Consider the following 144179-nt stretch of genomic DNA (forward strand, 5'->3'; position numbering starts at 1 on the left):
CCTCATAGTACCTGTCAATCACAGTCTATTAGAGTACCTGTCACAGTCCATCAGAGTATTTGAGTACCTGTCCCAGCCCATCAGAGTACCCGAGTACCTGTCTCAGCCCATCAGAGTACCCGAGTACCTGTCCCAGCCCATCAGAGTACCCGAGTACCTGTCTCAGCCCATCAGAGTACCCGAGTACCTATCCCGGCACATCAGAGTACCCGAGTACCTGTCACGACCCATGAGAGTACCCGAGTACCTGTCCCAGCCCATCAGAGTACCCGAGTACCTGTCCCAGCCCATCAGAGTACCCGAGTACCTATCCCGGCACATCAGAGTACCCGAGTACCTGTCACGGCCCATCAGAGCACCCGAGTACCTGTCACGGCCCATCAGAGTACCCGAGTACCTGTCACGGCCCATCAGAGTAGCCGAGTACCTGTCACGGCCCATCAGAGTACCCGAGTACCTGTCACGGCCCATCAGAGTACCCGAGTACCTGTCACAGTTCATCTGAGTACCTGAGTACCTGTCACAGTTCATCTTAGTACCTGAGTACCTGTCACATTCCATATGAGTACCTGTCACCGCCCTTCAGAGTACCCAAATACCAGTCACCAAGCCATCAGAGTACCTGTCACCAGGCCATCAGAGTACCCGAGTACCTGTCACCAGGCCATCAGAGTACCCGAGTACCTGTCACCAGGCCATCAGAGTACCCGAGTACCTATCTCCAGCCCATCAGAGTACCCGAGTACCTATTTGCAGCCCATGTCTCATAGAATACACATTGGGGTGTTTGCTTTCCAAAATGGGGTCATTTTGTGGGTAATTTCACTGTCCTAGTGGTCCAGGACCTTCAAAAGTGTGATAGGTAGGAACGAAATGAGATGTGTCATTTATGCTCCTAGAACGCCTGAACGTACTACTTCAATGTTTGGCCTCTCTATGTGGCCAGGCTGTGTAAAAGTCCTACACATGTGGTATCGCCATACTCGGGAGGAGTAGCAAAATGTATTTTGGGGTGTAATTTTTGCTATATACATGCTATGTGTTAGAAATATCTTATAAATTGACAATTTTGTGTAAAAAAAAATGCATTTTAATTTCTTTCCACATATTCCAAAAACTTCTGGAAAAAAATTAATCATTCAAAAGACTCATTATGCCTCACAGATTATACGTTGGGGTGTTTGCTTTCCAAAATGGGGTCATTTTATGGGAAATTCCATTGTCCTGGTACTCCAGGGCCTTCAAAAGTGTAATAGGTGGTTGAGAAATGAGATGCGTCATTTTTGCTCGTAGAACGTCTGAAGGTACTACTTCAATGTTGGTCCTCTGTATGTGGCCAGGCTGTGTAAAAGTCTCACACATGTGGTATCGCCGTACTCGGGAAGAGTAGCAGAATGTATTTTGGGGTGTAATTTGTTGTATGCATATGTTGTGTGAGAGAAATAACCTGATAATATGACAATTTTGTAAAAAAAAAAAAAATAATAAAAACTCACCATGCTACTTACTTAATACCTTGGAATGTCTACTTTTGTGTGGAAAAAAGGACGTACGTTTCATATGGATACAGTGTTGGATGACTGAGTAATTGTCATTCAAACTGTGAGAGCGCTGAAAGCTGAAAATTGGTCTGGTCAGGAAGGGGGTGTAACTGCACTGTATTGAGGTGGTTCATGTGACAACAGTGAAGAAATGACACTTGTCTACAATGTAAAGTAGTGAGTGTACAGCTTGTATAACAGTGTAAATTTCCTGTCCCCTCAAAATAACTCAACACACAGCCATTAATGTCTAAACCGCTGGCAACAAAAGTCAGTACACCCCTAAGTGAAAATGTCCAAATTGGGCCCAAAGGGTCAAAATTTTGCTTGGCCATCATTGTTTTCCAGCACTACCTTAACCCTCTTGGGCATGGAGGTCACCAAAGCTTCACAGGTTGGCACTGGAGTCCTCTTCCCCTCCCCCATGATGACATCACAGAGCTGGTGGATGTTGGGGACCTTGCGATTTTCCACCTTCCATTTTGAGGATGTCCCACAGATGATCAATAAGGTTTAGGTCTGGAGACATGCTTGGCCAGTCCATCACCTTTACCCTCAGCTTCTTTAGCAAGGCAGTGGGGGTCTTTGGGGTGGTTATCATGTTGGAATACTGCCCCGCGGCCCAGTCTCTGAAGGGAGGGGATCATGCTCTGCTTCAGTATGTCACAGTACATGTTGGCATTCATGGTCCCCTCAATGATCTGTAGCCCCCCAGTGCCGGCAGCACTCATGCAGCCCCAGACCATGACACTCCCACTAACATGCCTGACTTGTCTTTGTCCTCCTCACCTGGTTGCCACCACACACGCTTGTCACCATCTGAACCAAATACGTTTATCTTGGTCTCATCAGACCACAGGACATGGTTCCAGTAATCCATGTCCTTAGTCTGCTTGCCTTCAGCAAACTGTTTGTGGTCTTTCTTGTGCATCATCTTTAGAAGAGGCTTCCTTCTGGAACAACAGCCATGCAGACCAATTTGATGCAGTGTGCGGCGTATGGTCTGAACACTGACAGGCTGACCCCCCCCCCCCCCCCCCTACAACCTCTGCAGCAATGCTGGCAGCACTCATACATCTATTTCCCAAAGACAAACTCTGGATATGACGCTGAGCACGTGACCTCAACTTCTTTGGTGGACCATGGCGAGGCCTGTTCTGAGTGGAACCTGTCCTGTTACACCGCTGTATGGTCCTGGCCACAGCTGCAGCAACATGACACCAGGGAGGAAAAATGGCTAATTGGGCCCAATTTGGACATTTTCACTTAGGGGTGTACTGACTTTTTTTGCCAGCGGTTTAGACATTAATGGCTGTGTGTTGAGTTATTTTGAGGGGACAGGAAATTTACACTGTTATACAAGCTGTACACTCACTACTTTACATTGTAGACAAGTGTCATTTCTTCAGTGTTGTCACATGAAAAGATAGAAGAAAAGATTTACAAAAATGAGACTGGGGGTGTACTGTATACTGCGGTAGGGTGGCCCTATCGCGTGAAACGACATAGCAGTACAACGTTTCATGTGCAAGACACTGGGGGCATGCGCTAACATGCCTACCGCACAGCGGGGGAGCCAATGTGTGGGTCAGGCAGCCGCGATGTCCACTGACCACCCACAATCGCTCCTCAGAGAGCCAGAACGGGGATCTGTCAATGTAAACAAAGCAGATCCCCATTCTGACATGGGAGGAGAGAGAGAGAGAGATTGCCTGTTCCTAGTGATCAGGAACAGCGATCTCTCTCCTCCTCAAGTCAGTCCCCTCTCCCCACAGTTAGAAACACTTAACCCCTTAATCGCCCCCTAGTGTTAACCCCTTCCCTGCCAGTGTCATTTATACAATGATCAGTGGATTGTTTTAGCTCTGATCGCTGTAATAATGTCAATGGTCCCAAAAAAGTGTCCAAACTGTCCACCGCAATGTCGCAGTCCTGCTAAAAATTGCTGATCGCCGCCATTAGTAGTAAAAAATAAAAAAATGCCATAAATCTATCCCATAGTTAGTAGACACGATAACTTTTGTGCAAACCAATCAATATATACGCTTATTACGATTTTTCTTTACAAATTTATAATATGTAGAAGAATTCATATTGGCCTAAATTGATTAAACAAATAGTTATTTTTTTTTTTTTACATTTTTTTTTATTGGATTTGTATTATAGAAAAAATTCAAAAATATATATATTTTTTTTTCAAAATTGTTGGTCTTTTTTTGTTTATAGCGCAAAATATAAAAACCGTAGAGGTGAACAAATACCACCAAAAGAAAGCTCTATTTGTGTGGGAATTTTTTTTTTATTTGGGTACAGTGTCGCACGACTGCGCAATTGTCAGTTAAAGCGACACATCGCGCGAATCGCAAAAAAAAAGTCCTGGTCATTTAAGAGGTAAATCCTTCCGGGGCTGAAGTGGTTAATCAGTACAGCTGTCATCCCTAAATACAATACACATACAATACAACACATGACATCACTTTCACATTTTTGTTTTGTCGTACGAGAATTTTCCTAACTTTAGTAAGCTCTTCAGTTTTGATATGAGACTAGCTAAAAAAAATAAAAAAATAATAAAAAAAAAACAACGGAGGATAATTTGTCTGATAATCTCATTGTGTGTACCAGGCACAAAGCTCCATTCACGCATTTGTGATTTGTCATGCGAATTTCGACATCAAAGTCACATGACAAGTCGCACCCCATTCTTTTCAATGCCACCATTCAAATCACAGCAACTTTTTTAACCACTTGCCTACTGGGCACTTAAACCCCCTCCTGCCCAGACCAATTTTCAGCTTCAATTCTCACACTTTGAATGACAATTACTCAGTCATGTAATACTGTATCCAAATGATTTTTTTGTCCTTTTTTTCATACAAATAGAGCTTTCTTTTGGTGGTATTTGATCACCTCTGGGTTTTTTATTTTTTGCGCTATAAATGAAAAAAGACCCACATTTTTGGGAAAAAAAATGCATTTTTCTTTGTTTCTGTGATACACTTTTGCAAATTATAAATTTTTCTTCATGAATTTTGGCCACAATTTATACGGCTACATATCTTTGGTAAAAATAACCCAAATTAGTGGATCTTATTTGGTCTTTCTGAAAGTTAGAGAGTCTACATTAAGCTGTGGTGCAAATCATACAAAATTGATCACATCTGATGTACTGGTGGCCGATCTCATTTCTTGTGACCCGAACAAGCCAGGAAAGTACAAATGCCCCCCAAATGACCCCTTTTTGGAAAGTAGACATTCCAAGGTATTTAGTAGGAGGTATGGTGAGGTTTTTTGTGTTGTCATTTTTACCCACAATTCTTTGCAAAATGAATATTTTTTTATTTTTTATTTTTTCCCCACAAAATTGTCATTGTAATTGAAAAGATTGAAAAGAGCTAGAAGAAGGCGTGGAGGCCCGGCAAGAAGAACCGAAGAGGGGGATAAGACCCCCAAAGAGGGGGACAAGACCCCCGAAGTCGGAAGAAGAAAGCCGGGCTCCTCCACTAGTAAAAGAGCTAGCAGAAGATAGCAGAGGAGTCCGGTGAGAAGACGGAAAAAGACCCTCGGGGCTGTGCAATAAACTATTTTTAACCCTTGCTGCCATGTGATTGGCTGATTAGCAGTTTGTGTTACCAAGTGTTTTATTTACATTTTTTCACAGGTGAATGGGTAGGGGTACATTGTACCCCATACTCATTCACATAGGGTGGGGGGGCTGGGATCCGGGGGCCCCCTTATTAAAGGGGGCTCCCAGATTCCGATAAGCCCCCCCACCCGCAGACCCCGACAACCAACGACCAGGGTTGTCGGGAAGAGGCCCTTGTCCTCATCAACATGAGGCAACCCCCCCATGTTGAGGGCCACGCGGTATGGTATGGCTCAGGAGGGGGGGGGGCACTCACTCGTCCTCACCCCCTTTCCCTGGACTTTTCCACCGGATTATTTGATCGTGTGTACGCGGCATAAAACCTCCATTCTGCTCCTTGTGCACCATACCTCTAAGACCTCCAGTCTGTGCCCTATGCACCATACTCCTCACTGCCCTGCCCCCTATGCATCATACATCTAAGACCCCCACTCTGCCCTCTGTGCACCATACCTCTAAGATCTCCATATGCCCCCCTGTGCACCATACCTTCAATCTGCCCCTTGTGCACCCTACCTCTAAGACCTCCACTCTGCCCCCTGTGCACCATACCTCTAAGACCTTTAATCTGCCCCCTGTGCACCATACCACTAAGACCTCCATTCTGCTCCTTGTGCACCCTACCTCTAAGAACTCCAGTTTGTGCCCTATATGCCATACCTCTAAGACCTCCACTCTGCCCCCTGTGCACCATACCTCTAAGACCTCCTCATTGCCCCCTGTGCACCATACCTTTAATACCCCCCTCTGCCCCCTGTGCACCCGACCTCTAAGACCTTAAGTCTGCCCCCTGTGCACCATACCTCTAAGACCTCCATATTGCCCCCTCTGCACCATACCATCAATCTTCCCCCCTCTGCACCATACCTCTAAGACCTCCATTCTGCTCCTTGCGCACCCTACCTCTAAGACCTATATTCTGCTCCTTGCGCACCCTACCTCTAAGACCTCCATGCTGCTCCTTGCGCACCCTACCTCTAAGACCTCCATGCTGCTCCTTATGCACCCTACCTCTAAGGCCCCCACTCTGCCCCTTATGCGCCAAACCTCTAAGACCTCCACTCTGCCCCCTGTGCACCACACCTTTAAGACCTCCTCACTTCCCCTTGTGCACCATACCTCTAATACCCCCACTCTTCCCCCTGTTCACCCGACCTCTAAGACCTCCAGTCTGCCCCCTGTGCACCATGCCTCTAAGACCTCCTCATTGTCCCCTGTGTACCATACCTTCAATTTGCCCCTCGTGCACCATACCTCTAAGACCTCCACTCTGCCCACTGTGCACCATACCTCTAAGACCTCCTCATCGCCCCGTTGCACCATAGCTTCAATCTGCTCCTTGTGCACACGAACCTTTAAAACCGCCACTCTGCCCCCTGTGCACCAAACCTCTAAGACCTCCACTCTGCCCCTTGTGCACCTGACCACTAAGACCTCCATATTATCCTCTGTGCACCAAAACTCTAAGACCTCCTCACTGCCCCCTGTACACCATACTTTCAATCTGTCCCTTGTGCACCCTACCTCTAAGATCTCCTCACTGTCCTCTGTGCACCATACCTCTTAGCCCTTGTACACACGGTCGGAGATTCCGTCAGAATGTGTCCGATCGGAGCGTTTTGTCGGATATTCTGACTGTGTGTGGTCTGCATCGGACTGTTTCCGTCGGAATGTCCGTCGGACCAACTTTTTCAACATGCCGGAAATATTTTTAGACAAAATGCTCCGATCAGACATACTCCGATCATGTGTAGCCTACTCCGACGGACAAAGTGCCACGCATGCTCACATTGAAATTCCGACACGGAAGCGCTCGTTCAGGTAAAACTACCGCTCGTAATCAATATAGCACATTCGTCACGCTGCAGTGTTAAAAATTCTTTCATGAAGCGCATTCTCTTGTTCTTTACAATGCTGCAAGAACGACCTTCTTTTGATGCTCATAGTCACACACACTTCTCCCGAACGGATTTCATGACTCTTTTTTACTCATTTCGGCAATACAATTTTTGAATTCGTCACATCTACACAATTTTAGATTTAGTTTTTTCTTTTTTGGCTGCATTTTTTTCCCTAAACATCTCCTTTTTTGACAGTTTGCTAATTTTTCCATTTTTTGGGGTGTGTTTTGTGTGTAAACTTACCACAACAACATTATTGTATTTTTTATATTTTGTTTTTCTTTTTTAATCTACAGGAGGTTGTTTAGTGTTGGTGCCCCTTGTTATTCATTTCACTTTGTTTTTTTGAAATGTACCTGCCTGCTCACAAATAAACTGTCCTTTTGGAAGCAAAACACATACGCAAGTATTTCTTCAAACAAAAAATACCTTTATTTCGGTGTCAGTAACAGATAAAGAGGGAGGCAGCGCTGGAGAAACTGTTTTGTGAAGCCTTTGGCCCCCAGGGCACACATCAAATATTTAAACGCAAAACTTGGTGGCCTGAGCAGTACATGTCTAAGGGGGAGAAGTCTGGTCCTGAAGTCCAAGAAACCCGGAACAGCAGCAGATGACATCTATGTTCCCAGGCTGTGGTACTACAAGAGGATGAATCTTCTGTCAGACCAGACTGAACCCAGGTCATCACTCTCTGGTCTTCCTTCCACGCTTCCTTCCAGGCTGTGGCTGTGGTGCTAGAGGTGTGGCAGAAGGAGGAGGAGGGGCATGGGCCAAACGACACAAGTGTGTTTCTTATGTCATTTGGCCCAACAGACCCTTGTTGAAGGTGTGTATAATAACCTCCTCACACAAGATCTGTTGCCCCTCCTCCATTTTCTCAAGCTTGCATGCAATCAAGGCGGCAAGGGCCTCTTGGTAGGTGGGTTTTGCTTTTTCCTCACCAATCAGCCTCAGGGCCGACTCCTCCACATTCTCCCCCTTTCTCGCCCTTTTGCGTGGTAGGCGGAGGGGAGGGACCTGGCATTCAGTGAGGCTCCTTTGGCTGCCCACCGCCTGGCTGCCGCTTACCCCCGCCTCCTCCTGGCTGCCACTTTCCACAGTCACCTCCTGGCTGCTGCATTCCACACCCTCCTCCTGGCTGCTGCATTCCACACCCTCCTCCTGGCTGATGTCTTCCTGTGTATGAAAAAGGGACATAGTTTTAGTTTTTGGTTCATCAAACACACACAATTTTCACATCAAGACTGTTGCAAATTGTTAACCAATAGAAAAGACTATCATTCTGAGCCCAGCATTTTTCATTCTTGGCCCAAAGGTTTTGGCCACTACTGTCTATTGATATGTGAAACACTTTCTAAAATCAGCAATTAGTGAGCAAAAATCAAGTTAACATCATTCATTTATACTCCCAAAATATGTACAACAATACTATACCCGGCTCAAGCTGGGCTCCCCCAGTTCTTCCTGAGTGGAAGGCCCAGGTTGGGCGTTGGAAGACTCATCGGGTGTGGAATGGAGCATAGAAGGATGTGTGGAAGGAAGAGTAGAGAGGGATTCTCTGACATCAGCCTGGTCTGACAGAAAATGCATCCTGTCATAATACCACAGCCTGGGGACATAAACGTCATCTGCTGCAGCTCCAGATTGCATGGACTTCAGCACCTTCTTCCTCTCCTTCAGATATGTACTCCTCAGGCCAACGATTTTCTTTTTTAAATATTTGACGTCTGCCCTGGGGACCACCGGCTTCACAAACTCAACCAGTTTCTCCAGCGCTGCCTGCCTCTTTAGTCTGTTACTATATTGAGAATGTGTCGATTGCCACAGGCAGGGCAGCTCCCTGTATTTATCGATGAACAGAGGGATCATTGAAACCGTCCATAATCTCTGTAAGACACAACACAAGACAAACCCTAATGTCAGGCTAAACTCCACTAATGCAGGCCTCAATCTAGAAGCAGTATAGGCTAGTGATGTACCAAGTTCAAAATTTTACCTTCATTTGCACGTTCGTCGCCTCAGCTTCTCCCTCTGTTCACAGATCGTATGGACGGCACACGTGTGTTGTGTTTTATATTCAGTGCGCATGCGTGAAACTCCGCCCGCCCCTGATGTTCTTTCTAGACTATTCCCCGTCCCTTCTCTTTCGAAGCAGTGGGGAGAGCACATGGGGAAGAGAACACAGGTGCGCAAGAATAATAGTTACACTAACGAGGAGTAGGGTGAGGAAAGCCCGGAGCCTGAAACTTCCCGATCCTGGAAGAGAAGATTTAAGGCCTCAAATATGTCTTTTGGAGAGATGTTGGAGATGGTGGACATATTGAAGAGGACCGACTATGATGGGAAGTATGGACCTTACCCAAACTCAAATATTGGAAAGGCCAAGATCATGAATAAAGTTGTGAAGAGTGTTCATCAGTATTTTGGGGTACGCCGATCCAAGGATCAACTGAGAAAACGCTGGTCAGACCTAAAACTGAGGGAGCACGAGCAGTACCTAAGGATCAAGCGTGTTCTTAAAAAAAAGTAAGTAGTTGTCGTGTGTTCATATGATTATTCTTGCTTGCATACTGCTCCATGTGCTTTGAGTTCATGTTGTGCATTTTAAAATGGCCACTTTCAAGTTCATGTTTTCATTCGTTCGTAAGAAACATCGTTCTGCAGGGAAGTATTCCAGCTTACCAAAGTGGCCCCAATAATGTTCTCACCTTGGAACACGGTCAAAAAAAATAATTGAACAACACTTCCAAGCAATGTTTCATATTCCTATTTCCGCCCTCTGTGTGCTAATTATTCTTTTTTTACATTCTAATAGGGGAGAGAAGACTCGGCAAGTAGACCCCACACCTCCCAAAGAAGGCCAAATTCCAAAACCAGAAGCAGAGGAGCAGGAGGAGGAGGAAGGAGAGATCGTTGAAGTTGGACAAATTGTCACCACAACAGGTGAGTGTCGGAGAAAACCAGCTTCCGGTAAGCTCATCAATGTATATCACCATATTTTTACTAAATGTTGTGTTTTTTGGAATTTTTTTGTAGGTGATGTGGAAGAAGAATCCCATTTTACCAGTGAAAGTGCCCAGATCCTGTTTGGGGAGATAATGGGGTGCGATCGGGATTTGGAAAATATACAGCAAAACATCAATGATGTTAAAAATAAAATGAAGAACATCATTGATGTTTTGGGGAGAGTGTGAAACAGCCCAAACTAGCTAGGCTTTTAGTTTTTGTATTTTAAACCACAACTTTTGTATTTTTAGAAAATCCTAATTTGGAAGATGCAGAGTGTGTCAACATGCCCTATCTCCCATCATGGGGGATCAATGTACGTGTTTTGTGGAAAGTGGCTGAGATGAAGGGGTTGCAGCCCCAAAACATGTACATTGATCCCCCATGATGGGAGATAGCGCATGTTGACACACTGTGTGCATCTTCCAAATTTGGATTTTCCAGGGGTCACACCCCATGTGATGAAGGCAATATCAGCCCAGTTTGTACATACTCATGACTGATATTGTCTTCACTTTTCAAAGTTGAACTTTGTAAGTTCCTGTGTTCTGTATGTTACGCTTTGCTACATGCCTTTTTACACAAAAACACCAAGTAAACAAAAATTAGCTGAAAGATTTTTGATACACACAATTTCTTGGTTTGTTGTAAAAACCTTTTCTAAACGCACATGTGCTTGGATTAAAAAGTTAAATTATCATCAATATGTGGCTTCCTTTTTCATTGCGCCAAAGATGTATTTGGAGTAAAATTTTTGATTGCGGTGAGAATGGGTGTTTTTTACTAAAGGAAAATCCACTTTGCACTCCAAGTGCAGTATCATGTGTACTTTTTCAGTACACTTGTAGTGCATAGTGGATGTGCCTTTAGTAAAAAACACCCACAGTGAGGTGTAAATTTGGACAATCATGTCATTTTCCTGCCATGGTGCTGAAAATGAGCACGATTGTGGTCAGTAATGCACTACATACATTAGTTACCAAAAACAAGGTGTGTGTGTGGCAGACCCACAACATAATAAGATTATCTGAAGAAGAGACTGTCCCCTCATCTCGCTCTGAACTTGGGTTTGCACTGTTGGTGAAAAAGGCACAACAAGAAAAAACATAAATTTACATAGGAGACACCTAAAAGCAAGCCAAGCAGTAAATGAAGGAGTTTCAAAGAAAAATTTATTGTGAAAATGCCGCTCAGACATTGTCTGGCATATTAATGGCCCCCCTACCCACAAAGTAGTCCATGTATTGGGTTCAAACCTCACGGGCGCTTGGGGGGGGGGGGGGGGGGGGCAAGCCAGGATGAGCAGGTTCAAGGCCCGTGAGGTTATCATCATTTTCCAGCAAGTCTGCTTCTTGTTGGCCAACTGAGACCGCATAGTTCACAGAAACTCTTTTTAGAAAATTGTGCAGAACACAGCACGCCAGCACTATGTGATTGAGTTTGTATTCCGCCATGTGGATAGGCGTTAAAAAAAGGCGGAACCGGCTGGCCAGTATTCCAAAGGTGTTCTCCACCACTCTACGGGCTCTGGACAGGCGGAAATTAAAAATCCTCTGGTCTGGGGTGAGGGTCCTCATTGAGAAAGGCCGCATCAGATGGTTCGCAAGGGCAAACGCCTCATCCGCGACGAATAAGAACGGAAGTCCTTCCTGATTCTCCTCTGGGGGTGGCAAGCCCAGACTGCCACTCTGGAGATGCCAGTAGAACTCCGTCCGTGCGAAGACTCCACCATCCGACATCTGTCCATTTTGCCCCACGTCTACATACAAAAACTCATATGTCGCAGACACCACCGCCAACATCACGATACTAGGAAACCCCTTATAATTATAATAGTACGACCCCGAGTTGGGTGGTGGGACGATGCGGACGTGCTTCCCATCAATTGCTCCTCCACAATTGGGAAAGTCCCAACGACTGGCAAAGTGGGAGGCCACAGTCTGCCATTCCTGTGGCGTTGAAGGACACTGTGGAGTGAAACAAGACCCAAAATTTGTAATTTTACAAATCAACATTGCAAGCAGATTAGACACCAACATTTTTGGCCAAGAATAGTATAACATTTTGGGAACTGAGTATTTAAAGCCTAAAGTATAAGGTCCCCTTATCAGAGTCATCACCCCCCCCCCCCCCCATCGGATGGGCCCTTGATAAAAAATGAGGAGGGGGGGAAGGTTTTGGACAGGTAACCCTCTCCACTTGATTGAGAGCTGAATGCCTAAATAATGTGTGATACTTTGGGAAGCCCCTCCTTACTTACACTATTGGCAGCCCACCGGACAGGTAAGAAGTGTCATAATACCACAAAGAAACCAAAATGGAAGCACATTTGGACATTCTGCTATCACATATCAAGATAATAATAGGGGAAAAAAAATAAATTTGAAAGTATTGAGGCAGGCCCTTACACTACATGCTTAGGTGAATTCATCCATAAATGTGACCATCAAAAAGGTAGGTATAGTGTGTATTGGGTTTGGTAAAGTCAGCAGATAGAGGATTGCTATCAGCTGAGCTAGCAGTTGGGGGGAGGGGGGTTCCTAATGAGTTTGGCACAACCAAAAAAAAAAAGGTCACTCTGCATGAATTGAAGCACACACATCACATTTGTAGACATTATAGAGCTGACAAAAGACATTGGTAAGTGACTAGACTATAGTTTTATGGGCCAAGAAGAGCATGGTGGGGAAGTTAGTGAGGCAAATATGCATGAAGGACAAAGGGGCAGAGTATATGAATTAGAGCATATTGCAATGATGGTAATAAGGGAATGAGGAAAGAAATACAAGACATTAACAATCATTAAATACATAGAATGTGATGTTAAAGGAGCAAACTTACCTTCATATAGTCTTTCTGCAGGACCTGAATGATGGCAGAACATTTCTCTGGAATAATGATCCCCAGAGCCTGGGGGGAGATGCCTGTAGAGAACTTCAGGTCCTGAAGGCTTCTCCCTGTTGCCGAGTAGCTCAACGTGGCGATGAGCCTCTGCTCCGGAGTGATGGCTTGCCGCATGCCTTTGCTCCGTGGGATCCAGGAGAATAATCCTGATGATTTCAGGAATTATCTCAGAATGACGGACCCCATTTTCTGTTGGCTTTGCTGTCCCCTTATATCAGCAGGCAGGATACCTGAAGCGGCAAGCCATCACTCCAAAGCAGAGGCTAGTTGCCACGTTGCGCTACTTGGCGACTGGGAGAGGCCTTCAGGACCTCAAGTTCTCGACAGGCATCTCCCCCCAGGCTCTGGGGATCATTATTCCAGAGACCTGTTCTACCATCATTCAGGTCCTGCAGAAGGACTATATGAGGGTAAGTTTTCTCCTTTAACATCACATTATATTTATTTACTGTTTGCTAATGTATTGTATTTCTTTCATCATTCTATAGTTAACATAATTGTAATAAGCTGTGAATTTCTTCTTTGTCCTCATGCAGTTTGGATTTTTGTATGTATTATGTAGTATGTATGTTTTGTATAAATTTGCAACAGTCATGAGCTGAAAATTGTGTGTGTTTGATGAACAAAAAACTAAAACTATGTCCTGTTTTTCATACACAGGAAGACCTCAGCCAGGATGAGGCTCTGGCAAGTGGCACACAGGAGGAGGCGGAGGAAGGTGTCATCCAGGAGGTGGCAGGGCCCAGTAACACCCAATCTCAGGTGCCTCCCTTCCGCCTTCCACCCAAACGGCCCAGGAAGGGGAGTAAAATGGAGCAGGCAGCACTGGCCCTCATCAAGGAGGCTAATGACACCCTGAAATCCTCCCTCGATGCTGTAGAGTCCTATGGCATCTACATAGCCTCCAATTTACAGAAAATGGAGGAGAGCCAAGGGCGCAAATGTGAGAAACTCATTTTTGCAACCATCCACAAGGGGCTGAGTGTCGAAATAACTGATCGTGACCACCTGTGTGCGCTCCCCCATCCGCCTCCTGCCACAAGTCCCCCTTCAGAGCCACAGCCTCCAGGGAAGGCTGCAGGGAAGGCTGTACGGAAGACAAGAAAGTGATTGCCTGCCTTCAAGTGAAAGTAAAACCTTCTATCGTTTTCAGTCAAGGAAGCTGCCATCTTGGCCTCTAATGATTCTTCAGCTGCCATAATGCTGCACATGTGATCAGTTATGAAACCAGCCATTGGATGGTTTGAAAGTTTGGTTGAGAACACAACCAATGTGAAAGTTAGCATTTCCGGCATGCCGGGAATGTAAGTGTTTTTTGAAACTGGATTTACTCCCGCTTTAGTCTGGTCTGACAGAACATGCAGCCTGCTGTAGTACCACAGCCTGGGTACATATATGTCATCTGCTGCTGTTCCTGATCTCTGGGATTCCTGGACCAGATTGACCTCCTTTCTATATGGACTTCTCAAGCTACCAAGTTTTTGAGCCACAAAGTTGATGTGTGCCTTGGGGGCCAAAGGCTTCGCAAATTCAAGCACTTTCTCCAGCGTTGCCTTCATCTTTATTTTGTTATTATGATGGAAAATAAATTGTGATTTTTTTTTTTTTTTCAGAAAATACTTGCCTATGTGTTTTTCTTCACATAACAAAAATTAGAATTTTAGGGTGAGTAGGTAGTTAAATTTCAATAATACAGTGTCAAAATTAACAAGGACACCAAACAGGTTTACAAATACAACATAATAATGGTGTTGTGGAATCGTGACAAAAAAAAATAAAAAAGGAGAGCACGAGAAAATAATAAAATAATCCAAAAACTTATATTAAAAAAAAAAGGACTTTAAAAAACAACCATATATATGTAGATATAGCTTAAATTCAAATGAAGATTATTCAGGAGATACCTAGAAATAATAAAGAAATACGTTTGTGATAACTCTGTGTGAATATGAGCAGCAAAACCAACTTCATTGAACAATTAAAAAATTTGCAGTGTGAAGAATCTGCTATCTCCATTACGAACGCTAGTTTTACCAGACCGATAGAACGTTTTTCCATCGGGAAAATTGAGAACATGCTATCATTTTTTGGCTGGCGGGAATTTGGACAGCAAAATTCCGATGGAGCGTACACGCGGTCGCATTTTCCGATGAAAAGCTCTCATCGGTCTTTTTCTGGCCGGAATTCTGATCTTATGTATGCGGCATTAGCCTAATATTTCATTTAGCTCTAGTAGTGTAGAATTGTACTCCACCTGAACAGATCATAGTTCTAAAACAACTACTGAACAGACTAAGGGTTGGATGTCTGAAATGAGCGGCAATATTCTCTGTAAAGCAAAATAATAGCCCCATACATTTCACCTAGCTATGACAGTAAATCGGCTCCCGGCTTCAGTGCATCCCTAATTCTCATTTCTATAGACGTGGAACAAATTGTTGGTTCACACGGTTGGCACTTACATGCTCGGCTATGACAATGAGTTCTACATTAAAGGCTTTGTGACCTGATGTTTCCGCACTTAGAGGTTAACAAGTGACCTTCCCAAGCTGATCATTTAGATGGCGATCTACCAGCCAGAGAATGACCTACTTGTTAAATTAATGGTGACATGAGGGGGTTTCTTTTGTCCTGCAAACCTTTATTTTTATTCTGGCTGAGTAAATGAATAGCAAGCCAGATGGTATTACATAAAACTATAAATGTGTCATAGAATCCAGATAAATATATTCTCCACTGACTATAAAAAGATAAACAATGAGAGACAATGCAGGCATGCTGCGGGGTTCATTTACTGAAGACAAAAAGGCGGTTCACTTTGTAAAGGAATTTTCCCTTAAAGCTAAATTCCAGGTGTAGTACCAGTACATATGGGGCGCAGGGGCGACGCCCCCCTAATCCATGTGCCTGGCCCCTAGTCTACATGCAGGGCCCTGGACGCATGGATTCCAATGTTTTTGGAGAGAGGGGAGAGAAAGGAAAGCTTGGGAGGGGAAAATAAATAATAAATGAGAGGGAAGGAAGGGGAGAGAGAGGGGAGGGAGAAAAGGGGGGAAGGGTGAAAAAAGGGGCATTTTCCCACTTTTTTCCATCAGGTTGAGGTGACTTCCTATGCGGCTCTTGGGCATTTTCCCGCCTTTTTCCATCAGGTTGATGTCACTTCCTGTGTGCCTCCTGGGCATTTTCCCGCCTTTTTCCATCAGGTTGATGTCACTTCCTGTGCGCCTTCTGGGCATTTTCCTGCCTTTTTCCATCAGGTTGATGTCACTTCCTGTGCGCCTCCTGGGCATTTTCCCGCCTTTTTCCATCAGGTTGATGTCACTTCCTGTGTGCCTCCTGGGCATTTTCCCGCCTTTTTCCATCAGGTTGATGTCACTTCCTGTGCGCCTCCTGGGCATTTTCCTGCCTTTTTCCATCAGGTTGAGGTGACTTCTAGTGCGGCTCCTGAGCATTTTCCCTCCTTTTTCCATCAGGTTGATGTCACTTCCCCTGCAGCTCCTGGGCATTTTCCCGCCTTTTTCCATCAGATTGAGGTGACTTCCTGTGCGGCTCCTGGGCATTTTCCTGCCTTTTTCCATCAGGTTGATGTCACTTCCTGTGTGCCTCCTGGGCATTTTCCCGCCTTTTTCCATCAGGTTGATGTCACTTCCTGTGCGCCTCCTGGGCATTTTCCTGCCTTTTTCCATCAGGTTGAGGTGACTTCTAGTGCGGCTCCTGGGCATTTTCCCTCCTTTTTCCATCAGGTTGAGGTCACTTCCCCTGCAGCTCCTGGGCATTTTCCTGCCTTTTTCCATCAGATTGAGGTGACTTCCTGTGCGGCTCCTGGGCATTTTCCTGCCTTTTTCCATCAGGTTGAGGTCACTTCCTGTGCGCCTCCTGGGCTTTTTTCCTTCCTTTTTCCATCAGGTTGATGTCCCTTCCTGTGCGCCTCCTGGGCATTTTCCTGCCTTTTTTTATCAGCTTGAGGTGACTTCCTGTGCGGCTCCTGGGTATTTTCCTGCCTTTTTCCATCTGGTTGATGTCACTTCCTGTGCGCCTCCTGGGCATTTTCCTGCCTTTTTCCATCAGGTTGAGGTGATTTCCTGTGCGCCTCCTTGGCATTTTCCTGCCTTTTTCCATCAGGTTGAAGTGACTTCCTGTGCACCTCCTGGGCATTGGAACTGATCACTGGAACCAGTGATGGGAAGGGAAATTGTGAAGGGAAAATGAGAGACATAGTATGTACCTTAGATATAGATACAGTAGCTATGGGGGTCCCAGAAAATAGAATCCCAATGAGGATAAGGGTGTCAGTGTTCAGTAGGGATGTTGCACCACTCAAGGGGAGAGGTAGGAAATGGGGATGGGGTAAAACCTACACAATCCTGCCCAAAATAAGTGAACTAAAGGGAGAAAAAACAATGGACATAGATAAGTAAATAGCTTGACTACCAACTCCATTAAGAGAGAATGCGGAGTAGCGGCAGATAGAAGGTATGCCAGTTTCTGTACCCTGACACTTGCGCCCTACGGAGGTTAGGGTTAGGCCTTCTCAACTGCCAGGGGTGCTCAGACAGGAATTGTGCAAGAGGTCACCTTCGTCATCTCTGGCTCCTTATACAAGTACACGACACCAACTTTAAGAACTTTCGTTAACTATACAGCATGTTACATAATAAAAAAAAATAAAAAAATGACAAGACGCCCTTCAACTTAATGATACGAGAAGCGAGGAGACGGGACGGGCTTTGTAAACAGCGCCGTCACATTCTCTTCCCTGCTGACAGGTGGACTTTAACTATCGCGTCTTTGTTGACTATGATATTTTTATGGATTTGCTCGTTACTCAAATTCCTGGATTTTTAAGGCTTAAGCAGCATATTGATGTCACAGCTATCTGAGATCTGACTATGACAGGCAGTCACCTATCTCACGTTCGCACACACATGTTGGAGATATTATCAGCGGTGACAAAACATTGTAGAAGACAGATAGGGGTCACCTGGGTGTTTATTCCAACCAGTGCTTTGTAGCTGATGCTGTCAGCAGTACTCTTCTTCTTCTTCTTCTTTTTTTTTCTCCCAAGGATAGGGATTCATAAGGCAAGCCACCCCCCCCATGATCTGTTAGACTCGGGTAGCAGATAAGGATGACGGCTGCCTGGAGAACATCAGACTGGAACATCTGCCAAGTAGCTTGGGTTTACTCTTTGTTATCCGCCATGCCGTGCACCAAGTAATTATGGGTATCAAATGCATAAATACGAACGCTGTTTTGTCGACGGTTAGAAGAGGTTAGATCACGTCGATGTAATAATAAAATAGGGGGGCTGGAGACAGGCGTTTAAACAAAGGCAAATTAGCTTTTGATTGCTTGTAGTGATGATTCCATTTGGAGAAGACGGACCAGCAAAGACAATTCCTGAACATAAGAGGAAGATAAATGAAAGGCAGAGATTATAGTCACCCTACAGACGTCACATGAAAGTCAAGAGATACTCATAACTGTTGGCTTGTCTATGGTGTGGGAAGGCTAGCGGCAGACCTTAAAACGATCCTGTGATATTGATGGTTAGGGGGGGGGGGGTGCATGTACTATATGTGAAGACATTGTAGGCCATTTGAGACAATAAATCTATTCTGACTGCTGTAGGTTCCTTTAAGTTTGTTCTTTGCCTGATTAAAAGCTGAACTCCCGGTGTTGTGCCATATAGTGTCCGGCCATCATATAGCGTCCGCCCCGTTCTACGCATGCGCAGTACGGGGTGGACAAAGCTTCGGAAAATCTCCGAAGTTGAACGGCGCCTGCGCCGTGAGTGGAGGTGGTGGCCCCACCATCCAAGCGGACATAGGGTTGTGAATATTAGAGGGCCCCTCGCGGGTGAGCTTCGCTCGCCAAGCTTCAGGCTCGGCCTCGCTGCACTCGGCTCTTTTATATTCCTACTCTATGTCCACTTGGATAGTGGGGATGGAACCTGGACTCACGGCGCACGCGCCGTTCATCCTCGGCAATTTTCGGAATCTGTGTAGCTGTGTACTGCGCATGCGCAGTACACAGCGGACACTATCGGATGGAGGACCTTATATGACAAGACACCGGCACACAGAGATATATACGTATATGCTGCATTAGGTTTCCATGGCTGACCACTGTGTCTATGTTCCTCAATGATGCCCATTGTTTTGTGCTTCGACAAAAGAGCTTGTACCCCCGGGTCTGCTTTGACATCTTTGCCTGGTAGAGACCTTGCTGATCCAATATAACAACCTTGTGTCTGGTTGCTGTGTTTAGTCTTGGCATGGTGTATGACCTGTGACCAGGCATGTACTGGCCATCGGGACTACCGGGAGTTTCCCGGTGGGCCGATGGCTCAGTGGGCCACTCTGATGTAAGGGGGCTGGTGATGGGACACTCTGATGTAAGGGGGTGCTGATGGGCCACTCTGATGTAAGGGAGTGCTGATGGGCCACTCTGATGTAAGGGAGTGCTGATGGGACACTCTGATGTAAGGGAGTGCTGATGGGACACTCTGATGTAAGGGAGTGCTGATGGGACACTCTGATGTAAGGGAGTGCTGATGGGACACTCTGATGTAAGGGGCTGGTGATGGGACACTCTGATGTAAGGGGGCTGGTGATGAGACACTCTGATGTAAGGGGGCTGGTGATGGGACACTCTGATGTAAGGGGGCTGGTAATGGGACACTCTGATGTAAGGGGGTGCTGATGGGACACTCTGATGTAAGGGGGCTGGTGATGGGACACTCTGATGTAAGGGGGCTGGTAATAGGACACTCTCATGTAAGGGGGTGCTGATGGGACACTCTGATGTAAGGGGGCTGGTGATGGGACACTCTGATGTAAGGGGGCTGGTAATAGGACACTCTCATGTAAGGGGGTGCTGATGGGACACTCTGATGTAAGGGGGCTGGTGATGGGACACTTTGATGTAAGGGGGCTGGTAATAGGACACTCTGATGTAAGGGGGTGCTGATGGGACACTCTGATGTAAGGGGGCTGGTAATGGGACACTCTGATGTAAGGGGGCTGGTAATGGGGCACTCTGAATGTAAGTGTGCCGGTCTGGATGAAGTCCAGGGTCAAATTTCTGTCCCAGTCCAGCCCTGCCTGTGACATGAAACTGTCTTCCGTAACCTCACTTTAGTAGCAGAGTTTGGCTGTTCCTCACTCAGTTTAAGACTCATAGACAGCTTTTTCAATTAATGACTGTGCTTTAACTTAGAAATGACATTAATGATCATCAGTATCTGCTTGGTTCAATTGGTTTACCACTTCAGCCCTGGAAGGATTTTCCCCCTTCCGGAACCAGAGCACTTTTTTCAATTTGGCACTGTGTCGCTTTAACTGGCAATTGCGCGATCATGCAATATTGTACCCAAATGAAATTTGTGTCTTTTTTCCCCCACAAATAGAGCTTTCTTTTGATGGTATTTGATTGCCTCTGCGATTTTTATTTTTTGCGATATAAAAAACGGAAAAAGACCGCAAATTTTGAAAAAAAAATTATATTTTCTACATTTTGTTATAAAAAAAAATCCAATAAACTCAATTTTAGTCATACATTTGAGCCAAAATGTATTCAGCCACATGTGTTTGGTAAAAAAAATGTCAATAAGCGTATATTTATTGGTTTGCGCAAAAGTTATAGCGTCTACAAACTAAAGTACATTTTCTGGAATTTACACAGCTTTTAGTTTATGACTGCCTATCTCATTTCTTGAGGTGCTAAAATGGCAGGGCAGTACAACCCCCCCATCCCAAATGACACCATTTTGGAAAGTAGACACCCCAAGAAAATTGCTGAGAGGCATGTTGAGCCCATTGAATTTTTTTTTGTCCCAAGTGATTGAATAATGACAAAAAAAAAATGTTTTACAAAATGTTGTCACTTAATGATATATTGCTCACACATGCCATGGTTATATGTGGAATTACACCCCAACATACATTGTGCTGCTTCTCCTGAGTACAGGGATACCACATATGTGGGACTTTTTGGGAGTCTAGCTGCGTACCGGACCCCAAAAACCAATCACTGCCTTCAGGCTTTCTAAGGGTGCAAATTTTTGATTTTACTCCTCACTATCTATCACAGTTTTGAGGACCATAAAATTCCCAGATGGCACAACCCCCCCTCCCCCCAAATAACCCCATTTTGGAAAGTAGACACCCCAAGCTATTTGCTGAGAGGCATGTTGAGTCCATGGAATATTTTATATTTTGCCACAAGTTGCGGGAAAATTAGAAACTTTTTATTTTTTTTGCACAAAGCTGTCACTAAATGATATATTGCTCACACATGCCATGGGCATATGTGAACACCACTAGCTATTTGCTGAGAGGCATGGTGAGTATTTTGCAGCTCTCATTTGTTTTTGAAAATGAAAAAAGGAAAATAATTTTTTTTTCTTAATTTTCAAAACATTGTGACAAAAAGCGAGGTCTGCAAAATACTCACCATACCTCTAAGTAAATAGCTTGGAGTGTCTATTTTCCAAAATGGGATCATTTGGGCGGGGGGGGGGGGGGGGGGTTGTGCCATCTGGGCATTCCATGGCCTCCAAAACTGTGATAGGCAGTGAGGAGTGAAATCAAAAATTTACACCCTTAGAAAGCCTGAAGGCGCTGATTGGTTTTTGGGGTCCCGTATGCGGCTAGGCTCCCAAAAAGTCAGAAGCAACAGAATGTATTTTGGGGTGTAATTTCACATATGCCCATGGCATGTGTGAGCAATATATCCTTTAGTGACATCTTTGTGCAAAAAAAAAATAATTATTTTTCCCGCATCTTGTGTCACAATAAAAAATATTCCAAGGACTTGACATGCCTCTCATGGGTAGGGGTACTCGGGAGGACTTAAGGAAAATGCCTCTCATGCAGCCGGCTTACTGCATTTGGATTAGGAAGGTGAGGTGAAGCACCATCTAGATACATAAGGGCTTTGACGATCTCTTCCTGGAATTTAAGGAAGGATCCAGTCCATCCTGAAGCTCTGTATAGCACATGAGTGTTCAGCAAAGCCAATTTAAATAAATAAACAGACACTTTCTCGTACCAGCACCTGGCCTTATGGTCAACTAGGTACGGCGCCAACAACTGGTCGTTGAGGTCCACCCCTCCCATATTTTAGTTATATTCGTGGACACAGAGGGGTTTCTCCACAACACCAGTCGCCGTAGGAATTTGGACCGTCGTGTCTGCATGAAGGGAGGTAAGAACGAAAACATTCTTATTATCCCTCCACTTCATAGCAAGCAAATTATTATCCTTCAAGCAGGCTCTCTCCCCCAGCCTAAGACAGGAATGTACAAGCCACTGGGGAAAGCCCAATCTGATGATCAAACAAGTGACTAAAAAGTGACACACTTGTGTAATAATTGTCCACATACAAGTTGTACCCCTTTCCGAATAAAGGTAACACCAAGTCCCACACAATTTTGCCAGTGCTCCCTATGTACTCTGGGTAGTTCTCTGGCTCTATGTAACTATCTCTTCCCTCGTAAACCATAAAACTACATGTAAAGCCTGTGGCCCTGTCATAGAGATTATACATCTTGACGCCGCATCTGGCACACTTGCTGGGAAGGTATTGTTTGATAGACAAGCAGCCAGAAAACGTAATCAGGGACTCATCAACGCAGACAACTTGATGGGGAGAAAAAACAAGTCTGCAAAACGTTGGTTGAAGTGGTTTATGAGGGGCCGAATTTTGTAAAGCCGATCGCATTCAGGGTCTCCACAAGGATGACAGAGTTCATTGTCGTTGAAATGTATGAACCGCAAAATCTGCTCACCAGAGAACACTGGCATATGGTGAATTGGGTCAGTGGACCAACATGACCACAACTCACTCTTTTTGGTTATGCCCATGTTGAGATGAAGGCCCCAAAAGAGCTTAAATTCAGAAACCATAATTCGTTTCCAAGCTTTGGCAAGGGAGGACTGGGGAATAGTGGCGATGTGTTGACCAGCGTACAAATTGCTTTGGTGCACAATAGATCTATAGAGATCTTCGGTGAAAAACAGTGAACAAAAATCTAGTGACGTAAAATCAACTGTTTCCAGCTGAATGCCAGGTTGGCCAGTGAATGGGGGGAAGTACGGGTGCTGCAGAAGTGGTGCGTTCCATCCCAATTAGGATTGGCAAATGCAGCAGGAAGGGCACTATGGGCATGATGGGCCTGTGTTTGTCTTCTTGGTGGCAGCGGGACACGACTTGTGCTTGCCAACTCGCCAGCTTGAACTGCACTTATGGGACTCGCCACGTCACCATGTGATACTGCAGTGCTGGTTTGACTACGACCAGGATGTACTAGGCAGCTGGTGCTTGCCAGTTCACCAGAAGAATGAGCGGTGCTAGTACTGCTCTGCTCCATACAAGGGACCTGCAGTTCTTGCACCTCACCGACAGAAGAAGATGATTGGGATCGGGTACGCCTGACCTTGGCAGGGACCACAACTCCGTCGTCAGAGCTATCTGTCATGGAGCCGCTGTCGTCTACAGGATCGTATTCTCAGCCTGAATCTGACAGATCAGTGACTTCCTCTTCACTATCTGTCATGCTCAGAAACGTGTAGGCCTCTTCACTAGTGTACCTTCGATTTGCCATTTTGGGCTCTAAATTTAGGGGTACACTAGTGAGACTCACAGGTAAAAAAGCTCCTGACCGTCAGTGACCGTATCAAAATGCTACCAAAAAAAAACCTGTTAGCGATCGCAGGGATCAGGCCTGACTGTGCGAACGCTGCAGTTATGTGTGTTTAGTGTTTTATAAGTGACAGCGATCGATCGATACTGCACTTGGGTGGGCTGGGATGGGCTGGGCGGAGGGGCAAAACGCAGGTGCTAGCAGGCATCTGGGCTGATCCCGCTAACAATGCATTTTTGGGAACCCTAAACTGCTGGGTACGCTAGTATAGATCTGATCTGATCGATATCAATCCGTTCAGATACTATACCACTAAGGGAGGTGTATGCAGCGTGCGTGGGTGTTAGCGGTACTGGCACTAACCTGACACTGCCTGGGGAGACGCAGACCCTATCTGACCCTAAAACCTAACTTATATCACCCGGGTGACCAGGGGGTTAAACCTTTATTAGGTAATAAACGGCGGGTGCCCTGACACAATAAAAAATAACTAACTAACCAGCGTCACCCGTAACAGTTATACGGTGATCACTGGTGAAAGGGTTCACTAGGGGGCAATCAGGTGGTTAAAACCTTTATTAGGTAGTATATGGGGGTCCCTGACGCTATAAAAATGGGATTTTTATATACAGCTTACCTGTAAAATCCTTTTCTTGAGAGTACATCACGGGACACAGGAGCTTCATTACATAGTGGGTTATATAGGCACCTCTGGTGATTGGACACTGGTTGACCCTAATTAAGGAGAATTCCTCCCCTATATAACCCCTCCCATCCGGGAGGCACCTCAGTTTTGTAGCAAAGCAATAAGAACCACGTAAAACCCAAGAGGGGCGGGAGCCCTGTGTCCCGTGATGTACTCTCAAGAAAAGGATTTTACAGGTAAGCTGTATATAAAAATCCCATTTTCTTGATCATACATCACGGGACACAGGAGCTTCATTACATAGTGGGATGTCCCAAAGCAATGCTCAGGTTGAGGGGAGGGAGACACAGATCATAAGCATAGACCGCCAGGGACCTGAGGACCTAAACTGCAGCCTGCAGTACACTGCGCCCGAAGGCGATATCCTCTTGCCCTCTGACATCCACCTGATAGAATCTGGTGAATGTGTGGATTGATGACCAAGTCGCAGCCTTACAGATCTGAGCCAGGGAGGCCTGGTGATGCACTGCCCAAGAAGCACTGACAGCCCTAGTAGAGTGCGCTTTCACCTGAAAAGGAGGAATCTTCCCCTTTAAGCTATAGGCCTGAGAAATAACCTGTCTGATCCATCTCGAGAGAGTGGACTTTGACGCTGCCTGACCCCTTCTAGGGCCTTCTGGCAGAATAAATAAGCAGTCAGTTTTTCTTATCTGAGCAGTTGCTTGAAGATAAAGACTGATTGCTCTAACCACATCTAAAGTGTGTAAGGATTCTTCCTCTATGGACTGAGGATTTGGAAAAAAGGATGGTAGGATTATATCTTGATTCAGATGAAAACCTGAAACCACCTTAGGTAGAAAGGACCTGTTGGGACGCATAACCACCCGGTCCTTATGGATAATTAGATAGGGCTCTTTACAAGAAAGAGCTGCCAATTCTGATACCCTTTTAGCCGTGGATATGGCTACTAGGAAGACTAGCTTCTTTGTCAAGAGGACTAACGAAGCAAGATGCAAAGGTTCAAATGGTTGGGCTACTAAGGCCGAGAGAACCAAATTCAGATCCCATGGGCATACCGGAGGTCTGACTGGCGGTCTCATCCGCATAGCCCCCTGGATAAAGGCCCGTATCAGGGAATGTGATGCAAGCGGTCTTTGAAAAAAAGACCGACAGGGCCGAAATCTGCACCTTGATGGTGCTTATGGCCAAATTCAATTCAAGGCCTGATTGGAGAAAGGCCAAGATTCTGCTAATGACATACCTTCTGGGATGCCATCTCCTGGGTTCACACCAGGAAACATATGCCCTCCAGATCTTGTAATAGATACGCCTGGAGGCCGGCTTTCTGGCATTGACCAGAGTGGAAAGGACTGGCCCCGAAAGACCACGGTCTTTTAAAATGTGGGTCTCAGCAGCCAGACCGTCAAATTCAGACTGCGTAAAGCAGGATGGTAAATTGGGCCCTGCGAGAGCAGATCTGGCCGGAGGGGGAGGGTCCATGGCCTGCCCACTGCTAGCTTCATGATTTCTGCGAACCATGGTCGCCTGGGCCAAGCCGGGGCCACTAGAAGGACCGACTTCGCCTCCCTCTTGACCCTTCCCAGGAACCGTGACAGTAGCGGGTTCGGGGGGAAGGCATAGATCAGATTGTACTGATTCCAGGGAACCGTCAGAGCATCTGACCCCTGAGCAAGTGCATCTCTTGTCCTTGACACAAAGTTGTCCAGTTTCCTGTTGAATCTGGACGCAAAAAGATCCACGTCTGGAGTGCCCCATTTGTAACATATGTCTCGAAACACATCGGGGTGCAGAGCCCATTCTCCTGGGCACAACTGCTGGCGGCTGAGATAATCCGCCTGCCAATTCTCCACTCCTGGGATGAAGACTGCAGAGAGGCACGGAACATGCTCTTCTGCCCAGACAAGTATGCGATTCACCTCGTTTTGGGCCACCAGACTTCTGGTACCGCCCTGGTGATTGATATAAGCCACCGCGGTGGTATTGTCGGACTGAATCCGAACCGGGAAGCCTCGCAGTCTGTGAGACCACTCTCTGAGTGCCATGTAAACTGCCCGAATCTCTAGGATATTTATGGGCAACAGACTTTCGGTCGCAGACCATTTTCCCTGCGAGCATGTTCCCTCTAATACGGCTCCCCAGCCTGTCAGGCTGGCATCCGTTGTGACAATCTTCCATGAGAGGGGAAGAAATGTTTTGCCTTTTAGCAAATTTCTGGTTTGTAACCACCAAACCAGACTCTTGCGTGCCCGGGGGGATAAACGCATAGGAAGATCCAGGGATTGGGGCTTCCTGTTCCAAATCGCAAGGATGCATCTTTGCAGGGGCCTTGAGTGGAACTGGGCAAATGGGACGGCCTCGAATGAGGCGACCATCTTTCCCAATAGTCTCATACATAGACGAATAGAGGGAGATCTTCTGCCCAGAACTAGGCGCACCAGATCTCCAATGGCCAAGGCCTTTGGCCCTGGAAGGAACACCCTGCCCTGAGCGGTGTCGATAATGAGACCCAGGTAATCCAACCTGGTGGTCGGTTGCAGAGACGACTTTTCTAGGTTTATAATCCAACCTAGGCGGCCCAGATGTTCTAGCGTACTGGTGACGCTGCGACTTAGGCTCGTTATAGTTCTCTCTACGAGAAGCAAGTCGTCTAGGTAAGCCATGACGGCTATGCCCTGAACTCTTAAAGTTGCTAAGAGAGGGTCTAGAATCTTCGTGAAGACTCGGGGGGCCGTGGCTAGGCCGAATGGCAGGGCCACAAATTGAAAGTGGCGTTGCTCTACCGCGAACCTTAGGAACTTCTGGTGCGCGGGAAATATTGGCACGTGGAGATATGCATCTCTGATATCTATTGATGCCATGAATTCTCCTCCCTGCAGGGAGGAAACCACAGTGCGTATAGACTGCATCCGGAAGGTCTGGATGTGTAGAAACCGGTTCAAGTCTCTCAGATCCAAGATAGGTCTGACACTTCCGTTTGGTTTTGGGACAGTGAAGAGATTCGAATAAAAACCTGAACCCTGATCTTTCGGGCTCACCTCTACTATCACACCTTGGGATAGTAACTGATCTAAGGCCAGGAGTAGCGATTTCCGCTCTATTGGATCCTTGGGGATCCTTGACCTTAGAAAACGAAAGGGTGGAATCTTCTGAAATTCTAGCCTGTAGCCCAGAGATACCGAAGAGATCACCCATTTGTCCTGAATCTCCTCCCGCCAGGCGCCTGCAAACTGCAGGAGCCTTCCCCCCACTCGGCCGAGCGGGGGCGCCCCTTCACAAGGAGGTCTTGGAGGTTTGCTTGGCAGGCTTCCGCCCCCAAGTCTTTTTCTGTCCCTGGGCTCGGCCCTGAGGCTTTCTAGCAGCGGAGGGCTGGGAAGGCCGTCGCCACTGTTTAGAGCTTGACGCTTCGGGAGAAAGAGTACGCCTGAATGAGGGACGTTTACTCTTCTTGACTGGAAGGAGTGTAGATTTACCTCCTGAGATATTTTGGATGAATTTATCTAGTTCCTCTCCAAACAAACGTTCCCCTTTAAATGGGAACCCAGCCAAATGCTTTTTGCATGACATCTCAGCGGCCCAATTTTTTAGCCATAGAGCCCTACGCATGTGTACCAACATAAGGGACAAACGGGATGCTTGTTGGACAGAATCCAAAATCGCATCAATTATGAAACATAAGATGTGAGGCATCTCTGCATATTTCACTACTTCCTCGCTGGGGAGGAGTTCAAACATTTGTTTGACCTGTTCCTTAAGAAACTGACACAATCCTACGGCTGCGACTGTAGGTTGCACCACAGCGCCGGCCATGGAAAAGGAGGCTTTTAACAAGGTTTCCAGCCTTTTGTCAGCTGGATCCTTAAATACCTGCGCATTATCCAAAGGACAAGTTAGGTTTTTATTCACACAAGAGATAGCCGCATCAACAGATGGGGCCCCCCATTTCTTGGTGAAACTTTCCTCCACGGGATAATTCATAGAAAACCTCTTGGGAGGAGTAAACAGTTTATCGGGATGTCCCCAGTCCTCATACATCAAGTCAGCCATTAAAGGATGAATTGGGAAGGAACAGGCAGTCTGTGGGGCTTTCCTGACTCCCAGGGAAGAGACAGAGGATGTAGCGACTTCAGCAGGCGGCATTCTGAACGTGGTACGCACCAATTCAGTGTAATACTGCACCTGCTTTCTGAGTGCCTGGGAGGAGGGGACTAGCTCCTCATCCTCTGACTGATCCGACTGCTCATGATCCCTTTCTAAAGATAGGGATCTCTCCTCATTTTCAGAGCAACTGTCTGAGAGAGGGATTTCAGCAGAGGGAGGGGAACTACCCCTTTTTCTGCTATCTTTTAGGGAAGCAGAAATAAAATTCATTATCCTCCCTTCAAAACTCTCCAATGAAGCCCTAAGGGAGTCCTCAGTGACATAGACCGGGGCTGCGACATTAGGAGAGGCTGCAAAGCCTGAAAGGGGCACTGACTCGTCTTGAGATGCAGGCTCCACTCTTGCAGAGGGGGATGGTAACCTGCATGCACCCTTGGAACCCCTGGACCTAGGCGGTGATTTGCCAGTGCTTTTGTTACCTGCCCCTGAAACCCTCTTACGAGGAGACATAGTACTGAGCTACAAAGCAGAGTTACTAATGTAAAATGCAATCACTTATTTGTGCTTAAAGTCTCACAATAAATCAATATTAGCTTAACTGCACAATATGATGCCGAGTAGGTGTCTTAGGGTTTGCCTGGATCCAATCCCACGGATGCTTACAGCCCACAGCTCCTGTGCCTCACCTTACAGTCCCCTGACGCTCTGGGCTTTTAAAACGGCCGTTTTGGCGCCTGCATTACAGCATAGAGCACCTGATTGTGCACAGCTGGCAACCACACCCCCCCCCCTTTCCCCAATAGGCCGGGAGCGCGCCCGGCGCGCGTGCACGCGCCCGCGCGCGTGCACGAGGACCGCGGGATCCGGGGGGGAGGAGGAGAACCCAAAAGGAGTGACCTGGGACCCCCTGATCTGCGTGGGACCCCTTTTTTACCTTTATTGTGGCAGGGACTGCAAGGAGACGTGAGAGCTGGAGAACCAGGCACTTCACTGAGCGTGTTAGTATTGAAAGGCATGTAAGTATGCATCAGGCTGCTCTTACTCCATCTAGTGGTGGAAACCAGGTAAGACATACAACTACTCACAGTGAAGAAATCCATTCATATATTAAATATATAGGATGACTTCCCCTACCTGTTCCCCGCCGCAGGAATTGCTGTGTTCAGACCAATTCCAGCCTTCACCCATCACGGCGGGTATTGTTAGCCAACCTTCAGGCGTATCTGGGGTTCTTACGAAAAGATCCTCCTACCTGGGCCTTGTAAAAAACTCTGCCAGAAACTTACGGGCGCCCTGAGTCAACAGTACCCCAAGTCTGGTTGTCCCAGAGTCCAGTCTTCCAATGGAGAGGACTTACAGGCAAAACCTCGTGTCTTCGGCAAACGAGGCCCGGGTACCATACCATCTTGGGAGTCAAATATCGGCCCGAGGTATGGATCCGGTTTGTTGTAGCCCTTCGGCCCTCGCCGGGACCCGCATAGAGCTAAGTTTTACGTGACCATCGACCAGACACTGGCGAAAAAACTGAGGTGCCTCCCGGATGGGAGGGGTTATATAGGGGAGGAATTCTCCTTAATTAGGGTCAACCAGTGTCCAATCACCAGAGGTGCCTATATAACCCACTATGTAATGAAGCTCCTGTGTCCCGTGATGTATGATCAAGAAAAGCTGACTGTGAACCTAAATACTTACCTGCCTAACTAGCGTCACCTGTGACACTAATAAAGCGTCCAGAAAAACTATCGCTTAGCGACACTGGCGACGGGGGGGGGGGGGGGGGGGTGATCACAGGGTTAGACCTTTATTAGGGGAGATTAGGGGGGTACCCTAGACCTAAAGGGGCCTACTTCTAACAGCCCTACCACTTATAAGAGTGACAAATGACACCAATGCAGTGATCAGTAAAACAAAAAACAAAAAAAAAATGCTATTGGTGTCACTGCGACAGGGGGTGCAGGGGGGTGATCAGGGGGTGATCGGGGGGGTGACTGGGGGGTTAAAAGTGTGCCTGCATGTTCTACTGTAAGTGTAGTGTTGGTGCAGTCTTACTTGGATGTCTTCTCTCCTCGGCGCCGGATGAAAAGACCGACACGAGGAGAGATGACATCACTTCCTCTGCCCCTGTTTACATTACAGGAGCAGAGGAAGCTTTTCATTCGCCGGGAGCGATCGCGAGGGGGTGGCCATGAATCAGTGGCCTCCCCCTCTGCATGGATAGCTCCCGGAAAGATGCCGACCGCCTCGGGCACCGGGGGGGGGGGGGGGGAGTAACGTACCCATACGTTACTTTGCCCGCCCATGCCATTCTGCCACAGTATATCTGCGTGAGGCGGTTGGCAAGTGGTTAACCATACACCCGACTCCAATCCTACAAAATCCCTGCCTTTTGTGCAAGTCAACAAAGTGTGCGAGTGTAAGAACTGATGCTGGTCTGAAGGCAAATATTGATTTGATTCAGATTTTTCTTCTGTTCACTGACTTTGCATTTTGTAAAATTATAAAAATAAACACTTCAAATATACAGAGGAGAGAACAATTATTTGATACACGGCCGATTTTGCAGGTTTTCCTACAAAGCATGTAGAGGTCTGTAATTTTTATCATAGGTACTCTTCAACTGTGAGAGACGGAATCTAAAACAAAAATCCAGAAAATCACATTGTATGATTTTTTCAAAATGAATTAGCATTTTATTGCCATAAGTATTTGATCACCTACCAACCAGTAAGAATTACGGCTCTCACAGACCTGTTATTTTTTCTTTAAGAAGCCCTCCTGCTCTCCACTCATTACCTGTATTAACTGCACCTGTTTGAACACTTTACCCATATTAACCACTTACAGCCCCGGACCATTTTGCTGGTCAAAGACCAGACCACTTTTTGCGATTCGGCACTGCGTCGCTTTAACTGACAATTGCGCGGTCGTGCGACGTGGCTCCCAAACAAAATTGACGTCCTTTTTTTTCCCACAAATAGAGCTTTCTTTTGGTGGTATTTTATCACCTCTGCGGTTTTTATTTTTTGCGCTATAAACAAAAATAGAGCGACAATTTTGAAAAAAAACGCATTATTTTTAACTTTTTGTTATATAATAAACATCCCCCAAAAATATATAAAAAAACATTTTTTTCCCTCAGTTTAGGCCGATACGTATTCTTCTACATATTTTTGGTAAAAAAATTGCAATAAGCGATTATTGATTGCTTTGCGCAAAACTTATAGCGTTTACAAAATAGGGATAGTTTTATGGCCTTTTTATTAATAATTTTTTTTATTTATTTTTTTACTAGTAATGGCGGCGATCAGCGATTTTTATTGTGACTGCGACATTGTGGCAGACACATCGGACATTTTTGACACATTTTTGGGACCATTGTCATTTATACAGCAATCAGTGCTATATAAATGCAGTGATTCCTGTGTAAATGACACTGGCACTGAAGGGGTTAACCAGTGGGTGGCAGTGTAGGGGTTAAGTGTTCCTAGGGGTGTGTTACTAACTGTGGGGGGGGTTGGGCTTTAATTTAGTGAACACTGATCTCTGCTCCAATCACATGGAGCAGAGATCAGCGTCACTAGTTGCTAGGCAGAATGGAGAAATGCTGTTTACAACGGCATTTCTTCATTCGGCCGCTCCGTGAGACGATCGCGGGTATGCCCGCGGCGATCGAGTCCGCGGGTCCCGTGACCGGACTCACGGGGGTCCCGACCAGCGCAGTGGCAGGGAGGCTAATTTAAAGGGACGTACAGGTACGCCCATTTGCCTGCCCGTGCCATTCTGCTAACGTACATCCGCGTGCGCTGGTCGGCAAGTGGTTAAAGACACCTGTCCACACACTCAATCAAAAAGACTCCAACCTCTCCACAATGGCCAAGACCAGAGAGCTGTCCAAGGATAAAATTGTAGATCTGCACAAGGCTGGGATGGGCTACAGGCAATAGGCAAGCAGCTTGGTGAGAAGGCAACAACTGTTGGCGCAATTATTAGAAAATGGAATAAGTTCAATATGGCGGTCAATCTCTCTCAGCCTGGGGCTCCATGCAAGATCTCACCTCCTGGGGCATCAATGATCACGAGGAAGGTGAGGGATCAGCCCAGAACTACACAGTAGGACCTGGTCAATGACCTGAAGAGAGCTGGGACCATGGTCACAAAGAAACCATTACTAACACACTACGCCGTCATGGATTAAAATCCTGCAGCGCACGCAAGGTCCCCCTGCCCAAGCCAGCGCATGTCCAGGCCCATCTGAAGTTTGCCAATGACCATCTGGATGATCCAGAGGAGGAATGCGAGAAGGTCATGTGGTCTGATGAGCCAAAAATAGAGATTTTTGGTCTAAACTCCACTCGCCTTGTTTGGAGTAGGAAGATACTAGTGGGTGCCCCAAGTCTTCTAATGGGTGCCCCAAGTCTTCTAATGAGTGCCCCAGGTCTTCTATTGAGTACTCCGGGTCTTCTATTGAGTGCCCCTAGTCTTCTACTGAGTGCCCAGGTCTTCTATGACTTTCCTCAAGTCTTCTACTAAGTGCTCCAAGTCTTCTATTGGGTGTCTAAAATCTTCTACTGGGTGTCCCTGGTTTTCTACTCCATGCCCCAAATCTTGTAGTGGATGCCCAAAGTCTTCTAATGAATGCCCCAGGTCTTCTATTGAGTGTCCTAAGTCTTTTATTGAGTACTCCAGGTCTTCTAATGAGTGCCCCAAGTCTTCTAATGCGTGCCCTGAGTCTTCTAATGAGTGCCCTGAGTCTTCTAATGAGTCCCCCGAGTCTTCTAATGAGTGCCCCAAGTCTTCTAATGAGTGCCCTAGGTCTTCTATTGAGTGTCCTAATGCCGCGTACACACGAGCGGACTGTATGGCATACTTAGTCCGTCGAAACACATTTCAGCGGACAGTCCGCTCGTGTGTGGGCTTCAGCTGACTTTTTCAGCGTGCAGCCCGGCGTACTAAGAATTTCCGATTTTTCGAAATTCTGTCCGTCGTACTTTGATTTCAGCGGACAATCCGTTCGTGAGTATGCTAGTTCGACGGACTAAGAATGGCACATGCCCAGAAAGGATTTACACGGCGGAAGGGTGCTTTGCTGTGTATTGGACTTCCTATTTCTAGTCCCATCGTACGTGCTGTACACGTCATCGTGCAAGCTTTCGACGGACTGTTTGGGTATCCGTGTGTGGTCAAGTCCGTTCAGTGAAAAGTACGACGGACTGTCCGTCGGATTGTATGACGCACTAAGTATGCCATACAGTCCGCTCGTGTGTACGCGGCATAAGTCTTCTATTGAGTACTCCGGGTCTTCTATTGAGTGCCCCAAGTCTTATAATGAGTGCCCCAGGTCTTCTATTGAGTGTTCTAAGTCTTCTATTGAGTACTCCGGGTCTTCTAATGAGTGCTCCAAGTCTTCTAATGAGTGCCCCAAGTCTTCTAATGATTTCCCAGAGTCTTCTAAAGCGTGCCCCAAATCTTCTAATGAGTGCCCCAAGTCTTCTAATGAGTGCCCCAGGTCTTCTAATGAGTGCCCCAGGTCTTCTATTGAGTGCCCCAAGTCTTCTAATGAGTGTCCTAAGTCTTCTATTGAGTGCCCCAAGTCTTCTAATGAACGCCACAGGTCTTCTATTGAGTGTCCCAAGTCTTCTGTTGAGTACTCTGGGTCTTCCAATGAGTGCCCCAGGTCTTCTAATGAGTGCCACAGGTCTTCTAATGAGCGCCACAGGTCTTCTATTGAGTGTCCCAAGTCTTCTGTTGAGTACTCTGGGTCTTCCAATGAGTGCCCCAGGTCTTCTAATGAGTGCCCCAGGTCTTCTAATGAGTGCCCCAGGTCTTCTAATGAGCGCCACAGGTCTTCTATTGAGTGTCCCAAGTCTTCTGTTGAGTACTCTGGGTCTTCCAATGAGTGCCCCAAGTCTTCTAATGAGTGTCCCAGGTCTTCTATTGAGTGCCCCAAGTCTTCTAATGAGTGTCCTAAGTCTTCTATTGAGTGCCCCAAGTCTTCTAATGAGTGTCCTAAGTCTTCTATTGAGTGCCCCAAGTCTTCCAATGAGTGCCCCAGGTCTTCTATTGAGTGTCCTAAGTCTTCTATTGAGTATTCCGGGTCTTCTAATGAGTGCCCCAAGTGTTCTAATGAGCGCTCCATGTCTTCTAATTGGTGCCCCAGTATTTTGTCATCATTTACAATAAGTAGACCAGTTAATTGTTGTTCAGTTAACCATTTCCAATCTCATCCCTGTATTCCCCCTTCAGGACAGCTTTTACATCCTGCCTTGGACCCTTTTTTTGTTCAGCAATAACTTATCATTAAGTAAAATAACAATGTATCTCTCTATCTCCCGTTTGATCAATGTTTATAAGCAATGTTACCTTGTATCTCTCTATCTCCTATCTGATCAATGTTTATAAACAATGTTACATTTGTATCTTTCTATCTCCCGTCTGACCAATGTTTATAAACAATGTTACTTTGTATCTCTCTATCTCCTATCACAATCACATTGGAAGTTTTTTTTTTTACCACTATTCACATTTTTTAATTTTTTTTTAAGCGGACAGTGCTACACTTTTCGGCTATTTGGTCAAAAAAGATGATGGCGCTATTAATGAAGTGTGTGTGGGGTTGGGGGTGGTGGATGGATTGGAGGGAAGTGCACTCAGAGGGGGAAGATCCACTTTAAACCAGTAGTAATCCCAGAACCAGAAATGTAATATATTGCAGCTTACCAATCACTAGATGTGGTGGCTGCATTAGTTTTCTTTTTTTTTTAAGCCTTTTTTCCCCTCTGTTTTCACCTGGGGATCTGGCCAGTAACACACCTCCTGTATTAGTGAGGCACCGCTCTGGAGGAAGGAGAACAGGAGGCACCGCAGACAGCGGGCATTGTCAGTCTGGGTGGGGGGGAAAGGGTGTGTTAGATGGACTAATACATATAGAGTCTCACAAATTGAAGCCAAACACCACCCCACACGTTGGAGTCAGTTACAGTAAGAGTTTTCTTCCTTTTTGGGACAAAAGTTTTACTGTATATAAAAGCTGATCGTTGTTAGTACCCCCGGCAGTGGTAAATGGTTTGTCTCATATCTGTAACGGATACATTCTGTTCTTTTGAAAAACAGCAGACTTACTGTCTGGATCACCAGATAAAAAAATAAAGGAGAGGAAGCCTAATTAACCACTTCCCGACCAGCGCACGACGATGTACGTCGACAGAATGGCACGGGCAGGCATATTGGCGTACAGGTACGTCCAATATTCGATGCCGCCCTGCCATCGGGAGCGCACCGGCGGCGGCGCGCTCCCGTGCTGGTCGGGACCCCCGTGAGTCCGGTCGCGGGACCCGCGGACTCGATCGCCGAGGGCATCCCCGCGATCGTCTCACGGAGCGGCCGAATGGAGGAAATGCTGTATAAACAACATTTCTCCATTCTGCCTAGCAACTAGTGACGCTGATCTCTGCTCCATGTGATTGGAGCAGAGATCAGTGTACACTAAATGAAAGCCCAACCCCCCCACAGTTAGTAACACACCCCTAGGAACACTTAACCCCTACACTGCCACCCACTGGTTAACCCTTTCACTGCCAGTGTCATTTACACAGGAATCACTGCATTTATATAGCACTGATTGCTGTATAAATGACAATGGTCCCAAAAATGTGTCAAAAATGTCCGATGGGTCCCCCACAATGTCGCAGTCACAATAAAAATCGCTGATCGCCAAAAATATGTAGAAGAATACGTATCGGTCTAAACTGAGGGAAAAAATGTTCTTTTATATATTTTTGGGGGATATTTATTATAACAAAAAGTAAAAAATAATGCATTTTTTTCAAAATTGGCGCTCTATTTTTGTTTATAGCGCAAAAAATAAAAATCGCAGAGGTGATCAAATACCACCAAAAGAAAGCTCTATTTGTGGGAAAAAAAGGACGTCAATTTTGTTTGGGAGCCACCTCGCACGACCGCGCAATTGTCAGTTAAAGTGACGCAGTGCCGAATCGCAAAAAGTGGTCTGGTCTTTGACCAGCAAAATGGTCCGGGGCTGAAAGTGGTTAAGGAAGACGAATGCAGCCACCACATCTAAGAATTGGTAAGCTGCGATATAAATATTTCCTTTTTGGGTTTAATAACGCTTTAAGTATAGAAAAAAAAAAGGCCAACAATAGATTATCATTGCTAAAGTGTTTAATAATTAAAATCAAATGATAATCAGGATTTTGTTTTCCAGCGATCATCATTCCTCGCGTTAATCGCGCTGAAGCTCCAAATCTATTATCTCACTTATTTTCTATGAAGCCGCCGGATTAAATTGGGGTTAATTTCACCAGAATCCATCTACTTACCAGATTACAGCTCCTGTAATAAAGGTCAAGTGGCTGATTTACATAGAAGGCTCGCCGGGCCCCCTTCCCGCGCCGCGCCCCCCCGCGCTCTCGCCGCCCGCGATGCTTTATCTGGTCGGGGGACGTGCTCGGCGGTTCAGCGCTTCTCATTCGGCGCGGCGACATCCTTCAGCACAAATTAGTTTTGATGAGTTGCTCCGACTTTGTTTCTGGGTCAGACGCTGTAATTAGAAGTCTGTTATTTCCGCATTGACAATTAGCGATATGATAAAAGCCATTAAATGAGGTGCTGAGAATCGCATGCAGAACGCCGGAGCCACTCTATTAGAGATCGGGACACGCAGATTCAGATAACCGCTCGTGTATTTCACCCACGTCCGCAACGCGGGAGAAAACAAACACATTGAAAACAAGAGCCGAGAGGTCAACTCCAGGGAGAACCCCCCCACCCCCCACGGCAGTTTAACCCCTTCAATACCGGGCACCCCCCCCTTGCTGCCCAGTCACTCTTTAAATGACAATTGCGTGGTCATACAACTCTGTACACAAACTACATTCTTATGCTTTTCTACCCACAAACAGAGCTTTCTTTTGGTGGGATTTGATCACCTCTGGGGGGTTATCTTTTGCTAAACAAACTAAAAAAGACCAACATTTTTGAAAAAAAAAACGTTTTTCTTCATTTCTGTTATAAAATTGTATTTTCTCCTTCACTGACAGGCACTGATGAGATGGCACTGATGAGATGGCACTGATGAGGAGGCACTGATATGTAGAATTGAGGGGCATCAATAGGCTACACAGATATGCAGCACTGATGGGCACTGATAGGTGTCACAGATGGGCACTTATAGGTGGCACTGGAAGGCAACACTGATGGGCACTGATGGGTTTCACTGATGGGCAATGATAGGTGGCACTCGAAGGTGACACTGATGGGCACTGATAGGTGTAACTGATAGGTGGCGCTGGATAAGCAGCACTGATGAGAAGCTACTGACAGGCATTACTGATTGGCATCTGAAGGGCACTGACAGGCATTAAGGATGGGTCACTGATTGGCACTGTTATAGGCACTGACTGGTGTTCTTGATGGGGCACAGACTGGCAGCTAATGGGCAGTGATAGGTGGCATGGATGGGCACTGATAGGTGGCACTGGAAGGCAGCACTAATGGGCACTGATAGGTATCACTGATGGGCACTGATAGGTGTCACTGATGGGCACTGGATAGGCAGCACTGATGAGGAGCTACTGACAGGCAATATTGATTGGCATCTGAAGGGCACTGACAGGCATTAATGATGGGTCACTGATTGGCACTGTTATGGGCACTGACTGGTGTCCTTGATGGGGCACAGACTGGCAGCTAATGGGCACTGATAGGTGGCATGGATGGGAACAGATAGATGGCACTGGAAGGCAGCACTGATGGGCATTGATAGGTGTCACTGATGGGCACTGATAGGTGTCACTGATGGGCACTGAATAGGCAGCACTGATGAGGAGCTACTGACAGGCAATACTGATTGGCACCTGAAGGGCACTGACAGGCATTACTGATGGGTCATTGATTGGCACTGTTATGGGCACTGACTGGTGTTCTTGATGGGGCACAGACTGGCAGCTGATGGGCACTGATTGGCAGGTGATGGGCACATCTGATGGGGCTATGCTGATAAACAATATGCTGATTATCATCACAGCCGCCCTCTGACAGAGAGAGCCGCCGCAAATCATCTCTCCCTGTCAGTGGAACCGAGGAAAGCCGTTTACCGGCACTTCCTGATTCATGCGATGATTAGCTGTGATTGGTCACAGCTGATCACGTGGTAAAGAGCTTCTGTCAGAGACTCTATACCACGCTCGAAGATGCAGTGTGTCAGACTGACACACAGTGCCAACGATGGGTGCGCCAGCATTTTATCCTGCTGGACGATATATGACGCCCAGTCAGGATAATAGAACCACTTCCTGGCCATCATTCTGCTATAGGCCGGGTGGGAAGTGGTTACCCACTTACCTACTGGGCACTGCCACCCCCTTCCTGCCCAGGCCAATTTTCAGCTTTCAGCGCTCTCACACTTTTAATGACAATTGCACAGTCATGCTACACTGTAACCATGTGAACTTTTTATTATTTTTTTTATGTGTATGTAATGTAATGTCGGGTCCCGGCAATATACATGAAAATTGTTGAGAAAAACGGCACGTGTCCACCCCCCCCGAGCCCATTACAAGGCTATTTGTTGGGTCTGGTATGGATATTAAGGGGAACCCTGCACCCAATTTTTTTTAAATAATAGCGTGGGGCCCCCAGGCACTATATACTCTGAAGCAGACATGTGCAATTCGTTCCATAACAAATCGAAAATTTTGCATCTTTTGGACGTTCGGATGCGAATAAAAAAATAATGAATTTCAATGAATACGAAAGAAATTATAGCGAATATAACGAATGAATTTGACATGATTCGGTAATTCGTTAAAGATCTAATGAAACAAAAGGTCAACTCAAAGAAAATCTTACAGTCCAGTCAGCTGATTAATTTTGTGCCGGAGGATGGATTACTGGCAAAGTGCATTCCTGAGAACTGAGTGAGAAGGGTGTTGTATTGTATTTGAGCCGAGGAGAATAGACGTTGTCATTGTGTGTGGTAAAAGATTCAATAAACAAACAACTTTCCAAACTACGAATCATTATTACGAATATATATGCATACATAAATATCTAATTTTAACTAATATGAAAGAATCTATAGAGGATATATAACAAATGAATTTGACATGAATCGAAATTCAGTATGGCGAATATCAACACTCTACAGAAATAACAAATTATCCAAAAACTAACGTAACATAACCAATATAACAGAACGAAATTATGGATTTTACGAATGACAACGAACCGAGACTAAACAAAATTTTCCGTTGTGCACAGGTCTACTCTGTACAGACGTATATATACTATATGGCCCTGCTATGAAATATTATATCAAGAATTGTAATTACATGCCCCTGTTAAACAGGAACAGAAACAATTGGGCCTTAGGCAGTGGTACCCTAAACCAAAAATATTGTTGGAAGCTGGCATCATCAAGATTGAGGAGAAATAGGATAGTCACTCAGCATAGGCAGTCTTCAAGGGATCGCACATCCATAGAAAAAGCAATCAGTTACATCAGCATCAGGTGCTTGATAGCTGCTGCTGATCCAAGACTGATTTGTTTTTATGAATGTGAGCCTATCAACTGAGTCTGTGGACAGGCGCACTCTATGATTCATTACAAACCCTCCAGCAGCACTGAATGTGCATTCAGAAAGAATGCTGGATGCAGGACAGAGCCAGTGTCCTTGTTGGAGGGTGGAGAGAAGGTTGTCACATACAACCATTCCTGGCTGAAGCTGGCATGGTGTCAACCACCTCTGAGCCTGCCTCTGCAGAGCTGACAGAATCTCTGCCCCAGTGTGGCTCCTGTCCCCTAAGCAGACCAACTCAAGCACCGCATGACATCTTTTTGACTGAGTGCTTGCGTAGGCCCTTGACCGCTTAGGGAGCACCACTGGTTCAGAGGAAAAATCTGAAGAAGAGGCCATAGAGGAAGATGAAGAGGAGGGGGTGGAGGAGAGAGCTGTGGCAGAATGACCACTAGCATTTGGGAGGCGTGGTGGTGGAACAAGCTCCAACAATACTGAACCCTGTCCTGCATCCTTCCCAGCTGCCAGCAGAGTTGTCAGCAGGGCAGAGTAGTTTTTTTTAATTATTTTTTTATTATCACTTATCTATTTTTTCTTTTCTTTTTTACAATAATTTCTTTATTATTATTATTATTATTATTTATTTATTTTTTACAATTTTTGAAATATTTAAAAATATCAGGGATCTAAACAGACCCCCAGTGTCTCACTATTGAGACAGAGAAAGGGACTGAGGACAGAGACTCCCCAGTTCCTGCAGCCAAGTAGTGGGGGGAATCTGTTCAGCACATGGTGATTAGGGTGTGCCTAGGCACACCTGGCACACCCTAAACAACAAAGCCTGGGGAATGGCCAGGAAAAAACCCAAGCCTACTTATCACCAGCTCGCAGACAACCAAATTAACCTGTCTAACAGTGCATTAAAAACAGGGGTTTAGCATACAGTATATATATATAACATTTTATGATGTGTTTAGTTGTTTTCCTGGAGGTCAGCTTTAGCTTTAAAAGGACCTGTAACATTTTTCTTTTCACTTGTTATTTTTTTTTTCCGTATGTAGAATCATACTACATACAGTCTACAGGAGTTTGTATTGTATGTAATTTAGGGGTCATACTGGTTCTATTTACAGGTATGTGACCCCCTCCCCCAGCCACCCTATGGCCACTTACCTTAGAAGGGTCCTACAGTTGGCGGTCCGCTGTCACTGACTCTTCTTATTGTAGAGGGTTGGAAGAAGTCACAGTAAAGTAATAGGTATGGCCTCTCTGTTTGCCTCTATTTTTATAACTGAGATCCAGATATACCGTATATACTCGAGTATAGGTCGATCCGAATATAAGCCGAGGCCCCTAATTTACCACAAAAAAAAATGGGAAAACTTATTGACTCGTGTATAAGCCGAGGGTGAGACATGCCTGTCCATCCCTGTGTGTCCGTCCATCCCTGTGTGTCCAGCCCTGTGTGTCCGTCCATCCCTGTGTGTCCATCCAGCCCTGTGTGTCCGTCCATCCCTGTGTGTCCATCCAGCCCTGTGTGTCCATCCATCCCTGTGTGTCCATCCATCACTGTGTGTCCGTCCATCCCTGTGTGTCCAGCCCTGTGTGTCCGTCCATCCCTGTGTGTCCTTCCAGCCCTGTGTGTCCGTCCATCCCTGTGTGTCCGTCCAGCCCTGTGTGTCCGTCCAGCCCTGTGTGTCCGTCCATCCCTGTGTGTCCATCCAGCCCTGTGTGTCCGTCCATCCCTGTGTGTCCGTCCAGCCCTGTGTGTCCGTCCAGCCCTGTGTGTCCGTCCATCCCTGTGTGTCCGTCCATCCCTGTGTGTCCGTCCATTACTGTGTGTCCGTCCAGCCCTGTGTGTCCGTCCATCCCTGTGTGTCCGTCCATCCCTGTGTGTCTGTCCATCCCTGTGTGTGCAGCCTTGTGTGTCCAGCCTACCTGTGTCCCGAGCCTGTGTCCCGAGCCTGTGTGCTTCTGCACATACGGCGGCCATGCTAGGATCGCCGCACCTCTTCTCGTCTGACAGACGGCGGCCATTCCACTGTTCAAAAGCCGCGCCTCCGTCTGTGATAGGCGGAACACTCAATTTCCCAGCAGTCTGTGTTCCACCTATCACGGACATCCTCTCATCCTCGTCCGTAGTATGAGGATGAGCGGATGTCCGTGATAGGTGGACCACTGACTGCTGGGAAATTGAGTGTTCCGCCTATCACAGACAGGGAGGCGCGGCTTTTGAATAGTTGAATGGCCGCCGTCTGTCTGCACGACACGCTGATCGGGTAGACAGACGGCGGTGACTCGAGTATAAGCCGAGGGGGGCACTTTCAGCCTAAAAAAAGAGGCTGAAAATCTCGACTTAAACTCGAGTATATACGGTAATACATTCCAATCAAGTAAACAGTATGGGGCCCATTGTTTTCAAGTAAATTGTTTTGTTATTAATTTTGTAATCACAAAGTAAAAAATCATACAAAATTTATAACATAAAAAAAATAAAAATGCATAAAATAAAATGCATCTCTAGCACATTCTAAAACGTCAAATCAAGAGGAATTAAAGGGTGACTCTACATTTATGGGGAAAAAATATTTATATATTTTATATTACTGTATATATATATATATATATATTATCTCACACCCCTCACATTTTTGTAAATCTTTTCTTCTATCTTTTCATGTGACAACACTGAAGAAATGACACTTGTCTACAATGTAAAGTAGTGAGTGTACAGCTTGTATAACGGTGTAAATTTCCTGTCCCCTCAAAATAACTCAACACACAGCCATTAATGTCTAAACCGCTCGCAACAAAAGTGAGTACACCCCTTAAGTGAAAATGTCCAAATTGGGCCCAAAGTGTCAATATTTTGTGTGGCCACCATTATTTTCCAGCACTACCTTCACCCTCTTGGGCATGAAGGTCACCAGAGCTTCACAGGTTGTCACTGGAGTCCTCTTCCCCTCCCCCATGACGACATCATACAGTGTAAATTTGTATGTGAGCACCAAGCATGTCTACAGACATAAACCCTATTGATCATCTGTGGGGCCTCCTCAAACAGAAGGTGGAGGAGCGCAAGTAGTGATGTCTCTAACATCCACCAGCTCCGTGATGTCGTCATGGGGGAGGGGAAGAGGACTCCAGTGGCAACCTGTGAAGATCTGGTGACCTCCATGCCCAACAGCAGAAATCTTCAAACTACGGCTCTCCAGCTGTTGCAGAACTACACGTCCCATGAGGCATTGTAAAACTCTGACATTCACAGACATGATGAGGCATGATGGGAATTGTAATTCCTGAACAACTGGAGGGCCATAGTTTGAAGATCCCTGCCCAAGAGGGTTAAGGCAGTGCTGGAAAATAATGATGGCCACCAGGGATGAGCTTTATGTTTGAGTCGAACTCAGAAGAAAGAAGATGAAAGAAGAAGCAGAAAGAAGAAGAATTTAATAAAGGACTTGTCAAAAACTGTCTCGTCTTTTTTAACCTTTTTGTCACTTTTTTTTGTGAAATGGTAGGGGTAAATTTGTACCCCATTACCAATTCACATGGGGGGCCGGGATCTGGGGGTCCCCTTGTTAAAGGGGACTTCCCGATTCCGATAAGCCTCCAGCCCGCAGACCCCCACAACCACCGGGCAAGGGTTGTGGGGAAGAGGTCCTTCTCCACATCAACATGGGGACAAGGTGCTTTGAGGGGCTACCTCAAAGCACCCTCCCAATGTTGAAGGCATGTGGCCTAGTACGGTTCAGGAGGGGGGGCACTCTCTCATCCCCCCCTCTTTGCCTGCAGCCTGCCAGGTTGTGTGCTCGGAAAAGGGTCTGGTTTGGATTTTTGGGGGGACCCTGCGCCATTTTTTTAAAAATGTTTGTGTGGGGTTCCCCTTAAAATCCATACTGGACCTGAAGGGCCTGGTATGGAATTTAGGGAGACCCCCACAAATTTTTTTTTACATTTTGGTTCTGGGTTCCCCTGTGGGGAAATCCCCATGCCCTTTTTATCAATGAACTTTTATGTGTATTGAGGACCGATAATTCATTATAGCCGCGGGTAGCTTTTAATGACTTTTTTTCCTTTAGAAATGTAATTTTGCTGTCAGACCATTCTAAACACGGGAAACACGCGTCACTTTACAGGCATACTATAAAAAAAAACCCAGGTACGGAATTTAAAGGAATATTACACTTTTATTGTTTCACTTTAAGTATTATTAAAATCACTGCTCCCGAAAAAACGTCCGTTTTTTATTTTTTTGCATTGATACATGTCCCCTGGGGCAGGAGCCGGGTCCCCAAACACTTTTTATGAAAATAACTTGCATATAAGCCTTTAAAATTAGCACTTTTGATTGTTCATGTTCGTATCCCATAGACTTTAACGGTGTTCACGTGTTCAAATGAATTTTTGCCTGTTCGCATATTCTGGTGCATACTGAACCGGGGAGGGGAGGAATATGTTCGGCTCATCCCTAGTGGCCACACAAAATATTGACACTTTGGACCCAATTTGGAGATTTTCACTTAGGGGTGTACTGACTTTTGTTGCCAGCGGTTTAGACATTAATGGCTGTGTGTTGAGTTATTTTGAGGGGACAGGAAATTTACACTGTTATACAAGCTGTACACTCACTACTTTACATTGTAGACAAGTGTCATTTCTTCAGTGTTGTCACATGAAAAGATAGAAGAAAAGATTTAGAAAAATGTGAGGGGTGTGAGATAATATATATATATATATATATATATATATGTATATATATGTATATATATATATATATATATATATATATATATATATAATTGTTATTATAATATCATTTTATATATATATATATATATATATATATATATATATATATATATGTATATATATATATATATATATATATATGTATATATATATATATATATATATATATATATATATATATATATATATATATATATATATATATATTTTGTTATTATAATATCATTATATATATATATATATATATATATATATATATATATATATATATATGTATATATATATATATATATATATATATATATATATATATATATATATATATATATATATATATTATTGTTATTATAATATCATTATTTTTATTAGTAATATTATTATTATTATTTATTATATATTTAAAAAATATATAGATATATATGCCAAAAAAGTAATATAAAGTAAAATAATAATATATAATAATATATATAATGCCAGAAGTAAAAAAAAAAAAGTAAAAAAAAAAACAATTACTTTTAAAATGTATAAAAGTAAGAATTGGAATTAAATCCTCCATGACCCAAAGCTCTTACATTTTCCCAGATCGCTGTCTGTACTTCTTACCTGAGTGTATTGTAGCCATAAATTCTTCGGGACATTAAATAAAGAGCAGATATCACAGAACATCAGAGACTCTTCCCTCCTCGGGGTATCTCTGATGAAGAACGGCTCTAATATTAGTACACATTGCCTCTCGTACCTTCCTCCCCCCCGGGGGGGGGGGGGGGACTGAATGGGACAGACTGTGGAATTCTTATCATAAAGTGAAATGAATCTCCAGACCCTCCAAATATCTCTAAATGGAGGAGAAGATTTCACGTCTTATAGATTACTAAGAGAGAACTATAATTTGAACAATCCATAACCTGGAGCCTCAGGACCTTCCTCTATTACAGGCTTTCTCAACCTTTTACCCCTAGAGGAACCCCGAAAATAAATGTCAGGTCTCGAGAAACCCTTACTAAAACCAATTCATCAGGGGTCAATGGAACAATGCCCCTTATACTAGTAGTCAATAGGAAGAATGTTCCCCTTAAAGTGGTGCTCAGAATGCCACCCTTAAAGATAGCTAAAAATATATTTGGTGTCATGCGGCTGGCTTTGCTAAGTTCCCAACCGGCGCGCGACGATGTACGTCGGCAGAATGGCACGGGCAGGTAAACTGGCATACAGAAACATCCAGTGGAAATTGCTGCCCTGCTAACGCGCGCGCATGCCGGTCAGGACCCCCGTGAGTCCGGTCGCGGGTCCCACGGACTCGATTGCCGCGGGGATACCTGCGATCGCCTCACGGGGCGGCTGAACGGGGAGATGCCGATGTAAACAGCATCTCCCCGTTCTGCCTAGCAACAAGTGACACTGATCTCTGCTCCCTGTGATTGGGGCAGAGATCAGTGTTCACTAACACACAGCCCAGCCCCCCACAGTTAGTAGCACGCCACTAGGACACACTTAACCCCTAGACTGCCACCCACTGGTTAACCCCTTCACTGCCAGTGTCATTTACACAGGAATCACTGAATTTGTATAGCACTGATTGCTGTATAAATGACAATGGTCCCAAAAATGTTTCAAAAATGTCCGATGTGTCCCCTATAATGTCACAGTCACAATAAAAATCGCTGATCGCTGCCATTACTACTAAAAAAAAAAAATATTAATAAAAATGCCATAAAACTATCCCCTATTTTGTAAACGCTATACATTTTGCACAAACCAATCAATATATGCTTATTGCGATTTTTTTTTTTACCAAAAATATGTAGAAGAATACGTATCGGCCTAAACTGAAGAAAAAAATGTTTTTTTATTTATTTTTGGGGGATATTTAATATAGCAAAAAGTAAAAAATAATGTGTTTTTTTCAAAATTGTCGCTCTTTTTTTGTTTTGTAAAAACAAAAAATAAAAAACGCAGAGGTGATCAAATACCCCCAAAAGAAAGCTCTATTTGTGGGAAAAAAAGGACGCAAATTTTGTTTGGGAGCCACGTCGCACGACCGCGCAATTGTCAGTTAAAGTGACGCAGTGCCGAAACGCAAAAAGTGCTCTGGTCTTAAGCCAGCAAAATGGTCCGGGGCTGAAAGTGGTTAAAGCGAAGTTCTGCTTAAAAAGAAAAAAATTGAAGTTAGCAGCTACTGTACAAATACTGCAGCTGCTGACTTTTAATAATCAGACACTTACCTGTCCGGGGTCCAGCGATGCGGGGGACTGAAGCCCCACTTATCTCCCCCTCCGCTCAGCGGCGCCGGCATTGCAACTGTGGCTTCACAGCCGGGAACCCACTGAGCATGTGCGCACCGTGACTGGGGCGCAATCATCTGGGACCTGTGACGTGTCCCAGATGATTGAAAAGAGTGGAGAGGTGATCTCCCTTCCTGCGCCGAGGGAAGTGACGTTAGGAGCCCAGGCGCCGAAGGAGGCAGACTACGAGGGACTCCCTAGCAACAGGCATTAAAGAGGTGAGTAAAAAAAAAAGTCTCCAAAAGTTTTTTTTTTCATGCACTTTAATTAATTTTTTTTTTTGGGTGGAACTCCACTTTAAGCTCCATTAACGCCTAGGCAATTCGAATCACGGGTGGAATTGGCCGCTATTCCGCCCGCGATTCCAGAATTGCAGCAAAACACGGTAGGTGTTGGCGATGCCATTACTTGTTTATGGCACCCCAATTCGACCAGAACAATTTCTGGTTCTGGTCAAATGTTTTCATTGATTTAAAACTGAAAATACTGCATTTTGGCCACTAGATGGTGCTATGTATCCCGGGGGAATTATTTTAATATTTAGCACCATCTAGTGGCCAAATGCAGCATTTTGCCACGCGATAAAATTGCAACAAAATTACAATGTGCAAAGCTTGACGCTCGGCATCGCCCACTGCGATTTTGTCATGCAAGTTATTGTGCGACAATCGCAGAGAAAATTTCACCTTGATTGGGCTTAAGAAGTAATGGCATCGCAAAAACACGTCTGCCATTTTGCCCCAATTCTGGAATGTTGGGCACAATCGCGGCGATTCCGCACGCGATTCAAATTGCCTAGGTGTGAATGGAGTCTGAGCGTAACGCCGCGTACACACAGTCGGAATTTCGGACAGCAAAAGACCGATGAGAGCTTTTCATCAGAGGAGGCGACCGTGTGTACGCTCCATCGGAATTTAGCTGGCCGAATTCCCGCCAGCAAAAATCTGAGAGCATGTTCTCAATTTTTCCGACGGAAAAACTTTGTATCGGAAATTCCGATTGTGTGTATGCAATTCCGACGCACAAAAACTCACGCAATGCTCAGATTCAACTACGAGACGGAAGCTATTGGCTACTGGCTATTGAACTTCCTTTTTCTAGTTCGCGAGGCAGCGATGTCTACCGGCCACCCACGATCGTGGGAACGTCAGCCAGAACGGGGATCTGTCAATGTAAACGGACAGATCCCTCGTTCTGACAGGGGAGTTAGAAAGAGATCCTCTGTTTCTATTAGGTTTAGGATTAAGAACAGCGATCTCTCTCCTCCTCCAGTCAGCCCAGACCCCCTACAGTTAGAAAAACCTCCCAGGGAACACTGAACCCCTTGATCACCCCCTAGTTTTAACCCCTTCCCTGCCAGTGACATTTATACAGCAATCAGTGGCCATTTTTAGCTCTGATCGCGGTATAAATGTCAATTTTTTCCCCAAAAAAGTGTCAAAAGTGTCTGATCTGTCCGCTAAAAATCGCAGATCACTGCCATTATTAGTAAAAAAAAAAAATAATAATAATAATAAAAATACCATAAGACCCCTTTCACACTGGGGCATTTTTCATTTTTCTAAAAATAGCGCCTGTATAGCGCCTGAAAAAATCTGGCCCCTTTCACTCTAGTGAAAAAAGTCCTGCTAGCCGCATCTTTGGATCGGTGAAGGAGCGGTATATTCACCGCTCCTAAACCGCTCCTACCCATTGAAATCAATGGGGCAGCACGGCTATACCGCCGGCAAATCGCTGCTGCAGCGGTGCTTTGTGGGTGGTTTTAACCCTTTTTCGGCCGCTAGCGGGGGTTAAAACCGCCCCCTCTAGCGGCCGCATACCGCCGCTAAAACGACAGTAAAGCGGCGCTAAAAATAGCGCCGCTTTACCGTCGACACCGCTCTTGCCCCAGTATGAAAGGGGCCTAAGTCTATCCCCTATTTTGTAGATGCTCTAACTTTAAAATCAATATACGCTTATTGCGATTTCTTTTTTTTTTTTTTTAAACCAAAAGTATGTAGAAGATTATGTATTGGCCTAAACTGATAAAGACATTTTTTTTATTTTATTTTTTTGGGGCGGGGGTGGAATATTTTTTTTTTTGGGGTGGGGGGGATATTTAACAAAAGTATGTAGGAGAATACATATTGACCTAAACCGATGAAGACATTTTTTTATTTTTATTTTTATTTTTTTGAGGGGAATATTTAACAAAAGTATGTAGAAGAGTACGTATTGGCCTAAACTGATAAAGACATTTTTTTTTATTTTTTATTTTTTGGGGCAGGGGTGGGATATTTCTTCTTCTTTTTTTTTTTTTTTTTACATAACAAAAGTATGTAGAAGAATACATATTGACCTAAACTGGTGAAGACATTTTTTTGTTTTGTTTTTTGGGGGGAATATTTAACAATTAAATTATTGTTTTATTGTTTTTATTTTTTTTACTAGTTTTTTTGTTTATAGCACAACAAAAATAAAAGCCAGAGATTTCTGTTTCTTACGCTGTTTATTATTTTATATAGTAGCCTTATATATATTTGATGAAATAGAATCGACTTGTGTTACGACATGCTCGTGGTACGTATGGAATTAAAATGTGATTGTTTATATGTAAAAAAATAGTTTTTGGGGGGGAATATTTAACAATTAAATTATTGTTTTATTTGTTTTATTTTTTTTTTTAATAGTTTTTTTGTTTATAGCACAACAAAAATAAAAGCCAGAGATTTCTTTTTCTTCCGCTGTTTAATTATTATTTTATATAGTAGCCTTATATATATTTGATGAAATAGAATCGACTTGTGTTACGACATGCTCGTGGTACGTATGGAATTAAAATGTGATTGTTTATATGTATAAAAATTGTTTTTGGGGGGAATATTTAACAATTAAATTATTGTTTTATTGTTTTTATTTTTTTTTACTAGTTTTTTTGTTTATAGCACAACAAAAATAAAAGCCAAAGATTTATTTTTCTTCCGCTGTTTAATTATTATTTTATATAGTAGCCTTATATATATTTCATTAAATAGAATCGACTTGTGTTACGACATCCTCGGTTGTACGTATGGAATTAAAATGTGATTGTTTATATCTATAAAAATTGTTTTTTGGGGGGAATATTTAACAATTAAATTATTGTTTTTATTTTTTTTTATAGTTTTTTTGTTTATAGCACAACAAAAATAAAAGCCAGAGATTTATTTTTCTTCCGCTGTTTAATTATTATTTTATATAGTAGCCTTATATATATTTCATTAAATAGAATCGACTTGTGTTACGACATGCTGGGTGGTACGTATGGAATTAAAATGTGATTGTTAATATGTATAAAAATTGTTTTTTTTTGGGGGGGGGGGGATATTTAACAATTAAATTATTGTTTTATTTATTTATTTATTTAATCGTTTTTTTGTTTATAGCACAACAAAAATAAAAGCCAGAGATTTATTTTTTATTCCGCTGTTTAATTATTATTTTATATAGTAGCCTTATATATATTTGATGAAGTAGAATCGACTTGTGTTACGACATCCTCGGTGGTACGTATGGAATTAAAATGTGATTGTTTATATGTATAAAAATTGTTTTTTGGGGGGGAATATTTAACAATTAAATTATTGTTTTATTAGTTTTAGTTTTTTTAATAGTTTTTTTGTTTATAGCACAACAAAAATAAAAGCCAGAGATTTATTTTTTATTCCGCTGTTTAATTATTATTTTATATAGTAGCCTTATATATATTTGATGAAGTAGAATCGACTTGTGTTACGACATGCTCGTGGTACGTATGGAATTAAAATGTGATTGTTTATATGTATAAAAATTGTTTTTTGGGGGGGAATATTTAACAATTAAATTATTGTTTTATTTGTTTTATTTTTTTTTATAGTTTTTTTGTTTATAGCACAACAAAAATAAAAGCCAAAGATTTATTTTTCTTCCGCTGTTTAATTATTATTTTATATAGTAGCCTTATATATATATATGCAGAAATAAAAAACTGCGCCAACCCTATAATAAAAAATGTCTAAAAGTAATATCAAAATAAATAGATATTAACTTTAAATAATTATCACAATGAAAAAAACACCTTAAGTGCATAAAAAACAAAGCAATATGTAAAGTGAAAAAACAATATAAAAAATAATATAAATCAAAGTCCATTCAAAGAAAGTTCATGTGTGAATCCAAATAAGAGTCGGTGACACCGCGGTGATTTAAACACGATCCAAAAACTCTTAAAAGTGCCCGTCACCATACAATGAATGTGCTTACCAGAAAAATAAGCAATTTGAGCATTTGTAAATAATAAATGGATCCCGTCAAAAGATATCCTCCTTTTAAGTGGGTCAGATTTCCATCTCCCAATAATGCCCTCCAGATATTGATATGCCTCGTGGAGCTCAGTAATACCCGAAAAAGAAAGGGGCTAACATGGCATGATATCGTTTGAACAATTTATTAAAAAAAGATAAGGTAGCACACTTACATGTGGATGAATAAAATACAGCATATACGAACAATAATAAGAAACCGGCCGGTAAAACAGGAGCCCGTCCTCCTCTCAAACAGCGTGGTGGCGTCACTACGTGCCCTCCCAGACGCGTTTCGTCACACCTGACGTTGTCAATGGGGAACGGGCAACGCAGTGACGCTCCACCTTATAAAGATACTGCAGCGTACCAAGCCTCATTCTGAGATGCAGGGCTGGGTACTTACACGCCATTATGGTTAATGGCAAATGGCCCTAAAGATTCAATCTATCTACTGCTGATGATACAAAAAGACTATAGTATACTATAGAACGCTGACTCAACAGACATCATACAGATGCAGCGGATATTCAGAAAATAAATAAAATAAAAATAAAAATAAAATAGATAAAAAGGCTTGCACATACTGAAAATAACATTCAGTACAGGCTCATGAGTGTTAGTGCGCCGCCAAGTGCAAAGTAAGTGTTACACCTGCAACACACCACATCCCACTTTCTAAAAACAGAAAGAATCTGAAAGTAAAAAAAGGGGAAATTACCCCAATGGTGGGATAAATAACATTCAATCATGTAAGGGGATCAGTGCAGAAAAAACGTGCCGAACAGCATTTAACACATCCAACATGTCTGACCCCTATATATGAATGGTGACAAAAAATATAAAAATAGCCAAAAGAGATCACATTGATCAGAGAGTCTGTTGGTTATATAATGACCAGGGAAAATAGTTATAAAGATAATCCATACACATGGGTTCGTCAAAATAATCACAAGAAATTGTTCATACATCAAAGTGAAACCCTTTAATTGCATAGGAACAATAGCCTGAATAGTGACGAAGAATGTGTACGAAAGAAAAGACACAAATCCAAAATGAAAAGGATATAATGAAATATAGCAAAGAATAAAAAGTTTAAATGTGTAATGCACAAAAACTGTGCAAAAACAAATTCAAACACATATAATGAAACTGTCCTATATCATAGCCCAGTCCAGCATCCCAGAAATGGCGAGGCCGCAACGACTATCATGGTGCATATAAAAAATAAAAATAAAATTGACATAATACATAAAAGATGTATGTGTATCTTACATAAAGCCATCAACCCTAGTAATGAGAATAAATCAGGAATTGTCAATGAAGGCATTGACATCAGTGTCAATATTAAGACCAAAAGGGACATAAGTTTTGAGGCGATGGACCCAAGACATCTCAAGTTTTGAAATTTCCCTCACTAAAGAGCTGCCCCGCCAATGAGGCTTATATTTATCAATCCCTAAGAAAAGAGTCTTGGAAGGGTCTTTGTTGTGAAATCTCAAGTAGTGCTTAGACACAGAATGATTTGGGAAACCTGTAATGATGTTAGTTATGTGTTCATTAAGTCTGACCTGTAGGGGGCGTTTTGTGCGTCCCACATATTGCAGCCCACAAGGGCATTGCAACATGTAGACCACTCCCGTGGTGACACATGTAATACATGGTTTAATGATATGATCTAATCCAGTGGCCGTACTCCGAAAAGTGGTGGTCCGTCTCTGGTTACAAGAATTTAGAGAACAGACCCTACACTTTCCGCATTTGTAAAATCCAGTAAGCTGGTCGAAAAAACCCCTACTCCTGGCGGGAGGGTCAACAACATTGGGTGCTAAACGATTACGTAATGACGAAGCACCTCTGAATACCACTTGAGGTTTCTCACTGATCACATTTTTCAAAGTGGCATCACTACTAACGATGTGCCAGTGTTTATTTATAAGTTTTTTTATGCTCTTCTGTTGAAGAGAATAAGTAGTTATAAAAGGGACTTTTCCATGGAAATCATTTATACGTGGGCCCCTTTCAACTAATAAGTCATCACGGTTAGTGTCGGTCACTTCCTTGAGGGTTTTGATCAAAAAATCCTGTTGGTATCCCTTTTCCAGAAATCTGGAAGTAAGTATTTCTGCCTGTACATGGAATTCCTCTATTCTAGAGCAATTACGTCTAAGTCTAATATATTGACTTTTAGGGACTGCTTTAAGCCAGGGAATGTGGTGACAACTATCGATAGGGATAAATGAGTTCCTATCTGTGTCTTTAAAGAATGTCGAAGTGACAAAACGATCATCTACCACTGAAATGTTCAAATCCAAAAAATTAATTCTTACCTGGCTCAACTCATAACTAAGACTTATGCCTCTTTCATTGTCGTTCAGAGACTCCAAAAAGTTCCTCAACTCACTCTCTTGGCCATTCCAAAGGAGGAGGATGTCATCTATATACCTGGCCCACAATGCTATCTGAGGTATATTGCGGGCATAGATGACATCCTCCTCCCACTTGGCCATAAAGAGATTGGCCAAGCTGGGGGCATATTTAGCCCCCATAGCTACGCCCATGGTCTGTCTATAAAACTGGCTCCCAAACCAAAAATAGTTATGGGAAGCAGCAAATTCCAAGAGAGACATGAGGAAAGATACCTGCTGGACAGAGAGCCTAGGGTCTCTATCTAAATAGGAATGAACTGCAGCAAAACCTAAGTTATGCGGAATGCTGGTATACAAGGAGGCCACATCTGCCGTGACCATCCATGTATCAGGACCAGCAGACAGATTTTCTAAAAGGTTGATGACATGTCTCGTATCTTTAACATAGGAGGGGGTCATCTGGACCAAAGGCTGCAGATATGAATCAATATATCTGCCCACCCGGGAAGTAATGGAGTCAATACCACTAATTATAGGTCTTCCCGGGGGGCAGACGGGGCTCTTATGTATTTTAGGTAAATAGTACAGGATCGGTGTACGTGGAGCTCTAGGAATCAAAAAAAGGCTCTCTTTGTTGTTCAGAAAACCGGCTCCCTGCCCTGCCTTAACCAACTTTTGCAACTCCTTAGTATAGGTAAGTTTTGGATCAGAGGGTAGTTTAATATAAGTGTTGGTGTCACCCAAAATTCTATTAATTTCTGCCTCATAATCTGCCCGATCTAACACTACAATGGCCCCACCCTTGTCAGCAGGCCTAATGACAAGATCTTTACTCTCACAAAGCGAGTCCAAACCTTCCTGCAATTCTTTTTTCATTTTACATCTCTTCACTTCCAGTGCATCTAAGTCTCTTAAGACAACGTCTCTGAAGACACGTAATGCGGCAGGGAGAGTCCCGGGAGGGTTAAAAAGGGAAGCATTAGCCAAGCCTGAATGAACAACCTGTGGGACTACATTATTGGATGAATTAAGATTAAGTGTGTTAGATGATCCCATCATATATCTTTTAATATTAATCTTTCTAACAAACTTATGTACATCCATATAAGTTTGGAATTTATTTAGTCTAGCTGGGGGTACATACTTCAAACCTTTGTCCAGAATTAGTTGTTCAGATTCTGACAAAGTTTTGGAGCTCAAATTAAAGATGCCCTTACCAATTACATTCTTGGCCTTTTTAATTGTTCGGGCTCTCCTCCCCCCTCTGGTTCCTCTCCTCTTTCTCCCAGTCTTTTTATACCTTGTGTGGGTTTGTGAAAACCCCAACTAGTAGGTGCATTAAGGCCCAAAGGGCCCTCAGCAAGTTGTTCCTTGGTAGGGGCCTGATGGAATTTGGTTCTTAAAGGTTCCTGGACTGGGAAAAAAGAGGCTTGCGAGTTACCTTCTGTCCCAGGGGCGTTAAGATCGCTTAGTGGAAAGAAGGAGTTCCCAGTGGGAATACCATAATTCCACTCCGAAATTCCTCCCATATCATAATAAGGAGAGGAGTTATGGTCCCAATAACTACCCCCCTGGGAGTTCCACCCATCATAATAATTGTTGGGGGGACCTCTTCCTCTTGTGTTTGGATGTTGTACCCAACCTCTCCCACGGGGTGGGTAGTTCATATTGTGGGGGAGTGTGTATTCACCATTCCCATTCCCATGCCCATTATATGGTCTCGACATGCCAAAAGGTCTAAATTGGCCCCGAGGGGGAAGTGCACCCCTATTGTTACCCCGTCCTCTCCGGGGGGAAGGGTGTGCATGGTTAGTGTTGTTGGACTGGACTTTGTTCATTGATTGAGGTCGTTTTTGATTGAACGATTGTGGAGGTGGCCCAGGTTGTGAGACTATATCTACTGTAGGGCCCACTGTTTGTGTGGAACTCACCTCCATGCATTCCTGTGTGGGACCCACTTCCAACAGTTTTTTTTGCCATTCAAAGACAATATTATTATTATAATCCACTAAATCCCTATTATATTTTTTCTTTTTTTTGGCCCTTTGGTCTCTATCCTCTTTTTCAAGGATTTTTAATAAGTTCTGCGATTTTTCTTGATAATCTATACTTCCTTTGACTGGAAATAACTTAGTTTGAATTTCTTTTATCTCATCATCTAGTTTTGATAATTTAGAGGTTTTCCTACCCACCAAAAACTTTAAAAAAGAGACACCTGCTTCATTAAAATATTTGAACCATTCCTCCAAATGTGTATCCCCTTTCTGAGGTGCTACCTCCCACCTCAAGCTCCTAGGGACCATTGCGTGTCTGATGTAAGTTTCCAGATAAGCAATGTCCCATTTAGTGTGGTTTTCGGAGATCATGAGGTTTTTTAGTCTCATGAAACTTCCACCCAAATCATCTTCATCATCTCTATAGAGTTCAAATACTCCATCGATGTTCACCACCTTAGTGGCCCGAAAGTCAAAAATATCCATGAAGGCTATATAGAAGGACCCAATAAAGGGTATCGTTAACCCAGCAGCAGTAAAAAATATCAGAACAGTGCAAATGGAAAAAATTATTCCGCGCTAGGAAAGAAACATGAAAGCAAATAAAATGTGAAATAGGCAGCAGCAATAGATGTGATGTAACACCAAACAAATATGCAGAAATAAAAAACTGCGCCAACCCTATAATAAAAAATGTCTAAAAGTAATATCAAAATAAATAGATATTAACTTTAAATAATTATCACAATGAAAAAAACACCTTAAGTGCATAAAAAACAAAGCAATATGTAAAGTGAAAAAACAATATAAAAAATAATATAAATCAAAGTCCATTCAAAGAAAGTTCATGTGTGAATCCAAATAAGAGTCGGTGACACCGCGGTGATTTAAACACGATCCAAAAACTCTTAAAAGTGCCCGTCACCATACAATGAATGTGCTTACCAGAAAAATAAGCAATTTGAGCGTTTGTAAATAATAAATGGATCCCGTCAAAAGATATCCTCCTTTTAAGTGGGTCAGATTTCCATCTCCCAATAATGCCCTCCAGATATTGATATGCCTCGTGGAGCTCAGTAATACCCGAAAAAGAAAGGGGCTAACATGGCATGATATCGTTTGAACAATTTATTAAAAAAAGATAAGGTAGCACACTTACATGTGGATGAATAAAATACAGCATATACGAACAATAATAAGAAACCGGCCGGTAAAACAGGAGCCCGTCCTCCTCTCAAACAGCGTGGTGGCGTCACTACGTGCCCTCCCAGACGCGTTTCGTCACACCTGACGTTGTCAATGGGGAACGGGCAACGCAGTGACGCTCCACCTTATAAAGATACTGCAGCGTACCAAGCCTCATTCTGAGATGCAGGGCTGGGTACTTACACGCCATTATGGTTAATGGCAAATGGCCCTAAAGATTCAATCTATCTACTGCTGATGATACAAAAAGACTATAGTATACTATAGAACGCTGACTCAACAGACATCATACAGATGCAGCGGATATTCAGAAAATAAATAAAATAAAAATAAAAATAAAATAGATAAAAAGGCTTGCACATACTGAAAATAACATTCAGTACAGGCTCATGAGTGTTAGTGCGCCGCCAAGTGCAAAGTAAGTGTTACACCTGCAACACACCACATCCCACTTTCTAAAAACAGAAAGAATCTGAAAGTAAAAAAAGGGGAAATTACCCCAATGGTGGGATAAATAACATTCAATCATGTAAGGGGATCAGTGCAGAAAAAACGTGCCGAACAGCATTTAACACATCCAACATGTCTGACCCCTATATATGAATGGTGACAAAAAATATAAAAATAGCCAAAAGAGATCACATTGATCAGAGAGTCTGTTGGTTATATAATGACCAGGGAAAATAGTTATAAAGATAATCCATACACATGGGTTCGTCAAAATAATCACAAGAAATTGTTCATACATCAAAGTGAAACCCTTTAATTGCATAGGAACAATAGCCTGAATAGTGACGAAGAATGTGTACGAAAGAAAAGACACAAATCCAAAATGAAAAGGATATAATGAAATATAGCAAAGAATAAAAAGTTTAAATGTGTAATGCACAAAAACTGTGCAAAAACAAATTCAAACACATATAATGAAACTGTCCTATATCATAGCCCAGTCCAGCATCCCAGAAATGGCGAGGCCGCAACGACTATCATGGTGCATATAAAAAATAAAAATAAAATTGACATAATACATAAAAGATGTATGTGTATCTTACATAAAGCCATCAACCCTAGTAATGAGAATAAATCAGGAATTGTCAATGAAGGCATTGACATCAGTGTCAATATTAAGACCAAAAGGGACATAAGTTTTGAGGCGATGGACCCAAGACATCTCAAGTTTTGAAATTTCCCTCACTAAAGAGCTGCCCCGCCAATGAGGCTTATATTTATCAATCCCTAAGAAAAGAGTCTTGGAAGGGTCTTTGTTGTGAAATCTCAAGTAGTGCTTAGACACAGAATGATTTGGGAAACCTGTAATGATGTTAGTTATGTGTTCATTAAGTCTGACCTGTAGGGGGCGTTTTGTGCGTCCCACATATTGCAGCCCACAAGGGCATTGCAACATGTAGACCACTCCCGTGGTGACACATGTAATACATGGTTTAATGATATGATCTAATCCAGTGGCCGTACTCCGAAAAGTGGTGGTCCGTCTCTGGTTACAAGAATTTAGAGAACAGACCCTACACTTTCCGCATTTGTAAAATCCAGTAAGCTGGTCGAAAAAACCCCTACTCCTGGCGGGAGGGTCAACAACATTGGGTGCTAAACGATTACGTAATGACGAAGCACCTCTGAATACCACTTGAGGTTTCTCACTGATCACATTTTTCAAAGTGGCATCACTACTAACGATGTGCCAGTGTTTATTTATAAGTTTTTTTATTGGAATGGCCAAGAGAGTGAGTTGAGGAACTTTTTGGAGTCTCTGAACGACAATGAAAGAGGCATAAGTCTTAGTTATGAGTTGAGCCAGGTAAGAATTAATTTTTTGGATTTGAACATTTCAGTGGTAGATGATCGTTTTGTCACTTCGACATTCTTTAAAGACACAGATAGGAACTCATTTATCCCTATCGATAGTTGTCACCACATTCCCTGGCTTAAAGCAGTCCCTAAAAGTCAATATATTAGACTTAGACGTAATTGCTCTAGAATAGAGGAATTCCATGTACAGGCAGAAATACTTACTTCCAGATTTCTGGAAAAGGGATACCAACAGGATTTTTTGATCAAAACCCTCAAGGAAGTGACCGACACTAACCGTGATGACTTATTAGTTGAAAGGGGCCCACGTATAAATGATTTCCATGGAAAAGTCCCTTTTATAACTACTTATTCTCTTCAACAGAAGAGCATAAAAAAACTTATAAATAAACACTGGCACATCGTTAGTAGTGATGCCACTTTGAAAAATGTGATCAGTGAGAAACCTCAAGTGGTATTCAGAGGTGCTTCGTCATTACGTAATCGTTTAGCACCCAATGTTGTTGACCCTCCCGCCAGGAGTAGGGGTTTTTTCGACCAGCTTACTGGATTTTACAAATGCGGAAAGTGTAGGGTCTGTTCTCTAAATTCTTGTAACCAGAGACGGACCACCACTTTTCGGAGTACGGCCACTGGATTAGATCATATCATTAAACCATGTATTACATGTGTCACCACGGGAGTGGTCTACATGTTGCAATGCCCTTGTGGGCTGCAATATGTGGGACGCACAAAACGCCCCCTACAGGTCAGACTTAATGAACACATAACTAACATCATTACAGGTTTCCCAAATCATTCTGTGTCTAAGCACTACTTGAGATTTCACAACAAAGACCCTTCCAAGACTCTTTTCTTAGGGATTGATAAATATAAGCCTCATTGGCGGGGCAGCTCTTTAGTGAGGGAAATTTCAAAACTTGAGATGTCTTGGGTCCATCGCCTCAAAACTTATGTCCCTTTTGGTCTTAATATTGACACTGATGTCAATGCCTTCATTGACAATTCCTGATTTATTCTCATTACTAGGGTTGATGGCTTTATGTAAGATACACATACATCTTTTATGTATTATGTCAATTTTATTTTTATTTTTTATATGCACCATGATAGTCGTTGCGGCCTCGCCATTTCTGGGATGCTGGACTGGGCTATGATATAGGACAGTTTCATTATATGTGTTTGAATTTGTTTTTGCACAGTTTTTGTGCATTACACATTTAAACTTTTTATTCTTTGCTATATTTCATTATATCCTTTTCATTTTGGATTTGTGTCTTTTCTTTCGTACACATTCTTCGTCACTATTCAGGCTATTGTTCCTATGCAATTAAAGGGTTTCACTTTGATGTATGAACAATTTCTTGTGATTATTTTGACGAACCCATGTGTATGGATTATCTTTATAACTATTTTCCCTGGTCATTATATAACCAACAGACTCTCTGATCAATGTGATCTCTTTTGGCTATTTTTATATTTTTTGTCACCATTCATATATAGGGGTCAGACATGTTGGATGTGTTAAATGCTGTTCGGCACGTTTTTTCTGCACTGATCCCCTTACATGATTGAATGTTATTTATCCCACCATTGGGGTAATTTCCCCTTTTTTTACTTTCAGATTCTTTCTGTTTTTAGAAAGTGGGATGTGGTGTGTTGCAGGTGTAACACTTACTTTGCACTTGGCGGCGCACTAACACTCATGAGCCTGTACTGAATGTTATTTTCAGTATGTGCAAGCCTTTTTATCTATTTTATTTTTATTTTTATTTTATTTATTTTCTGAATATCCGCTGCATCTGTATGATGTCTGTTGAGTCAGCGTTCTATAGTATACTATAGTCTTTTTGTATCATCAGCAGTAGATAGATTGAATCTTTAGGGCCATTTGCCATTAACCATAATGGCGTGTAAGTACCCAGCCCTGCATCTCAGAATGAGGCTTGGTACGCTGCAGTATCTTTATAAGGTGGAGCGTCACTGCGTTGCCCGTTCCCCATTGACAACGTCAGGTGTGACGAAACGCGTCTGGGAGGGCACGTAGTGACGCCACCACGCTGTTTGAGAGGAGGACGGGCTCCTGTTTTACCGGCCGGTTTCTTATTATTGTTCGTATATGCTGTATTTTATTCATCCACATGTAAGTGTGCTACCTTATCTTTTTTTAATAAATTGTTCAAACGATATCATGCCATGTTAGCCCCTTTCTTTTTCGGGTATTACTGAGCTCCACGAGGCATATCAATATCTGGAGGGCATTATTGGGAGATGGAAATCTGACCCACTTAAAAGGAGGATATCTTTTGACGGGATCCATTTATTATTTACAAACGCTCAAATTGCTTATTTTTCTGGTAAGCACATTCATTGTATGGTGACGGGCACTTTTAAGAGTTTTTGGATCGTGTTTAAATCACCGCGGTGTCACCGACTCTTATTTGGATTCACACATGAACTTTCTTTGAATGGACTTTGATTTATATTATTTTTTATATTGTTTTTTCACTTTACATATTGCTTTGTTTTTTATGCACTTAAGGTGTTTTTTTCATTGTGATAATTATTTAAAGTTAATATCTATTTATTTTGATATTACTTTTAGACATTTTTTATTATAGGGTTGGCGCAGTTTTTTATTTCTGCATATTTGTTTGGTGTTACATCACATCTATTGCTGCTGCCTATTTCACATTTTATTTGCTTTCATGTTTCTTTCCTAGCGCGGAATAATTTTTTCCATTTATATATATATATATTTGATGAAGTAGAATCGACTTGTGTTACGACATGCTCGTAATTAAAATGTGATTGTTTATATGTATAAAAATTGTTAAAAAAATAAAATATAGAATAAAAAAAAAAAAAAAGCCACAGAGATGATAAAATAACACCAAAAGAAAGCGCTATTTGTGGGAAAAATTAAAAAAATAAATTTGTTTTGGGGGGGAATCTTCCGGTCTGTAAGTGGTTAAATATTTCGTTTTTACTAGGAGATCTGTCATTTTTGGTGTTGTCAGTAAAAAAATGTGCCCCGTCAGTAAATTCCCCGTGTTTTGTGGGTATAAAATGCTGCGGGAGGTTGACAACACAGCTGAAGCGGCATTCTGTGCTGTTTACCTATTTATAAATAAAGGCGTAAATACAGAGTTTCTTTAGAATAAACACGAGCGGATGGTAAAGCCACTTCTGTGCTGCCAACTATATTTGTGAAATTGTATGTTTTCCTAATCGGGATTATAGGGTTCCCGGCTACCGATAGACAGATACGGTTTTCTTTCTTTCCTTTCCAAACAATCGGGTTTATTTATACGGCTTTTTTTCTTTTTAGATACAGTTACCGCTCGCTGGTTATATTTTCTTCAATAAAAGAATCTGTAAAAAAAATATACATTGTGTCATTCCGCGTCTCTCCGTCACTCACAGGAGAACGGCGGTGGCAATCCGACGGGATACATTTGTAGATTTTGTCTGAACGCCGGGCGCGCTCGGTGGATTTTCTCCCAAAGCAGGGAGATATTAAAGAAAACACGTCACACATTCTTAGGAGCGCAGTTAACTGCTTGATTGCCCCTAAATGTTAACCCCTTCCCTGCCAACGTCATTAGTACAGTGACAGTGTATACTATTATCACTCATCACTGTATTAGTGTTACTAGAGGCGTCAGTGGCCGTTAGTAACCATCCCAGCCAGTGTCTGTTAGCACCAGATTGCCCACCACCCTATCGCAGTCACACCTTAACTCCTGAGCAGCCGGCGGCACCCCCCCCCCCCCCCCCAGGCTGTCTGCTGGTCGGTCTGGCACTTACCCCATCTAGCTGTGTACCAAGTGGTGGGCAGTGGCTCCGTGTCCTCTCCTCCATCATGGCAGCTTACAGCATGTGGCTCCTCCCCTCTTCTTAGGTGTCCAATAGGATTGCCTGTCCTTTCAGCCAATCGGGTGACTGGTCTCAAAACCTCCTTCCTGATTGGTCGGGAGGAGGCTCATGCCGCCTTCAGTAATAAAGATTTAAAAGGATGGGGTATTTGGCGCTACCTAATATTGAAAAAATAATAATAATAAAAAAAATAATAATAATAAAAAATGTGATAAACCCTGGTGTCACCAACAATCCCAGTGGCACATCAATTTAATAGATTTGACCTTTCTGTGCCAAGTATAACTATTTAGGATACCTTATCTCTACACTGTGAAGATATTCACTTGTGTCAAAAAAAAGCAGGGTTAAATATCTACAAAAAGTACTTGGTGCAAAATTCTGTGCAAAATAGTAGTATAATACTCTATGCGACTTGTGCCTAAAGTCGCATAGGTACTATTGCGTGTTGAATTACCCAACAACTAATAAACCCCATACATTACACTCATCAGGTTATAAAGTGCAAATATGTGACAAAATAGATCAAGTTATAAAGTACAAATATCTATAAACATATACTCCAAATTTCATAATAGTGCAAAAGCCGTCACATAAAAAGAGAAAGGCAAACCAACCCTATATAGGTATATGTATGTGGGATATATATCAAGATTACTAAATACCATAGACAGGAGAAAGTATATCACAGGATATATATATATATATATATATATATATATATATATATATATATATATATATATATATATTTTTTTTTTATTTTATTTTTTATTGATCCCTTTTATATAGATTCAAGTTTTGTGATATATATATATATATATATATATATATATATATATATATATATATATATATATATATATATATATATATATATATATATATATATATATATATATCACAAAACTTGAATCTATATAAAAGGGATCAATAAAAATAAAAAATTAAAACTCAAAACAATCAAAAAATATCAAAAAAATATCAAAAAATATACAGCCAGATCAACCATCAAAAAATGAAAAAGAAAGAAAAAAGAAAAAAGCAAAAAAAGAAACAAGAAAAAAAAAGAAAAAAGAAGAAAAAATCTTAAATGCCCACAGTTGAAAAAATCCTCGATTGTGCAAATCCAGCAAAAAATAGATATTTGTAAAGTGACTTTAGTGCTTGCTGTACATCCTTCAAGTGACTTGCGTGCTCCCCCACAAGGTTCCCCACTCACCAGAAGAATACACCCCTACAGGGGTACTGTGCCTTTAAATCAGCCTTATGCAGTTCCAGCTCTCTGGCCCGTATACGTTGTAGTCCTTCGTATCCAAAAAGATTCCGTTTATCCCTCACATTCTGACCCCTGTTTCACCAGAAGGTCAGAAAAAGCAGGTTCCCTCTCTGGGATACAGACGGATCAGCTGGTCATGGAACTCCTATTCCATCCGTGCTGCCTCCGGCTGATTGGATGGATACCAGCCAGTACAAATTCCCTCAATGGGGTCCGGTGCACATAGGAATAGAAAAGACAAAATCTAGTGCTCTCTGTATATCAAAACAGTTTATTTCCTCATCAAAACATTAAAATGTTACTCACAAAGGCAGCACTTAAGCAGTGTGGGCTCAGGATGCATAGAAATGAAAAGATGCTTGCGGGATGATGCTGCCACTGCGACTCCTTCCGCCTATACGCGTTACGTCAAATCGGCTACTACACCACCGCGACTTCTTCAGTAAGGGCCTTTCATGCTGCCTTCAGGACTTCTCCAGAGCCTCTCCCATCCTCTGGAATGCTTTACCCTTAGCCCTTGTACACACGGTCGGACAAATGTCCGATCGGACCGCGTTGTCGCATAATCCGACCGCGTGTGGGTTCCATCGGACTGTTTCCGTCGGAGTATCCGACCGACAAAGTTTTAGAGCTGGGCTATAAAATTTTCCGACACCATGATCCAATCAGACTTTGTCCGATCTTTTGTAGAGAATTCCGATCGGACATAGCGCCACGCATGCTCAGATCAAATTACAAGACCAAAGCTATTGTCTACTAGCCGCAACGTAGTCCAGTCGTAACGAAATAACGTCGTCACGTTACCTACGATCGGATTTTCCGACAACTTTGTCCGACCGTGTGCATGCAGCACCAGTTTTGGACAAAATCCGACGGATTTTGTTGTCAGAATGTCCGACCCGTGTGTACAAGGGCTAAGGGAGCCACGTTATGGTTTTCATTTTACGAATGGGCTGTCAAATACAGGACAAGCTGTGGACTTCTACACCCCTTGGTGGTATCAACACTCCATTATAACTTGACCCCCATAGTGTGAATTGAGACTAAACAGGGCCACTATTGATATAGAGGCCCTTTTATCGTTTTTAAAAGGACTGCGATTAGTAAAAATGCAGACATTGCAATTTTTATCCGTTATAACTACCCCTCCCCTCCCCCTCCCCAGTGTTTATGGCCTTTGAAGAGTAATCTCTCCCAAAAACTGACAGAAGCCCAGATGAGATAACATATAACTTGGGGGGTGGCGAGACTCGCTGTTACATGGCTCGTCCTCATAGATCTTGTCAAATAGAATGTGTGTGTTGTAGCAATGTATCAGCATCATCATTCTCTGGATTTCCTGCGGGGGATCGTAAAAGATGATACAATAAAAGGAAAAGTAACATTTGATGCTCTGAAACAATAACATCGAGTAAATCTCTCTGTTTCCGAAGGCGATTGCCGCTCTATAGCGTCGCGCCGCTGCCACTTCTGACCGCGTATTATTCATCGCCAATTGGAAAATATCTTTTTTTTTTTTTTTTTTTAAATTGTTGTGACTGTTAAAGACAACATTTCACTACGCGAAAAAAAAAAAAAAAAAAAGAAAAAATGTATCGACAAGACCGACGTCTTCCGGCGAGATCGGTGAACAGCTTGTATGCGCACATTGTGCTTGGGCTTCTAGTGTTTCTTTTTTGTGTTATTAACAGATTCTTATACGGCGTCCTGTCCACATAAAGACGCGCGATTTACGGCTCATTTAGACGTAAAAAAAAAAAAAAAAAAACGTGAGCGCCTTTTAATGCGTTTAATGCGTTAAGACTCGTTAGGGCTCATTTACACTTGATTTAAAGCGGAGGTCCACCCTAAAGTGGACCTTCCGCTCATTGGAATCCCCCCCCCCTCCGGCGCCACAATTGGCACCTTTCAGGGGGGAGGGGGGTGCAGGTACCTGTACAATACAGGTATCTGCACCCACTTCCGGGATAGCTCTCTGCGGAAAAGGGGTGTAGATCTACGCCCCTTTCCGAAAGTCCCCCTGCTGCCTGCTGGGAAACACACAGATCCCAGAGGCAGCGGGGTCCATCCTTATTGCGCAGCGCGACTCGCGCATGCGCAGTAGGGAACCGGGAAATGAAGCCGAAAGGCTCCACTTCCTGATTCCCATAGCCAAGATGGCGGCGGCAGCACCCGAGAGACAATTGAGAGATCGGCTTCGGGTGCCGACATCGCGGGCGCGCTGGGCGGGAAAGTGTCCTTATTTTAAAAGTCAGCAGCTGCAGTATTTGTAGCTGCTGGCTTTTTAAAAAAAAAAAAAAATGGCGGAACTCCCGGCGGACTCCCGCTTTAAAATTGGACACTTTAACTACTTCAGCCCCGGAAGGTTTTACCCCCCTTCCCGACCAGAGCACTTTTTTTTTGCAATTCGGCACTGCGTCGCTTTAACTGACAATTGCGCGGTCGTGCGACGTGGCGCCCAAACAAAATTGATTATTTTTACTTTTTTGCTACAATAAATATCCCCCAAAAATATATAAAAAAAACATTTTTTTTTCCTCAATTTAGGCCGATACGTATTCTTCTACATATTTTTGGTAAAAAAAAATCGCAATAAGCGATTATTGATTGGTTTGTGCAACAGTTATAGCGTTTACAAAATAGGGGATAGCTTTATGCCATTTTTATTATTATTTTTTTTTTAAATGGCGGCAATCTGCGATTTCTATCATGACTGGTTTGCAGGTTCACAGGATACAGGTCAGGGCTCAAGGAAAATACCAACCAACACATGTAATTCAGGTGTTAGGCTTGTTTTCCTCTCCTCCTGTCCCTGCAAAACTGCTGGATAGGATGTCAGATTTAGCCCCTTTTCCTGCAACGTTGCAGGGCAAGGTCGGGATTAAATTCCCTATTATGATAATGTTTGTGCAATTTTTTTATCGAATTTTTCATTTGAGTCTATTTTATTATACTTAATTCAGTTCTATTGGATTTATGGGGGGCTGCTGTGGTATGGGGCGCAAATTCTGTGGCTTTGGTTCCGTGGTCGGGGTTTTTTTCTGACTATGGGAGCTGCGATGCGCACCTGGGCTTTCGCCCCTCCTCCCTGTTGGGGGAGTGGGCGGTTTCCCCCCCCCCCCGCTGTGCAATCGACATCACGCATCCGACGTCACGTGATTGACGCCGATTGACGTCATCACGTGGGCGCAGTGTATTTATCTGGCACCCTGCTGGGAGGAAGCAAATTTCCGGGCGCCGTTCGCCGGGGGGTCGTTTCCCCCGAGTGATGACGCCGCTTCTTCCTACTCGGTTGCCAGCGTGACGTTGGCGGCATCGTGCGGGCCGCGGTGAGACACACATAACTCTTGATATAAGATTAACGTGCACTATTAGTATGGTGACTGTTGCTCTGGACAGCCCAGTGCACTCAGGTGGAATGAACATCATGTTCAATATACCCAGGTATCAGTAGCGTAACTAGAACCTACAGGGCCCGAATGCAAGAAACCATGAAGGGCCCCCCTGAACCTAAGCCAGGGCCCTTCCCTCCGAGTCCGGCAGTGGAACTCCAGGGCGTGGTCACAGGTTTGACCTTTGTGAGCCCTGTAGTTCCACCACTGGTATCAGTAGTTTTTTTTTTAATTATTTTTTTTATTTTTAGGTGCCCCATTGGGGGACTGTCCCTAGGCAGGATGGGGTCCCCGTCCCCAGAAGAGATGACGTCCTTTTCTCCAGGGCAGATGAAGTTACTGCCCCCAGGTGAGAAGGGGTCCCTGTCCCCAGGGGAGATGGGGGTCCCTGTCCCCACGTGAGAAAGGGCCCCTGTCCCCAGGGGGAGATGGAGGGGGTATGTAATGGTGTGTGGGGGATGGGGTCCTCTCACCATTACCAAGCTGCAGGCCATGCACTCATCCATGTTGGCCTGGGCTCCATCCAGTGTGCTGGACGGGCGATCAGCATATCTCCCAGAAAGACCTTTCATCATCTGTGTATGACGGGGGAGGAGGGGGGCTGGCAGACAAGCCTGCAGTGTCCTCCGGGGGGCTCTCATAGGGCCCCAGGAGGAAGTCAGCACAGCACAGGAGGAAGTCAGCACAGCACAGGGATGGTGGGAGCCCCTCATAATATGCACAGCAGAGGTACAGCCCCAGGAGGAAGTCAGCATAGCACAGGGATGGTGGGAGCCCCTCATAATAAGCAGCCCCAGGAGGAAGTCAGCATAGCACAGGGATGGTGGGAGCCCCTCATAATAAGCAGCCCCAGGAGGAAGTCAGCACAGCACAGGGATGGTGGGAGCCCCTCATAATATGCACAGCAGAGGTACAGCCCCAGGAGGAAGTCAGCATAGCACAGGGATGGTGGGAGCCCCTCATAATAAGCAGCCCCAGGAGGAAGTCAGCACAGCACAGGGATGGTGGGAGCCCCTCATAATAAGCAGCCCCAGGAGGAGCAGGCGAAAACTGGACCAGCGGTGCATGGCAGACAATCCACTTCTCTCTTTCTCATCTAATGAAAATTCGTATTTCGAATAGGAAATTCTTCAACGGAATTTCGTATTTTGGATAAAAACCAAACTTCCATCAGCATCGACTGTCATATTGAGGTATATTTTTGCCTTTAAATTCATCTTACAAGTTAACGAACCTAACGACAATTCGTATTTCGTACGAAACGAAGCGGAGTTTCAGACACGAAATACGAAGTATGAATTAATTTTAATACGAACCGTAACGGAACAGAACGAAACAAATTTATTGACGGCGCCCATGTCTAAAACATTGTCCCTTTCCCTCTCTTCCTTATCTAATATATCAATTTGACTAATTTTTGGCACACAATTTCTCGTCCCACAGATATCCATCATACATCAGCTCCTAATGAGTGGCAAAATAGCCACGAAACGCGTAGAGCTTTAAATATTATAAATTACATCCAATGATGCGGTTTTACTAGACTCTGTAATGTTTTTACTCAATTCTATTGATTTTTACTATGTGTAATATGTCTATATATGAATTTAAGTTTTTTGATGTATGAACTATGGGATTGATGTTTTTAATGTGCGATATTTGAACAGACCTACGATTTATGATGGAGTACGGACTATAGAATGTGCATCCTTGCGTCCCTATGTTATGCATTAAGTTTACAACTAATACATTTATATTATCTGACTCCCATTGCTCTTTTGTTTTTTGCTCCCAAATTCGCATACTTCGCCAAAGTCCCAATTTTTTTTCTATTTATCGTGCTGAATGTAGGTATCCAGCGGTAGCGGGGATGACCAGATCGGTGGTGGGCTACACTTAAGACAACAGGAACCAGATGAAGTACGATTATAATAAAGTTAATTTATGAACACAACACCCATCCGACACCAATAAACCATAAGCAAGGCAACAGTGAAAAGTAAAATGTGATAGAAAGCAAAAACCAAACAAATAACCTAACTATTATTATACAGGATTTATATAGCGCCGACAGTTTACACAGCGCTTTACTATAATACACTGCAGTGTATTTACAATGGAGGGAAGCTCATATGAACAGCTCACAAGATTGGGAGTAGGACTGGGGAAGAAGGGGAGCAGAGATGGGTGAAGAAGGATATGGGGTATTAGGTAGAGAATCACTCAGGGATCACAGGCAGAACTCTGCGGCTGGGTTCACATATCTCCGGCCACGTTTTCCCAGCATGGTCCCTGTTCACCGGTTCAGGTGCGATTCAGGTCTGAATTTTTGCCTGAATTTGCACCTGAACCAGACCCAAAGACACACAGGACCCTTCTGCAATCTGGACCGTGACCGTCCCAGACCTGTGTGAACCAGCTCCAATGAGAGCCGGTCACACACACCTGTCATGCGCATTGTATGCAGGGAAACCCACATCCAGTTCGCATACATGTGAACCCGGCCTGTCAGGAAAGGTTCCACCCGCTGGTAATAAATACTATCTGACATTTGCGGTGCAGTACTGATGTCCACCAGCAGGTGTCTCCTGGCAGTCTGGAACTGTCAGAGGAGCTTTCCCCTGCTGGTGCTATGTGATCTTTGGGCTGCAGTACTGGCATCCACCAGCGGGTGGATCCTGGCAGTATGGAGCCGATATCACCTCCTGCATCACCTGAGCTTGATTGCAGGAAATGGTATAAATACCTGGCAAGCTCACACATCCTTGCCTTGGTATTTTCCTTGAGCCCTGACCTGTATCCTGTGAACCTGCAAACCTGAACCTGAACCTGAACCTGATCCTGATCCTGATCCTGATCGTGATCCTGATCCTGAACTTGTATTTGTACCCGTTCCTGTCCATCCTGTTATCCTGTATTCCTGTTCCCCTCAAGGGTGTAAAGTGTAAGCGCCAAACTTGTACATATATGACTCTTAAAGTGAAACAAGAGAACAGAAAACACCAATATGTGCACACACCTATAACAAATAAAACACAACGTAACCCCAAATATGGGGATAATCATAACATATGGTTAAAAAAACAGATGGTGAATATAGTGACAATCAAAACCTATATATCAATACAACTGGACATATGAGTATATATCTCAATGAGAGATAACCGAAAGAGGTCACACTATACCGTGATGTGACCCCAAAACTGAGAAGTGACGACAAAGTGTACAAAAAGAAACATCAATATAAACATATAAAAATATAAATAATGAAAGTGATGAGAAGCACTTTAAGAAGCACAGGCTTACCAGATGGACGTGACCCAAATAGACACCCCAGATGATGACCTGTAGGTCGAAACGCGTCGGGAGGACTCCGCCACTGCCTATTTTCCTCTGATATGTTTTATTGACAACAATGGAAATGTGAGTTTAAATTTTTTTTTATTAAAGCATTTTTTAAAAAAAACGTTATTATGCTATGTCGGCTCCATTTTTCCATTTTTTATGCCTGAACTGTTGTCGGAGCTGTCCATGAATACGAAAACAGTGATTACACGTAGTCGTCCATATTAAATGAACCATTTGTGTTGGGACTTGAACGTTGAATCCAGGATTGCATTAGCCGGGACTACAAGCCATTATTGACCCCTTAGGCATATGTCTATTTGGGTCACGTCCATCTGGTAAGCCTGTGCTTCTTAAGGTGGTGGGAGCTTCACAGGGTGGAATAACATTTGGTCATAGTAACGTGGGACCTTCGTGGACACTGAAGTTCATTGGGACTTACACTTTGCACGTTTTGATTTCATTATTTAATGGACTTCATCACTTTCATTATTTATATTTTTATATGTTTATATTGATGTTTCTTTTTGTACACTTTGTCGTCAATTCTCAGTTTTGGGGTCACATCACGGTATAGTGTGACCTCTTTCGGTTATCTCTCATTGAGATATATACTCATATGTCCAGTTGTATTGATATATAGGTTTTGATTGTCACTATTAGGGATGAGCTTCGTGTTCGAGTCGAACGTACGTTCGACTCGAACATTGGCTGTTCGTGCGTTCGGCGAATTCCGAACGTTTTGGCCGTTCGCGTCAAAATTCGAGTGACGCGCGCGCGGACCACAATGCACTGCGTTGGCGCAGTGCATTGCTGCCCGATGATTGGCCAAGCATGCACTGTGACCCCGCATGCTTGGCCAATCGCAGCGCCGGCAGCGAGGAGAGCCATGATTGGCCACAGGCATCCTGCCTGTGGCCAATCATAGCTCAGGTTGTGTAGTGCACGCCCCACACTATATAAGGCCGCCTTTAAGGCGGCCTCCTGTAGTGTGTTACTTTGCATCTGAAGCAGTGGGTGTTCTGTGTACCTTCAACACAGTACACACCAATCGTTTTTGGCTGATTTCCTATCTTGCTCTTGTGTAGTGGTTATTGTCTGTGCCCTGACTGCAGTATACACCACTATATTCACCTCACCTATATAGCTAGTGATCTAGCTTTAACCACTTAACCGATTAACGGCTTCAGGGCGGTTGTTTAACTCAGAGAGGCCGTTAATTAACGGCCTCCCAGAATTCTGCTCTCGCGTGCCCCGAGGTGTGCGCACTCGAGAGCATCCGTGACCGCCGGGTCCATAGGACCCGGCGCATCACGGTAAACGGCCGCTCATAGCGGCCGTTTACCACGTGATTGCTCCGTCAAATGACGGAGTGATCACTTGGAAACAAACCGGCGTCATGTTATGACGCCTGTTCCTCCCTCCCCTTTCTGTACCGATCGGTACAGCGGAGGGGAAAGAGATCGGTGTCAGCAGCGATGTGGGCTGCATCTGCAGTGCCCACATCGCTGCTCACCGAATTTAACCCCTCAATTCCCTGCCAATACTCTGCAATACCAGTGCATACTCTGCAGTACCCTGCCATTACTCTGCAGTACCCCGCCATTACTCTGCAGTACCCCGCCATTACTCTGCAGTGCAGTACCCCGCCATTACTCTGCAGTGCAGTACCCTGCCATTACTCTGCAGTGCAGTACCCTGCCATTACTCTGCAGTACCCCGCCATTACTCTGCAGTACCCCGCCATTACTCTGCAGTGCAGTACCCTGCCATTACTCTGCAGTGCAGTACCCTGCCATTACTCTGCAGTACCCCGCCATTACTCTGCAGTACCCCGTCATTACTCTGCAGTGCAGTACCCCGCCATTACTCTGCAGTGCAGTACCCTGCCATTACTCTGCAGTGCAGTACCCTGCCATTACTCTGCAGTACCCCGCCATTACTCTGCAGTACCCCGCCATTACTCTGCAGTGCAGTACCCCGCCATTACTCTGCAGTGCAGTACCCTGCCATTACTCTGCAGTGCAGTACCCTGCCATTACTCTGCAGTACCCCGCCATTACTCTGCAGTACCCCGCCATTACTCTGCAGTGCAGTACCCCGCCATTACTCTGCAGTGCAGTACCCTGCCATTACTCTGCAGTACCCCGCCATTACTCTGCAGTACCCCGCCATTACTCTGCAGTGCAGTACCCTGCCATTACTCTGCAGTACCCCCCATTACTCTGCAGTAACCCTCATTACTCTGCAGTACCCCCCAATACTCTGCAGTACCCGCCATTACTCTGCAGTACCCCCAATACTCTGCAGTACCCTGCTATTACTCTGTAGTACCCCGCCAATACCCCGCCAATACTCTGTAATACCCTGCCATAAATTGCCATACCCAGCCATACTCAGAGATACCCAGCCATACTCGGTGATACCCTGAAATACCCAGCCATAGACGCCCCCCACCCCTCACCGCCCTCCGGTGCTTCTACCAACTCGCCAGTACGATCAAAGCCAGAATCTTTTTTTTATTTTTTATTTCAGGCTTCCCAGCCTAGAGGTGAGATGTGGGGTCATATTGACCCCCCAGATTTCACTGTAAAGAGGACCTGTCACCCCATATTCCTATTACAAGGGATGTTTACATTTCTTGTAATAGGAATAAAAGTGATCAAAAATATATTTTTGGGAAAAAAAATGTCAAACTAAAATAAATAAAGTAAAATGAACAATAAAAAAATAAAATAAAAATTAAAGCGCCCATGTCCCCATGTGCTCGCATGTGCCACACATGTGAGGTATCGCCGAGAATGTTAGAGCGAGAGCAATAATTCTAGTCCTAGACCTCCTCTGCAACTCAAAACATGTAACCAGTAAAAAAATATTTAAAGCGTCGCCTATGGGGATTTTTTAAGTAGCGACGTTTGGCGCCATTCCACGGGCATGTGCAATTTTGAAGAGTGACATGTTTGATATCTATTTACTCAGCATAACTTCATCTTTCACTTTATGCAAACATTGGGCTAACAAGTGGTTAATAATAGAGCTTGCAGTCAGTAGTGTTAGGAGATAGTGCGTGCTGTCTGCGTGCTCTGTACCCAGTACATACCGCTATAATATAGGGCAGGCCCCTACTTTCAAACATCCAACTTACAAACATCTCCTACTTGCAAACGCAAGGAGACAGCAGCAAGTGAGATGAAAAAAGATGGACGACAAAACAAATTATACAGGGGTGATAACCCTTCCCTATGTTTTCCAAAAAGCTTAAAGATAGTTTTTTTGACTGGAGCTACACTTTAAAAATGTACCGGTTGAAAATGACAAACAGATTCAACTTAACACAACAAACCTACACAGTCCCTGTCTTGTTTGCACCGCCTGTATACTGCTGTTCTGGGTATATAGGGCCTGGGGGCCACACGCATTTCCTTTTTTTTAATATGGGTACGGGGTTCCCCTTAATATGCGTACAAGACCCAAATAGGCTGGTAATGGGCAGGGAGGGCTACCCATGCCATGTTTCTCAATGATTTTCAACCATATTGCAGGAACCAGATATAACATTAAAACCGCAAGCAGTTTTAAATGGTGTTATTTCCGTTTAATGTCATTTTGTGCAGGGACTGTTCTAAACACGGGAAACACGTGGCACTTCACAGCCATACTACAGACACCCCCCAGGCACCATATTTAAAGGAATATTTCACTTTTTTTTTTCACTTTAATCGTCATTAAAATCAGTGCTCCCGCCAAAACGGCAGTTTTTAAAACTTTTTTTTGCAGTGACCCATGTCCCCTGAGGCAGGAGGCGGGTCCCCAAACCCTTTTTAGGACACTATCTTGCATATTAGCCGTTAAAATTAGCACTTTCCAATTCGAACGTTCGAGTCCCATAGACTTCAATGGGGTTCTAACGTTCGTACCGAACGCGGGGGTCGTTCGCAAGTTCTGGTGCGAACCGAACCGTGGGGTGTTCGGCTCATCCCTAGTCACTATATTCACCATCTGGTTTTTTAACCATATGTTATGATTATCCCCATATTTGGGGTTATGTTGTGTTTTATTTGTTATAGGTGTGTGCACATATTGGTGTTTTCTGTTCTCTTGTTTCACTTTAAGAGTCATATATGTACAAGTTTGGCGCTTACACTTTACACCCTTGACGTTTTCCCAGCTAAAAAGATCCCAGTTTTAGCGTGTTAGCAGCCTTTGTTTTAGTTCTATTCTATATATTTTTTTCCATTGTCGACTACTGCGCAGTATTGTTGTGTACATTTTGCATTCCTGTTCCCCTGCCCTGCAGCCTGATCCCTTCCACCTTCCCCCGTCTGTCTTGCTCCTTGCCCCCCATCTGCTGAGCTCCTGTTTATGACCCTGGTCATAAAGGTTAGTTGGGGTTAGGGTTAGGACTTAGGGTTAAGACTTAGGGTTAGGGTTTAGGGTTAGGGTTAGGGTTTCCTCTAGAAGAACAAGGTTAGGACTCAGGGATTGAACTAGGGACCTCCCCCAAAGGTCAAAGGTCAGCAGGTGGCCACCAGAGGTCAAAGGTCAAGAGGTTGGGCTGACCCACCCCCACCAAAGTGTTCCACCTACCCCAACTAAGTCAGGGCTTGAACAAGTCGGGGTAAGGGCCCCCATATCTTGACAGAAGTGTGGTGTCTCCCCCTACTGTGCAGTACCCAGCAGGAAGAGGTAAGGGCTCCATCTTGAGTGCATCCTCTCCTACAGACAAATCTCCAGCACTATCCTACTCCAAATTGTGGCCTAGGTCTTCACTTCAGATTTCACTGGGTTATGCAGCATTCTTCACTCCTGAGACATAGGACAATTGCACCCTTCTGCTCCACAGCAACACATTCTTTAAAGAATCCCTTCACACTCATAACAGCCATCAGGCACAAGGTCAGGGGCGTAACTATAGGGGGTGCAGAAGTCGCGACCGCAACTGGGCCCTGTGATGCAGGGAGCCCATGCAGCCCCCTCTACATATGGCAGGCAGCAGCATAGGCAGCTAGGGGTACCAGTGCACCATGCACACGGGTGGCTGGAGGTGGAGGGTGACTAGCAGAGCTCCATGCTCGACTATCGCACTGGCTGCTCTTTAGTTGTGCATTCCCCGCATGACCTGTGTCCTCGGCCGGCTCCTCAGAGTACCCCTCTCCTGCTCCATGCATTGCCGCTCAGTTCGATGTCTGTTCTCCCCAGCCAGAGTCCCGCCCCCCCGCCGCCTGAGTCCGGCCCACACTGCACTGCATACTTCTCCCGGGTAAACAAACTTTAAGAACACAGCTGTAGTGCAGCCCTATGAGAGCTCCCCGGAGGACACTGCAGGCTTGTCTGCCAGCCCCCCTCCTCCCCCGTCATACACAGATGATGAAAGGTCTTTCTGGGAGATATGCTGATCGCCCGTCCAGCACACTGGATGGAGCCCAGGCCAACATGGATGAGTGCGCGGCCTGCAGCTTGGTCTTGGTGAGTGAGAGGACCCCATCCCCCACACAACATTACATACCCCCTCCATCTCTCCCTGGGGACAGGGGCCCCTTCTCATGTGGGGACAGTAACGTCATCTGCCCTGGAGAAAAGGACCTCATCTCTTCTGGGGATGGGGACCCCATCCTGCCAAGGGACAGTCCCCCAATGTGGCACCTAAAAATAAAAAAAAACTACTGATGCCAGTGGTGGAACTACAGGGCTCACAAAGGTCATACCTGTGACCACGCCCTGGAGTTCCACCGCCAGACTCAGAGGGAAGGGCCCTGGCTGAGGTTCAGGGGGGCCCTTCATGGTTTCTTGCATCGGGGCCCTGAAGGTTCTAGTTACGCCACTGCACAAGGTAAATGGGAAAAGGGTCGCAGACAAACACACATTGTACACAGGGCGATGATGGGGTTATATAAGTCTCCTTTCTGGTACTTTGGACTTCAGTCTCCACACCTCAGAGCCCCTTATTTTCCCATTTTTTAAAAGGCTTTCTGTGTATGTATGTGTGTGTGTGTGTGTGTGTGTGTGTGTATGTGTGTGTGTGTGTATGTGTGTGTGTATGTGTGTTTGTGCATGTGTATGTGTATGTATGTGTGTGCATGTGGTTATATGTGTGTGTATTTATATATGTATTTGTGTGTGTATATATACAGTATATGTGTGTGTGTTATGATGCAGGAGTGTCCTGTGCATTAAGGGCACACGGGCGCCGCCCCCTCTCTCCTGCCACCCTCCTCTAACACCAATAGATAGATTCATGCATTGCATGAATCTATGGCTAGCGCTGCCACCCCCTATTCAGGGTTCCGGCCCCTTTTCGGGAGCCTGAATTACAGCGGTGGGGGTTGTTTATGAAGCACCTGATTAGAGCCAGAGGCTCATAGGCTTTAATAGGCATCAGAAAAGGTGATCAGCGAGTGCCATGCTGGGCGCTCGCAGCTCACTCTGCTGTGTGTTAGAAAGGAATGACTAGAATGATAAAATGAATATTTTCTTTCCTAGAACTAAACTGCCTCTCCCCCAATCAGATGCTTGGGTCTGTTACCTGTCACCTGATTGGCTGAAACGACAAGCGCCGCTATTTGATGCCTATCGGGAGGAGAGGACGGGAGATGAGGATGGCAGGAGAGGCATGGAGGACCCCGCTCGTCGCAGTCACCCACTGCCCCACCAAGACAGGTTAAGTGCCGGGCAGGCGGCGAGCGGGCGGGGGTCACACTGGGGGCATTCAAGGGCACACTGGCAGCATATGATGGGCATAGTGGCAGCATTTGGCACAGTGGCAGCATTTGCGGGCACAGTGCCAGCATTTGATGATTTTTTTTTTTTTTTTTTTTGTGCCCCCCCAAAATTTTGAGCATCAGCCACCACTGTTTAGATGTACTGTATATATGCAAATTTTATGTATGCACGTTTAATCCTGACCCCCTATATGTGTACAACCAGAACTGTTTTTTTTCTTGCTTGTTGAAAGTACCAACAAAAAAATGCTGTTCCTCTGAAAAGCGATCCATGCTCAGATCACTTTTCAAATGCATTTGACAGCTGGTAAAGAGGCAATATGTTGCCTCCTGGCCACCTGTTTAACCCCTTAAAGTGATTGTAAAGGTTTGCATTTAAAAAAAAAAATAACAAACATGTCATACTTACCTCCACCATGCAGTTCGTTTTGCACAGAGTGGCCCCCGAACACCAACTTCTGGCGGCTCTCGTGGCTCCTCCTCTCATCAGATAACCCTCTAGGAGAAGCAATTCCCCTGAGCGGGTTACCTTGCAGGCGAGCTCCGGAGTCCAGCATTTTCATCCATAGACACGAATGCCGGACTCAGCCCCGCCCCCCTGACACCCTCGTCATTGCATTTGATTGACAGCAGCGGGAGCCAATGGCTGCGCTGCTATTAATCTATCCAATCAAGAGCTGAGAACCCCGGGCAAAGGAAGAGCGCGTCTCCGCCAGGTGAAGTTCCAGGGCTCAGGTAAGTAAAATGGGGGGGGGGGGGGGGGGCGGTCACTGGCAGGTGTTTTTTCACCTTTTTTCAAGGTGAAAAAACACGAGAGTTTACAACCCCTTTAAATGCATCATCACTATGCTGCAACTGCATGCGATGCACACAGTTGCAGAGTGGTTGCAGTGCAGCCCCATTCACCTAGGTGTATACTTCAAGGGTGCCCTGACTTAAAAAAGATTGAGAAACACTGGCATAGAGGAACCCATCTCTCCATTTTCCTCCTGCAGCTGCTGAATGCCTGTGGGAGGGAGAGGAGGAGAAGCTGGGGGGAAATGGAGAAATTGGTTGCTTTATATGCAGCCACCCAATTGCAACCGGGCCCTGTTGCTCTGCCACTGGTCCAGGGGGGCCCTTCATGGTTTCTTGCATCGGGGCCCTGAAGGTTATTGTTACGCCACTGAAGGGAGGGATTATATACCTTCCCAGCAGCCAGCATCAGGTGGATCCCTATTACCGAGATCAGGTGGCTGCAGGGAGACACCCGCTGGTGGCCATAAGAACTGCACTTTTTTGGCTCTTGGAAGAACATTGCCACCAGCAGGTGATCTAAGTCCTAACATTCTCTTGTAGTAAAACACCTGCCTGGCATTAATTTACCAAAGGCAAATAGACTGTTCGCTTTGCAAGGGATTGCGTGCCAGAACTTAGTGAATGAGGTGGAACGCTGCTCAATTTCACCATCCAATCATTTGCAATCAAAATTTTTTAATTTCCTATGCATGTGAACCAAAACAAATGAATTTTTCGGCAGTGCACATGTCTAATTTTATCCCCCGCAGCAATGCCAATCTCCCCATGCACCTTTCTGCAATCATTAGCCAGTGGCGGCTGCTGGGTTTTTCTTTTGGGGTTGGCATACAAGCTCGTCCCTCCCCCCCTCCTTCAGGCACTGATAACACCCCCCTTCCCCCCTCCACCCGGGGCGGCCTGCGGCACAGCACTGACACCAAACCGCCGCCCCCTCCAGGATGCCTGCGGTCAGGCACCTACCTGATCTAGGACCGGCAGGCTGTGGTGTCCTCCCCTCCTCTCCCTGGGTGTGGGGAGCAGCTCCAGTGTCCGCTCCTCCCGCGGCTTCCTCCGCTATGCGTCTCCTCTCTGTTCCTCTGTCCTAAGCGCTAGGCATCCAATAGGATCACCTGAGGCTTTGGCCAATCTGGAAACAGGTCTCACGACCTGCCTTCTGATTGGCGGGGAGGAACTTTAGTCTGAAAATAGCGAAAACTCATTCGCTATCATCACACAACTGTGTGGAATTGTAGCTCGGAACCTTGAGCCCACCCTTTGTTGAAGCCAATTAGAGCCGCAGGTGCTTAAAAAAAAAATCACCCCCCCCCCCCCATTGTAGTCCGGCACCCTGATATGTAAATCAAGGGGCCGGACGCATGGGCAGGGGAGGTGGCGCCCGTGTGCCCTCTATGGACGGGCTGCCACTGCTATTAGCCCTAAAAATTGTCAAAAGAATTTACCAAGATTTACCCCCCTCATAGACTTCAAAGGGATCGGAAAAAGACGTGCTGCATTCTTGCAAATCAATCCCAGATATTCCTTCCACCATTGATGATTATTAGATTCCTTTTGTTTGCTGTTTTGAAAAGAGAAAAAAAAAACATGGAAATGTTACTAAAAGAATTGTTTGCTAATGTGACCTTTAGGTGGAATTCTTTGCATTAATCATGAAGTTCTAAACGTCGGTATCTGTATGAAAGAACGACTGGAAAAGTTCGACAATTCCCAATACAGAGGTGGAAGACGGAGGTTTTATACGAATTGTGAAACCAATAAAAATGTCGTGAATGGTAAATAGGAACACAGACTGCGCAGCAGAGCGATAAAATGGCGACATTGTGGGGCTTAGATACAGAAATAAAATCTCTGTGTGGAAGGGATGTTGGGAATATTTAGGTAACTAGATGGGCATTAAAAAAAAAGAAAAATTGCATAATTTTTCACACATAAAACAACCCAATTGCAGTATTAGAAAAGTAACAGCCCTTCCTGTGAAAAAAATAAATAAATTAGATACATTGTCCAAATACTGTATTTATCGGCGTATAACACGCGCCCCAAGTTTAGGAGGGAATTTTAAGGGAAAAAACATTTTAAGAAAAAAAACTTACATTTAAATGCCTATCAATGCAGCCTTATCAGTGTCCATCTGCAGCCTTGTCAGTGTCACTTCATGTTTAAATATGGCGCCGCCGAGATACACAGAGCCAGTCCTGTGTATCTCGGCTCCTCTCAACTCCTCTCGCAGTCCCGCCCTATGATGGACATAACACAGGTCCAATGGCATGACTGGGCGTGACTGTGAGCGGAGCTGAGAGGAGCCGAGCAACGCGGAAATACACATGGCCGAGTGTACTCGGCTAGGCTCGGCTCCTCTCCGCTCACAGTCACGCCCAGTCCCTATGTTATGTCAATCATAGGGCGGGACTGTGAGTGAGCCAAGAGGAGCTGAGCCTAGCCGAGTACACTCGGCCATGTGTATTTCCGCGTTGCTCGGCTCCTCTCAGCTCCGCTCACAGTCACGCCCAGTCCCTATGTTATGTCAATCATAGGGCGGGACTGGGCATGACTGTGAGTGAGCTGAGAGGCTATGTGTATTTTGGTGGCTCCTTCGCTCAAAATCAGTGGGGTATCGACGTATAACACAAACCCACGATTTTCCCCTGATTTTAATAAATACGGTATATATTTTGTGTTATTTTGTATATGTGTCGGGGGTTTATAAGTATTTACTTGCAAATGTAGGGTGCTAGGTGTAATCCTGAACACTGAACTTTCCTGTCAGCCCCACATCCAATCACTGTCCAAATCTTGCCGCCACTGCATCTGCTGCCTCATTGGTTTACTACTACATAGGCTATCCCCCCTTCAGTCCATCATAAATGCTGCTGCCAGACTCCACCTTACAAATCATTCAGTGTCCTCCACCCCACTCTGCCAATCCTTCCACTGGCTTACATTCAGTGTCCTCCACCCCTCTCTGCCATTCCCTTCACTGGCCTCCATTCAGTGTCCTCCACCCCTCTCTACCAATCCCTCCACTGGCCTCCATTCAGTGTCCTCCACCCCTCTCTGCCAATCCCTCCACTGGCCTCCATTCAGTGTCCTCCACCCCTCTCTACCAATCCCTCCACTGGCCTCCATTCAGTGTCCTCCACCCCTCTCTGCCAATCCCTCCACTGGCCTCCATTCAGTGTCCTCCATTGCCTCTCTACCAATCCCTCCACTGGCTTCCATTCAGTGTCCTCCACCCTTTGTGCCAATCCATCCACTGGCCTCCATTCAGTGTCCTCTCCCATTTTCTTCCAATCCCTCCACTGGCCTCCATTCAGTGTCCTCCACCCCTCTCTGCCAATCCCTCCACTGACTTCCATTCAGGGTCTTTCACCCCTCTCTGCCAATCCCTCCACTGACCTCCACTTAGTGTCCTCCACCCCTCTCTGCCAATCCCTCCAATGGCCTCCATTCAGTGTCCTCCACCTCTCTCTGCCAATCCCTCCACTGGCTTCCAATCAGTGTCCTCCACCAGTCTCTGACAATCCCTCCACTGGCCTCCACCCCTCTCTCCTGATCCCTCCACTGGCTTCCATTCAGTATCCCCCACACCTCTCTTTCAGTCCTTCCACTGGCTTCCATTCAGTGTCCTCCACCCCTCTTTGCCAATCCCTCCACTGGCCTCCATTCAGTGTGCCACCCTTCTTTGCCCATGCCTCCACTGGCTTCAGCTAGCCCAACAAATACAATTCAAAATACTATCAACTTACAAAGAAATCCACAACTCGGCCCCCAGCTACATCACTAAGCTCGAAATACTAACCAAATTGTTTTATTTGCTCATGGCAAGACCTCTTGCTCTCTAGCTCCCTTGTCACCTCCTTCCATGCCTACCTCCAGAACTTCTCCAGAGCCTCTCCCATCCTCTGGAACTTCCTACCCCACTCTGATGGTCTCCTACTCTCTCCTCTTATGGGTGATCCCTGAAAACCCTTCTCTTTAGAGAAGCTTATCCTGCCTCCACCTAACAGCTGTACTTTTCTTTTCGCCAACAATCCATCCCCTGATTTCAAGTAGAAACACACAACCTTGCATAAATGCAAGTGGAGAAAAGTCCCCATCTCCAGTGGGGTGGGGTTGGTCGATATTAATGCTGTGGGGGTCCAAATCCTGGATCCTCTCATGAGTTCTCTGGTGGGTATTGTAGTGTAGGATGAGAGGAGGTCAAAAATTGCACTGGTAGACTCATAGTGCACCACTGGAAAACTTCTGATATATCTATCTGCTCAGAGTTGGTCAACATAATGCACATTCACTTGATGTATGAACAAATGTTGGTGCCTAGCAAGGGGAGGTTACTCTCAATGTCAATCAATTGGCACCTCTGGCTTACTTGGTATGGATGTTAGATAATAGACATGGTTCAGTAAACTGATTGATAAAAGTATATTAATCTATGGTTGGCCTATATACCTGTACTGGTGCAAAAATGTTACTTTCTTCAGAACCATCTTCCATGTATTGTATGCCATGCGTATGTGGAATTGGACTACATTATTTATTTTTTGGTTTCTTGTTTTGTAAATTTCTTTAAATTTCAATAAAAATTCAGTGAAATCAAAAACTCATTGGTGACCTGAATGACAGAGGCCCCCTGGAGTGGTGCTCACATGGACACACTCGGGTGGAACAGTAAACTGAGAAATGTCAAACATTTGTGCATCACCATAAACTGAGGAAGTGGCGAGTTATAGCCATGAAACATGTCTGTTGGTGAAATGAAGCTATTTGATTTTCGTCAAACTTGATGACTCCAACCAGGCCCGGACTGGCCATAGGGGCCGCCGGGCTTCATGTCTGGGACATGCAGAGTCGGCCGCGGGTTCTGACATGCAGGAACGGTGTACTAACAGCGGCCGTTGATGTTCCGCCAGTGGGGGTTCTGTATTATAGGGAGGGGGTCCGCACTGTTGAGAGGGCATCTGCACTGTAGGGGGTCTGTGTAACATACAGGGGGTCCAGAACTGGAGGTTCAGGGTGCTGTGTAATGTAAAGGGGCCCATAGGTGCAGGGCGTCCAGAGGCCGCCCCCCCCCCCCCCCCCCCGGCTGCTCAGTCTAAAATGCCGGGGCCTATTTTTTGTCCCAGTCCGGCCGGACTCCAACCTATCCTTAGACACACCATATTGGGCACCTCTTCCATTCAGTTCACTAGTAGCAGGTTTTTGACCGCCTCTCATCCGTCCAGCCCCAATGAAAAATGGAGCCTAAAACTCAGTTCTCTTTTTATGGTGCTCCATCACCGTGCCTCTTACACAAAGTAGAAAAAGTGTTTAATCACCTCCTAGTCTCCTTCGCCTCCTTCTCCATCACCCTGTGACGGCCATGTGACAGTGCTTTCTGCATACATCATTGGCCAGGGGGTGGGACTATTCAGAACTTAAGGATCAGTTGCTAACTTTTGAAAAAAAGCCACATTTTGGACGTCAATAACAATACTGTTCAGTCTACTTAGGCTGTGTGTTTTAAAGGATTGCAGTGCAGACCCCAAGCTGGTCTTGCTGTTTTTCCCAGGTTCTAATTCCTATTGAGTGCACACGCCAGTTTCCAGTCTCTCCACACAAAGACCAGGCAGAAAATGATTGTTTTTTTTTTGGGGGGGGGGGGGGGGTTAATGTTGAAAACTTGAATAGTGTATAGGGACATTCTCAAACTAGTGCAAAATTTCTAGTAGTACTTAACCTCCTCAAGGTAAGCCTTTAGTGCAAAAGGATGTGGACATACAACTTCAGGGGGATCCCACACTGGAAACAGCCCTTAGCCACCAAAATCTGGAATGGTGTCTCAAAAGAGGTCAAACAGCAACAGTCTCTCTCAGGCTTCTACTGTCAGAAACCATGAAATCAGACCGAGTACAGTTAAATCACACTTGTTTAATAATAAAAGTAAATCGAAAAAAACGTAGTCAAAACATAGCCAGAGTTCAGGAACCGGAACGGATAGTCAGACAAGCCAAACATCAGGGAGCCGAGCATAGTAAAACAGCAAGCAGGATCTGGAGCCAGGAGGGATTTCAGCCAAGCAAGTCTTTTAACAGGAATGCAGGAGAGCGTCTCTGTGATGTTGACCAAGGTGAAGGCAGAGATCCTCTGGGCTGGATGGCTTAAGTAGGCAGGACTGACTAGCAGGATCATCAATAGCTGAGTAACTGTGGAGAGAGATGGGAGCTGGCAATTAGCTGACAGCTGAGCTGCCAGCTCAGAGTAGGAAGGGCTGAGCCCAGCCCTGACATCTACTCACTGTGTCCCCGAGTACATGGATACCTCCTTCCAGTACCAGACGGACCCTGTACCATGAGCCTCCAGGCCAGATCCTCAGCAGACTTTCTACAGACTGTTTTCAGCAATAGGCCCCGTCCAAGCTTTCCTTGAGCTTGGACCTCGATGAACCTCCCACAGTCTTCAGCTAGGTAGCCCAGGAGGGCATACAGCGCCCCTCTAGGCTGAGTCTCTCTCCAAGAAGAGAAGGACCCTGCTGTTCCAGGTCCCAGACTATTTATGAACACCTTAGCCCCTTGATGGTCCCCTGACCAGGGATTGGTTGAGGCCAGGCCCGGACTGGCCATAGGGCACACCAGGCATTTGCCCTGTGGGCCGGGCCCGCCGGGATCAACCTTGGGGCCGCAGTCCGATACCTGGTGATGACCGGGCCGCACAGCGGGAGGTAAGCGCTGACCACGGCCTGGAGAGGGTTAACACAGGCCGTGGTCACCTCCCGCTGTGCGGCTGTGCCTGTGTCTCCTCTCCAGGCTCTCCTGCCCTGCGGACAATGTAATCTATCAGCAGAGCAGGGGCGGGAGGAGCCGGAGACACTGAACAGCATGAGTGCAGGGATCCATGGTTGCTAGGCAGCAGGTCGGATCCAATCAAAACAGCGATTGCTGTCCGCGCACGCGCGCTGCTGCCGGCGATAGCTAGGCAACGGGGACGCTGCCAGGGCTGGGGCCGCTCATGTAATGGAAACGTATGACGTCTGGAGACCCCGCCCACCCAGGCAGATTACGTTCATTCAAAAAACCAACAGGAGTGAGAAGATAGTAAACGCGAGAAGTGCATAGAGAGAAGTGAAGCCATCAGATCAGGAGACAAGGAAAGGAGACACAGAAGGAAAACAGGTAAACGAGAAAAGGAGTAATGGAGGACACAGGAAAGTGTAAATAGATAAAAATGAATGGCGGCAAAAAGGAGATAAGAAAGGGGGAGGAAGAGGGGAAGGAAGGAAGAACAGATAGAAAAAAAGGGGGGATATATAAAGAGAAACAGAAAAACAAGGAAAAAAGAAACAGAAAAAGGAGAGGAAAATGAGAGAAAAATAAGAGTGAAAAATAAAAAAGGATAAAGATGATAGAGAAATGAAAATAGGAAAAAAGGAAGAAATGAGTGGGAAAAGGAAACAGTTTAAGAGGATAAGGTGCAACTGAGAAAAATGGATGAAAATACACTTAAAAAAAAACAAGTAAAGACAATTAACTAAGTAATAAAAAATAAATATATAAATAAAGTGTGGAAAAAAAATAATAAAACATAAATATAAAAATAAATAATAATAAAAGAAAAGGAAAAAAAAGGAGAAAAATAATAATAATAAAGGATAAAATAATAAAGGATAAAAATGAAAGAACACGGGGGCGTGGCTTGGCACGCGACGGAGATGGCCGCCTGAAAGAGGAGCTCCGTGCAGCCTGAAGCCCTAAGCACCTCTCTGCCCAGCACCCAGCGAGGATGAACAAGCAATTTCGCGGATCACAGCACTCACGATCCCGCCGATCGACTGCGGTATCTGCTAGCAGAAATATCTCTGACATATTTCAGAAACAGGCGATGGCACAGCGGGCCCCGGAACGAGGCAAGATGGCGCCGGTTCCCACTGACCGCGATCTCAGCGAGGACTCCCAATCCGCTACGGAGGATAACGGTAGGAGAATGGCTCGACCTGACCATCCCCTCACATATGCAGACATGTCAGGTTTTGCTGCTGACATCAAGGCATCATTTTCAGCGGCCATTACAGACTTGAAAACTAACCTGCTTGTGCTCACTGAAAAGATGGCTACTGCCGAAACAGCAGGGAAGCTCAGAGACAAAGCAATACTCCGCTTAGACAATGTCACCTCCACACATGCTCAGCACTTTATTGAGTTGAACAGGCACATGGAGGACCTCGACAACAGAGGAAGGAGGAACAACATAAGAGTCAGAGGGGTGCCAGAATCAGTGACCGCTGAGCAGATAGTACCAGCGCTCCAAAGGGTCTTTAATAGTGTACTGGAGAGGCCAGAAGATTCTGCTATTGAATTCGTCCGGGCCCACAGGGCTCTCCGAGCTAGAGGCCCTGATACCTTGCCTCCGCGTGACATAATATGCTGCTTGCAGAACTTTTCCCTAAAGGAGGAAATCATGCTTAAGGCACGTAGAAACGAACTGATCGTGTTTAACGGCGAGAACATTAAGTTGTTTCAAGATCTCTCGCAAATAACCCTTAAAAATCGCAGAGCCCTGCGCCCTTTGCTGGAGATACTGCGGGCCAGAGACCTACGTTACACGTGGCGCTTCCCCTTCGCCCTCCTGGTGTCTCACAATGGCAAGCAATACACGCTCCGCACGCCGAATGATCTCCCAGAATTTTGCAACGCTTTGCACCTAGATCCTGTGGACTTACCGGACTGGTACCAGGAGTATGCACTGCCACCCAGGGAGAGAAGTCCGCCCCATTCCCCCGTGTCAACGCCCGACAAGCGCCATCCTAAAAAACAACGTTCGGCCTGGCTGGAGAGCCCTGGTGCGGGCACGCCTCGCAGAAGAGCACACTCCTCGCGGTCCCAGCCTGAGGACTAGAGTTTGTCATGTTGGATCACTACGCACAAGTTTCTAGTTTTTGTGGTTCGCCCTCACCGCTTCTTTCCTGGGCAAACAATTGCTACCGTTCCTGCGCTTTCAGTATCACTGTGGATGTTCTAAGACATTTTTGACCTTAGAGACTAGTGCCTTTCCTAGTTTGCTATGCAATGCTGTCTCACTATTTGACCCCTCAGGTTTATTGTTTTTGGGGGCGCTGTGCGGGTTGTAACAGTCTATTGCCCTATAACCGCAGGACCCTGCAGACATTTGTATTACTTGAGCAGCTACGGGTCCTAAGATGGTTTGGGGTGGGCCATGGGGTATTCCACAGCGTACCTGTGAGGGGGGTGGTGTGTGGTGGTGGAGGGGGGAGGTTGCCCGTTCTTCCTGCCCGCACCTCTGTCGGCGGCACCCCCTGATGCTGGCTTTAATATTTAGCAGGTTTGATTCTCAGTTCTTATGCCCGGATTTAGTTTAATATGTTCACCCGTTTAAGAGTTAAGTTTTATACATCTCCTCTTATGGCAGAGAGGATTCTATGGTTAGTTATGTACGCTACAAGGGCTGGGGCTCGGCTCCCTCTGATTTATTGTGGGTTTTTTTTTCCCTCCTTTGCTGGTGTACCCTTTGCGCTTTGGCATTTTCAACTTTTTGCTTATGCCATTGCGCACAGGGTAGTGACCGCGGCTCCGTTTGGGTGCCTCCCTTGTCCCCACAAACAGTTGGGGGTCTGGGCGGTGCTTCTGTTGCCGCCCGGGCTCCAGATTTTTTGTCCTGCTTGGACGACTTATTAGTCCAGGTGGGTCGTTACCTCTACCTCCTACTCTACATCTGACTCTCTTTTGCCTTCTTTCTTTCTCTGTTTCCTTTCCCCATTCTCTATCTGTTTCTCTTGGCCTTCTTATTGGTGGAATCGGTGGGGGTGGAATAATTTCTAAGTTTGTAATTTTTGTTCTCCACAGGTGGGGCTTTTGGACACAGCTCGACATCTCTCTCTGACCTGGACCGATGGCTTACTCGGCACTGGGCACTGCGCCTACGCTGGTGTCCCACAATGTGAAAGGGTTAAACATCCCTGAGAAGCGCTCAACCTTGTTGAGGGAGTTGAAAAAAGGTAGGCCAAAGATCGTCTTCCTACAGGAGACTCATTTTAGAACGGGCCAGGTCCCTAGGCTCACCGACTCCTACTTCACAGAAGCACACCACTCAACTAATGGTGTCTCTAAGTCGAAAGGGGTTTCCATCCTACTGAGTAAGGGGGCAAACTTTGAGCTTTCTGACAAACTAGTGGACCCAGACGGGAGATTTATCTTCTTAAAGGGGACCTTGGCGGGAATACCTACTACATTGGCGAATGTATATTTCCCTAATACCTCCCATCTAGCCTTCTGTAGGGGAATGATAAAAGAACTTGAGAGCTTTGGGGCGGGATGCTTGGTCCTAGGTGGGGATTTTAATATCCCACTCAACCCCTTACTGGACACTTCTACTGGGAAGACTTTCGTCTCCTTTCAGACCTTGAAAACAATAAAAACTCTTCTCCACACTTTAGACGTGATAGACACATGGCGTTATTTACACCCAGCTGACAAAGACTTTTCATTTTATTCTATCCCGCACGACAGACACTCGCGGATCGACTACCTATTTGTTTCCCAAAGAGACCTACACTTAGTACATGCGGCTCATATAGGAATTCAAACTATTTCTGACCATGCCCCGGTGTCGCTCAGTATCGACTTGGTGCCTACCAATAAAACGTCCCCCATGTGGAGACTGAACTCCTCACTCCTGACGGATCCTTCACTGTTTCCCAAAATTGAAGCTGCCGTAAAAGATTTTTTTGAGCATAACGTAACCCCTGATATTGACCCTTTAGTGCTCTGGGAAGCCCATAAATGCACCGTTAGGGGGACTCTGATGGCGATGGGAGCTCAAAGGAAGAGGGAAAGAGAGGACGAAATTCGACGACTGACTTACACCATTCGTCGTCTAGAAACACTCCATAAGCAGTCTCTGTCCGAACGCTCTGCTGCAACATTACTAGAGACGCGACTGACCCTTAAACAGCTCTTTGATTCAAAAACCAAGCGGCTTCTGTTTCTTCGGAAAAAGATGTATTATGAACAGGGAGACAAGGCTGGACGTTTGCTCGCTAGAGCCCTGAGGGACCTCACAAATAATACCAACATACCAGGTATTCGCAACAAAGACGGTCACGTTGACAGGACGACTGACAAAATAGCCCAACACTTCCACGATTTTTATACTAAGCTTTATAACCTCCCACCCCAACATAAACCCCCAGACATACAGAGTGTTAGAACACATGCGATACGGGAATACCTACATGACTCGGGACTCCCCGCACTTACACAGGAAGACTCTACTGCTCTTGACGCCCCCATAACCCTAGCAGAACTCAATTTGGCAATCAAGGAACTTAAGACAGGCAAAAGCCCGGGCCCGGACGGATACACAGCCATATACTACAAGACATTCCGTGACATACTGACCCCACACCTTCTGGCCGCTTTGAATTCTTTGACGGAGGGAGGAGGGCAGGTCCCACCGGATTTTCTGTCTGCTCACATTGCAGTTATCTTAAAACCGGACAAGGACCCAGTAAACTGCGCTAGTTATAGGCCGATCTCGCTGTTAAACCTAGATGCCAAACTGCTAGCGAAGATTATAGCTACGAGACTGTTACCTTTTCTTCCCAAACTGATAGGCCCGAGTCAGGCGGGTTTTATGCCTGGAAAGGAGGCCAGAGATAATGTTACTAAGGCCCTGGACCTGATACATGCGGCCCGTGAGCGAAAGATCGAGGGCCTTCTCCTGTTAACCGATGCGGAGAAGGCCTTCGATAGAGTAGCTTGGGATTACATGTTTGAGACTTGTAGATATGTGGGACTGGGACCCGGCATGCTGAACTTGATAGCATCCCTGTACCAGGATCCCTCAGCTAGGTTAAAAATTAACGGTGTGCTGTCTAACAGAGTAAGCATAAGGAATGGCACCCGACAGGGTTGTCCCCTGTCCCCCTTGCTATTCATCCTTACACTTGAACCTTTCATTAGAAAGATCATGACTAACAGGTCGGTGAGAGGTTTCGAGGTCGGAGAGAGGGAGTTTAAGGTGGCCGGTTACGCCGACGATCTCCTATTTTTTGTCACCGAACCACACATAACACTGCCATCCCTTTTAAAGGAATTCACAACGTATGGTTACATATCGAACCTTAAAATAAACTACTCCAAGTCAGAAGCGATGAACATGTCATTGCCGGCACAGAAATTGCAACAACTCATGGACAATAGTACCTTCAGATGGGTCACACATGCCATTAAATATCTGGGGGTTTGGTTAACTCCCAAGGTTGACTCTATTTTCACACATAACTTTGTGCCCCTCCTCCGGTCAATTGAGAAGGACTTGCAAAATTGGCATGCCAAGCTCTTCTCATGGTTTGGGAGGGCTGCTATTTGTAAAATGAATGTCCTGCCTAGGGTACTATACCTAATTCGCGCCCTCCCTGTCAGGATTCCCCAAAGTTTCTTTAGGTCCATACAGGCATTGCTGCTGAAATTCTTGTGGGCGCAGAAAACGCCTCGTATTAGATTCGCTCTATTAATGAGACCTAAACATCTGGGAGGGTTGGGGGTGCCAAACTTCAAGACCTACTACCATGCCTCCCACATCGCCCGCATTATTGACTGGCACTGTCATGCCGATACAAAGGAGTGGGTGGTGCTGGAAAAGGAGTCTGCCCCAATACCCCTGCTCTTTTCCCCCTGGATCCCGAGATCCGTGTACCCTTCGCGCCTAAAAAAACATCCCCTAATAGGGACAACATTGGACGTTTTCCACTTACTATCTAAACAAGACAGATTTACCACACCCTTAGGTCCCCTCACGCCCTTACAAAACAATCCAGAATTCACCCCAGGATTGGGGAACCAATTGTTAAGATCCAACAACAAACAACACCCCCTCCTTGCACTTCACTGTTTCAATGAGGGAGTTATGAAGGACTTTTCAGACCTGAAAACTGACAACGATATACCCGACATGCCCCTGTGGACGTATTTCCAAATACGTTCTTATGTTAATCGACAGTCTAGTAAGCATTTTTTTGCTAGAGACCTCACGGAGTTGGAGTCGGTGTGCCTCAAGGGGGACAGGGTTCTAAAAACAACCTCTACAGCCTACGAGTGGCTACAGCACCTAAAAGCAACAACGAGCGACCGGTTCAGAGAGAGATGGTCGGAAGACCTGAATGTAAACATTTCTGATGTCCAATGGGAGAGGGCTTGCTCACTGGCTCATAAGTGCTCCATCAGTACAAGGATGCAGGAGACAGCGTACAAGGTACTTACCCGCTGGTATGCTACACCCGACAGAATACACAAGTGGTATCCTCTGTCGAGCGACTTATGCTGGCGTTGTCAAAAGGATAAGGGTACTATATTACATATTTGGTGGACGTGCGAAAAGATAAAGCCATACTGGGATGCAGTGATTGGGCTGGTGCGTCGAATCACGGAGACCAGGCTTACTTTAGATGCTGCGTGCTGTTTACTCAACATTACCAACTTCTCTATGAAGAAGTACAAAAACTCCTTATCTAGACACTTAATCAATGCGGCTCGGTCACTTGTTCCTCTACACTGGAAGACCACTCGCACTCCCTCCCTGAAAGAATGGTTACTCAAAATTTCTTACATTGGTGAGCTGGAAGACACCAAAGCACAATCGGAGGAAAACATTGAACGCTACCATAAGACCTGGTCTCCCTGGTTCGAGTACCGGCTCTCGCCAGAATTCAAGTCTTTGGTCGGGTGACCTGGAGTTTGACCTGGCAGAAATACAAAGTTACCGTGGTCTGGATTGATGACCCTCCACTATGATACTTATTACATGCTGTATACAATGTCCTTAGTCCACCGGATCCCCCACCGTTATTCCTGCTGACTCAACTTTCTCTTTCCTTTTTGTTCTCCTTTTTTCCTGTTTCTTCTTATTCTCCTTTATCTCACAAAGTATAGATATGCTGCGCTGCTCATTGTTAGCCACAATCTGTATGGCCAATTAGCTGTGCTGCTAACCCTGGTTTACAGTCCTGTTCAGATTTGAGCTGATAGATAATTCTTGTTTTGGACATAACCTGATACACTTATTGATTGGTAATTTGTATTCTTATGCCTTATTTTTGTCTAACTCCACTCCGAGTCTGTACTTTACCCCTGTACTGTTTCTACCTTTCAATAAATATATTTCTTGAATGTAAAAAAAAAAATGAAAGAACACAAAGAGTAAGAAACCGGAATAAGGAAAAAAAAGAAAAATGGAAAATGGGAAAACCTAAAATATTATAGGTGAAAAAATAAGAGAACACAGCCTTGGCACAGAAAGACCTAATCAATGGTAATACAGGTTCAATAAAGTGGGAGTCTTAATTTTAACAAGCAGGTAATCACCCGTTAATATAATCCTGATCTACAGCTCCTCCCGCCCCCTACTCTGCTTATAGGAGGACATTGTTGGACGGGTGGGAGAGACAGTAGAGGGCACACAGGCTGAATCCTGCCTCTGCCCTGCCAAAGGTAGGACTGTGCAGGGGAGGCAGAGAGTAAAAGGGGCCACTGTGATTACAGAGAAAAATGAGGGGACATGACTGCAAGGGGCACTGTAATGAAAGGCTGTGATTGGTAGGGGCACTGTGATGAAAAGGGAACTGCACTGTTAAGGGGGACTGTAATCATTACAGTTTAATTTACAGTGCAGTCCCCTTTATATCACAGTGCCCCCCATTACATTACAGTGCAGAGGACTGACTCCGTGATTATCCCGTCACCAACAGCGGTTGCTGGAAAATTGGCTGCTCAGTCTAAATTGCCCGGGCCTATTTTTTTGTCCCAGTCCGGGCCTGGTTGAGGCTGCATGAATATTCTTCCCATGGTCATCCTCTCCCAACCCACTATATTCCAGAACTTACTGAAATGCAGGGGGTGTTAGTTGGGCCTGCAGCCTGCAGAACCCAGAACAGGAAAAAAGCAATCAAATCCTGCTTGCCTGAGTACAGAGGAGCCAAAAAAAAAAAGAACTTTACCTAAACCTATTGGCAACCTGGAAAGTAGGAGAGTGCTACAAGAAGAAGAACAAAACATCTGATGGAGCATCTTAAAAAGGTGCCACTATCTTTATATACTCAGAGAACTGAACGTTTGCCTTTAATAACTTACCCGTTTTCATCTTTTTTCTTCAATATTTAGCGGGGAGAACTGGGGGGGCGCCTCGGCTCGACTCTCATCAAATATTTGGAAAGGCGATGGCTTTAAAGTTTGAATTTCCCCAGCCCGGCTTTCTTCTCACGTAGAACAAATCCATGCATATTTTTATAGCGGGAGAACTGTGAAATGTTAAACACTGATCTCGTTTTATCACAATTGTCACCGAGGGCACAATTCATCATCACGAAATTCCAGTCATAAAACGCCAATGACATCCCTTGAAAAAAAAAAGAAAAAAGAAAAAGACGACAATTGCTTTTACCTCAATTTAAAAATAGTCTCTTAGCTTGCAGGTAATGTGATGGATGTAAAAGCAATTTAGAGGCTCTTAACCTGTGATTTAGCCAGAAAACTTGGCTTCCTTTTTGAAGGAACAAATCCACGGATCTTATGAATATTTATTTCTTAATGTGACATGTGTATGGAATGTAACCATGGAAGGTTCTTTTATGAAGCTAAGATTTCAAAAATTTTTTGTCTGCAACCCTCTTTTAGGGAAAGTGAAGTTGAGTGAAATTTGGCTCAGTTGATCTACTCCACCATTCAGAAATTAGAAAAGGAACTTGATCCTTCACCTACAAAATATTTGTACTCATGGGTCCAGTCACCCCCAGCATTCAGGGGAGGATGAAAGTCCACCAAAAATTTGAAAAAGAACTTGATTCTTCACCCACAAAATATTTGTACTCATACGGGTCCGGCATGGCCGTCTTTAAGGCAGGGCAAAAAGGGGCAGCTGCCCTGGGCCCTGTCATTGTTGTGGGGCCCAAAGCAGCTGCCTCATACTTGCCAACTATCTTAGTTTAAATTCCCTTGTCCTTTGAAGTTTTAGTCCTGTGCTGTGTCCTGATATCTCAGCGTGAAGTGCTGGTATTAATGCTGTCCAGCTCTGCCCTATTGTTGTGTACAGATGACTTACCTGCCGACCCTGTGTTTACATGTAAATAACCGGCATTCATATGTAAATAGCGTCAGCATTACTAATAAATAGCTGCGGCTGGCGGCATTGAAATGTAAATAAAGGCGGCATTCATATGTGTATCATGCTCCCCTGCAGTGGGGAGATGATGTACTGTAAGCTCTAGCAACCAATCAGTGAGCAGCATTACTATACAGTAATTTCTAGCAATTAACAAGGAGAAATCATTTGCTGTAACCTCTAGCAACTAATCAGTGAGCCGTAATGTGTGCTGTAACCTCGAGCAACCAGTCATTAAGCAGTAATGATATGCTGTAACCACTGGCAACCAATCACAATTGCTGCCTGATCTGATACAGTAAACTGATTTTAAGTCTAGCTGCTATTTATTGTATGTCTCAGAGCAGGTAGAAATTGCATTGGGGGGCCCCAAGAAAATTTTTGCCCAGGGCCCAATCAATATTAAAGACGGTCCGGTCACCCCCAGCATTCTGGGGGGATGGAAGTCTACCTTCTCCCGACCTCCTACATCTCCCTCCCTCTACCTCACTACTTGAGCCAAAAGGTTGGGCTCTGAATTGGAGTCGGTGTGATGGGGGACTGTGTAATGGGATGGGCTCTGTGATGGGGGGACTCTAATTTGATGAGAAGACTGATGTGATGAGAAGACTTGATGATGGAGGAATCAGATGTGATAGGGGAACTCTGGCATATAGGGAAGATTCTGACATATAGGACCTCTGGGTGAACCTCTGATGTGATGGGGGGACCTCTGATGTGTTGGGAGGACCTCCATTGTGAAGGAAGGCTCTGATATAATGAGGAGACCTCTGATATGAAAGGGGGACTCTGACATAATAAGGAGATCTTTGATGTAATGGGGGACCTATGATGTGATGGGTGGGCATCTGATGTGAAGGGGCATTTGATATATTGAGGAGACCTCGCATATGACATGGGGACTCTGACATGATAAGGGGATCTCTGATGTAATGTGGAGACCTCTGATGTGATGAGGGAACCATTGATGTGATGGGGGTCCTCTGATGTGTAAGGGGGTTCTAATATGGTGAGAAGACTTCTGAAGGAAAGGGGAGACTCTGGCATGATGGGGGACCTCTGATGTGAAGAAGGACCGCTGATGTGATAGGGGTCCTCTAAAATGAAAGGGGACTCTGATGTGATGAGGGGGACCTCTTGTATGAAAGGGGGACTCAGACATGATAAGGGGACCTCTGATGTGATGAGGACACCTTTGATGTAATGGGGGACCTCTGGTGTGATGAGGACACCTTTGATGTAATGGGGGACCTCTGGTGTGATGAGGAACCCTTTGATGTGGTGTGTGAAGGGGAGACTCTGACCTGATGTGGAGACCTTTGATTTGATGAGGGGCCTTTGATGTGATGAGGAGACCTCTGACATGATGGGGGGGAACTCTGATGTGATGACGGGACCTCTGACATGATGGGGGGGGTCCTCTGATGTGATGGGGGTCTTCTGATATTAAGAGGGCTCTGATGTGGTGAGGGGGCCTCTGATGTGAAAGGGGGACTCTGACAAGATGGGAGGACCCTAATGTGATTGTACACCTCTGATGTGTAAGGGGCTCAGATGTGATCAAGGGACCTCTGATACGATGGAGGGGGGATCTAAAGTGTTGGGAGGGCATCTGATTTAAAGGGGAGACTCTGACATGATGGGGAAGGGTGGCCTCCAATTTGACGAGAGGACCTCTGACATGATGGGGGACTCTTGGATGTGATGGGGGTCCTCTGATATGAAGGGAGGCTTTGATAGGATGAATGTTATTGTGAACCTGATGTGTAAGGAGTTCTGATGTGATGAAGCGACCTCTGATATGATAAGGGGGGGGGGGCTCTGATGTGTTGAGAGGACCTCCAATATGATGGGGGAGGGAGACTGATGTGTTGGGAGGGCCTCTGATATGAAAGGGGGACTCTGACATGATATGGGGCCCTCTGATGTAATGGAGGACCTCTAATGTGATTATGGACCTCTAATGTGTAAGGAGTTCTGATGTGATGAAGAGACCTCTGATATGACGGGAGAGGACCTATGATGGGCCGCTCTCCAGGACTTAGACTGGGAGAGAATATTGGCACCAATGGGCACAGAACAGAAATGGGAATTCTTCAAAAAGCTTGTTTGTGATCTCACGGCAAAGTATATTCCCATGGGCAATAAGTTTAAAAGGTTAAAAATAAAGCCGATGTGGCTCACGGCCAAAGTTAAAAAAGCTATAAACTATAAAAAAAGAGCTTTCAAAAAATATAAAAATGAAGGAACGCTAGTGTCATTTAAATGTTACAAGGAATATAACAGAATATGTAAAAAGGAAATCAAGGATGCAAAAATTCAGAATGAAAGACAGATTTCAAAAGACAGTAGGACAAACCCCAAAAAATTCTTCAAATATATTAATAGTAAAAAGGTTAAGTCTGAGCATGTTGGCCCTTTGCAAAATAATCTGGAGTGGGTGACTGGGGACAAAGAGAAGGCTAACTTATTAAATACTTTCTTCAGCTCTGTGTATACAAAGGAGCATGGGGGAGCTCATGTCCATAATGGGGGTGGTAGTGACACAGCCCCAAATCCACAATGGCTCAAAAGTGATATGGTCCAGAAATATTTGGACAGAATAAAGGTGGATAAAGCACCTGGACCTGATGGCATCCACCCACGGATCCTAAAAGAATTGAGCTCTGTAATTTCAACGCCATTGTATCTAATTTTTAGGGACTCATTAATGACAGGAATAGTACCACTGGATTGGCGCAGGGCCAATGTGGTGCCTATATTTAAAAAGGGAACAAAGTCTTTACCAAGTAATTATAGACCCATTAGTTTAACTTCTATAGTTGGGAAGATACTGGAGGGATTAATAAAAGACCACATAGACGAGTTCTTGCAGGAAAAAAATATTTTGAGCAACAGACAGCATGGATTCATGAAAGACAGGAGTTGTCAGACAAACCTGATTTCTTTTTATGAGGTGGTAAGTAAAACCTTGGACAGAGGGGTGGCGGTGGACGTGATATATTTGGATTTTGCAAAAGCGTTCGATACAGTTCCGCACACACGGCTCATGTGTAAGGTAAAGTCTACAGGTTTGGAAACATCAGTTTGTAGATGGATAGAAAACTGGCTTAATGACAGAATTCAGAGAGTAGTGGTTAATGATTCTTACTCTGAATGGTGTAAGGTTATGAGTGGTGTACCCCAAGGTTCAGTGCTGGGACCCTTGCTTTTTAATATCTTTATAAATGACATTGGGTCTGGGATCAAAAGTAATATTTCCGTCTTTGCAGATGACACCAAGCTATGCAGTGCAATAACGTCCTTACAGGATGTCGCCAATGTACAAGCCGACATGGATGCTCTGTCTAATTGGGCGACTATGTGGCAGATGAGGTTTAATGTTGAGAAATGTAAGGTTATGCACTTGGGGGCTAAGAATATGCATGCATTATACACACTGGGAGGAGTACAACTGGGGGAATCCATAGTGGAGAAGGATCTGGGGGTTTTGGTAGATCATAAGCTCAATAATAACATGCAATGCCAAGCTGCGGTTTCCAAAGCGAGCAAAGTCCTTTCCTGTATTAAGAGAGGTATGTACTCCAGAGAGAGAGACATAATTTTGCCCCTGTTCAAATCATTAGTAAGACCTCATCTGGAATATGCAGTTCAGTTTTGGGCACCAGTTCTCAAAAAGGATATCGGGGAACTGGAGAGGGTGCAGAGAAGGGCAACCAAACTGATAAGAGGCATGGAGGATCTCAGCTATGAGGAAAGATTAGAGGAACTGAATTTATTCTCTCTTGATAAGAGGAGATTAAGGGGGGATTTGATAAACATGTACAAATATATAAGGGGTCCATATAGGGAACTTGGTGTCGAGTTATTCACTTTACAGTCAACAATGAGGACAAGGGGGCACTCTTTACGTCTAGAGGAGAAGAGATTTCATCTCCAAATACGGAAAGGTTTCTTCACAGTAAGAGCTGTAAAAATGTGGAATAGACTCCCTGCAGAGGTGGTTATGGCCAGCTCAGTAGATTGCTTTAAGAAAGGCCTGGATTATTTCCTAAGTGTACGTAATATAACTGGGTACTAAAATTTATAGGTAAAGTTGATCCGGGGAAAATCCGATTGCCTCTCGGGGGATCAGGAAGGAATTTTTTCCCCTGCTTTAGCAAATTGGATCATGCTCTGCTGGGGTTTTTTTTGCCTTCCTCTGGATCAACTGTGGGTATAGAATTGGGTATATGAGCTGGTATATTTATCATATATTTTTTTTTTTTTTTTTTTTGGTTGAACTGGATGGACTTGTGTCTTTTTTCAACCTGACTAACTATGTAACTATGTAACTATGTGTTGGTAGGACCTCTGTAATGAAGGGGGGTCTGATGAGATGGGAGGGCCTCTGATATGAAGGGACCTCTGATATGATGGGGGGGGGGGGCTGATGTGATGGGAGGACGTCAGATATGAAGGGTGTCTTTGATGTGACAAGGGGACCTCTGATGTTTAAGGGGTTCTGATGTGATGGGAGGACCTCTGATCTGAAGGGGGAGGGGGTCTGATATGATGGGAGGACCTCTGATATGAAGGGCGGCTCTGATGTGATAAGTAGACCTCTGATGTGTAAGGAGTTCTGATGTGATGAAGGGACCTCTGATATGATGGGGGGGGGGGGGTGTCTGATGTGATGGGAGGACCTCTGATATGATAGGGGGGGGGGGCTCTGATGTGTTGAGAGGACCTCCAATGTGATGGGGGAGGGAGACAGATGTGTTGGGAAGACCTCTGATATGAAAGGGGGACTCTGACATGACATGGGGCCCTCTGATGTAATGGAGGACCTCTAATGTGATTATGGACCTCTAATGTGTAAGGAGTTCTGATGTGATGAAGAGACCTCTGATATGATGGGAGAGGACCTATGATGTGTTGGGAGGACCTCTGTACCTCTGTAATGAAGGGGAGTCTGATGGGATGGGAGGACCTCTGATATGAAGGGACCTCTGATATGGTGGGGGGGGGGGGGGCTGATGTGATGGGAGGACGTCAGATATGAAGGGTGTCTTTGATGTGACAAGGGGACCTCTGATGTTTAAGGGGTTCTGATGTGATGGGATGACCTCTGATCTGAAGGGGGAGGGGGTCTGATATGATGGGAGGACCTCTGATATGAAGGGCGGCTCTGATGGGATAGGTAGACCTCTGATGTGTAAGGGGTTCTGATGTAATGAAGGGGCTTCTGATATGAAAGGGGGGGGGGGTATCTGATATGAAGGGGGTCTGATATGATGAGAGGACCTCTGATATGATGGGGGGTGTCTGATGTGATGGGAGGACCTCTGATATGAAGGGGGTCTGATATGATGGGATGACCTCTGATGTGATAAGTAGACCTCTGATGTGTAAGGGGTTCTGATGTGATGAAGGGACCTCTGATATGATGGGGGGGGGGGTATCTGATATGAAGGGGGTCTGATATGATGGGAGGACCTCTGATATGATGGGGGGGCGGGTGTCTGATATGATGGGAGGGCCTCTGATATGAAGGGCGGCTCTGATGTGATAAGTAGACCTCTGATGTGTAAGGGGTTCTGATGTGATGAAGGGACCTCTGATATGATGGGGGGGGGTATCTGATATGAAGGGGGTCTGATATGATGGGAGGACCTCTGATATGAAGGGCGGCTCTGATGTGATAAGTAGACCTCTGATGTGTAAGGAGTTCTGATGTGATGAAGGGACCTCTGATATGATGGGGGGGGGGGGGGGTATCTGATGTGATGGGAGGACCTCTGATATGAAGGAGGGCTCTGAGTTGATAAGGAGACCTCTGATGTGTAAGGGGTTCTGATTATGGGGGGGGATGTCTGATGTTATGGAAGGACCTCTGATATGAAGGGGGGGGGGGGTATCTGATATGAAGGGGGTCTGATATGATGGGAGGACCTCTGATATGAAGGGCGGCTCTGATGTGATAAGTAGACCTCTGATGTGTAAGGAGTTCTGATGTGATGAAGGGACCTCTGATATGATGGGAGGGGGGTGTCTGATGTTATGGAAGGACCTCTGATATGAAGGGGGGCTCTGAGTTGATAAGGAGACCTCTGGTGTGTAAGGGGTTATGATTATTGGGGGGGGGGTGTCTGATGTTATGGAAGGACCTCTGATATGAAGGGTGGCTCTGATGTGATAAGTAGACCTCTGATGTGTAAGGAGTTCTGATGTGATGAAGGGACCTCTGATATGATGGGGGGGGGGGTATCTGATGTGATGGGAGGACCTCTGATATGAAGGGGGGCTCTGAGTTGATAAGGAGACCTCTGATGTGTAAGGGGTTCTGATTATGGGGGGGGGATGTCTGATGTTATGGAAGGACCTCTGATATGAAGGGGGGGGGGGTATCTGATATGAAGGGGGTCTGATATGATGGGAGGACCTCTGATATGAAGGGCGGCTCTGATGTGATAAGTAGACCTCTGATGTGTAAGGAGTTCTGATGTGATGAAGGGACCTCTGATATGATGGGAGGGGGGTGTCTGATGTTATGGAAGGACCTCTGATATGAAGGGGGGCTCTGAGTTGATAAGGAGACCTCTGGTGTGTAAGGGGTTCTGATTATTGGGGGGGGGGGGGTTTCTGATGTTATGGAAGGACCTCTGATATGAAGGGCAGCTCTGATGGGATAAGGAGACCTCTGATTTGACAAGAGGGCTTCTAATGTAAAGTTAATTTAATCGAGGTGCTTGTGTGCATCGTCCCAGGCTCAGGTTTCCTATTGATAAGTAACATTTACATTTTTTTACAATTTAGATTTGGATACCTCGAGATTGCGCATACGTTTAAAGGGTGCCTCAACAGAAAAAAGGTTGAGAAACACGGAGTTGGTCTTGCTGAAGTGCATTTTCCATATATTCCTATGGAATGTCCACTAGGGGGCTTATGACACCATGAGGCTTTTCTGATGGTTTTTTTTTTTGGGATTACGTTACATGGACGGTTCAGATGGAGACATCGCTCAGCGAGTCCTTCTGTAACATCCTCGTCTATTCAGAGCTTAATAGCCCAACACACAGGAATCCGCAGAGTGCATTTTATTCCCCTCCTCCAGCATCTATGACAGCTTTAATGCTATGAAATAAAAAAATTGGGCTTACTTCCAATCTCTACCCTGAAAATAGAGACTTCGCTGTGTAGCCTGCAAATAAATTGTGTTTGTCATGGAATCAGTGTCACCATAACATGTGTGAACGGATAACTACCCCCCCCCCCTCCCCCTCCCCAAAGGTGGAATTTCTGTGGGAGACGGAATGTAGAGCAGCGATTTTTATGTAACTTTCTGAGTCATGGGTTTTTCTAATCGAATGGTGCAAGCGTCATTTCAAATGCAAATCCGGCATTATTCTGGCAGAATTATTAAGATAACTTCTGAAACATTCCAAGATTAAACCTTTTCATGCCAAGCCAGAAAATTCTTCTCCCCCAGCCTGCGCGAGTCATTATTTCAGAAATGTTCATCGCTTGTAAATAGCGGCGGCTTCGTTTCAGGACGTGTTAGACGGAAATATTTAGCAGCCCAAATTTATTTGATGTAAGTGAGGAGTTTTCTCATGTAGGATATCTCGGATAAACACGGGGGGGAGAAATGAGTCTGAGATAAACCGGCTTGGATACCTTTGCTTTACATCACCACCCCATCCATATACCCCATCTTATCGAGTATGGGATCATGTGACCTTCTCCCCTTCCCTCCCAGGATGCAACGCTAGTGGCCGTATCCCCTCCCTAATTCCATATTGCAGGTACCTCCAGGCATGGGCGTCCGCAGGTAGGGGCAAGGGGGGGTCAAGTGCCCCTCCCCCCTAGAATTGGGGATCAGATCTTAACCACTTTCAGCCCCCCGGACCATTTTGCTGGCCAAAGACCAGACCACTTTTTTTGCGATTCTGCACTGCGTCGCTTTAACTGACAATTGCGCGGTCGTGCGACGTGGCTCCCAAACAAAATTGACGTCCTTTTTTTTCCACAAATAGAGCTTTCTTTTGGTGGTATTTGATCACCCCTGCGGTTTTTATTTTTTGCGCTATAAACAAAAATAGAGCGACAATTTTGAAAAAAATGCATTATTTTTTACTTTTTTGTTATAATAAATATCCCCCAAAAATATATAAAAAAACATTTTTTTCCCTCAGTTTAGGCCGATACGTATTCTTCTACATATTTTTGGTAAAAAAAAAATCGTAATAAGCGATTATTGATTGGTTTGTGCAAAAGTTATAGCATTTACAAAATAGGGGATCGTTTTATGGCATTTTTATTAATAATTTTTTATTTATTTTTTTACTATTAATGGCGGCGATCAGTGATCTTTATTGTGACTGCGGCATTATGGCGGACACATCGGACATTTTTGACACATTTTTGGGACCATTGTCAGTTATACAGCAATCATTGCTATATAAATGCAGTGATTCCTGTGTAAATGACACTGGCAGTGAAGGGGTTAACCAGTGGGTGGCAGTGTAGGGGTTAAGTGTTCCTAGGGGTGTGTTACTAACTGTTGGGGGCTGGACTTTCATTTAGTGAACACTGATCTCTGCTCCAATCACATGGAGCAGAGATCAGTGTTCACTAGTTGCTAGTTAGAATGGAGAAATGCTGTTTACAACGGCATTTCTCCCTTCAGCCGTCCCGTGAGACGATCGCGGGTATGCCCGCGGCGATCGAGTCCACGGGACCCGCAACCGGACTCACGGGGGATCCCGACCGGCACGCGAGTGCGCCGCCAGCGGTGTGCTCGCGATGGCAGGGCGGCATTGAATATTGGACGTACCTGTACGCCAATATGCCTGCCCGTGCCATTCTGCGGACGTACATCGGCGTGCGCCGGTCGGGAACCGGTTAATCACTGCTGTTTTTTTTTATTTTTTACTAAAAAAAATAAAAAAAAATAAAGACCAAAGATTTTGAAAAAAATATATATTTTTTACTTGGTTTCTGTCAGTAAATTTTGTAACTAAGTAATTTTTCTCCTTCACTGATGTGCACTGATGAGGCAGCACTGACAGGCACTGATTAGGTGGCACTGATGAGGAGGCACTAATATGCCACACTTATGGGCACTGATATGTGGCACTGATGAGCCCTGTAGGCGGGACTGATGGGCACTAATAGGCGAAACTGGTAGGCACTGATAGGCAGCACTGGTGGGCACTGATAGGTGGTGCAGATAGGCGGTACTGATGGGCAGTGAGGGATGGTACTGATGGGCATTGATTGACAGCAGTGATGGGCATTGATGGGCAGCACTGATAGGCGGCACTGATAGCCAGCACTGACTGGCATTGCTAATGGATACTGATTGGTGGCACTTGTGGGCAGTGGTGGGCACTGATTGCTGCCATTGGTGGGTACTGATTGGTGACACTGTTGGATCTACAGTTGCAATAAAAAGTATGTGAACCCTGTTGGAATGATATGGTTTTCTGCACAAATTGGTCATAAAATGTGATCTCATCTTCATCTAAGTCACAACAATAGACAATCACAGTCTGCTTACACTAATAACACACAAAGAATTGAATGTTACCATGTTTTTATTGAACACACCATGTAAACATTCACAGTGCAGGTGGAAAAAGTATGTGAACCCTTGGATTTAATAACTGGCTGAACCTCCTTTGGCAGCAATAACTTCAACCAAATGTTTCTTGTAGACGGTCGTGCACAACGGTCGGGAGTAATTCTTGACCATTCCTCTTTACAGAACTGTTACAATTCAGCGATATTCTTGGGATGTCTGGTGTGAATCGCTTTCTTGAGGTCATGCCGCAGCATCTCAATCGGGTTGAGGTCAGGACTCTGACTGGGCCACTCCAGAAGGCGTATTGTCTTCTGGTTAAGCCATTCTGTTGTTGATTTACTTCTATGCTTTGGGTTGTTGTCCTGTTGCAACACCCATCTTCTGTTGAGCTTCAGCTGGTGGACAGATGGCCTTAAGTTCTCCTGCAAAATGTCTTGATAAACTTGGGAATTCATTTTTCCATCGATGATAGCAATCCGTTAAATTAAATTTGGTGTGTATCTACCACATTATGGCATTTTATGGTTGATTTACTATCTAGTATTTCATTTTAGTTTTTTTCTTTTACGGTAATAATCTATTTGATGTTATTGTAAAAACTACTCCCAGGTTTGGCCCTTGTTAAATATATAAAAATTTTATTTTATTATTTTTATTTTTTTCTGTAGGTGGAATTGATGACAATGTGCGGTCACAAAAGCGCCGCCCATGTTGGCCCATTTTGGGCTGACCAGGGGGCGCTACCTCACTGGGGGATTGGTTTGCCTGTTCCCCGGTGTGGGTCCTCCTGTAACTGCAAATTCCTAGGGGCGCTGTTATGGGAGGGGGTGCGGTCTCTTTGCCTGGAGGTCGGCGCATGTGATTGGTGGGTGGGCGGTTTCCTTTTCCGCTGTCTTCCGACGTCTGCGTCAACCACTGGGGCCGCCCGTTCCCTCCCCGTGGCGTCCGGGGGATTGACGTCAGTCGGGGGGGGGTGTGGCCGGGCTAGTGAACGTCACTTCCGCTATATGCGGAGTGACGTCACTACCGGGACGGCTGTGCATAAGTTGGACGCGGTGGACCGGCGTCCTTGCACAGCAGCCCGACGGTTGAAAGAAGAAGGTAACTGAGGGGGCCTTACTGTTCCCCCTCTACTTCAAGAATACCGAAAAATTTGAACCATACCCAGTGGGGAAAGGCAACCTTGGGATATTTGGACAGTATTAATAGAAGATATTTGGTGGAATTTTTTTTATTTTTTTTATTCTCATTGGTGTTTATCAATCTATCGCCAAAATTAAGAACATTTAACCCAATCAATGAGCGAATATATATAATATTGACTAAATAATGTAATTGCAACACTATACACTAATGTTATTAAGTAATTTTCTATGTTATATTATTCAATAAATTATTCACAGGGCACTTGCGCAGCTTAAATTATTAATTATTAATTTTTAATTGTGATTCCTCATTTATATAACAGACTTAATTAATTAAATGTCACATATGATTATAAATGAATATTCTTCATTAATAGCACTAATTTAAACTTAAACGCATATAAACGCATAATCTTCTAATTATTAATGAAGTATATATATATATATATATATAGAAAAAATACTAAAAATTATTTTATGCCTTTTCTATACAGATTACGGCTTACACCATCTCCCTCTATCGCTGTTCTGGACTTTGCAAGTCGGTGAGACTACAAATCTTTTTCCTTTTGTTTTTGGCTGCTGTAAAGCTATTTAAGTTAATAAACCCTTTGTTGTATGAAAAGCCTGTGTCCTGCGGTCTACCTGGTCCCCCGAACATTACAAGTGGTGCTCGAATGCGGGCAGGACAAAGTAACAGGCATTTTTTCTTGCTATTTTTTTTTTGGGATTTGAACTGACATTTAAAGGGACAGTACAGTGAATTTATGTCCTGGGTTAAAGCTGCACAACTGCGGAAAGCTGAAACCATGGAGGAGCTAATTAAACAGCTGTCCTTGGCGAATATACAAGCGCAGACCCGCCATGAGGAAGCTAATCAGCGCTTAGCAACGCAGCACAACGAGGCACTGGCTTTGCAGCAAGAAAATACTCGCCTGTTGGTGGCCCAGTTAGCAGCCCAGCAAGCGACCCAACAAGGGGTTATGCAGGATCAGATGGCGGCCTTAAAAGAAGCAGTGCAGCAGCTTTCTCAGGGCCGTGAACAAGTGGCCGTTGCCCCTGGCAACCAGGTGACCATAAGGGCAAGCCATTTCTTGCAGAAGTTGTCCCCGAGTGATGACGTAGAGGCATTTCTGGCAACATTTGAGAGGACGGCAGAGAGAGAAGGGTGGCCCCAGGACCAGTGGGCCGGCTTAATTGCTCCTTTCCTCACCGGAGATCCTCAAAAAGCCTATTTTGACCTACCACCAGAAGATGCTAAAAATTATCAAAAACTAAAGGCAGAAATACTGGCTCGGTTGGGGGTGACTACGGCCGTTCGGGCCCAACGAGTGCACCAATGGAAGTATCGTTCAAACCGGCCACCGCGATCTCAAATGCATGACCTGGTGCAACTAGTAAAAAAATGGCTGCAGCCCGAAGTGTTGTCTGGCCCCCAAATTGTGGAGCGGATCGTGCTGGACCGGTACTTAAGGTCACTGCCAGATGACCTTCAACGGTGGGTCAGTCATGGCGACCCCAAAACCGTGAACGGCCTTGTTGAGATGGTGGAACGATATACGGTGGTGGAGGATCTGCTTGGCCCCACCAAGCGTCAAGGGCCCAGTCTGCCACGGCCCTTCCGATCAACTGCCGCCCTTCGAACGGATGTCCCCAGGAGCCCTGGAACCAACACCCCGGAAGGCCAAGAGTCACACCCGTTACCCCCTCAGCGACCTGTTCCTGATCGGAGAGGAGGGGATGTACAATGTTGGCGATGTCATGCCTGGGGCCATACCCGGGCCCACTGCCCATTGCAGGAAGAACCCATGGAATGCGGGGTTCTTCGGAGGGGGTCTTTTTATGCCCATAAATCGTGTACAACACATCTTGACCTTGGAGAGAGGAATTTTGAGTGTGAAGTCCAAGTGAACCACCACCCTGCATGGGCCTTGCTGGACTCTGGAAGCATGGTAACCCTGGTTCACCCTAGAGTAATTGGGAAGATCGGTCCGGTAAGAAAAATTTTGCGGGTTGTGTGCATTCATGGGGACACTAGAGAGTACCCTCTCATCTCGGTGTCCATCTCCACAGCATGTGGCACTGGTACTCAAGAGGTGGGGGTGGTAAAGAACTTGGTACATGACGTTATCATAGGACGAGACTGTCCATTATTTGCAAAACTTTGGAGACCTCGCGGACTACTGGACTTTGTTAAAGAAGAATGGGAAAGTGAACCAATCCAGCATAAAAGTGTTCTTGAATATGTCTCTCAAATGCAGGAGAGGATCCGAACTGTGATGCCGCTAGTTAAGGAACACTTACAAAAAGCCCAGGAGGCTCAACGACAGGTCTATAATAGGGCAGCCAAAATTAGGAACTTTCAAGTGGGGGATCGAGTAGCAGTGTTGATTCCCACTGTGGAAAGTAAATTCTTGGCCAGATGGCAAGGCCCTTTCGAGGTTGTAGAAAAAATGGGAGAGGTAAATTATAGAGTCCACCAACCAGGCAAGAGGAAACCCTTCCAGATATATCATGTAAACTTGTTAAAGCCCTGGACAGACAGGGAACCAGCGACCTCCCTGGCTAGTACAAAACTTGAGCCTCGGGTTGGGGTGGAGAGTGTCCAAATAGCAAATACCCTGTCTAAAACCCAAAGTCAGCAGGCAAAGGAGTTCTTGCAGAGAAATAAAGAAAAATTTTCAGACTTGCCCGGGCTCACTAGTGTCGTAGAGCATGATATCGTCACAGAACCAGGAGTCAAAGTTTTTGTCCGGCCCTACCGCATCCCAGAGGCTCAAAGGAAGGCCGTTTCAGAGGAAGTAAAAAAGATGTTAGACCTAGGGATTATTGAGGAATCGCAGAGTGAGTGGTCGAGCCCGATTGTGTTGGTACCGAAGCCCAACGGGACTCTGCGATTCTGCAATGATTTCCGGAAACTTAATGAAGTTTCCCGGTTTGATGCCTACCCTATGCCCCGGGTAGATGAGCTTATCGAGAGACTAGGTCCAGCCAGGTATATCACTACGTTAGACCTTACCAAGGGGTATTGGCAAATACCGTTGACTAAGGCTGCTAGAGAGAAAACTGCTTTTTCTACCCCAGAGGGGAGTTTTCAGTACAAAAGGATGCCTTTTGGATTGCAAACTGCTCCAGCCACTTTCCAGAGAGCAATGGATAGGATTTTACGACCTCACCGGAAGTATGCCTCAGTATACTTGGACGATATAGTCATTTTTAGCAAAGACTGGGAATCACATTTGCCCAAAGTGCAGGCAGTGCTGGACTCTCTTTGGAAGGAGGGGTTTACAATAAACCCTGAAAAATGTGCTTTGGGAATGGAGGAGGTGAAATACCTGGGTTATATCGTGGGTAGAGGGGTAGTGAAACCTCAGGTCAACAAGATAGAGGCTATACAGAATTGGCCCCGCCCCCTCACAAAAAAGCAGGTACGTGCATTCCTGGGCATGGTGGGATACTACAGGAGGTTTGTACCCAACTTTGCCACGTTGGCGGCTCCGTTGACCGATCTGACTAAGGGTCGGAGATCGGTCATGGTGGAGTGGAATGCAGACGCTGAGAAGGCTTTTTTGGAGCTCAAGTCGGCGCTGTGCCAACACCCTGTCCTTGTAGCACCCAATTTTTCAAAATAATTTATTGTCCAGACTGATGCTTCCGATGTAGGATTGGGAGCGGTGTTGTCACAGGTTATTCATGGCGAGGAACACCCGATAGTCTTCCTCAGCAGGAAGTTAACACCAGCGGAGAAAAACTATGCCATAATTGAACGAGAGTGTCTGGCCATTAAGTGGGCTCTGGAATCCCTCAGATATTACCTTTTGGGGAGGAAGTTTAGGTTGATTTCTGACCATGCCCCTTTAACATGGCTGAGACAGGGAAAAGGGACTAATGCCAGGGTTACCCGGTGGTTCCTGGCACTCCAGGAATTTAAGTTTGTAGTGGAGCATAGGCCCGGGAGACTGCATCAAAACGCAGATGCCCTCTCCCGAGTCCATTGTTTGAGCTCCACTGTTGCCTCCACCTCCTTGGCGTTGGGGCACAGGGGGGGGATATGTAATGGACGCCGTGGCTGGGTCCTGGAAGGACGCTATATTTCCCCTCTGTTTGGGTTGTGCTCTCTTTAGGGAATGAAAATTGATTAACCCACCTGTTAGAGGAAGTGTCTTTAAAAGGCAAGACAGGAAGTTGTAGATGGGTGTGGAGGAGTGGAGAACACATGGTGGATGGTGTTGGGCGTTTGTTTTGGGTTGCAGCAAATGAAGTGGACAGCAGTGTCCTGTTTGTAAGGCTCCTGGCAGGGGAAGCTACCTGCCATCAAGACCAAGCTCTGTTTCTGATAAGGACAGCTGTTCTGGACTTTGCAAGTCGGTGAGACTACAAATCTTTTTCCTTTTGTTTTTGGCTGCTGTAAAACTATTTTAGTTAATAAACCCTTTGTTGTATGAAAAGCCTGTGTCCTGCGGTCTACCTGGTCCCCCGAACATTACAATATATATACGCTTGGAGTTCCTTGTTCCTTTTTTTGGGCTATCCAAAGAAATGTAAGTAATTTATTGAATTAAAACACATGGATATAAAATCATTTTAAATAAAAAATAAATATATATATATATATAATTATTTGTTTTGCCCCTCTTTTGCCTCTCTCTGTTTATGCTTTATTTAGGTTTTTGTTTTAAAATGTCACACCCGTTCCTATGTTGACTCAATTCGGGAAATTTTCCTACACGGAAAATGTTTTTTTATTTTGTTTTGTTTTTTTGTGGTAACCCTGGGAGCAAGTTTGTTCTTTTTATTTTATTTTGTATTTGTAATTATTTGGGGATGAATTGTAAATTATTACAGAATTTTTATGAATTGTCTTAATGATATACGTTTTCTATTTTTAGAAAAATTTTAAGCTCCTGAGGAAGCGTTATGATAAACGCGAAACATGTAGACCATCAGAATATCTGTATTGAGTGTCAATTTTTCTTTAATGCTCCTATGATCAGATGTGTATAGGAATAGATACAGAATTTGCTAGAATTTACTAATAGATTATACAGGATATGAAATATTGAGATCTGGTGTGTTTTATTTTCCCCCCTTTTTTTAGAAAAATATATATTTTTTTTAATTAACATCCTTTTTTCCTCCCCTTCTCTTTTTATTTATTTATTATATATATATATATATATATATATATATATATATATATATATATATATATATATATATATATATATATATATATATATATATATATATATGCCTAAAAAGTCCAACATGGTCAACAATTTTTGTTGAGGTTTTTGTATTTTTCTCTTTTGTCTCTAAAAAAAGATGATAGAAATCCATCCAGGCCCTGACGAAGCAAAGCAGCCCCAAATCATGATGCCCCCACCACCATACTTCACAGTTGGGATGAGGTTTTGATGTTGGTGTGCTGTGCCTCTTTTTCTCCACACATAGTGTTGTGTGTTTCTTCCAAACAACTCAACTTTGGTTTCATTTGTCCACAGAATATTTTGCCAGTACTGCTGTAGAACATTCAGTTGCTCTTGTGCAAACTGTAAACATGCAGCAATGTTTTTTTTTTTGGACAGCAGTGGTTTCCTCTGTGGTGTCCTCCCATGAAATCCATTCTTGTTTAGTGTTTTACGTATTGTAGATTCCCTAACAGGGATGTTAGCATATGCCAGAGACTTTTGTAAGTCTTTAGCTGACACTCTAGGATTCTTCTTCACCTCACTGAGTAGTCTGCGCTGTATCTTGCAGTCATCTTTACAGGACGCCCACTCCTAGGGAGAGTAGCAGCAGTGCTGAACTTTCTCCATTTATAGACAATTTGTCTTACGGTGGACTGGTGAACAACAAGGCTTTTGGAGATCCTTTTATAACCCTTTCCAGCTTCATGCAAGTCAACAATTCTTAATCGTAGGTCTTTTGAGAGCTCTTTTGTGCGAGGCATCATTCACATCAGGCAATGCTTCTTGTGAAAAGCAAACCCAGAACTGGAATGTGTTTTTTTATAGGGCAGGGCAGCTGTAGCCAACACCTCCAATCTCATCTCATTGATTGGACTCCAGTTGGCTGACACCTCACTCCAATTAGCTCTCGGTAATCTCATTAGTCTAGGGCAGGGGTCTCAAACTGGTGGCCCTCCAGCTGTTGCTAAACTACAAGTTCCATGAGGCATTGCAAGGCTGACAGTTACAAGCATGACTCCCACGGGCTGAGGCATGATGGGACTTGTAGTTTTGCAACAGCTGGAGGGCCGCCAGTTTGAGACTCCTGGTCTAGGGGTTCCCATACTTTTTCCACCTGCACTGTGAATGTTTACATTGTGTATTCAATAAAAACATGGTAACATTTAATTCTTTGTGTGTTATTAGTTTAAGCAGATTGTGATTGTCTATTGTTGTGACTTAGATGAAGATCAGATCACATTTTATGACCAATTTGTGCAGAAATCCATATCATTCTAAAATGGTTCACATACAGTGCCTTGCAAAAGTATTCGGCCCCTTTGAACTTTTCAACCTTTTGCCACATTTCAGGCTTCAAACATAAAGATATAAAATTTAAATTTTTTGTGAAGAATCACCAACAAGTGGGACACAATTGTGAAGTGGAACGAAATCTATTGGATATTTTTAACTTTTTTAGCAAATAAAAAACTGAAAAGTGGTGCGTGCAAAATTATTCGGCCCCTTTACTTTCAGTGCAGCAAACTCACTCCAGAAGTTCAGCGAGGATCTCTGAATGATCCAATGTTGTCCTAAATGACTGATGGTGATAAATAGAATCCACCTGTGTGTAATCAAGTCTCTGTATAAATGCACCTGCTCTGTGATAGTCTCAGGGTTCTGTTGAAAGCGCAGAGAGCATCATGAAAACCAAGGAACACACCAGGCAGGTCCGTAATACTGTTGTGGAGAAGTTTAAAGCCGGATTTGGATACAAAAAGATTTCCCAAGCTTTAAACATCACAAGGAGCACTGTGCAAGCGATCATTTTGAAATGGAAGGAGTATCAGACCACTGCAAATCTACCAAGACCTGGCCGTCCCTCTAAACTTTCAGCTCAGACAAGGAGAAGACTGATCAGAGATGCAGCCAAGAGGCCCATGATCACTCTGGAGGAACTGCAGAGAACTACAGCTGAGGTGGGAGAGTCTGTCCATAGGACAATAATCAGTCGTACACTGCACAAATCTGCCCTTTATGGAAGAGTGGCAAGAAGAAAGCCATTTCTCAAAGATATCCATAAAAAGTCTCGTCTAAAGTTTGCCACAAGCCACCTGGGAGACACACCAAACATGTGGAAGAAGGTGCTCTGGTCAGATGAAACCAAAATCCAAATTTTTGCCCACAATGCAAAACGATATGTTTGGCGTAAAAGCAACACAGCTCATCACCCTCAACACACCATCCCCACTGTCACACATGGTGGTGGCAGCATCATGGTTTGGGCCTGCTTTTCTTCAGCAGGGACAGGGAAGATGGTTAAAATTGAGGGGAAGATGGATGCAGCCAAATACAGGACCATTCTGGATGAAAACCTGTTGGAGTCTGCAAAAGACCTGAAACTGGGACGGAGATTTATCTTCCAACAAGACAATGATCCCAAACATACAGCAAAATCTACAAAGGAATGGTTCACAAATAAACGTATCCAGGTGTTAGAATGGCCAAGTCAAAGTCCAGACCTGAATCCAATCGAGAATCTGTGGAAAGAGCTGAAAACTGCTGTTCACAAACGCTCTCCATCCAACCTCACTGAGCTCCAGCTGTTTTGCAAGGAAGAATGGGCAAGAATTTCAGTCTCTCGATGTGCAAAACTGATAGAGACACCCCAAGCGACTTGCAGCTGTAATCGCAGCAAAAGGTGGCTCTACAAAGTATTAACGCAAGGGGGCCGAATCATTTTGCACGCTCCACTTTTCATTTTTTTATTAGTTGAAAATATTTCAAAAATCCAATAGATTTCGTTCCACTTCACAATTGTGTCCCACTTGTTGGTGATTCTTCACAAAAAATAAAAATGTTATATCTTTATGTTTGAAGCCTGAAATGTGGCAAAAGGTTGAAAAGTTCAAGGGGGCCGAATACTTTCGCAAGGCACTGTAAATGCCCCTGTCCTCCCATGCTTGCACGCAAAGGCGAATGAACGCTTTTGTCCCGCATGAATGCAAACAGCGATGGTCACTGAGGTATCGCCACAAACATCAGATCGTGGATAGTATTTCTAGAGGCAAACCTTCTCTGTAAATCGAAAGTGGTGACCTGTAAAGGTTTTTAAAATGTTGCCTATGGATAGTAATATTTTACGCAATTTTAAAACCTGAAATGTTTGGTATCTATTTACTCGACCTAATATCTTTATAACTTTATATTTTATAAAAAAATTGGGTTATATATTGTGGTTTTTTTTTGCATTCAAATTTTAAAAAGTATATTTTTTTTCCCCCACAAATTAAGTTTGAAAAAACATTTGTGAAAATACTGCGTGACATAAAAAAAATGCAAAACCCACCAATTTATTCTCTAGGACATCTGCTTTAAAAACATATATAATGTTTGGGGGGGGGGGGGGGTTCTAAGTAATTTTCTAACAAAAATACAAATTGTTACATGAGAACAAAAAGGGCCAGAAAAACCCGGACCGGAAGTACCGGCAGTTACCAAATCGTGGGCCTAAAATGTATTTTAAAATATCTGTTCTAAAAAAAAGGCAACAATGTCTCTTGCAGTGAAAAGGAACATGGAGTGCTTCCCACAGGTAACACTTGAACTGTATGATTTTTATTTTTCAGGAGACACGACGTGTAATACAGTCCCTGTAATTCTTTTATAGAAAGACGAGTTCTGATCTTCCCTTCCGGCCCCCTAATTGGTATAAAATTGTCATTAAACACCTGCCTCCAGTTATCAGGCCAGTCCTACCGATTCAATAATATGACTCCTCGGAAAAGATATTTCTCCTTGAAAAGTCCTAAATAGGACGACTGGGAACATTGTAATCAATTCACATTTTGCACATATGGTATTGACATTTGCGTCTTCTCATTTGTTTGGCCTTGCGACACCCATCGCCGGTCCCCGGAGGTGTCAGGAGGAGCAACCGGTGCGTCATTACTGAGGCGTCATTACTGGAATATAATTTATTGGAAGCAATAAAATCCTCACTGTGATCTGAAGGTTGATTATAAATGTTCTTATATGCAAACTTCATCCATCAGACATTTCCCCTCCAGGACTCATTTCTTTTGCTTGTGTAATATATCCGAGATTTCCTTCCAGATAAACAATGTCAGTCGCTGCGATCCTGTATTCACTGGTGGAGGGGCTATTACATGGGAAGATAGCAAGATAGCGAGAGAGAGAGAGACAGAGAGAGAGAGACAAATATAGATAGATAGATATTAGATAGATAGATAGATAGATAGATAGATAGATAGATAGATAGATAGATAGATAGATAGATAGATAGATAGATAGCGAGAGAGAGATAGATAGATAGATAGATAGATAGATAGATAGATAGATAGATAGATAGATAGATAGATAGATAGATAGAGAGAGAGAGACAAAGATAGATAGATAGATAGATAGATAGAGAGAGAGAGAGAGAGAGACAAATATAGATAGATAGATAGAGAGAGAGAGAGAGAGAGAGACAAATATAGATAGATAGAGAGAGAGAGACAGAGAGAGAGAGAGAGACAAATATAGATAGATAGATAGATAGATAGATAGATAGATAGATAGATAGATAGATAGATAGATAGATAGATAGATAGATATTAGATAGATAGATAGATTGATAGATAGATAGATAGATAGATAGATAGATAGATAGATAGAGAGAGAGACAAATATAGATAGATAGAGAGAGAGACAGAGAGAGAGATAGATAGATAGATAGATAGATAGATAGATAGATAGATAGATAGATAGATAGATAGATAGATATTAGATATTAGATAGATAGATAGATAGATAGATAGATAGATAGATAGATAGATAGATAGAGAGAGAGACAAATATAGATAGATAGAGAGAGAGACAGAGAGAGAGAGAGAGAGAGAGAGAGACAAATATAGATAGATAGATAGATAGATAGATAGATAGATAGATAGATAGAGAGAGAGACAAATATAGATAGATAGAGAGAGAGACAGAGAGAGAGAGAGAGAGACAAATATAGATAGATAGATAGATAGATAGATAGATAGATAGATAGATAGATAGATAGATAGATATTAGATAGATAGATAGATTGATAGATAGATAGATAGATAGATAGATAGATAGATAGATAGATAGATAGAGAGAGAGACAAATATAGATAGATAGAGAGAGAGACAGAGAGAGAGATAGATAGATAGATAGATAGATAGATAGATATTAGATATTAGATAGATAGATAGATAGATAGATAGATAGATAGATAGATAGATAGATAGATAGATAGATAGATAGATAGAGAGACAAATATAGATAGATAGATAGATAGATAGATAGATAGATAGATAGATAGATAGAGAGACAAATATAGATAGATAGAGAGAGAGACAGAGAGAGAGAGAGAGAGACAAATATAGATAGATAGATAGATAGATAGATAGATAGATAGATAGATAGATAGATAGATAGAGAGAGAGACAAATATAGATAGATAGAGAGAGAGACAGAGAGAGAGAGAGAGAGACAAATATAGATAGATAGATAGATAGATAGATAGATAGATAGATAGATAGATAGATATTAGATATTAGATATTAGATATTAGATAGATAGATAGATAGATAGATAGATAGATAGATAGATAGATAGATAGATAGATAGATAGATAGATATTAGATATTAGATATTAGATATTAGATAGATAGATAGATAGATAGATAGATAGATAGATAGATAGATAGATAGATAGATAGATAGATAGATATTAGATATTAGATATTAGATAGATAGATAGATTAGATAGATTAGATAGATAGAATAGAATAGAATAGATAGAATAGATAGATAGATAGATTAGATAGATATTAGGGTTGCACCGATACCTGAAACCGTTACTTTCAGGCTTAGCTCCTTGCGCTGTCAGTGGGTCTCCCCAGTGATTAGTGATGGACGAACTTCCGACGGGACGTTTCGCGAACGCGAAACGCGAACGGACACAAACGTTCGCGAAAACGACCGTTCGCCGCGGGCTCCATTGACTTCAATGGGAGGCGAATTTCGCAAACCTTTAGGTCGAATTTGCGGCCACGGGGTAATTATTAGGGGGTAGCACGTAGTCCCACCACCTGGACAATAGCATAATACATGTATGAGGTGAATTTGGGATCGATAACTACAAGCATTTTTTTTTTATTTGGGAAATTGTTCTGACAATTCAGGACTATGGAGCTAATGAAGGCAATGGAGGAGAGGGAAGGTCAGGGACCAGGGTAGGCAAACAAGAGGGTGCAGGAGATACAGAGCACTGACAGCAGCACCGTAATACAGAGCACTGACATCAGCACCGTGACATACAGCGCTGACAGCAGCTCCGTGACATACAGCGCTGACAGCAGCTCCGTGACATACAGCGCTGACAGCAGCTCCGTGACATACAGCGCTGACAGCAGCTCCGTGACATACAGCGCTGACAGCAGCTCCGTGACATACAGCGCTGACAGCAGCACCGTGACATACAGCGCTGACAGCAGCTCCGTGACATACAGCGCTGACAGCAGCTCCGTGACATACAGCGCTGACAGCAGCTCCGTGACATACAGCACTGACAGCAGCTCCGTGACATACAGCGCTGACAGCAGCTCCGTGACATACAGCGCTGACAGCAGCACCGTGACATACAGCGCTGACAGCAGCTCCGTGACATACAGCGCTGACAGCAGCTCCGTGACATACAGCGCTGACAGCAGCTCCGTGACATACAGCACTGACAGCAGCTCCGTGACATACAGCGCTGACAGCAGCTCCGTGACATACAGCGCTGACAGCAGCACCGTGACATACAGCGCTGACAGCAGCTCCGTGACATACAGCGCTGACAGCAGCTCCGTGACATACAGCGCTGACAGCAGCTCCGTGACATACAGCGCTGACAGCAGCTCCGTGACATACAGCGCTGACAGCAGCTCCGTGACATACAGCGCTGACAGCAGCTCCGTGACATACAGCGCTGACAGCAGCTCCGTGACATACAGCGCTGACAGCAGCTCCGTGACATACAGCGCTGACAGCAGCACCGTAAGCAGCCCCAGGAGGAAGTCAGCACAGCACAGGGATGGTGTGATCCCCTCATAATAAGAACCCCCAGGAGGAAGTCAGCACAGCACAGGGATGGTGGGAGCCCCTCATAATAAGAACACCCAGGAGGAAGTCAGCACAGCACAGGGATGGTGGGAACCCCTCATAATAAGCAGCCCCAGTAGAAATATGACACCGCTCAACCTCTTCAAAGAGGAGGGTAGGGGCATATAGTACGGTGTGCTTTTTTGGGTCAGGGAAGTGAGCCAAATGAATTAAGAAGGTCTGTGTGCTTGATTCCAAAAATTGTTTATAGACATATACATGGTCTACTGATCACATGTGTTGAATTCCTCCGAGATCCATGCCTCATTCATTTTTAGAAATGTGAGGTAGTTAACACTGTCGTGAGCTAGGCGAGTACGCTTATCGGTCACAATCCCCCCTGCTGCGCTGAACGTCCTTTCGGACAGGACACTGGATGAGGGGCAAGCCAACAGTTCGATTGCAAATTGGGCAAGCTCTGGCCAGAGGTCAAGCCTGCCCACCCAGTAGTCTAGGGGTTCATCACTCCTCAGAGCGTCCACATCGGCCGTTAACCCAATGTAGTCGGACACCTGACGGTCTAGGCGTTCCCTGATGCTGGATCCGGATGACACCTGTCGATGGGTCGGCTGAAAGAATGACCTCATATCCGAAGTCACCAACACATCTTCAAACCGGCCTCTTCTTGCAGGCGCTGTTGGATTGGTACCCGCAAATCCTTCTCTGGGAGTGGGAATTGCTCCTCTGCCAGCGCACGCAAAAGCAGAATGCAGCATTTCTCGAAGCAAGGCCTGGAAGTGCTGCATTCTGACAGCCCTCTGCGACGGCGGTAACATTTCCGCCATTTTGTGTTTGTACCGGGGATCTAAGTACGTTGCCACCCAGTACTGGTCCTTGACCCTCATGCTTTTTATACGGGGGTCCCTATTAAAACACTGGAGCATGAAGGCCCCCATTTGCACTCAAGCGGAAGGTATGTGGTGGTGGTGGTGTTGTTGGTGGTAGTGTCTTTGGGGGTGCACATAGCAGAGAGTGAAGAAGAGGGTGCAGATCGAGAGGATGAGGAGGGTGCAGAAGAATAAGGCTGAGTGAGCCACTCAACCAAGTCTGGTGCGTCCTTTAAAGTAATTGAACGCACCTTCTGCAACTTCCCACTTTGGCTCAAGGCTGTTGCTCCTGCCCTACCCCTACCACCCGTGCGGAAGGGCCTGCCTCTTCCTCTGCCTGTCATTTTTTAAATCACCCTGTGACAAAACTCTTAGTCCCTATACCGCTGAAGGACTGCTGCAGTATAGGGCAGCGGTCAGCAGTAGTGCACGTCAACCCTATGTATTGTGGACCGATAGCGGTCCTTACAGAACAGCAGACTGTACTGCACTCAGGCCTATGTACCGTAGCACCCTATACCAAGTTACCAGTCCTTATAAAAACTTTTGTGGACCAAGCAGGTTGTGTGTTAGTGTTTAGCAGACTGTGCGTCAGTCCCTATACCGCTGAAGGACTGCTGCAGTATAGGGCAGCGGTCAGCAGTAGTGCACGGCAACCCTATGTATTGTGGACCGATAGCGGTCCTTACAGAACAGCAGACTGTAACGCACTCAGGCCTATGTACCGTAGCACCCTATACCAAGTTACCAGTCCTTATAAGAACTTTTGTGGACCAAGCAGGTTGTGTGTTAGTGATTAGCAGACTGTACGTCAGTCCCTATACCAATGAAGGACTGCTGCAGTATAGGGCAGCGGTCAGCAGTAGTGCACGGCAACCCTATGTATTGTGGACCGATAGCGGTCCTTACAGAACAGCAGACTGTACTGCACTCAGGCCTATGTACCGTAGCACCCTATACCAAGTTACCAGTCCTTATAAAAACTTTTGTGGACCAAGCAGGTTGTGTGTTAGTGTTTAGCAGACTGTGCGTCAGTCCCTATACCGCTGAAGGACTGCTGCAGTATAGGGCAGCGGTCAGCAGTAGTGCACGGCAACCCTATGTATTGTGGACCGATAGCGGTCCTTACAGAACAGCAGACTGTAACGCACTCAGGCCTATGTACCGTAGCACCCTATACCAAGTTACCAGTCCTTATAAGAACTTTTGTGGACCAAGCAGGTTGTGTGTTAGTGATTAGCAGACTGTACGTCAGTCCCTATACCAATGAAGGACTGCTGCAGTATAGGGCAGCGGTCAGCAGTAGTGCACGGCAACCCTATGTATTGTGGACCGATAGCGGTCCTTACAGAACAGCAGACTGTACTGCACTCAGGCCTATGTACCGTAGCACCCTATACCAAGTTACCAGTCCTTATAAGAACTTTTGTGGACCAAGCAGGTTGTGTGTTAGTGATTAGCAGACTGTACGTCAGTCCCTATACCAATGAAGGACTGCTGCAGTATAGGGCAGCGGTCAGCAGTAGTGCACGGCAACCCTATGTATTGTGGACCGATAGCGGTCCTTACAGAACAGCAGACTGTAACGCACTCAGGCCTATGTACCGTAGCACCCTATACCAAGTTACCAGTCCTTATAAGAACTTTTGTGGACCAAGCAGGTTGTGTGTTAGTGATTAGCAGACTGTACGTCAGTCCCTATACCAATGAAGGACTGCTGCAGTATAGGGCAGCGGTCAGCAGTAGTGCACGGCAACCCTATGTATTGTGGACCGATAGCGGTCCTTACAGAACAGCAGACTGTACTGCACTCAGGCCTATGTACCGTAGCACCCTATACCAAGTTACCAGTCCTTATAAAAACTTTTGTGGACCAAGCAGGTTGTGTGTTAGTGTTTAGCAGACTGTGCGTCAGTCCCTATACCGCTGAAGGACTGCTGCAGTATAGGGCAGCGGTCAGCAGTAGTGCACGGCAACCCTATGTATTGTGGACCGATAGCGGTCCTTACAGAACAGCAGACTGTACTGCACTCAGGCCTATGTACCGTAGCACCCTATACCAAGTTACCAGTCCTTATAAGAACTTTTGTGGACCAAGCAGGTTGTGTGTTAGTGATTAGCAGACTGTACGTCAGTCCCTATACCAATGAAGGACTGCTGCAGTATAGGGCAGCGGTCAGCAGTAGTGCACGGCAACCCTATGTATTGTGGACCGATAGCGGTCCTTACAGAACAGCAGACTGTACTGCACTCAGGCCTATGTACCGTAGCACCCTATACCAAGTTACCAGTCCTTATAAGAACTTTTGTGGACCAAGCAGGTTGTGTATTAGTGTTTAGCAGACTGTGCGTCAGTCCCTATACCGCTGAAGGACTGCTGCAGTATAGGGCAGCGGTCAGCAGTAGTGCACGGCAACCCTATGTATTGTGGACCGATAGCAGTCCTTACAGAACAGCAGACTGTACTGCACTCAGGCCTATGTACCGTAGCACCCTATACCAAGTTACCAGTCCTTATAAGAACTTTTGTGGACCAAGCAGGTTGTGTGTTAGTGTTTAGCAGACTGTGCGTCAGTCCCTATACCGCTGAAGGACTGCTGCAGTATAGGGCAGCGGTCAGCAGTAGTGCACGTCAACCCTATGTATTGTGGACCGATAGCGGTCCTTACAGAACAGCAGACTGTAACGCACTCAGGCCTATGTACCGTAGCACCCTATACCAAGTTACCAGTCCTTATAAGAACTTTTGTGGACCAAGCAGGTTGTGTATTAGTGTTTAGCAGACTGTGCGTCAGTCCCTATACCGCTGAAGGACTGCTGCAGTATAGGGCAGCGGTCAGCAGTAGTGCACGGCAACCCTATGTATTGTGGACCGATAGCGGTCCTTACAGAACAGCAGACTGTACCGCACCCAAGCCTATGTACCGTAGCACCCTAGACAGACCAAGTTACCAGTCCTGATAAAGAGCTTTGTGGAACAAGTGAGTTGTGAATGATTAGCAGACTGCAGCAGAAGGGCAGCAGTCAAGTATAATATTCTTTCTATATTTGGAAGAAAGAATATTATACGTGTACAAGCCTATTACCGTACCACTGATACCAGTCCTGAAAAGAACCTTTGTGGAACTAATAGTAACAGCAAGTCTTTAAAATTATCCTCACTGCCTGACACACTGCTTCCTGCCTGTCCCTATACAAATTGGCAAAAAAGAGTAGGCTGGAACGATTAGCTGGAACAGCTCTTTTGTGGACCTGATAGTAACAGCTAATGATGATGATGATGATGATGATGAAGAAAGACTAATCTGGCTGAGCTGTCCCTAAAATAGCAGCATACAGCGCTCTGTCCCTTTATCTAAACTGACAAAAGAAACTCAGGCTGCTGACCTAACACCTATACCAGTCCTGAAAAGAACTTTTGTGTACCAAATAGCTAGCGTTTTCTCTGTCCCTACTCCACACAGGATCCTTTCCCTACAGTGACAGAAGAAAGAATGTAAAATGGCCACCGGATCGGGTGTATTTATAGGTTAGGGGGAATGTCCAAGTGTCCATGAGCTGTCATGTCTCAATTGGTTGTCCTGTAACACATGATAAACGTGTCACGAAAGGTTAAAGTTCTTGTATACATTAAACACGTAAGTCCGCCGGGGCGAACGACGGAAAAAGGCGTTCGAACCCGCGGACGGCGAAAGTCGGAAATTCGCCGCGAAACGACCGCCGGGCGAAACGTTCGTCCATCACTACCAGTGATAAAGAAGTCCAGTAATTGGAGCTGTCAAAAAAAAAAAAAAAACAGCCGGCAATGTTTATTAACAACATTGCTCAGCCCTGAATCACTAAAATAAAAAGAAACAGTTTCTTTTTGTATATTTCTGTTTCTTCATCTGAAGATCAAAGGGATCAACAAATGTTCCTCTGTTTAACCCCTTAATAACCCTTAATGTATTCTAATCAGCCTTAATTAACTCCCTATTCTCCTCCATTTAATTATTATTTCCCTGCTTTATTTCTTTTGTTCACGTCTATTTTATAACCGATAAACAGTTAAAACTTTTTTTATTTTTGTTTGCTTTGTTAGTGAATATTTTTACACATATATATTTACACATTTCACATTGAAAAAGCACAAAATAATCTATTTATTTCATTTGTAACTTTTCAATGCTTTGTGCCATTGCAAAACAAAACAGTTGCGTTAGGTATCGGTAATCGGTATTGGTGAGTACTAAAAATAAAAAAGCATTGGTACTTGTACTCATTGTAAAAAAAAATTGTATCGTTGCATCCCTAATAGATAGATATATAGATAGAGTATATAAGGATACAGATGGATACTTGAGGCATAGAAAGGGTCTCCCTATAGCAGTGATGGCGAACCTTGGCACCCCAGATGTTTTGGAACTACATTTCCCATGATGCTCAACTGCACTGTAGAGTGCATGAGAATCATGGGAAATGTAGTTCCATAACATCTGGGGTGCCAAGGTTCGCCATCACTGCCCTATAGCCACAGATCCATGCTGTCCATAAAATAAGTGGCAACCGCTGCCTGGATTCTGAACAGACCACACCCCCAATGTGTTTTGCTCCACCCCTCAGAGCTACAGTGGGGCAAAAAAGTATTTAGTCAGCCACTAATTGTGCAAGTTCTCCCACTTAAAAAGATGAGAGAGGCCGGTAATTGTCATCAGAGGTATCACCTCAACTATGAGAGGCAAAATGTGGAAACAAATCCAGTCCAATCACATTGTCTGATTTTTGAAAGAATTTATTTGCAAATTATGGTGGAAAATAAGTATTTGGTCTATGAACTATGGTGAAGACCAAAGAGCTGTCGAAGGACACCAGAAACAAAATGGTAGACCTGCACCAGGCTGGGAAGACTGAATCTGCAATAGGCAAGCAGCTTGGTGTGAAGAAATCAACGGTGGGAGCAATAATTAGAAAATGGAAGACATACAAGACCACTGATGATCTCCCTTGATCTGGGGCTCCACGCAAGATCTCACCCCGTGGGGTCTTCCCGTCGCTCGCTTATCCACCCACCAGCGCCGCACTTACCCCATCTAGGTTGCAGGAAGCTTTGGCTCCTTCCTGCGTCTCCTCCTCGGTGGCTTCCTCTGCGATGGGCAATATGGTTGCTTCTCCTCTCGGCCAATCGGGGTCCTAAAGAGGAAGTAAACCCTGATGGGTTTACTTCCTCTTTGATTCCCTGCAAAGGTAAAGCATAATGGACTACTATGCATCGCATCGCATCGCATCGCATAGTAGTCCATTATGTGTCACTTGCCTGATACAGGAGCCAGCGATGTCACCGCTGTCCCCTGTAGTTCCAAGCGTCCATCTGCTTGGTGGGTCTCGCTGCTCCAGCGATGTGATTCGCCGGAGCAGCGATGACGTCACTCCCGCGCATGCGCACGGGAGCTGACACTCGCGGCATATATCCGCGATCTGCGGCCTGCCCAGTGCGCCTGCGCGCTGCTGTCTACGGCGCATTCGGTGCCTGTCTTCGGGTAAATATCTCCTAAACCGTATAGGTTTAGGAGATATTACTTGGACCTACAGGTAAGCCTTAATCTAGGCTTACCTGTAAGTCAAAGTGCTTTGTAAGGGTTTACAACCACTTTAAGATCTGCTTCCTGAATGGCCGGGAGAGGAGAATCAGGAAGGCAATAGTCAATATTAATTCGCTATTGTCACACAAGTGGGTGTGCTGGGGGGGGGTAAAGTGCTCTGCGCCCAAGATCACCCTTTTTGAAGCCAATTAGAGCCTCTGGCTCTAATCACTTGCCTTAAAAAAAAAAGCCAATAGAAATCCAGCGTCGAGCTCCCCGCATGTAGATTAGGGTCTTGGAGCATGGATTAGGGGAGGGGAGGCAGCACCCCTTATGGATGGGTCACCATATATGGATAGATAATCAGTATTTAATAATGGTATAGACAATTTTATAGGTGGGTAATATATGATAGATAGATCGATAGATAGATAGATAGATAGATAGATAGATAGATAGATAGATACTTAAAGCTGAGGTCCACCCGAAAGTGGACCTTCCGCTCATCGGAACCCTCCCCCCCTCCGGCGCCACAATTGGCACCTTTCAGGGGGGAGGGGGGTGCAGGTACCTGTACAGTACAGGTATCTGCACCCACTTCCGGGATAGCTCTCTGCGGAAAGGGGCGTAGATTACGCCCCTTTCCGAAAGTCCCCCGCTGCCTGCTGGGAAACACACAGATCCCAGAGACAGCGGGGACCATCCTTATTGCGCAGCGCGACTCGCGCATGCGCAGTAGGAAACCGGGAAATGAAGCCGAAAGGCTCCACTTCCTGATTCCCATACCCAAGATGGCGGCGGCAGCACCCGAGAGACGATCGAGAGATCGGCTTCGGGTGCCGACATCGCGGGCGCGCTGGACAGGTAAGTGTCACTATTTTAAAAGTCAGCAGCTGCAGTATTTGTAGCTGCTGGCTTTTAAAGAAAAAAAAAAACGCGGAGTCCCGGCGGACTCCCGCTTTAAGGCAAAGAAAGGTCTCCCTATAGCCGCACATCCATGCCGTCCATAAAAGTAGTATATTAGTGGCAACCTCAGCCTGGATTCTGACCAGGCCACGCCCCCAGCGCATTTCGCTCCACCCCTCAGAGCTTAGTCATGGGGAGATGGATAGATCATAAAACAAAAGTCTGACGTTTTGTTTGCAGAAAATCTGATTGCGTGTACGAGGCTTTTGACAATATTATATATATATATACATTTATGATATTATAAATATAATTTTTTCTAGAGGATTCAATTTTTTGGTGTGTGGGAGGGGGATGGTATATAGGGTAGATTAACTAATTTCTTTTTGTGTTTTTTATTTGATTTTTTTACTTGATTTTTTATGTGTACGGTATATTATTATTTTTGTGTACTGTCACTTGATATTTTTTTTTTTTTATCTCACTTTTAATTCCACTGTCTGTTTTTTCTTTCTGCGAAAAAAGTAAAACAATTTGGCTAATGAGGGGCTGCTTTTGGCGCGGGAAGAGGTTTGTTGGAAGGATCTTCTGTGACACTCGGGATCTACCGTAATTAAAGCCACCTGCACACCGGAAAAAAACACACAAAACCTTGTCACATAAATAAATGATATATTTTGTATTATATAATTATTACTTGTTACATACCAATGATTCTAGATTCAAAATGAACACCTTAACATAACCATAAAGGCCGCCCACAATAATAACACATATCCAAATGGATAAACCCTCCCTTCAGCCCACACCTAAACCTAAACTCCAAGCGGTATTAAACCCAAAGCAAACATTTATTATATTGCAGCTTACCAATTCTTAAGCCGCGTACACACGGGCGGACTGTCTGGCCAACTTAGTCCGTCGAAACACATTTCAGCGGACAGTCCGCTCGTGTGTGGGCTTCAGCGGACTTTTTCAGCGTGCAGTCTGGCGGACTAAGTATTTCGGATTTTTCGAAATTCTGTCCGTCATACTTTGGTTTCAGCGGACAATCCACTCGTCAGTATGCTAGTTCGACGGACTAAGAATGGCGCATGCTCAGAAAGGATTTACACGGCGGAAGGGTGCTTTGCTGTGTCTTGGACTTCCTATTTCTAGTCCCGTCGTACGTGCTGTACACGTCATCGCGCAAGCTTTCGACGGACTGTTTGTGCATCCGTGTGTGGTCAAGTCCGTTCAGTGGAAAGTACGACGGACTGTCCGTCGGATTGTATGACGAACTAAGTACGCCATACAGTCCGCCCGTGTGTACGCGGAATTAGACGTGATGGGAGCATTAGTTTTAGTTTTTTTTTTTGTCTTTCTTTCTTCTATTTTCATCTGGTGATCCTGCCAGTAAGTCTGTTGTTTTCCAAAAGAACAAGCCGTAGTACAAATGTATCAGTTACAGGGTTAAGACAAACCATTTAACTGTGGCAGGGGTGCTTACAACGATCAGCTTGTATTTATGTACGTCCGACAGCTTCTATTTAAAGCGGGATTCCACCCTAAAGTGGAACCTCCGCTGATCGGATCCCTCCCCCCCTCCGGTGTCACAATTGACACCTGTCAGGGGGGAGGGGGGTGGAGATACCTGTCAAAGACAGGTATTTTCACCCACTTCCGGGCATAGACTCCCGTGGGAGTCTACGCCATTTCCTGAACTGCCGCGCTGTCTGCTGGGACACACACGGGTCCCAGTGACAGCGCGGAGATTTCCTATTGCGCGGCGCGGCTCACGCATGCGCAGTAGGGAACCGGGAAGTGAAGCCGATTCGCTTCACTTCCTGATTCCCTCACCTAGAATGGTGACGGCAGCAGCCGAGAGCCGAGCGATCGATCGGCCTCGGCATCGCTGGAACCCGGGACAGGTGAGTGTCCATTTATTAAAAGTCAGCAGCTGCAGTATTTATAGCTGCTGGCTTTTAATATTTTTTTTTTTGGTGGAATCCCACTTTAAGTGATTTCTTGATTCAGCAGGTCTGGTAGTACACAGTGGTGTAGTGGGCGGCGCAGTGCTGTAGTGGGTGGCGCAGTGGTGTAGTGGGCGGCATATTGGTGTAGTGGATGGCACAGTGGTGTAGTGGGCGGCGTAGTGGTGTAGTGGGGGTCATATTGGTGTAGCGGGCAGCACAGTGGTGTAGTGGGCGGCGCAGTGCTGTAGTTTGTGGCACAGTGGTGTAGTGGGCGGCGTAGTGGTGTAGTGGGCGGCATATTGGTGTAGTGGGCGGCGCAGTGGTGTAGTGGGGGTCATATTGGTGTAGCGGGCAGCACAGTGGTGTAGTGGGCGGCGTAGTGGTGTAGCGGGCGGCATATTGGTGTAGTGGGCGGCGCAGTGGTGTAGTGGGGGGCATATTGGTGTAGCGGGCAGCACAGTGGTGTAGTGGGCGGTGCAGTGGTGTAGTGGATTGGGAACCGAATCGCACATGTCTCTATGCTACTTTGGACATCTAATGCTGCAGACACACGACCGGATTTTCGACGGATTGGTCCAACGGTCTTCCCGACAGACTTTCGGCGGAGGTCCAGCTGACTTTCTGAAGGAAACGGACTTGGCCACACACGACCGGACTAAGTCCATTTGAAAGTCCGTTCAGGACTAAACAAGGAAGTTCAACAGCCAATAGCTCCCCTTGCGACGTATTTTGTCCCTAGAACCAGCACACAGACAAACAGATTTCATGATTTTTAGTCCGTCGGATAGATTTGAAACATGTTCTATTTCTAGGTCCGTCTGACTTTTGGGAAAGAAAAGTCCGCTGGAACCCACACACAATCAAATTGTCTGACGGATTCCGGACCAAGTCTGCCAGAAAGCCCGGTTGTGTGTACACGGCATTAGAGATCTATAAGGCCCCTTTCATGTGAGGCGGTTTTCAGGCGCTACAGCGCTAAAAATAGCGCCTGTGTAGCACCTGAAAAAAACCGGCCCCTTTCACTCCAGTGTGAAAGCCGGAGGGCTTTCACACTGGAGCGATGCGCTGGCAGGACGGTGAAAAAAGTCCTGCTAGCCGCATCTTTGGAGCAGTGAAGGAGCGGTGTATTCACCGCTCCTAAACCGCTCCTACCCATTGAAATCAATGGGGCAGCGTGGCAATACAACCGGCAAAGCGCCGCTGCAGCGGTTTAACCCTTTTTCGCACCGCTTTACCATCGTTTTAGCAGCGGTATGCAGCTGCTAGCGGGGTGATTTTAACCCCCGCCAGCGGCCGCATACCACTGCTAAAACGACGGTAAAGCGCCGCTAAAAATAGCGCCGCTTTACCGCCGACGTCCGCACCGCCCCAGTGTGAAAGGGGCCTAACAGAAGTGTGGCTGGACCTGTAGGGTCTTTACTTGAGGTGAGAGGCCGGGGCATACTATTGTCACGGACGGTGAACGTTTATCCCTTTAACCATTGCAGACCGGACCATTTTGCTGGTCAAAGACCAGACCACTTTTTGCGATTCGGCACTGCGTCGCTTTAACTGACAATTGCGCGGTCGTGCGACGTGGCTCCCAAACAAAATTTACGTCCTTTTTTTTCCACAAATAGAGCTTTCTTCTGGTGGTATTTGATCACCCCTGCGTTTTTTTTTTTTTTTGCGCTATAAACAAAAATAGAGCAACAATTTTGAAAAAAACGCATTATTTTTTACTTTTTGTTATAATAAATATCCCCCAAAAATATATAAAAAAACATTTTTTTCCCTCAGTTTAGGCCGATACATATTCTTATACATATTTTTGGTAAAAAAAAACGCAATAAGCGATTATTGATTGGTTTGCACAAAAGTTATAGCGTTTACAAAATAGGGGATAGTTTTATGGCATTTTTATTATAAATTTTTTATTATTTTTTTTTTTACTAGTAATGGTGGCGATCAGCGATTTTTATTGTGACTGCGACATTGTGGGGGACCCATCGGACATTTTTGACACATTTTTGGGACCATTGTCATTTATACAGTAATCACTGCTATATAAATGCAGTGATTCCTGTGTAAATGACACTGGCAGTGAAGGGGTTAACCAGTGGGTGGCAGTGTAGGGGTTAAGTGTTCCTAGGGGTGTGTTACTAACTGTTGGGGGGGTTGGACTTTCATTTAGTGAACACTGATCTCTGCTCCAATCACATGGAGCAGAGATCAGCGTCACTAGTTGCTAGGCAGAATGTAGAAATGCTGTTTACACAGCATTTCCTCCATTCAGCCGTCCCATGAAATGATCGCGGGGATGCCCGCGGCGATCGAGTCCGCGGGTCCCGTGACCGGACTCACGGGGGTCCCGACCAGCGCGGGAGCGCGCCGGCAGCGGTGCGCTCCCGATGGCAGGGCGGCATTGAATATTGGACGTACCTGTACGCCAATATGCCTGCCCGTGCCATTCTGTCGACGTACATCGTCGTGCGCTGGTCGGGAAGTGGTTAAAGAACTGAAAAGTATTTTTTTTTTTTTTTGCACTACGGATGGTGTTATCACTTTATGAACTAGTTTTTTGCATTTTTTTTTTTGCGTAAGCACTTTACGAATGTTTTATGATCTTTTTGATATTTTTGATTTTCGTTTTTTATTATTATATATTGTATGTTAAGCCCCATACACACTATCAGATTTTCTGCTGATTTATTCCTTCAGATTTACCAAAACCATATAATATGAGGTCAAACCTTAGGAGTTTCAATGTGTATACAATCAGACAGGCCCTTCTACTACATGGTTTTGGTAAATCTGAAAGAAAAAATCTGCAGAAAATCTGATAGTGTGTATGGGGCTTAACTTTCACTTTTTATTGCATTAGCACTTTGGAAGTTGTTTCAACCTATATTGATCTTTATTAAGTAAGTGGCACATAATTGACTTACTTTTACATTGTCACTGTGTGGGAAGAGTGGCGGTGCTAATTTGCCCATGCCATTACAGCGGGAGAGAGCGTCATGTCAACATCAGAAGAACAGAAGAAGGAAGAAGAAGAAGAAGAAGGCGACGGCGGAGAAAGCCGGGCTTCTCCGCTAGCAAAACAGGGCAAAAGTCGGGAGAAGACCACCAGAGCTGCCTAATAAACTACTTTAAAAAGTAGTGTGTTTTTTTTACTGACACTTTTCCCCTAAGGTGAATGGATGTGGGGTACAATGTACCCCATACTCATTCACATAAGGGTGGGGGGCCAGGATCTGTGGGCCCCCTTATTAAAGTGGGCTCCCGGATTCCGATAAGCCCTCTGTCCGTAGACCCCGACAACCAACAGCCAGGGTTGTCGGGAAGAAGCCCTTGTCCTCATCAACATGGGGACAAGGTGCTTTGAGGTGGGGGGGCGCAGGGCGCCCCCTTCCCCAAAGCACCCACCACTCCATGTTGAGGGCATGTGGCCTGGTATGGTTCAGGAGGGGAGGGGGGAGCTCGCTCGTCCCCATCCCCCTTTCCTGACCGGCCGGGCTGTGTGCTTGGATAAGGGTCTGGTATGGACTTTGGGGGGACCCCCATGCCATTTTTTCAGCATAGGGGGTTACCATTAAAACCCATACCAGGCGATGGGGCTCGCAAGGTGTCAATTTTGACGATAAAAGTGGCGACATTGACTTCCTTCCCTAGTCACGTCGTACCTGAAGTCTCACATTTAAAATGAACGGACTTTAGTCCGTGTGTGGGCAAGTCCATTCATTTGGAAAGTCTGTCGAACCAGCATACAGACGAGCGGACTTCCTGACAGGAGCTGGGTCAGGCGGACTTTTGGCAGAAATCTTTAAAACATGTTTTAAATCTATTTCCGCTGGACTCTGGGGAAGAAAAAGTCTGCTGGAGCCCACACACGATCGAATTGTCCGACGGACTCTGGTCCGCCAGACCAAGTCCGCCGGAAAGTCTAATCGTGTGTACGCAGCATAAGATTGTCTTGTATTTGTCTCCATCCATCTTCCCATCAACTCTGACCAGCTTCCCTGTCCCTGCTGAAGAAAACCATCCCCACCACATGATGCTGCCACCATCATGTCTCACGGTGGGGATGGTGTGTTCAGGGGGATGGGCAGTGTTAGTTTCCCCACACATAGAGTTTTGCTTTTAGGGCAAAAAGTTGAATTTTGTTCTCATCTGACCAGATCACCTTCTTCCACATGTTTGCTGCCCCCTCCCCCACATGGCTTCTCACAAACTACAAACAGGACTTCTTATGACTTTCTTTCTCCAATGTCTTTCTTCTTGTCACTCTTCCATAAAGGGCAGATTTGTGGAGAAACGACTAATAGTTGTCCTGTGGACAGATTCTCCCCCCTGAGCTGTGGATCTCTGCAGCTCCTCCAGAGTTACCATGGACCTCTTGGCTCTTCTCTGATGAATGCTCTTCTTGCCCGGCCCGGTCAGTTTAGGTGGACGGCCATGTCTTGGTAGGTTGGCAGTTGTGCCCATACTCTTTCCATTTTCCGATGATGGATTGAACAGAGCTCCGTGAGATGTTCAAAGCTTTGGATATATGTTTTATAACATAACCCTGCTTTATACTTCTCCACAACGTTATCCCTGACCTGTCTGGTGTGTTCCTTGGCCTTCATGATGCTGTTTGTTCACTAAGATTCTCTAACAAACCTCTGAGAGCTTCACAGAACAGCTGTATTTATACTGAGATTACATTACACACATGTGGACTCTATTTACTAATTAGGTGACTTCTGAAGGCAATTGGTTCCGCTAGGACAGTGATGGTGAACCTTGGCACTCCAGATGTTTTGGAACTACATTTCCCATGATACTCATGCACTCTGCAGTGTTGTTGAGCATCATGGGAAATGTAGTTCCAAAACATCTGGGGTGCCAAGGTTTGCCATCACTGCACTAGGATTTAGTTAGGGGTATCATCAGAGTAAAGGGGGCTGAATACAAATACCCCTCCCCCACACTTTTCACATATTTATTTGTATCATTTATAATTTTCCTTCCACTTCACAATTATGTGCCACTTTGTGTTGGTCCATCACATAAAATCCCAATAAAATACATTTACATCTTTGGTTGTAACATGACACAATGTGGGAAATGTCAAGGGGTATGAATACTTTTTCAAGGCACTGTAATGCCCCGTACACACGAGCGGACTTTTCAACATCCAAAGTCCGACGGACTGAGTCCGTCAGACTATTCGATCGTGTGTGGGCTGCAACGGACTTTTGACTCGCCAAAGTCCGAAGGACTTTAGAATATGGAACATGCTTCAAATTTTCCCGACGGAACTCCGCCGGACCCGGTCCCCTTCGAAAAATCCGCTCGTGTGTATGCTACTCCGACGGACTAAAACCGACGCTAGGGCAGCTATTGGCTACTGGCTATGAACTTCCGTATTCGAGTCCAGTCGTACGTCATCACGTTCCAATCCGTCGGAGTTTAGTGTGATCGTGTGTGGCCAAGTCCGCTCAGCTGAAAAGTCTGTCAGAACTCCGACGGAACTCCTTCAGAAGTCTGTCGGACATAAGTCCCCTCGTGTGTACGGGGCTTTAGTGTGACAAATATGCACAAAAAAAAAACGCAGGAAGGGAGCAAATACTTTTTCACAGCACTGTAAGTACCTGTAATAAATAAATAGCTGCTAGTCATGATCGACACAGACAATTCGTTTTTCAGGCACTTTTATATATGGTACCAAATATTTCACAGGAAGCCTCTTCAGAGCGGCTCCACTTACAATAACGTATAATTCAATCTGACACAATTTGCCCCAACTAAGCAGGATATGTGTTCCTGGAATAGCCAGAAGCTATAAAATCTCATTGGTGCAGAAACTGATCAATATTCAGCGTGACTTTTATTGACGGGTTCTGGGGGGGGGGGGGCGATTACATGTGCCGCTGCTGTTTCTGTAATTACAATCGCTGTCCTATGAGATCGCACGGAGCGCTGACACCGAGCTGTGCTCCCCGGGATCTCCTGAGGACCCGAATGACCAAACGCTCCGACAACACACATCAAAGAGGAATATTTCCTGTGACTTGCAATAAACAAAAAAATGTAGAAAAAGCTGCAAACACGCGATGGGATTATAATTCTAGCAACCAAATACATCTTTGTCTCTCGGGGGATCAGGAAGGAATTTTTTCCCCTGCTTTAGCAAATTGGATCATGCTCTGCTGGGGTTTTTTGCCTTCCTCTGGATCAACTGTGGGTATAGAATTGGGTATATGGGCTGGTATATGTATATGTATATATATATATATATATATATATATATATATATATATATATATATATATATATATATATATATATATATATATAGTATATTTTATTTTATTTATTTTTTTATTTATTTTTATTGGTTGAACTAGATGGACTTGTGTCTTTTTTCAACCTGACTAACTATGTAACTATGTAACATCTACAAATTCTGCTGTGCTAATTAATAGACATGTGCGTTCGTTTTTGTCCGAATGCATTTTCGTACGAATTTCGGGTATTTTTGTTATCGTTTCCGACAAACGATAACGAAGTTGCAGAATCCGAAAACCGAAAGATCCGACATAAACAAATGCTTTATTTTTATATTCGTTGCAACAGTTCGATATATAGATAGGAGATTCGACATGACGCTGACAATAGTGATCTGTGTCCATCGAACCTGTGGTCGAATGTGCCTAACCTTAGCTCTATTAGTCCAAGATTATTCTACACAGAGAGAGATTTGACATAGACAGAAAAGATTCGACATAGAGAGAAAAGATTCGACATAGAGAGAAAAGATTCTACATAGAGAGAAAAGATTCTACATAGAGAGAAAAGATTCGACATAGAGAGAAAAGATTCGACATAGAGAGAAAAGATTCGACATAGAGAGAAAAGATTCGACATAGAAAAGATTTGACATAGAGAGAAAAGATTGGACATAAAGAGAAAAGATTTGACAGAGAGAGAAAAGATTTGACATAGAGAGAAAAGATTCGACATAGAGAGAAAAGATTCGACATAGAGAGAAAAGATTTGATATAGAGAGAAAAGATTCGACATAGACAGAAAAGATTCGACATAGAGAGAAAAGATTTGATATAGAGAGAAAAGATTCGACATAGACAGAAAAGATTCGACATAGAGAGAAAAGATTTGATATAGACAGAGAAGATTCGACAGAGAGAGAAAAGATTTGACATAGACAGAAAAGATTTGACATAGAGAGAAAAGATTCGACATAGAAAAGATTTGACATAGAGAGAAAAGATTCAACATAGAAAAGATTCCACATAGAGAGAAAAGATTTGACAGAGAAAAAACGTTCAACATAGAGAGAAAAGATTCTACATAGAGAGAAAAGATTCGACATAGAGAGAAAAGATTTGACATAGAGAGAAAAGATTTGACATAGAAAAGATTCGACATAGAGAGAAAAGATTTGACATAGAGAGAAAAGATTCGACATAGAGAGAAAAGATTCGACATAGAAAAGATTTGACATAGAGAGAAAAGATTCGACATAGAAAAGATTTGACATAGAGAGAAAAGATTTGACAGAGAGAGAAAAGATTCGACATAGAGAGAAAAGATTCGACATAGAGAGAAAAGATTCGACATAGAGAGAAAAGATTTGATATAGAGAGAAAAGATTCGACATAGACAGAAAAGATTCGACATAGAGAGAAAAGATTTGATATAGACAGAGAAGATTCGACAGAGAGAGAAAAGATTTGACATAGACAGAAAAGATTTGACATAGAGAGAAAAGATTCGACATAGAAAAGATTTGACATAGAGAGAAAAGATTCAACATAGAAAAGATTCCACATAGAGAGAAAAGATTTGACAGAGAAAAAACGTTCAACATAGAGAGAAAAGATTCTACATAGAGAGAAAAGATTCGACATAGAGAGAAAAGATTTGACATAGAGAGAAAAGATTTGACATAGAAAAGATTCGACATAGAGAGAAAAGATTTGACATAGAAAGAAAAGATTCAACATAGAGAGAAAAGATTTGACCTACAGAGAAAAGATTCGACATAAAGAGAAAAGATTTGACATACAGAGAAAAGATTCGACATAGAGAAAAAAGATTCAACATAGGCAGAAAAGATTCTACATAGACAGAAAAGATTCTACATAGAGAGAAAAGATTCTACATAGAGAGAAAAGATTCGACATAGAGAGAAAAGATTTGACATAGAGAGAAAAGATTTGACATAGAAAAGATTTGACATAGAGAGAAAAGATTTGACATAGAAAAGATTCGACATAGAGAGAAAAGATTTGACATAGAAAGAAAAGATTTGACATAAAGAGAAAAGATTCGACATACAGAGAAAAGATTTGACATAGAGAAAAAAGATTCAACATAGACAGAAAAGATTCTACATAGAGAGAAAAGATTCGACATAGACAGAAAAGATTCGACATAGACAGAAAAGATTCGACATAGAGAGAAAAGATTCGACATAGACAGAAAAGATTCGATATAGAGAGAAAAGATTCGACATAGAAAGAAAAGATTCAACATAGAGAGAAAAGATTTGACCTACAGAGAAAAGATTCGATATAGAGAGAAAAGATTTGACATAGAGAGAAAAGATTCGATATAGAGAGAAAAGATTTGACATAGAGAGAAAAGATTCGACATAGAGAGAAAAGATTTGACATAGAGAGAAAAGATTCGACAGAGAGAGAAAAGATTCGACATAGACAGAAAAGATTTGGCATAGAGAGAAAAGATTTGATATAGACAGAAAAGATTTGACATAGAGAAAAAAGATTCAACATAGACAGAAAAGATTTGACAGAGAGAGAAAAGATTCGACATAGAGAGAAAAGATTTGACATAGAGAGAAAAGATTCGACAGAGAGAGAAAAGATTCGACATAGACAGAAAAGATTTGGCATAGAGAGAAAAGATTCGATATAGAGAGAAAAGATTTGACATACTGTAGAGAGAAAAGATTCGACATAGAGAGAAAGGATTTGACACAGAGAGAAAAGATTTGACATAGACAGAAAAGATTTGACACAGAGAGAAAAGATTTGACATAGAGAGAAAAGATTTGACATAGAGAGAAAAGATTCGACAGAGAGAGAAAAGATTCGACATAGACAGAAAAGATTTGGCATAGAGAGAAAAGATTTGATATAGACAGAAAAGATTTGACATAGAGAAAAAAGATTCAACATAGACAGAAAAGATTTGACAGAGAGAGAAAAGATTCGACATAGAGAGAAAAGATTTGACATAGAGAGAAAAGGTTCGACAGAGAGAGAAAAGATTCGACAGAGAGAGAAAAGATTCGATATAGAGAGAAAAGATTTGACATACTGTAGAGAGAAAAGATTTGACATAGAGAGAAAAGATTTGACACAGAGAGAAAAGATTTGACATAGAGAGAAAAGATTCGACAGAGAGAGAAAAGATTCGACATAGACAGAAAAGATTTGGCATAGAGAGAAAAGATTCGATATAGAGAGAAAAGATTTGACATAGAGAGAAAGGATTTGACACAGAGAGAAAAGATTTGACATAGAGAGAAAAGATTTGACATAGAGAGAAAAGATTTGACATAGAGAGAAAAGATTTGACATACTGTAGAGAGAAAAGATTCGACATAGAGAAAAAAGATTCGACATTATAGCCCCAGGAGACAGTGCGCCGCCCCAGAAGACAGTACGCCACCTGATGGCTGAGACAAGAAAAGCCACATAAATAAAGGCTAAAAAGGTAACCCTTTGGAAAAAAAAAACGATTTCCCTTTGACAACGTATATAATGCCCGCATGATAATAAGATGAACTTCTCAAACTGCCTCTTTGAGAGTCCTGTGTCCATTGTACCCTCATTTTCACCGAGACCAGGGCTCTCACTCTCACAATATATATATACAGTGGGGGAAAAGTATTTAGTCTGCCACCAATTGTGGAAGTTCTCCCACTTAGAAAGATGAGAGAGGCCTGGAATTGTCATCATAGGGAGACCTCAACTATGAGAGACAAAATGTGGAAACAAATCCAGACAATCACATTCTCTGATTTTTGAAAGAATTTATTTGCAAATGATGGTGGAAAATAAGTATTTGGTCAATATCAAAAGTTAATCTCAATACTTTGTTATATATCCTTTGTTGGCAATGACAGACGTCAAACGTTTCCTGTAAGTCTTCACAAGGTTGTCACACACTTTTGCCGGTATGTTGGCCCATTCCTCCATGCAGATCTCCTCAAGAGCGGTGATGTTTTGGGGCTGTCGTTGGGCAACACAGACTTTCAACTCCCTCCAAAGGTTTTCTATGGGGTTGAGATCTGGAGACTGGCTAGGCCACTGCAGGACCTTGAAATGCTTCTTAGGAAGACACTCCTTCATTGCCCAGGAGGTGTGTTTGGGGATCATTGTCATGCTGAAAGACCCAGCCACATTTCATCTTCAATGCCCTTGCTGATGGGAGGAGGTTTGCACTCAAAATCTCATGATACATGGCCCCATTCATTCTTTCATGTACACGGGTCAGTCGCCCTGTTCCCTTTGCAGAGAAACAGCCCCAACGCATGATGTTGCCACCCCCATGCTTCACAGTAGGTATGGTGTTCTTTGTGAAGCATGGGGGTGGCAACTCTCTCTCTCCTCCAAACATGACGAATTGTGTTTCTACTTTGGTTTCATCTGACCATATGACATTCTCTCAATCCTCTTCTGGATCACCCAAATGCTCTCTAGCAAACCTCAGATGGGCATGTACTGGCTTAAGAAGGGGGACACGTCTGGCACTGCAGGATCTGAGTCCCTGGCGGCGTAGTGTGTTACTGATGGTGGCCTTTGTTACGTTGGTCCCAGCTCTCTGCAGGTCATTCACTAGCCCCCCCCCCCCCCCTGTGTGGTTCTGGGATTTTTGCTCACCATTCTAGTGATCCTTTTGACCCCATGGGGTGAGATCTTGCGTGGAGCCGCAGATCAAGGGAGATCATCAGTGGTCTTGTATGTCTTCCATTTTCTAATTCTTGCTCCCACAGTTGATTTCTTCACACCAAGCTGCTTGCCTATTGCAGATCCAGTCTTCCCAGCCTGGTGCAGGTCTACCATTTTGGTTCTGGTGTCCTTCGACAGCTCTTTGGTCTTCACCATAGTGGAGTTTGGAGAGTGACTGTTTGAGGTTGTGAACAGGTGTCTTTTATACTCATAACAAGTTCAAACAGGTGCCATTAATACAGGTAATGAGTGGAGGAGAGAGGAGCCTCTTATAGAAGAAGATACAGGTCTGTGAGAGACGGAAATCTTGCTTGTTTGTAGGCGACCAAATACTTATTTTCCACCATAATTTGCAAATAAATTCTTTCAAAAATCAGACAATGTGATTGGACTGGATTTGTTTCCACATTTTGTCTCTCATAGTTGAGGTATACCTATGATGACAATTACAGGCCTCTCTCATCTTTCTAAGTGGGAGTTTGGTTGGTCTGGGGATCTCACTGTCTGTGCCACCACTGCAAGGACCCTCATGTAAGTAACAGGGCTAATTAAGTTCAGGGGTATTTTCCCCTGTCCGTGGTTGGCCCTTTTTAATAATTTTTTATAATAAAATATTATTTATTCCCCTCTTATTATTTTTTCTATAGATCCCTACCACGGTTTTGCTCCTGATGATAGGCTATAAGGCCTTGAAACGCGTAGAGCTAACAACAACCGCGTGTATATACGTATGAATTCCTCTGATCTTCGTTCCTTCCTTATTTGTTCTTTGTTTTTTGTTTCTTTTTTATTTCCATTTTTTTGTTTTTGTGGCTCCTTTGTGATATTTGTAAAGTCATTAATTCCATTGTACTAAATCATGTTTCAATTACTGTTTGTATCTTATAATATATGTACCAACTCCTTGTTGGAATGTGTAATCAATGTGCAATCATTTTTATGAATTGTATATGTGTAAAAAATATTAATATATAGTAAAATGTATGGAACCAATTGATACAAATATTTCATAAACAATTCGAATAATTAAAAACGACTTTTAATCCAATCTGTTTCATTGCTCCCGTGTGCTTCATGGAAAAGTCCCGCTAGCTACATTCTTAATATATTCTTCTGAAATATATTGACATACACTGTATTATTAGTTCACATTTTATTAAATGACAGTACTTATTGGCGTATAACACTCACCAATACTACAATTTTATCTGCCTCGGATCGGACAGGGAGGGGGGGCGATGAGCACCATCAGATTCCATACAGTGAGAATCTCCTGTCTACTTGGTGGCCTCTGAATTAGGAAGTCCTGCCTCCTGGGATGCCATTGGACCACTGTTCTGTCTACCATAGGAGATTCTCACTGTATGTAAACTGTTGGCGCTTGTCCTGCCCCCCTCCCTGTCCTCTCTAGGCTGAAGATGGGCATCGATCAGGCTGCATTGAAGGCAATGGTGAGTTTCATAGTTAGTAAGGTTGAAGACACCAGTCCATCCAGTTCAACCTCAGTGAGTGCCTACAATTGTCCCTATCCCTGTACATTGCACACTCACATTGGTCCCTATCCTCAAGGAGCCCACAATCCAATGTCCCCATTTATATACTAGGGTATAGTATAAGGACAGAAACCAATTAACCTACCTGCATGTCTTTGGATTGTGGGAGGAAACCAGAGTACCCGGAGGAAACCTGCGCAGGCACAGGGAGAACATGCAAACTCCAGGCAGGTGGTGTCATGATTGGGATTTGAACCAGTGACCCTTCTTACTGCTAGGTGAGAGTGCTAACCACTACACCACTGTGCCACCACATCTGTGAGGTTGCTGCATTGAAGGCAATGGTGAGGATGCTGCATTGATGCTAATAGTGAGGCTGCTGCATTGATTGCAATGGTGAGGCTGCTGCATTGATGGCAATGGTGAGGTTGCTGCATTGATGGCAATGGTGAGGTTGCTGCATTGATGGCAATGGTGAGGCTGCTGCATTGATGGCAATGGTGAGGTTGCTGCATTGATGGCAATGGTGAGGTTGCTGCATTGATGCCAATGGTGAGGTTGCTGCATTGATGGCAATGGTGAGGCTGCTGCATTGATGGCAATGGTGAGGTTGCTGCATTGATGGCAATGGTGAGGCTGCTGCATTGATGGCAATGGTGAGGTTGCTGCATTGATGGCAATGGTGAGGTTGCTGCATTGATGGCAATGGTGAGGCTGCTGCATTGATGGCAATGGTGAGGCTTCTGCATTAATGCTTATAGCGAGGCTGCTACATTGATGGCCAATTATGATTAATGGTATCAATGAATTGGTTTAATAAATCCATAGACACAGTCCAGATCACAAACAAGTTGTCGATAAATCTGAACCAGCAGAGTATAGACTCTAAATAAGGTGAGTACTGGTCATTAGAAACAATGAATCTCTCCCATGCACCAAGAAACAAGTTAGCGTAAGATGGCGCACGTGATGTGCCCATGGCAACGCCCTGGGTTTAAAGATAGTGTTGTTTCTGAAACACAAAGACATTGCGAGTAAGTATGAATGTTAGAAGTTGTAAAATAAACTCATTGAGGGGCCATGAGGTGTGCTCCTGCTCCACCAGGAACCGTCAAGCCATCGCGACTCCCTTCTTGTGGGGGATGCTCGAGTATAAAGCCTCAACATCAATAGCCACGAGAAGGGAGGGTATTTACATCCAAATCAGGTGAACGGTGTAGGAATTACAAAAGTTTGTATATGTGCCTCCCACTTTTAAAGGGACCAAAAGTAATGGGACAATTGGCTGCTCAGCTGTTCCATGGCCAGGTATGTGTTATTCCCTCATTATCCCATTTACAAGGAGCAGATAAAAGGTCCCGAGTTAATTTCAAGTGTGCTATTTGCATTTGGAATCTGTTTCTGTCAACTCTCAATATGAGATCCAAGGAACTGTCACTATCAGTGAAGCAAGCCATCATTAGGCTGAAAAAACAAAGCAAACCCATCAGAGAGATAGCAAAAACATTAGGTGTGGCCAAATCAACTGTGTGGAACATCCTTAAAAAGAAAGAACGCACCGGTGAACTCAGCAACATCAAACGACCCGGAAGACCACGGAAAACAACTGTGGTGGATGACTGAAGAATTCTTTCCTTGGTGAAGAAAACACCCTTCACAACAGTTGGCTAGATCAAGAACACCCTCCAGGAGGTAGGTGTATGTGTGTCAAAGTCAACAATCAAGAGAAGACTTCACCAGAGTGACTACAGAGGGTTCCCCACAAGATGTAAACCATTGGTGAGCCTCAAAAACGGGAAGGCCAGATTAGAGTTTCCCAAACAACATCTAAAAAAGCCTTCACAGTTCTGGAACAACATCCTCTGGACAGAGGAGACCGAGATCAACTTGTACCAGAGTGATGGGAAGAGAAGAGTATAGAGAAGGAAAGGAACTGCTCATGGTCCAAAGCATACCACCTCATCAGTGAAGCATGGTGGTGGTAGTGTCATGGCGTGGGCATGTATGGCTGCCAATGGAACTGGTTCTCTTGTATTTATTGATGATGTGACTGCTGAAAAAAGCAGCAGGATGAATTCTGAAGTGTTTCGGGGAATATTATTTGCTCATATTCAGCAAAATGCTTCAGAACTCATTAGACGGAGCTTCACAGTGCAGATGGACAATGACCCGAAGCATACTGCGAAAGCAGCCAAAGAAATGGAATGTTATGCAATGGCCTAGTCAATCACCTGACCTGAATCCGATCGAGCATGCATTTCACTTGCTGAAGACAAAACTGAAGGGAAAATGCCCCAAGAACAAGCAGGAACTGAAGACAGTTGCAGTAAAGGCCTGGCAGAGCATCACCAGGGATGAAACCCAGTGTCTGGTGATGTCTATGTGTTCCAGACTTCAGGCTGTAATTGACTGCAAAGGATTTGCAACCAAGTATTAAAAAGTGAAAGTTTGATGGATGATTGTTAACCTGTCTGTCACAAGAAGTACTTACCGAGGCCGAGATGCCGAGAGCGGTTCGCCCTTGCGACTACACGCACCCCGTCCCCCGGAGGTGCTATAGGGAGTGGGTGACACGCAGAGGCACAGGCCACCAGCAGGTGTAGTTCCTGAAGAAGTCTGTGGAACTGTACAGGAGGTGAGCTGAGGTTCAGGAACTGGCTGAGGGTCCAGTGCAGAGTCTAGCGGACGATCCGGAACACAGCGAGGGGTCAGGCACAGGAGACAGTAAACAAGTCCGTGAAGCAGGCCAGAGGTCAAATCCGTATAAGCAGGTAAGCAAGTATGTCGGGCAGGCCGAGGGTCAAACAAGTGTAGGCAGATTGAGCGACGTCCATTGAGCAAGCCGAGGTTCAGATCAAGGAGAACAGCAGCGTAGTCAAGAACAGTCCGGGTCACAGCAGCTAATCAGATATGGCAAAAACGGGAAGCAGGTAAAAACGGGAAGCTGATGACTAACCAGCAACCCATTTGGACGCCAGTGCCGTCTGAAATAGCCACGCCATAGTGTACGCCACAGCGCACATCCATGCGCTATTGCGCACACTCGCGAGCCACTGCACGCACACGTGTGCCATTACGCACAAGTGCGCCCCGCACCATCGGGGCCGCGCACATGTGTGCGCCGGAGCGCCAATCCATCGCGCATGCGCGCAATAGCACGGCAAGCATGGGTGGAAAAAGTACTTCTCTGACACTGTCCCATTACTTTTGGTCCCTTAAAAAGTGTGAGGCACATATACAAACTGTTGTAGTTCCTACACCGTTCACCTGATTTGGATGTAAATATCCTCAAATTAAAGCTGAAGGTCTGCAGTTCAAGCGCATCTCGTTTGTTTAATTCCAAATCCAATGTGGTATAGAGCCAGAGAGATTAGAATTGTGTCGACGTCCCAATATTTATGGACCTGACTGTATTTTTTTTTTATTTTTATTTTTTTAAGAATTTCATTGTAAGGCCCGCTCTGCCCATCTGCACCCCGTACATCGTCCCTCCAATAAAACATGGCATTCGCCCCTCAGGGACGCCGAACCTTTAGGTGAGCCAACCAGAGAAAACAACGTTCCATCTTTCATCCCCTCTGCTCTGTTTTGGCCGCCGACAATTTCCTCCGCGCAGCCGCTGACATTTTTGCAAATCCCCCCCCCCCCCCCGTTTAATTCTCTTTTTATTAATGTAACTCATCTGTGTTCTCCAAGGTTGAATCACATCCCAGCCATCGCGGCGGCTCTTCAGAGGAACGCAGCCCTCTGATGCTGACAAATATTGTTGCAGATGGCATTTAAGTGATGGAGCTGAAAAAAAAAAAAAAAAGGTAGCGGAGCTGCTTTGCTTTTGAAACCTGATGCTATCAAGACATTCATCAAAGTGACAAGACTACAAAAGTCTTACACAGCGTTCTCCTGACAATTCATGTAGCATGCAGTCTGTTCTCTGCTTCATATCACTCCATTTAAAATAACTTTATTTCCAACGATTTAGTAAAACATCGGGGATCAAAAAAAAAAAAAAAAAACCTGCGATCTGAAAAAAAATTGTCGGAAATGATTGATTATTTTCGATGGGTATTTGGATGGTACATTACAAGAAGCTTAAATGGATCCTTCACTTTAAACCCTTGCCACCCTGGCCAATTCTGACATTTCTCGCCTACATGTAAAAATGTATTATTTATTTATTTATTTTTTTGCTACAAACATTATATATGTTTTTTTTTTTTGTTTTGTTTTTTAAGCAGAGACCCTAAAGAATAAAATACCGTTGCAACCTTTTATCTCGCACGGTATTTCTGCAGCAATTTTTCAAACGCGTATTTTTTTGAAAAAAAAAAAAACTGTTTCATGCATAAAAAAAAAAAAAAAAAGTGAGCCCAATTTTTTGGGATAACGTGAAAGATGAAGTTACGCCGAGTAAATAGATACGTAAAATGTCACGCTTCAAAATTAGGTCTTATTGTAAGATTTCAAGATATATATATAAATATAAATATATATATATATATATATATATATATATATATATATATATATATATATATATATATATATATATATATATATATATATATATTTTAGCAGAGACCCTAGAAAATAAAATCTCATTGCAACTTTTCAAACACGTATTTTTGGGGGAAAAAAAACAGTTTCATGCATAAAAAAAAAAAAAAAAATTGTTAAAGTGAGCCCAATTTTCCTCGTTCAAAATTTTTTATTTTATGTTAAAATAAATTACATGTACAGAATATAAAACAAATTATGTGATACCAGAAATAAAAAGTAGACATATTGAAGTACGGATGATACAAGCAAAGAAGAATTTCAAGATATTCTCGTGGGAATGACAATAAATGGCCTTAAATATTTTAGAATTTGAAAACATTCTTATAGCTGAGTTTTAAACATTTTAATCCCAAGAAAATATAAATAGGTCTAAAAGAAAATATATGATTTTAAAGTTTTGACCATAACTTCTAAAGTATGTTTATAGTAAGTATTATATAGTAAGGGAAGAACATAAAAGGTATATAGGAGGGGAAGGGGAGGGAATAATTCTCCGGAGGAGGTTTTATATATCATCTAATGTTGTAATTCTATAAAAAATCTTAATCACCATAACAATAAAACTCGGTTGTCAATATTATCTGACGTATAATATTTAATCCAGGGTTTCCATATGATATCA

Source organism: Lithobates pipiens, unplaced genomic scaffold (assembly GCF_037356315.1).
Source record: "Lithobates pipiens isolate NorthernLeopardFrog02 unplaced genomic scaffold, aLitPip1_a1.2 Scaffold_27, whole genome shotgun sequence".
NCBI classification, from domain to species: Eukaryota; Metazoa; Chordata; class Amphibia; order Anura; family Ranidae; genus Lithobates; species Lithobates pipiens.